Genomic DNA, 144,179 nt, shown 5'->3' with positions numbered 1-144,179 from the left:
TCGAAAAGGAGGATGTCTGGTAACCCTATTTGTAATGATTTTTTTACACAGTGCTATTAAACATCCTCTTTTTTTTGTGTTGTTTTAAGCGTCCTCGCACGTGTTTTGAAATTTTCCCTTTCTCTCCACTTTGTCCTCATTTTCAGAGTTCTACAACAAACAAAAACCTGCATTCTTCAGTTTGTGTTTATATTTGTCCCCCCACACATATTTAAACTCTTTGATGAACCACCCCCGCCCAACCCTCTATTAAAAAGTACCCCTTCCGGAAGGAAAAAAATTCTGAACCCAGTGCCGTCTTAATGCATGGGGGCCCACCCGGACACGGCCCGGACGTCCTCAAGCGAAGAGAGGCCTCACAAAAATGAGATCTGGTGGATATTTTTTAGAATTTGTTTGGTAGGGCCTCAAAAAACCAATTGGCCCGGGCCCCCCCCCCCCCCATGACACTCTTAAGACGGCCCTGTGTAAACCGTCATCGTGGTAGACGAGCATCTTACCTCTGAACCACTCAGAGAATGGGACCCCCAGGCTGAAGGGCCGGCGTCAGGTATGAGGTGACGAGACGGCCGCTTTTCACTCTCGCAAATTTTTACAAATCGAAGTAATTTTGAAGAAGCGCAGGTAAATACAATACTTTTCAGAATTGAAATGCTATTCTGCATTGAATTGAATGCTTTGCTATTCAATGCTTAATTCATCTTCCCACACTAGTACCACCTTAACGCATGCGCCCATCCGGCCACTGCCCGGGGCCTCACAAAAATGAGATCTGGTAAAAATTTTCTATAATTTACCAGGTAGGGCCTCAGAAAAACCACTTGGGTCCTGGGGCCCGTCACGCTTTTAAGACAGCCATGCACCACACTTCCTTTCTCGCATTTCCAAAAAGTGCCACCTATCATTACAGAGGCATGTTTCTGAAAAAAATTAGGTTCTTCCACTTTTTTGTTGAGAATCTTTTCACTATTTTATCACCATATTCCCAAATTGACTTTCTTTGCATCAATCGAACCCCCAGCACAAGTTGGGATTCCTGGTTCATCTTCCGACAAATGCCTCTTTTAGCCAATACCAATACCAGAAAAATCTCTAGTTTTTGTTGTGCTGTTTGGCTCCAGAATGTTCTGACTACTCATTGCTGTATATCTATACCTGTATTCTATATCAAGAGTTTCCAACGTAAAGTTTCTCGCGGAACTCTTGATGATAATGAGGCTGTTCTACAGAACCAAAAAAATTTTTGAATATTTATCCAAAAAAAATCCGTCCCTACTAAAAATCGTCCCAACACTCATATAGCCTCAGGGGAAAACGAAAAAGGGCCTAGGCTACACCTCTTAATTTACATATTTAATGGCATAAATAATTGTGCCAGATCTTATCGTGGAAGCTCTTATTCAACTTAGGTCTCTACGTGCCTGCCCCACGTACGGGGTGGATCTAGCAGGGCTCCTGCATTGAGGCCCGAGAGGATTGTCATATCACATGTTATTCTATCTTTGTTTTTCACACTACAAATTCATATTAGAGGCTTGTGAAGAGTCTGACCAGAGAGCCCGTCAAAGATCTCAGCATAGGTGTACTACTGCGGGATGTGGAGCCATGGGTCTATGTACCATGCCCGGTTGAACTCATGGGGTTGAAGCCCTGTCAGACTATTAAGAGATATATTCACAAATCAAAAGGTTTGATTATAACCATCACCAACAGTGCCATCTTAATGCATGGGCTCACCTGGGCACGGCCCGAGGGCCTCAAGGGAAGAGGGGGCCTTACAGAAATTAGAACCGGTTGAAATTTTCGAAAATTTGTCAGGTAGTGCCTCAGAAAAATCACTTTACCCGTTGGGGGGGGGGGGGGGGACATGGTGCGCTTAAGACGGCCCTGGTCACCAGACGAAAAGCACCAGTAAAAGATCTCTGGCTTTAACTGAAATAATCATGATGTTAATCACTGAATCATAGGCTGTTCATCTGAATTGTCGCTGAATATCTCTTGAGTATGAAATTAAGCATCTATCCTCAATTGTTTAAGTTAACAATATGACTCCCTACAAATGTAGGACTGGCAGGGCTCTAGCATGGGAGCCCAGGACAAATATAATTGTTTTTTTCACTATAAATTTACTATAGAGAAGGCTCCCCACCAAAGATTTCAGTCTTGAGGGGCCTAGCTCCAGGATGGGGGGGGGGGCATGATAAGCACCGAGATGTTCGCGGTAAAAAGAAAAAATTTTATTCTTAATGAAATGTGCCCTTTAGCTTTTTTTTCTCATATTGCCTTTTATTTCACCTACACAGACCTGTTACTCTGCTCACAGAATTTCGTTATCTGTGCGGAATGGCAAAATAACATTCTGTCTTATACAGTATAGGGAATTTTTCTGCGAAGCAAAAAAAAAAAAAATACTCTGTGTACATGGAAGAATTCTCAGACTCCTCAGACTCCAAATGTCCCTATTTTAACTTATTCACAACGAAAAAATTATGTCTTTCTTAGGCACTTTTGTTCATAACCAATAAACGGGTAAAAATAACATTCCATCATCAAAAATATGCCTTCCAGAAAATATTGAAAACAATTATACAGTACATATTATAATACATGTGAGGAAAAGAACTATAACCCCTTCCTCCATCTATCTATTTCGAGGCAAACTTGATCATTTACTTAATATTTATTGTTTGTAAAACATTAACTAATACCAGCTCATATTGTTTTTTTCCATGGAGCACATTATTCAAAATCAGGTTGTTAATTTTAGCCGAAGAATCGTAACAGTTTTATTTGATAGGTGGCGGAAGGAGTTCTAGTTCATTGATTTCTTTCTCACATGTAAATGCAAGAAGATTCTAAATTTATGGGACAAACTTTAAGAAGTGATATAAGACACTTTAACTACCATTTTTAATCGTAGAATGTGCAGTCGAATCGCAATAGCAAAATCCGTAAACGGTGTTTTTAAGGGGGCCGTTCAAGTATTACGTCATCATCGATGGGGGGGGGGGATTGGATAATGCTTACGTCATCAACCAGCCTTTATGAAAATATGAGTTAGGATTCAGAGGGGCAGAGCTGATGACGAAATTTTGCTGACAAGGGGGCGGGGGGGGGAGGTCAAAAATGGCTAAAAATTTGCTTACGTAATACTTGAACGGTCCCTAGAGAGTGCACAACAGCACTTCACCAAAAACCAAATATCATGTTTTCCTACGGAATCGCTGCGATGTGTGCTATCAACCATTGGAGGGTGCCCATGCACCTTCGGATTGGCGTTTGTTTTTTGTTGGTGTTAAGACCATCAAAATTATTCTGCGCCAATGATCAAGCGGTGCAATGAATTGTGGTAGAATTTTCGTTACCCAAGTTGCACCATGAGAAGATTTACCACATTACAATACCCTGCCCCCCTGGTCACGAGCATTTTCGTACGCAAGATCGACCTTTAGAGGGGCACGTTTGGTTTGGGGGAGCGCAAAGAATCTCTCCCAGATAAATTTTAAACTACTAACCTTCAAAAAGCATTTTAAATTAATTGAAACGGATAAAGATAACATAAAGTATGAAATTATTTTCTTTCAATATTTTGATTTTTTACTAAAATACAGCAGAACCTCTCGATAACGGACACTCATGAGACCAAAAATTTTGTCCGCTGACAGGGAATGTCTACTAACCTTTCTTTTCTTCATTAAAGTCTTTTTAAGAGATTCAGCACGACCCACCCCTCTAAGCCATATATTGTGAACCCTTGGCCCGCGGACCAAATATGGTCCTGGGAGTTACGATGTGACCTGAACCCCTCAAACCTAATTTTGTAAAAATGAACTAAGTGGCACATTTACAGATAGCTTAAGTCACCCGTGGCACAATTCCAGACCATTTAAGCGGCCCGTTGCACATTTTCAGATCACTCAAGTAGGCCCGTGGCACATTCACAGATCACTTAAGTGACCCGCGACACAGTTCCAGAACACTCAAGAGATCTGTGGCTAATTTGGGTCTGTAGGGGACTTATCAATAGGGAAAATGTGAGTTCAGGTGACCACAAACTAGCGAAAAGTGTTACTTGTTTTTGGCGCACTCAGTCAAGATGCCATTGAGAATATTTCATATTTTTACAAAGGATGGTTGATGACGTAAGCATCATCCAAACACCCCCCTTGTCATCAAAAGTCAGGAAATCGGACTTCTCCCCACACCATTGATGCTGACGCAATACCTGAATAAACCCCAATGAGAAAGTACTGGGAATTTAAAATTTCCAAGGGTGTCGTGAACGGTAAATATTTGGGAATCGGCCTAAGAGTTAGATACACTTTGAATGCCTTCTTTTTTTTTCAAAGAAGCCTATCCGAATGAATTTATTATAAAATGGCCTGAGACAACTGTTATTTTATGGACTAAAAAGTAAATAATTTTTTAATCTTGGTTTAATCTATCGAACGTCAATCCAGAGAACCCACTTCAAGTCTTGGTTTGGGGTCCCACAAAAACCCTATTCCGGCAAGGGGTTCCTGTATGCAGACGCATCTTAATTCATGGACCTACCTGGTAGGGATCATCATACTGTAACTTGACCAAAATGCGGGGGGGGGGGAACCGTCTAATAAATTACAGAATATTCTAGATTGGGATAGCAAGCGCCATGGGCGTAAACTTATATCCGGCCCATGGGGCCCGAGTCCCCCGACCCCAATATTTGCCACCATGGTATATGTTGGCAAATGTTGGGGGGGGGGGCAACTCAAAGCAAACTCAAAGTGTCAGCTATATGCGTGAAGTTATTGGAAATATTGGGAGGGAATCAGAATTATGGGGGCTGTACTGGTGACCCGTAAAATAAGATTCATATGGTCACGATATTTTCTAGATCCCAAATTGTGACAGAAAATGGCAGATGACAATTTTTGTTCTGGTGGTTTTTTTTTTTGGTTTTTTTTTGCATTACATACCTATTTTTCTCTTGTTGTTTTGGCAACACATTAATTCCCCAACTCTTTCCCCAACCTCTCGCTCATCACCTTCATTATTCAAGTGTATAAAAATTTGTCATCGTTAATGAAAAGAAAAAGCTTCATGAAACTAAATAGTTTAATCAGTTGAGAAGCAAAGTTTTCACAAACCCCCCGCAGCAATCCGTGTTTAATAGCGAGACCAAGCGGACAGCAGGAATGTGGTGATGTAAAGGACGCTGCTGCGAATCCACCATGCTCGTCGTCGTCGTTTCTTCGTAAACCAGGAATCGAAGGGGGGAAAAAACGTTTTCATCATCGTTATTATTATTCGTTAATTGTTTCATCATTTCGATATTGAATATCGATTTACGAGCCCAACAAAAATGCTGATCACCGTAAAGATCCTCAAAGGCGGCGAGTGCACAATAGAAGTTAGTGCATATTGATTACTCTCTTCCTATTTCCACGTTCGTGTAATTTTTTTTCCCCCCGTGTAATTTGGTATTATTGTAATTCACACCCATTTATATAAAAGAAGTACGTATCTTCACGTGTTATGGGCGTTTAGTCAATTTCCATGTGTGCTTGTTTTTCTTTTATTTACATCCATGTTAACCCTTCAGCCCATATATTGGTAACGGTCGCAGCTAAGTTTACACAAATAATAAACCGTCCTGAAATTTATGGCTTTGTTCTAATATGATAATTATATGAGTTATTAAATATTTCTATATTCCTAAATAATAGCCTATGTATAATATTCCACTAATACAGTGGAACCACTTGTGGTTTTACTAACAGTATTTTTTTCTAGCCCTAATTACACAGGCACACAAACCTGGGGAGCTGAGGCCATTTTAGTTCTCCCCCAATGAATTTTGTGACAGGATTCAGCCTTCCTAATAATTAATGAATGCATAATGTGCTGCACTCCTCCCACATACTCCGTCAAACCAGACACGACCCAGGCTCCGTCCCTCCCACGTACTGGCTTGAGTCCCGTATGTAGGCTTCTGGGACAACTGTCAGACCAGACACAACCCAGGCCCTATCCCTTCCGTGATGTAAGCCCTTTACCCATGTGGAAATATTTAGAAAAACGAGGGGGGAAACTCTACGGGCCAACTTCCAGTCCCCTGAATGTCGACCCAACCGTTGCCATAGTGGTAGTCGGCCTAAGTTGGTTTTCTGTGGTGCCCAACTTTAAGGCGCGAATGCAGGCCGATCTCCCCATTAAAAACTCTCGCCACAGAGAGCAACAGGCCGACAATAATACAATTATTCAATCATTACACTTCACTCATAGTTAGAAAAAAAAGTTGATGGCAGAGTACTATACATAAGTGCTCACTTCGGCAGTACATATACTAAAATTGGAACGATATAGAGTACTATGCATAACAAGTATTACACAGAAACAAACTTCATGTCAGTTTCACTTACAGACATTCCAACATGTACCAACTCTTTAGAAGTTCCGCTGAGGAATATAGACAAGGTGCATGTCTGGTTCAGTAGTATCCTCAATGTTTTCTTCATGTCGACACCCGCTGCCTAGTTAGGCAATATACTTAACCAACAACCCAAAACATCCTTGCCATGTAGGGGTCTGGCAAATCCCAGGTCGACATGGCGACTATAAAATTAGTATTGGCGCCTAAAATGTTCTTTGTGTAGTTATTAAATTGCTGGTTGAGATCAGTGCGAAATGTTTGGAATTTATAGCAGCATGTCTGTCAACACGGAAGAGGGTCATTATGCCCAGAAAAAGTCGAAAGGAGTATTTTGGGCCTTTTTCTTGAGGCAAAAAGTTTTTTTATTCTTGAAAATTTTTCTAATGCCTAGATCTTTTGTGATTTGTCCAGCCCTGATTTATATACAGTAAAACCGATGGCAATTTAATGCAGTTTTGTGGGTGAAAGCATAAGCGCTGGAACTTAGGAACGAGGTCATTTGATACCCTCCTAATAAATTTTGTAAGGAGGCTGAGGTCCCCCAAATAATTTCTGAAAAAACAAATGTACCCTCCCTCTTCTGTGTATGCACGCGAGTCCCATGTATAGGCATACAGGACGAACAACCACTTTCACCCCTTCAGTCTCCCGTAATGTTTTCTTCATATCAGCATCTTTGGGTGGAAGCAGTTGGTTGGAAGATGAGATGCAACAAACCCGGGGAAAGAGTATGAGAGGCCCCCTCTGAAAAACAGGTCTGAGGGTTTTCCTGAAAATTATAAAAAATACCTACAAAAACTAAATTTTAAAGCTGTTTTGAGACTTAAAATTAGTACAAAATAAGTGTAGAAATTTATGTATTTTAGGCAAATAATCGCTTTAACACCACCAGAAAGACGAGCAGGGGTCTATGTGCCTTCATTGTCTTTTCTGGTAAGTTTTGAACATTTTAATACTTTAGAGCAGCGGTTCTCAACTGGTGCTTCATGTGAATTCCCCAGGGGATCTGCGGCATCTCAAGAAAAATACATAAAAAACAGTAAATTTGGAAAAAATAATTATAAGCATTTTTGAATAATAATTAATCAGTAACTTTTATAAAAGAATAAAAAATGGCCTACATGGGACTCCTACATAGAAATTATGTACCAGAAAGCACTCTGTGAATCTAAAAAGGTTGAGAACCGCTGCTTTTGAGCATTGTAGAATATTTTTATGACAAGGCAAAACAATGAACGATTACTAGAGATGCCAGACTTTTCGTGTATAAGGAATAGAACACATGGGGAGGAGTAGGGTATGTGCATTGCTTTATATGTTCATGAATTATTGAGAGCATGCTGCACAAAATTTTTTTTTGAGGAATCAAATGACCTGAATCCTTAGGGTTCCGCCCCTATTCCACCTGGATCGATCAGATTTTACTTTTGAAGCTAATACTGGCAGAAAGAACGTGATGTGTTATGGTTGCAATTATTTTGCTTTTGTTTTCAAGTTGTTGCAACAGGTGAACAGTTTTATAATTTGTTATAATTATATAATGATGTTGAAATAGTTGTTATACAGTAAAACCTCAGTAAGTCATCACCCTAATAAGTTATCACTCCATTTAATTCGTCATTTTACTTCGGTCCTGTCCAGCTGCCATTGATAACAATGTTACTATACCAGGGCTCAAGCTATGATAATATTTTTTTGCAAAATGCAAAAGAAAATCTTTGAATGTGAACGAACTAGTAGTCCCATTTTTTGTCTAGTTTAAATCATGTATTGAACACTCATTTACTCATCGTTAATTTCGGTAAACTCTTCATTATGGAAAAGTTTGAGAAGGAGGAGCAGGTGATTTTTATTGCTTCCTTTAAAGAAAGAGATTGATAACAGCAATGACATATGTTCAAAAGCAACCAAAAAGCCCTAAGTGTCAAAATGGAAGTCACTCAAGTGACACTGAGGAAGTTCATTTACATTTTCGACCAAAACACAAAGTTCTTGAAGCGTTAGGGACTGTTCATGCTGGAACTGATTTTGGCATGGGCAAGTATTTGCCAAGAGGCTTCAACTTGGGGTTTCAAATTTATACAAAATATATTTTTTGACACAAATCAGAGATTTTTTTCCTAAACAAGGAGGCGTTATAATCGCAGGTTTTCATTGCTCGTTGCCCCCTTCAAGTCAAAATCAGGCCCTGTATTCAAGATTACCTCTCTCTCTCTCTCTCTTTTATGTTTGCATCAGGAACTACTGCCGAAGAATTTAATGCACTAAAATTAAATGTGTTGTAAAAGTTCATGTGCTGGGAAAAAAATTAATTGTTCAGTAATTCTGACCCATGGGCTATCGTCTCTCTCTCAAATTAAAACAAAATTTGTATAAATCGTGAGTGTATTTCGTATTCAACCATAAGAAGTTAATACTTTTAGAAAACTCAATACAAAGGTAAAATATATATATATATATATATATATATTTTGTAATATTTATTTGTTATTAGTGCAATTCCAACTTGTATGTTAATAAATATTACTTTACATTTATGCGATTTTTACAGTATTGCACTTGAAACTGACAACACTTCGCTTAAGTCGTCACTTTGCTTTATCCGTTACAATTTCCAGTGAACCTGAGTGACTACTTATCAAGGTTTTACTATATACATATAAAGACATTATTTGAATGTATTCTACTGCCTTTTAGAAATTAGCCCATCTTTTTTTTTTAAAACACCCTGTATATTTGGTTACGGCTGAAATATAGCGAAGAGCACGGACTATTCTATATACACTATTTTTAGAAGAGAAAAATAACTAATTTTATTTCCTAAAAAATGCATTCTCTCTCTCCCCCCCATAGTGTATTTAAAATCTGGATGAAGAAATAAAATTTCCAACTGCGGTTAAAATGACCGCTCTGTAGTGTTAAGAATGATTTTTTGTGGTTGAGATATTTTGTGATTGCCAAAACAAAAAGAAATCAAGTTGGATGAAGTATCTTGCCATTGTCTCTGTAAAGATTAAGTAACAGTTGTCAAAATTGTGTGTAGAGAGTAACAACAAGTCTTCGCATTTAAGAAAAAAATGTTGGAGGTTAATTGTTTTCATATTTCTGTGCAAGTTAACCACTTAACAGGTTTTTTGTCCATATTGTGTCCAAAAATGAGCACATTTTTTATCAACAGTTTTGTATCAAATCGATTACATAAATTCAAATCCGCAGTCAAAACTGTTACAAGTATTGTATTTATTGATTTATGCTCATTTTTAATTACAGCAAAAAAATTACATTTTTACTTAAAAGTTGGCTTTTTCCCAAAAACCTGATCTTGAAACCAGTTTACACTAGTTTTGTTATTCAAACTTTACTGGATAACTAGAGCCATCTATTAGATGAGATTAACACTGAAAACTAAAAGACAAAAAGCCAGGCAAATCAGAGAATTGGCATAGAAAAATATGCTGCCTGAGCGGCGCTCCGGGTAAATCAAATAGGCCCTTTTACAGCACCTGAACGGAGTTCGGGCGAAATTGTTAATTGGTTAAAGTCTGCATGATTTATGGAGAATATTTTCAAAACATGTTCAGTAATCAAAATGGGATATTTATTGAAATATTGATGCTTTTCTTTAAATAGTATTATGGGCATTGTTTATTATTCGATTTAATTTCATGGCATGCTTGTTTTCTTCACGTGTAGGTTGGCTCTGCAGCTCCTATTAGCTTTGTGAAGCAGTTGGTTGCCCAGCAGCTACAGATACCAGTAACACAGCAGAGGCTAGTATTCAAAGGAAAAACCTTGCTCGGTAAATCAATATTCTGAAATTACTATTTAAAATATTTATGTAGTGATGTTTCAAATTGTTCATGAAGGTTTTTTTCTTTTCGTACAAAAAAAATATTTGTTTTAAAATTTTTTTTTTCGTCATAAGAAATTATCAGGGTTGTTTTAAATTATCTGGTTTTTTTCAAAAAATCAAATAAAAGTTACATAAATATCGTTTTTTCCCTTGAAAAAAATATCATATTGGTTCATTATCAGCTGAAATGTTTCATTTTTACCACATTTTACATCCTTGGAGTACATTCTGATGGTATATCTTTAAATGACATAAGATTTTATGAGTGGTTTTTTTCAAAAAGTCTCATAAAAGTGGCCAGAAATATATATTTATATATATACATAGCTGCCAAGTCTCCCGAATTTTTCGGGAATCTCCCGAATTTTAGCTTCATCGCTCGACCTCCCGAAAAGTTCTTAAATCTCCCGAATTTTTACGAAAATCACAAAAATCCCTAATTGTCCCTAAAAATTCCCTACTTCGTTAAAAAAAATCCCCGTTCATGAAAACAATCCCTAAGGAATTTCTTGTGGGGCATGAAGCCTCTTTTTTTCCCTTTCGAAATGACGTCACACGTCGTAAATGGGGAAATTCCCTTTTTAAGGAAGTTTTACAAACCCTCTGATGGTAACAAGAAAGTTGTTTGTCTTATCGTGTAGGGAAATGGCTTAGCAGCCAATAGTCCTGGATAATAATTGAAGATTCTAGTGACGCGCATGTGGTCAAAATTTCTTTTGTTGAAGTTACGTACGTGCGATATAACAAAGCATGAATAATGATAAGCAAAAACATATTTAATCAATTTTAAAGATACTTATTCCGATGAATTTCCTTTCATCAAACGTTCCAGAAGAGGGCCGACTTTTCCTTTTTGTACAAGTTGTGTTACGGACATAAACATCGGTCATGGAAAGACTGCCATCATCAGTCGTGAAATGAAAAAAAAAAAACATCAAGCAAATGTCACAAAAAGTCAGTGTTCTTCAAAAATTGACGCTTTTTTCCTTCATCTTCCGATGATTTTAGGGTCATTCACGCAGAATGTTTGTTCACAGCATTTCTGATTGAACACAATATTTATTTTTACATCATTGAAGTTTTGGCCTCCAATTTCACTTCTTTTTTGCGTAGGAATTTTATTCCCAAGGGTTTAACTTCCATGTGTGTAAAATCCCTATTTTAATTTGACTTCAGTAGGGATTTTATTCCCTACGCTTTAACTTTTATGTTTGGAAAATCCCTATTTTATTTGGAAAAATCCCTATTGTATTTATTAGGGAGTGGTTTTAGCATAAAATACGGGTTTGCGCGAAAATCTCCCGAATTTTCATTTTCAAAAGTTGGCAGCTATGTATATATATATTTCATATGAAGTATCTTAGTTATTCAAAGTTATATACAAAAGTCAAAATTTCTCATTCTTACAACATTTTCTAACCTTTGGCTACATTCTGATGCTCTATCGTTAGCAAATTCATGAATAAGGATTGCATCACACATCTAAATTGCTATGGCGTCAATAGCCATCGCTATCAGATGAAGCGGGAGAGGTCCAATTTCCAGCCCAATATAATATAATAATAAGAGAAAAGGGAAAAGGGGACTTGAGCCATTTAAATTGTAAAAAACATGCTCTTTCGCCTCCATCAACACTCCTTAATTTTATGGCCACTTACTTAAAGGGCCCCTTCAAAGTTTGCGTAATAGCCGCTTCGTATTCTTCTTTTCTCTCTCTCACCCCTATATACTGAAGCCTATTGACCATTGTATTGCCACCTGCAGGCAATTGACTTTATTTCTGACTTTCTTGCTTCCTCTCCACTTTTCTTTTCCTTCTTTTTTGTACAACCCCCCCCCCCCACAGAAAACGTCTTCCTCCCATATGCTTCGAAGATCGTAGGGGGTGAACCTTGACCAATGATGTCAATTTTAATACCATTTGCACCTACGTAATCCTCATCACCCAATGGAAGGATCTTTCTTTGAAGCCGGACTACCAATTAGAAATAGGGGGTTGGTACCCCTCAAAACTTTACTTTTTGGAATCTTTGAAAAATTAAAGCAGATTGATTAGTGAAAACTAGAAATCAAGTTGGAAAAAAAATGTAGAAAGAGGAGAATTTTTTTGAAAACACATTTTTCAACTGTAGCATCAGGAGCGGCGATCATCCGTGATGAAAGGGATGGAGGAAAAGGTAGGGAAGGAATTCTTACCACAATTCTAGTAAATTATAGACGTTTAGTTAAAACCTAAATTAGGAGGAATTAACCGGGGGCAGAGATGGTGAAATTAGGTATAAAATGTGATTAAAAGCGAGATATTCCAACATCAAGTTAAAATTATTATAATTGAACATACAGTATTTTGTTTATGTATTATGCAGAATTTGATATCGTGGAAATGGATTTTTCTAATTGACTTTTATTTTGTGTGAATATAACTCGTTCGTTTCATATGATCATTTGATTAAATATTAATGCTAATGAAATTTAACTGATTCTTTCTTTCATGAGTCATCGTTTTATTCTAAATGTATATTGGACCACTAGGAGCCTGGGTTAATCTGATAATTACATATATATATATATATATTCTTCCAGTGGTTCGATATAACAAAATGTAGTGGTGTATTATCTCACAGGGTTTCTTTTTCCCTTCACAAAGAAGCAGCTACAGTAGTGACACCATGATGCTAGGGGCAGGTGGTCCTATAATACAATAAAGACACCAGCTGTCCTTAAAGGACAAAGACTAGTGTACTAGTAGTTACATTACCTCACATACATTTTCATTTTCTTTCCCATAAGAAGTAGCACATCTCCTACTGTATATCTCCCAGTCTTAATATTCCGCCCGAGTGGCGCAGTGGTAAAGATGCTCGTCTTCCACTATGAAGGTTACCATCAAGGTCCATGGGTTCGAATCCGGGCATAGAACATCAGAAGCAAGTTCTTTACCTACCGAACCTAGGGCGACCACCGATGGATGGAGCCTTTATTTCCCACCCAACTCCACTGGTTGGAAATTGCTGTATGGCGATATATGACCAGAGTTGGTGTGCGGTGAAGTAGTAGTCTTAATATTCAATAGTTATTTTTTTTATACTTTCACACACACACTGTTAAGCCGAGTTAATCAAGGTTCTACTGTATAGTAGTAATAGATTTATGAAAAATAATCAGCTATATACAGGGTGATTATAATTAAAGTTTTGATTCCAAAACTATACAATAAGTACTGATCAGAATGACTTGAAAATTTGCATGGGTACTCCTGAAGCAATGGAAGTTTCTTTCGCAAAAGAAAAAAGTGCAAAATGTGCAAGTAGATGATGCTGTACTTGGCCAGCAGTATAATCTATTTTGTGCAACCACATCATTTCGGCACTTCCACGGCATCAGTGTGTGGATAGAACTTCTATCAATATGCACATTGCAATACCAGCAAAGCAGCTGCTGAAGACCCATTTTGATAGTATGCACCTTAACCCTTGCAAATTCTGGCTGTGGGGGGTACCTCAAAATGTTATGAACAGTGGTCGAATTACAAACTTTTGTGAATTGCAAGCTTCAGTGCATCCCCTATATGTTAGAAGTTCCTCAGGAGTATTAACGTGGGGGCACGTTTGGTTTTATAAAGGTGAATTGCAAGCACATCCTCATCATGACCATGGCATACTCTGATCTGTTGTTGAACAAGAATTTTTGTGCTTTCACCTCATAGCCAAAACACGGTAAACAAATTTAACATTTCTTAAGTAAGTTGTAGTTATTTGTTCAATTACTTCGTTTTTTATGATGTTTCCATGAATTATGAAATCGTGAAATCCTATAATTAAGGTATCACCATGACTGTCTATTGTTTCCATTCTGCGGGCAAATTTCCCACATGTTGGATGATGTCATTAATTTTACATTTTTAAGTATTTTTTCCCCTTTATCAAATAAAATTTAATTTTTTCAGGAATATTCATGTCAATTTTCAAGTCATTCTGACAATCGTTCTTTTTTTACAGTGTTTTGAAATCAGAACCTTAGTTATAATCACCCTGTATATCGTAAATCATTGCTAATTAATCTGCATTATTTATGCTTCATTAAATACATTATATTCACCTAATTTTTATTACTTTTTGCAAAATAGCTTCCTAATTAAGTATACTGAAAGTAACTGGAGAAAAACCTTTATATACTATATGATTAATAATAACATTAAAAGAATTTTCAAACACACAGTAATCCATTGAGTTAAGCAAAAAATAATTAAATTGCAAAAGTTTGTTTTTGTTAAAATTTAATAAATATTTGTTGATTAATTAGCATGGGAATAGCATTAATTACATTAATAAACATTTTATTTTAGTTAATTATTAGAAGTTTGAATGATTTTTCAGAAATTTCATTGTTTTTAATGTTAGTACTATATAAAACAAAAAACCGGTTTAAACCAAAAAACCTGGTTCAAACCAAAAAACCTGGTTCAAACCAAAAAAACCCGGTTTTTTGGTTTTTTTTACCAACCCTGGAAATTATATTTCTCCATGTATTTTTTTACAGATAGTGAATCCCTCCGAGACTACAATATCGTTGAAGGAAACAAGTTGTTTCTTTTCATTTGCGATGAAATATCAACGTCGTCAACGAATGTTTTGTGGGAAAATTTGCAGAAGTTTCTGGAAAAGCATTTCTCTCCATCAGACGCAACAAAAGTCCTCGAGGAGTTCAAAAAGGTACATGTAATAAATAATTGAAATTTTACAAAATATACAGTTGAATATTGTGTAGGAATCTAGTGAGCCACTGCTGAAAAGGGAGAGGCATATTGTGACTAAGTGCACGGGTAATGAGGGGCTGTTTGCGAATGTCAATTCGAACAGTAATGGGGGCAGTTTTCTTATAGTGGAAAGCTTTTTAATATATAGTAAAACTTTGATTAACTGTCACCGTCCGGACTAGGGCTGTAACAAATAACTGAATACACTGGTAACAGAAATCTCTTAATACATATGTACAGTAACGTGATTTCATTGCGGACTTGGGATGGAAATGAAAGTAGCGTTCTTTATGTTGTGTCTATTCCAAAATTCTTTGACAGTCGTGGCATCGTCTGATGAAAACAAGCCTTCGATTCTGTAACGTCGCTTCATATTTTCAATTATGCCCTGGTTCATAGGCTGGATAGGCCTAAGGGTAAGTAGGGTTGTATTCGCTGGGAGAAAGAGGAATGTTGTTTTTGCCATTATCACTGTTGGGTTCACAAGAGGGGTGTGTCGGGGCATTGTCAATTGACAGCAGTGCTTCCTGCAGCAACTGCTTTTTGGCCATGTGAGAATGTCAATTCAAACAGTAACGGGGGCAGTTTTCTTATAGTAGAAAGCTTTTTAATATATAGTAAAACTTTGATTAACTGTCACCGTCCAGAGGAACCGTTCCTAACTTGAGGTGCGAAAGCGTTGTTGAATAATTCTGAAAGTTTGGTCCATCCAAGTGATTTTTGGGCGTAATAGTTCACAGACAATGCATTCATACTTATGGTTGAAAGTATTTGGTTTTTTGGATTTACCAATTACAAGCAGGGGTAATCTATGATTGTCGGTGGCATTTGCACAGACCATAGCAGTGATCCGATCTTTTGGAACCTTAAAACCTGGGGCTGTTTTTCCCTTTTTTTAGATGACGGATAACAAACTGATGGTTAATCGAAGTTTTTCTGTGTATATGTATTGGACTTTGTTGAAGATTTTTTTCAATTAAGGTCCGGCTGAAAATGTAATTTCTGTATTCACATAGAACAATTTGCTCTCTTGGAAGTATTTTTTACTCTATCATGTGTGCATTACATATTTATATTGGAAATGGATGAAAAATGATGTTTATCTTGAATTCGAATTTCTAGATTTCTGAAATTAGAGTCAATAAAATAAAATTACAATCCAGCCTGCTCATTACAAAATCAAAGTTAGTGGAAGCACTAGCTATGACAATTTTTATGGAGTTCTCTAACTTGAAATAGTTAAACACCTGAATGCATAACTTTTGGCCCATGTGCCAATCTGAACCAAGGTATAAAAAAAATCGTGATTTTTTTTAAATTTAAATTAACTGACTGCTTATTATTCAAAACAAATCTTGTTAATCATTAAGAATGCATATTTTTTTATCTGGTCTCTCAAATTTAATTCAGCATTAATGAATCAACTAACAAACGAACTACGAGCAAGAAATACGAACACCAAAAGTCTGTGTGTAAGTAACATGAAAAGTAAAGTAACATTACTTGAGCCTGAAGTAACTTCATGGATTAACATAGCTGCCAAGTCTCCCGAATTTTTCGGGAATCTCCCGAATTTTAGCTTCATCGCTCGACCTCCCGAAAAGTTCTTAAATCTCCCGAATTTTTACGAAAATCACAAAAATCCCTAATTGTCCCTAAAAATTCCCTACTTCGTTAAAAAAAATCCCCGTTCATGAAAACAATCCCTAAGGAATTTCTTGTGGGGCATGAAGCCTCTTTTTTTCCCTTTCGAAATGACGTCACACGTCGTAAATGGGGAAATTCCCTTTTTAAGGAAGTTTTACAAACCCTCTGATGGTAACAAGAAAGTTGTTTGTCTTATCGTGTAGGGAAATGGCTTAGCAGCCAATAGTCCTGGATAATAATTGAAGATTCTAGTGACGCGCATGTGGTCAAAATTTCTTTTGTTGAAGTTACGTACGTGCGATATAACAAAGCATGAATAATGATAAGCAAAAACATATTTAATCAATTTTAAAGATACTTATTCCGATGAATTTCCTTTCATCAAACGTTCCAGAAGAGGACCGACTTTTCCTTTTTGTACAAGTTGTGTTACGGACATGAACATCGGTCATGGAAAGACTGCCATCATCAGTCGTGAAATGAAAAAAAAAAAACATCAAGCAAATGTCACAAAAAGTCAGTGTTCTTCAAAAATTGACGGTGTTTTCCTTCATCTTCCGATGATTTTGGGGTCATTCGCGAAGATTCTGATTGTGTTCACAGCGTTTCTGATTGAACACAATATTTATTTTTACATCATTGAAGTTTTGGCCTCCAATTTCACTTGTTTTTTGTGTAGGAATTTCACATTCCCAAGGGTTTTACTTCCATGTGTGTAAAATCCCTATTTTAATTTGACTTCAGTTATTGAGTAGGGATTTTATTCCCTACGCTTTAACTTTTATGTTTTTAAAATCCCTATTTTATTTGGAAAAATCCCTATTGTATTTATTAGGGAGTGGTTTAGCATAAAATACGGGTTTGCGCGAAAATCTCCCGAATTTTCATTTTCAAAAGTTGGCAGCTATGGATTAACATTTTTCTTCTACAGTGCTTTTATTCATGAGCCCTCCTCTCTTAGAGTAAATGCCTGGTTGGGTTTGATGACAACTCAGAGGGTTGGGTTTGTGATATCCCATAACAGGTGTCAAAAACTGGTTTAAACTGTCAAAAACCTAAATGAATATTTTTTTTTATAATGTTTTGAACACAATAAGTATATAACATGATGAAAAACTTACTTTTTTTGCATATTACAATGTTTTATTTTTAAACATTAATTTGTTACAATAATTAAAGCAAAATATTAATTATAATTTGCAATTTTGAATTTTTCAACATAAGTGTCTAGAACATATAAAATATAATTTTATGGTTAATTCTATCTGAACTACTCATTACTTGCATTCAATTTGCAAAGCAGAATAGAGCTGCTTATTCAAAATATGTGTGATAGGGCATCAGGGGTTAGGTCTTTGACCCCAGAAACTAACTTGGTATTAAAACAGTCAAAAACTTATTGTCAATGTTGTCAAATAGTTTTTTTCAACCTGATAGATATGTTAAATAACAAAACACGTATGTAGATTAAAGGGTTTCATATTCAGAATTATAATTACTGAGAAAAGTATCTATTTTGATATTTTAAATTTTCTGATCTGCCCAAAATGTTATTCCATATAAAAATTATCATGCAGAATCTGTTAATACACTAATCCCCAAAGCAGAATGTTTAGCACTGTTCTGCGACTGACCCTCAGCTGACTGGAAATTTTCTGTGGTAAAAATCCCCATACATGTAATAGTGGTTTTTTTTCTGCACTTTTTCTTAAATTTCTTCCAAACTGTTCTGCAGTAGAGCTAATTGTTCTGTGACATACATCACAGATTTTGGCACATTCTGCTTTGGGGACACTAATTAAACTAATTTATTTTCACCTAAAAATTTCTTAGTTCAGGGTGTATAAATTCAGAGTTTTAAAGAGTATTTTCAATCAAAGCAGAGCTGACAGGACTTGTGAAAAACAAATGCTCTGGGTATCGTTTAAATACAGCTTCAATTGGAAAACCATTGCATTATAAATGGTAGTAAATAGAATAGAGTATAAGAATAACTAAGTTCGACTAAGGATAAGTTACAGGAGTTTCTTAAGCATCATATGCAAGCTGGCATTGCCAAATTAAATGACATTTTAGTCTTACAATATAGTATTTTGATCATTAGATATATTTCAATGTTATTCACAATAAGATTATCGTTTTAAGTATCAGTGTTTATCTAGATCATTTAATAATAACAGAAATCAGCATTACATACATGATGTAATAAACTTTTTTAAACATTTATCTGTTGTAAAAAGAGTACAGCAGATGATTTATATCTATAGCCTACACATATATAAGCAGCTGAAAAAATTTTGGAAAGTCAGGAATCATCTTGAATCAGAGAATGTCAAATCATTTCATAATTTCCCTTCAGTGTTTATGCTATGCTTTATTCAAAGTGTATATTTTATATGAAAAAAAAACATTGTCCAAAATAATTCTGTAGAGTAGAAAATTATTTTACAATCATATTAAATATTCTTTGTATAACAATCACTTTAAACATTACATGCAATTAATGTGTGTATTTCCAATGGGAATTTTTATATTGAAAAGCAATATTTGAAGTTTTTGACATGACAGCTTAAACCATCAAAAACTGTTGTGCATCAAAAACCTGCCATCTCCGAGGACTTGGTATCAAATATGGTGCAGGTCTCTTGATTCACTCAATGTACAACCAAAGAGTCGTTCAGATCAACTAAATGAAAATGTATTTTACTGACCAGATTGTTTCTTTCTTTGATGGATGCTTTTATTATGATGTGATTTCTTTGACACTTGCATGATGTTGCTCAATAATTTACATATTTTTATTCTTTCCCAGATTTGTTAAAAAAAACTTGCAAAATCTAGACTTTGACACTTTTTGTTTTAAAATTTCAACTCCAACAGTATTTATGTTGGTACACCACCAATTATTATTTTAAGTCAAAAATTTGGGCATGGGAATTCATGGCTTTGTACAAAAACTAAATGCCTGTTTCTTAATTGGGGAAACCCTTAGTGCACTCCATTGTAATGCATTGCAAATACTTAGTACAGTTATATCTAAGTTTAGCTATATTTTTTTGCAGTTTTTTCTATGTATGAAATCTAGAAACATAGAACTGAAGAAAGCTATCTTTCTACACTATCTAGAGATTAAGTTCAAGTCTATATTGACCAGATCTTCTATATATCTTTTAATAGAAAACTTTATGACATTTCAATAACATTCATATCATATTAGGTTGCATTAACTTCAAGTAAGTAAAAGAAAAATTAAATTAAAATTTTGTGATTTAAATTAATGATTTTTTTAAAAATCATGATCTAAATTGGTGTATCCTGATCTGAAATATTTAGAGCTTTTAATCTGCCAATGCAAACGAATTTATAAAAATGTCATCACTCAAAAATCTGACATAGCACACAATAATTTAAATGTACAAAATTGAATTAAAATTTCTGTAAACATTGGCGTTCATAAAGACGTCTGCACCATTTGAAACAATCGTGTTTGTATTGATTTCATCTGTGTTGGACTCTTAGGTTTGACTCATGCCCCCCAGAATCTCAGATAGAAATTGACAAGATTTTTTGCTGACAATTGTGTTTTAGGTAATAGAACTATGTGTGCATTATTTTTCAAACCACAGAATGGTGACTTTACTGCACATGAGACCTATTGATTTATACCAACTCAAATAATTAAATCCACAACATTCTGTCAATACACCCAAGGTCCTTTGATCAGGCAGAGAACCACAGAACTCCCCATCCCCCAAGCTATATCATAGTGGTTCACTTTAAAATCACCAATTTCTCTTTTGCTCATACAAACATGTTCCAAGATCAGACTCCCACGAATTATAATAAAACCTCTCACGAATTATATTTTGGAAGCTAGTGTTTGAGAACACAAGATGCTGTTTTTTTTTTGTAAAAATATTTTTACATGAAAACAAATATAGCAATTTATTATTTTATATTTTATAACTACATCAATCGTTCATGGCTGTCATTGGTCTATTTCTTATTAATGTTTTCGTTATTTGATTTTCAGAACTTCAAAGAAAAGCTGATCACATTAAGCCTTGATGACATTGAGAGACTGGCTATTGCAAGTTTAGATTCCATAGATTGTGCCAAGAACAGTTGTTCTTCTTCGTCCTAGTTCATAACGAGCAAAAATAGCTTAATAATGATAATATTTTGTATTGTACAAAAATGGTTAAACTTACACACTTGAAATGACGGGAAAAGATAAAGGGACCGCTTGAAAAAAAAAAACTTGTTTAATTGAAAAGTTAATCAGATTTGTTTTTTGGTCCAGTCTCGTTCATCTCTACTCAAAGGGACTAGAGCAAGTTGTTCGTAGCCATGGGTAATTTCAATGCTTCATATTGTCTAGTGAGATTATATGATGAACCTTGTGTTTTCAAAGTTTTAATGTATCAAAAAAAAAAAAAGAATCAGTGTCTACTAGCCTTCTTAATTCTTTTTCTTTTTTTTGCCTTTGCGTATGTACATATTTATCACAGACCTTTGCAATGGGTTCGTTTCCCATTAAATACATCTTCATAATATGTTTTTTCTTTATCGAATTGTGCTGTTGATAAGGGATTTGCAATGTTTGTAGCACAATTTAAAAAAAATGAATAAAACTGTTTCTGTGTTTCTGTGAAAAGTTTTTCTTATTTAAAATCTTCCCTATAATATATGATTGACAATATAGACAGACATGACCGCTGACAGCACAGAGACCATCTGGGGATGGTTTGTGCTCTTCCCCCAAAGGAAATTAAAATACACTTGTGTGTCTTGACTTTTTTAAGGCAGCTGCGATTGTATGGGAGAAGCATCATATTTGATATATAAAGTTTTATTGGCTCTGACATAGAATGTTGTGCAACAAGCCCTCAGTTGACTGAAAATGTTCTGTGGTGAAAATTCTCCATGATATATTGTTTTCTATAAAAAAAGTTCTGTTTTTCTTAACTTTTCAGAGATTGTTCTGTGAAGTACAGTCAAATGCCATTATAGTGAAAATCCCGTTTTAACGAACACCTTTCTGATCCCCTAGATAAGTTTACCTAAAACAATGCAAAAAACCTGGAAATCCTTTATAACGAAATTTTTTTATAGAAGAGGGATTTCTCTGGTCTCGGAGTTTGTTATAACAGGACCCGACTGTACTTCAGTTTTTGATATATTCTGCTTCAGGGTGTGTGGGTATGTTTGTTTATCCAAACTTAATTTGTACTATACTTTAATTGCTAGAGAATCTAATGGAATTTTGAACTAATACAGTAGGATCTTCCAAATCTGGACACTTCGGCCAAAATTATTTTTTCTACTAAGATCTTTTAATGTTTTTCATTACCCAAATTCTGTTTTAGCCCTTTCTAATTCATTGGTTATTTTATTTTTTGCACCACTTGTAACTTGTTTGTTCAATGTGATTTTCGGGCTTCTGGAAAACAATGATGGCAACTGTGTCTCAATAAATGTGATTAGTCAGTCAGCTTTGATCAAAATAACTTCTCTCTTCATTTAATTTCTCCGCGCTATATAGTTAACCTCAGTGGTTTAGAACTTGTCCAGAGCTCTATTTTTTCTGATTATCCAAGTGAATTTCCAAACATGCCCAAAACAGCAAGTGATGTGGCAGGTACACAAGTTCATTTCATTTTATTTCATGCATCGCCCAGGCTCTATAAACCATTGTCAATTTTAGTCATAGCCCCCGGATGAGGGGTGTGTGGAAATTATGCATGCGTAAATTTCATGTGCACTCATAAGAAAAAACAAATTTACATAACAGCTCTCAAATATCTCCGCCATACAGATGCCTCATTTGCCACGTTTATGGCTTTTCAGCCATGTGGTAGGTGCAATCTGCAAATAAAACATGCTTTGTGTAAATGTGCGAAAGTTGAATATAAGAAAGAGCTAGAACGTGCAGAACACTAGTACAAATATTGGGTGGTACCCCCTTAGACAACATAATCATAGCATATATAACAAAAAATTTTATTTCTAAAATTATTTTTTTCATAGCTCTATTTCGGTGCCCTATAAGATAGACTCGAGCTAAAGCAAAATGACGAATTACTTGGTTACAAAAACAATTTTTGGCCAAAACTACTAGCAACCAGACAATTCTTTTGTCTCCTCACAACATGAATTACATTCTTTTTTGGAATCTTCCACAGTCCAGTCTACTCTCTTCCACGATGAACTGAACATTACGAAGGCATGCAAGTTTTTTAAGAACAACAGCTCTTTCAAGATCACTTCACTTCCAAAAGCACGGTGTGAAATATGTAAATTACAAGGTCCAATACAAATAAGTCAAGGTGAGCTCGATGGTTTTACTGCTTTGTTCATCCTTTTTTAAAGGGATTTGTTCACATTTTACTATTCCATGGCTGTCAACTTTGGAGAAAGAGAATTCGGGAGGTTTTCTCGCGGATCCAAATTCTGTATCAAAATGTAAAAGGGATCATTTAAAACATTTTAGGGATTTTTATTAGTAAAAGGGAAATTTTAGGGGATATTTTCCCGTTGCAAAAACCGTACAAGCAATCGCTAATCGTGGCCAACCAGTAGGTTCAAGTCCTTGGGTTTTACCTCAAAAATCAGATCTTGTAGACCAAAAAATCTTCGTAGGGCCCGAAACGGGACATGGATGAAGTAAATACACGCGATCGTGTCAATTTTCGATTTAGAAAGGCCAGATTGACGCTTGCTGATTGGCGAATTTTGTGTTTTCTCCCCAAAAATTAATTTTTTTTTTTTTTGTGATTTGACGAAATGCGACAATTTACACAACGCTTACGAAGCAAGTTTTGTTTTTTTGGTTAAATTCTTGGAAATATTTTTTTTTTCCTAAACGTAGGAATTTTTCACAAAAGCACGGACGAAATTCGAGAGATAAAGGAATTTTTCAGGATTCCGAGAGTATATACATATATATAGAAATCCGGGAGAGACTTGCAGCTTTATATGCTGTTCAATGCCAGTGTAATCGTTTTCGACAAATGAAACACTTATATTTCTAGCTCTTTGCTGAGCATTGTAAATATTGTTTATGCCTCTGGATGTCCTAAAAATACAGACAATTGAATGCTACAAACCTAGAATAGGCTTATGTATCCAGCTGATTTGTAATGCAAGCCGTTTTTTCACCTATACACAAAATGTGCACAATAATTTTGAATGATGAATGTTAGTTACTGTCCAAGACTATTGGCCGTATTCATCGCACAGTTCAAACTGCAATCGCAGGTGAAAGGATTGAAGATCAAAACGGATTGGTTAAATTGCCAACCCGTGCGGAGGCCTATCTCTAGGAGGTAGTGATAAAACCCCAAATAACCTTGAAAACGATACAATTTCTGCTTTAGCAGAATCATTAATTGCAATCTACATTTGTAATGTTTGACAATACATCGACGATTCCCTCAATATTAAAATCAATTACACGAATTTTGTTGATAGGATTTAGTGAAAAAAAGGACAAGTGGGAGCCCTGCGAATATCTCCAAAGCTCAAAAACGGTTCGAGATAGGACAGGTTTGGTAGGGCGTTTCATGTTGTACTTAGACTCGTCTATCATCCCCTTTCGTTTGGCAGAACAGGCCACGATCACCTTGCATAGTTCCTCAATATGGGTAACCTCAATGTTCTACCATATTTTTTTTGTATAATCCGTTGAAGCGGATTATATACTGCGGCGTTTTATCTGTGGAATAATTTTGTGAAGGTTTATTCAGCGTATCTCACAAAGGACTATTCATTAAGCTCTGTACCACAGGCTATTTGTTGTATCTGGCTCACAAGTTGGAAACCCCGTAGCTTCAACAGTGTTGTGACGCACAGCGGTGATCGGCTGAAGTTGGTTTCTCCAACTTTTAGGCGTAAATGTCAACCGGTCTTCCATTTCAAAAAGTCTCTCCGCAGAGAGCAGGCAGACCTACAACATAATGCTGATACATGAAAAAATTCCATCATTTACCTATCTTTACTTCAAGATATGGAAGTCAGATGGCAGCACGATTCTGACAACATAAATACGTTAGGGACACCCATACAATTCATTAGAAATCCCGCAGAGGAATGTATATAAGGTGCATATACGGTTAAATAGTAGTAACCTCAGCCGCTGTGGTGGTCATAGTGACGGACTCGCGTCGCGAGGTGCCGGATTCAAACCCCACCGTCGCCACAGTGGTGGTCGGCTGAAGTTGGTTTTCTGTGGTCCACAACTGCAAGGTGCGAATGTGAGCCGATCTCCCCTTTCAGTAGTCTCGCCACAGAGAGCAACAGACCTACAAACAGTACAAATGTAATTCAATCATAACATACCACTCACTTCACTTCTGAAGTATATATGGCAGCACTGAAAAATCGACGAAAACGAAGTCGCGTCTTTGCCAGTTGCTTAAATGCGGTCACAGAGACTTTTTTTTTTTGTGGCTGCTCGATGGAAATGACTACGGCTGTACTCTATGGGTGTTTCCCTAACGACGACGGTAATCATTGACGCCTCTACAACGTGAAAGCTCGCGTAAAATCTAATTTTTTTTGTCAAAATCCGGAGCGGGAGGAAGGATGAAAAATCCGGAGTTGGCAGGTCTGCATGGCTCATATGTGGCTCCCCTAAATAATTCAGATATTTTTACTTAAAGAACCACTTCAAAGCATAAATAGGCACAGAAATCAATATCTTCAGCTTGATATCTCTAGAGCAACTATGCTTTCAAAGCTTGGGCAAAGTGTGAACCTAGCTCTTAATTATATTATAATTCTGAGGTTGCAATAGCTCAACATAAAATGCCAACATTCTGAAAAAACAGCCCGCTCGTATTCCCTTGACACCGACAAACCAGTCACGGCCCAGGCTCTGTCCCTCCAGGGATATAAGCCTTTTACCCTTGCGGGTTGGGTCGCGCTGGGGAGATTCCCTTGACACCAGAACACTTTCATATCTCTAGAAGCTAATTCTATAATTGAAGAACAAAATTAAACATAGTAAAACGGCCACTAAGTATAGTGAAACAAGACTAGAGTAGTTTTTGAACTTTATTTGGCAGTCGAGAAAAATAAACAAACTTTCACATTAATAAAAAGACCATTCAGGAGCAAAAATATTTCTCAATACACAAGACAGTCAGAAAAACTTTTTGGACACTTTTATCAGAATAGCAATAAGTAAAATGGGTCACCATCACGGAAAAAAAATAAATAAATTTGATGATTTTCAAAATTATCATAAATTTTACACAAATAATAATTTATTGTATTCTCAATTACAAAGCAACGCGACTGCCGCCGCGGAGACGAAGTGAAGGCCTCAGCTCCAACTCAGCCTTCTGCACTGAGGAGCAGCTCCCTTGGCCGTCTGCTAAGGGAGTGTTGGCTCCACTTGGCGGTCTGCCAAGGAGCGCTCCCATCCAACAGCTTGTTGGAGAGCATAGGTGACGGAACCAGCGGGGGGACGGTGCGCGGCGGCAGTTACAAAATAAGCAATAAAAATAATAATATGGCTAGGAATAACACGGTGCAGTGAAATAAATCATAAGCAAAAGGAAAAAAAAAACCTATAGGAGTAAAAGGTTTTCTATGAAAAAAGTTAATGGGACCAAAGAAAAACGACGTAAGGCCGAACACATACTCGGCAGGAGAGCGTCGCCATTGTCATCGTACACTTGTTTACGAGTCGAAAACAAATTTACTGTTTTGTTCTGCGCTTCACATACTCGGGAAGCAATACAGGGAGGAGAAAGGTGCCGCTCAACGAAGTACGCAACTTCCGGTATTGTTTTTACCGCGAGGCAACTAGGAGAGGAGTCTGGTTTCTCGGGCGTAGTATCAGAAGGGGCGCTAATTCCATCCCTTAAATTATACATGAATATTGTCTGAGGCTTTCATGGCCGGCGTTAAATGACTTGCAAACGGTTTCCGGGTTCTTCCTGACGTTTCGCCCACATCTGTGAATACCCGATGAATGCCAGAGAGAAAATGACCTCGACAGCCAATCGGCGCACAACACATCCACACAAGCCAACCAATGCGGTTCTTTTGCGGCCGATCAAGTCTCAGAAATGCATATAGAGAACAAGTCGATGACAAGTAGACGTCCAAATAACCTCAGATGATGCCTGCCGCAGATGTGGGCGAAACGTCAGGAAGAAAATCTCCTAGACCATGGCCTAATAACCCGGAAACCGTTTGCAAGTCATATACATGAATAGCTTCTAATAAGAAACACATTGCCATGGAACATAGGCACCAGAATCTGGAGGGGGGGGGGGCGAGACTATTTCAGATCCTCCAATTCAGAAGATGACCCCCGCGGTCATTTTCGCTCTCCACTGCTTCGTAGATATATTCTATTTTGTAGGCGCTCTCCTCCCGAGTATGTGTGCAGCCTTAAAACTGCACTTTTTTTTTCTTATTTGATAGCCACAAACAACCCAAAAACAAGAATCTGTCAAAACAAAAAAATAACCTAAATCCTTATACGCATACAAATTTTCTATCTCATGCTGCAAGAATATTTTTTCATGGAATATTTGACTCATTATTCTGAATCGAATTGTACCCATGAGCGCAGATAATAGAAGTCGATTCTCATTTCCAATCCATCGCCTCCTTGCTTTCTCTCTGGCATTGATCCTACTCTGTTCTCCTTGGTGAGTTCTGTTTGATTAGAACCAATTTTTTAAAATAAGATATATATTTATACGTATATATTTTATTTAAAAAAAGATTACCTATATATTTATACAATGTGTTTGAATTGGAACCGGGGATTCTCCCGAGGGCTATCTCCGGTGAAAAGAGATATAACTGTCACACATAAGAGATGAAAGCATAAGCGTAAACTTGTATCCGGCCCATGGGCCCGAGCACCCGCCCCCAACATTTCTGAAGACCCGGCTCAGCCCCCCCCCCTCCTAAAAAAACTCAAATGAATATGGTTTCTTCATTTTACAATGACGGAAAAAAAATTTTAACCAAAAGTTGTCCCAATTATGAATTAGTTAATAGAAACAATCTGCTCAAAAAATTTTAGTTTTTTTTGAAAACTCTGAATGGTCTTTGGCTTTCTTGTTCCATGAGCCATGACAATACGTTTATCTCATTTCTTCACTGCCTTTCAATCCCTAATTGCACCCTCCCTCGGTGCCAATCCTTACTGCCAGAAGGCACGAATGACGAAGTTTCTTTCAGTGGGGGAGAAAGGGGTCGATATTTATTCGGTCGTAATACCGACGTTATACCGAGTTCTGACTAATGATGTCAGACTCGGAAAAGCGATTTGTTGCAAGTAGCGGAGCACCAAGCCGCATAACTTCAAATTAGAATAACTGGTTATTAATACATAATCAATTATATATAAATAAACAAACTTACCCTTTGGGATACTGGGTTATCGTGAGTCGTCGGGCTAGAGATAGATGGAGTTCGATCATAGCGCCAGTTCTCCTCAACTCTTTGTCAGTAAACCTCTTCCCGTTGAACGCAGTACTCTTGATGTCTTCACGAATTAGTGAGTGAATCTTGAGTCTTCCCTTGTCGTTGGGATGGAACTTCCTACTCAGAACTTTTTTGAGTATGGCCTTCCTAGTCATCTTAAAGGAAGAAAAAAAATTCAGAAAAGATGTAATATACATCAAAGGCACACTTTTGTGATTGTTTACAAATTTTAAATTGTCATTAATTCTAAATTTTCATTAATTTTTATGCATCCAGAATTTTTATTAATTTTTTAGAGAAAAAATCCTTTCTTTTTTAATAGCCTACGAAATAATTTTCATTTAATTTCTTAATTTGGCTTTAAGGGGGCCAAGTATTACGTCAGCAGATTTTTAGCCATGAACCCCTCTCCCCCCTTGTCAGCAAAATTTCGTCAGCAGCTTAGAATATTTCATATCTTCAAGAAGAAGGTTGATGACGTAAGCAACCTTCAACCTCCCCCCCCCCCGTCATCAAAAGTCAGCAAATCCGAAACCCCCTCGATGCTGACGTAATACTTGAATGACCCTAATTCTGAATATTCATTAATTATATTTCATCGATCGATAGAGAAAAATCTGTAATTTATAACCCAATGAAATTGCCGCTGTGGTGGTCGAGTGGTTATAGTGACGGACTCGCGCTGCGAGGATCCGGGTTCGAACCCCACAGTGGTGGTCGGCTGAAGTTGGTTTTCTGTGGTTCCCAATTTCAAGGCGCAAATGCGAGCCGATCTCCCCGTTAAAAAGTCTCGCCACAGAAAGCAACAGTCCTACAACGATAAATCATTCAATCATAACACTTCACTCATAGTTAGAAAAACTGGTGGCAGATGGCAGCACTACACATAACAAGCATTGCAGAGAAACAAAAACTTCACGTCAGGTTTCACTACACGTACACGCACATTCCCGCATATACCGATTCGTTGGGGGTTCCGCGGGGGGGGGGGGGGTGCATGTGTGGTGTAGCAGTAGTAGGTAGGGGCTCGGGGATCCATGATGTTCTTAAGTCAGCCACCTCGTTGGGCAATTTGCCTGCTGTGGCGTTGTGTTTGTATTATTTGTATTTGTAAATCTGTAATATTATATTCACCGAATAAAACCCAATTGTCAAAACTTCTATGTGCGGATGTGGTGCCCGCACTTAGGTTTTGACACATGCGGACGGCGCACAGTGGTGCGTTTTGCGAAAAACGTGGTCAAAACTCTTTACTCGTCTTGAAATTTGTTGCATATTCTTGAAAACTGTTTGGAACAATGAATATGAAATATTATGTTTTTTTTGACGGCAGGGCGCAGCTTATATGATTAAAGGGATTTTAAGGATATGAAATGAATAAAATATATGTTTGCATTACGGCTATTGATAGAATGGCGATAAAAAACATAGCATGGATTTGTTCATGATATCTCATCATCTTATATATGGCATTTGAATTTCAGTAAAACACGTAAGAATATTGCAGAGATGCATTAAAAACTTATAATAACATGAAAATGCTGCATAAAAAATTGATTAAGAATTCAAAAAGAAGTAAAAACAGGTAGTTAAAATAAGCACAAAACGTAATTTAAACACAGAGATTTATGGTAAAAGCTCGTAATGGATGGAAAAATGTTTCTGGTCGTGGTCTCGGTGTAAAATCTTAATATAGTATATTAATTGTGTTTCATAATAATATTATAATCATAATTATGATTTATTAACAACTAGCTATAATAGCCGGCGTTGCCCGGGTTTTCTCAACATACTGCGAGCATTGAAGAAGTGACAAACCATTGTAAAGGAATAAACATGTCTGAGGCGCATTGTTAGGGAACCACGGTGAATAAAGTAAGGATTCCGAAAGTCATTGTTGAGGCCCAAGAACCATTCTTGCCTTAATTTCGGGCATTTGACCTGTTTTGTCGAACTTTTACAGTGGCCTATCGTTCAAGTCGGGTCCTGTTTCGTTTACGAGTATATCTAAAATTTGTTCACAATCGATGCGGGTCTGGACGTCGCCTAGGTGCGAGAAATTTCGGCTCGTCTGAAAGGCTCAGTATATTCCAATTGTTAAAACTTCTTCCGGACCCGCATCCGCTCCGTGTGAAAGGGGCCTTATATATACGGTGATATTTCTATAACGTCACAGTAGCCTGATTCTGATTGGCTGATAATGTGCGAAGTATAAAGAGCTTAGAATTTCTAAGCGCTAGTAGTTGAGTGTTTTGCCGCAAAGCTGCCACCACACTTTATAAAAGTCATTTTTGACTGCTTCGATCCAATCAGCCTACCATGGGCGGAGATACGTGGGAGCAAGCGTCAAAGGTGGAGTCGACTGATCTAATGTATATGTATGTATATGAATTGACATCATCATCGTGCCCCCCAGCAATAATGACCTTGCCCCCCCCAGACTAAGTCCGCCTATGCAGCCTACTCTGACGATTCAGGTTTTTATCCGCCCACACAAGTTTTCTTAAAAAAAGTGATTGTTTTCAAATGAAAATACCCACATAGAAAATCAAAATATACACGTCAAATCAACTTACGAAATTATAGCAACTGAACTTTGTACCTATGGCTTTCTACGATGCGTAGCTACAGGGGCGTAGCCAGAAATTTCGGACCAAAGTGATAGAACAATAGATTTGGCCATCTTTTTCCCTTTTTTCGCTCATTTTCTCACATTTCGGGGGGGGGGGGGACCAGACCAGAACCGATCCCCCCGCTACGCCCTTGCGTAGTTATGATGTTTCTGGAAACACTAGAAAGAGTTACGATAAGGTCGCAGCAATACGCTTTTCCACGCGGACTTACGAAATCCCCGTTCCACCTTTGCAGTATCTATAGTTTCTTACGATACATTGTGATATTTTACGGATTATCAATATTTACGATATCATTGGAATTTCCCTTTTTTCCCGGAATTTTTTTTATCTTTATCATTGATATTTTTTATCCATCTTTTTTTTCCCGATTAGACGACAATCGTGACGATTTTCAAGGTCATTGTCTGAAAAATTTCCAGGTTTTAAAGTAAAAATGGACCATTTCCCTGACTTTTTTTAGTACAAAATTTTTTCCCCGACTTCTCCAGGTTTTCCCTGGCCCGTACGAACTCTGTTTTAACTCGACCTTTTGAAGAGTGGGGATACTTCATTGATTTCAAAACGCGATGCGGGCCACTTAATTTAAGTGATCTAGAACAGTGCCGCAGGTTATTTGTGTGATCTGTAAATGTGCCGCTAGTCACTCAAGTAATCTGAGAATGTGTCGCGGGCCACTTAAGTGATTGGAGGAAATTGTCCACGCGTCGCTTAATTGAAAAATTCGCCGCGTGCCACTTGAGTGACCTGAAAATATGCCGCGGGTCATTTAAATGAGGTAAGAATGTGCCGCGAGCCACTTAATTATCTGTAAGTGTACCGGGGCCACTTGAGGCAGGCCATATTTAGGCCGTGGGTTGAGCACACGTATGCTTTGAAATAAGGGGCTGTTCAAGTATTATGTCAGCAAATTTTTGTCCATTTTTAACCCCCCCCCCCCCTTGTCAGAAAAAATCAGCAAAACTGACCCTCCCCTGCCAGCAAAATTTCGTCAGTGCTCTGCCCCTCTACCTCCTAACTCACATTGGTGGAATCGGAGACGTACGGGGGTTGGAATCTGGGCTGCGGGCCCCACACGCGATCAAAGATGTATTTTTTTTTTTTTTTTAATGCAAAAAATATTTTTTAAAAGAATTAAAATATCTTGTTATTATAATCAATTTCTGTTAATTTCAAAGCTATTTGAAGGGTAAGAACTCAAAATTTCTTGAGAAATTCATTTCGACCCTACCTCTAAGCCACATAGGTAACCCTTGACCGGCAGTGAGTAAACACTTGGCCTGTACGGACCAAATGCTGCCCTGGGGTTATGATGTGGCCTATCCCTCTCAAACCTAATTGTGTAAAAATGAACCAAGTGGTACATTTACAGATCGCTTAAGTGACCCGTGACACAATTCCAGACCATTTAAGCTATCCGTGGTACATTTATAAAAAAATTATATAATTACATTATAGATATCCCTTGAGTGACACGTGACAGTTTTAGAGCATTGGTCACCACTTGTATGACGCGCGGCACAAGTCCAGAGCACTTAAGCGCCCCGCGACACACATTTTCAGATCACTTGGATCGTAGGTATTTAGAGATCACTAAATTGGCTCTGTAGGGGACTCAATAGGGAGAATGTTAGTTCAGGTACCCACAAGCAGCGAAAAGTTTTACTCGTTTTTTGAGCACCGAGTAAGACGCCATTAAGAATATTTCATATTTTTATGAAGGGGGGTGGTCGATGACGTGAGCATCATCCAACCCCCCCGTCATCAAAAGTCAGCAAATCGGGACTGCCGCTGCGGTGTTCGAGTGGTCATAATGACGGACTCACATCGCGAGGATCCGTGTTCGAACCCCACCGTCATCGCAGTGGTGGTCGGCTGAAGTTGGTTTCCCGTGGTTCCCAACTTCGAGGCGCAAAAAATATGGGCCATCTCCCCATTAAAGTCTCGCCACAGAGAGCAATAGGCCTACAAAACGATAAATCATTCATTACACTTCACTCATAGTTAGAAAAACTGGTGGCAGATGGCAGCACTACACATATAAGGCTACGGGACACAGGGGAAGAGTTTTCCCGCTGGACGCAAAAATTAATGAAAATTTAGAATTTACGAAAATTAAAAATTTGGAATGAATCGCACAATTAATAAAATGAAATAAAGATTATTATACATCATTAATTAACAGAAAATGGAATGAATGAAAATTCCCAAATTAATGGAAAATAATCACATAATGAATGAAAAATTGGAATTTGTGAAAAGTCAAAACAACTGAAAGGATTGATAACAATTAAAAAAATAATAAATTCCAAAACTGAAAACTAATGAAATGATTCCACTAATGAAAAATAACTAGATTAATGAAACACCAGAACTAGTGAAAATTAATAATTAAATTTCATATTTGATGAAAAATAATTGCTGATGAAGTATCGATCGATTGATAAAATTAATTATTAATAGGTAAAATTAATGAATATTCGGAATTAAAGTCAAATTCAGAAATTTAACGGAAATTATTTCATAGGTTAAGCCTGAATAAAAAATAAAAGTGGAATTTTTTCTCCAAAAATTAATGAAAAAAATTCTGAATTTTTAAACAATCACAATTAGTGAAAATTTTGTGTATCAATGCAAATTCGGAAATTAATGAATCCCATAATTCGGAAATTAATGAATCCCATAATTCGTAAATTAATGAATCCCATAATTCGTAAATTAATGAATCCCATAATTACGAAATTAATGAATCCCACAATTCGGAAATTAATGAATCCAAATTTAATGAATTCGGAAATTAGTGAATCCCATAATTACTAAATTAATGAATTCCATAATTTCGAAATTAATGAATCCCATAATTACGAAATTAATGAATCCCATAATGATTTCCGAATTTAAAAATAACTCCTTAATGAATTAAAATTTAGAACTAATGAAAAATCAAAACTATTTAAAGAAAAATAATATTTAATAAAAATTCAGAAAGAAATAAAATGGTTCAGGAATTAATTAAAGAAATATAATTGATAACACAGTGTTTATGTAAATAACATCGATACGTATCAAACAATACAGTCAAATCCCATTATAAGAGACCGGAGAAATCACTTCGTTAGGGGTTGTTAAAAGATATGAAATATTCTAAGCTGCTGACGAAATTTTTCTGACAGTGGGGTGGGGGGGGGGGGGTCAGTGTTTTGCTGACGGGAGGGGGGGGGTCTAAAATGGCTGAAAATCTGCTTACGTAATACTTGAATGGCCCCTTATAACGAAATTTCGTTATAAATTTCAGGTTGTTTGCATTGTTCCTATGTAAACTTATTTGAGGGATTAGAAAAGTGTTCGTTAAAACGAGATTTTTCGCTATATCGGTATTCGTTAAAACGAGATTTTTCGCTATATCGGTATTCGTTAAAACGAGATTTTTCGCTATATCGGTATTCGTTAAAACGAGATTTTTCGCTATATCGGTATTCGTTAAAACGAGATTCGACTGTATTTCATACAGAGAATGCGAACTCCATCATATGATTGTTTAATTTTTAAAAAACCCCTACCGAACACAAAGAATCGTGCGCGTGCGACACGAAATTCTGCGGAGCACGAGCGTTTTAGAAAGGAAACAATTTCGGAGGACTGGAACCTTGTACTTTGGGAGGCTCCCGGAGCCTGGATTATTGGTAATTAAAGTTGACATTAATGAAGACAACATTAATTAAAAAGAAAATACTGGAATGCACTGAAAAATATACATTAAAATACCGTATATAAAAACGTGAACACAAAGAAATAATAAAAAATTAGGATTGATGACAATTCAAAATTAGAGAATGATTAAAAAAAACTATTCAAAATTCAGATGTTTTTGATGAATTTTTCCTTAAAAAAACTAAAGTACATAAATTAATGAAAACCTTACATTAATTAATCGAAATTGAAAATGGATAAAAATTAAGGTAAATTTAGGAGGGATAAAAATTTTAATGAAAATTGAAGGTTTATGAAAATTAATGAAAATATATAAAATTCAAAATTTAGAATGAATCATACAATAAACTTAAAGATTATTGTATGATTATTAACAGAAATTGGATTAATGAATATTCCGAAATTAATGGAATTTTTCCGAAATTAATCCCATAAAGAATGAAAATTTGGAACTTCTGAAAAGTTAAAACAAATGAAACGATTGATCACAATTTAAAATTAATAAATAATTCCAAAACTGCTGGGAATTCATATTTAATGGACAAATAGATGAGTGAAACACCAGAATTAGTGAAATTAATAATTAAATTTCAAATTTAATGAAAAATTATTCCTCTATCGATCGATAAAATATAATTAATGAATATTCGGAATTAAAGCCGAATTCAGAAATTTAATGGAAAATATTTCGTAGGCTATTAAAAAAACAAGAGTAGTTTTTTTTCCCTAAAAATCAATAAAAATTCAGAATTAATGACAATTTTCTAAATTTGGAATAAAAAAATTAATGAATCCCATAATGAATTCTGAAATTAATGAATCCCATAATGAATTCTGAAATTAATGAATCCTATAATGAATTCTGAAATTAATGAATCCCATAATGAATTTTGAAATTAATGAATCCCATAATGAATTCTGAAATTGAATCCCAAAATAAATTCCGAAAAATAACTCCATAATGAATTAAAATTTAGAGCTAATGAAAAGTCAAAACCTTGGAAAGAACAATAATATTTATTAAAAACTCAGAAAGAAAGAAAATAATTCAGGAATTATTTCTTTAATTAATTGATTAATTCTTAATTAATTAAAGAAATAATCAATTATACATGTAAATAACGTTGATATTAAACAACATTTTTCATAAGAGAATACGAACTCTATCAAAATGACCGTTTAATTTTTAAAAAACCCCTACCGAATACGAAGAATCGTGCGCGCGGGGCACGAAGATCTGCGGCTCAACAGCAGCGCCAACGAGTGCGCGCGTACACGCGCTTAGCGTAGTGTCACCTCGTGTCTCAATTTGCGCTGTCTTTCTGATTTCCGTTGGCCACAAAACAGAGTGCTGCCCTGCTTCGTGTCGCGAACGCTGCACGCGGCTCAATTTGTGCTTTGCCTAATAAGCAGCAGCGCCAACGAGACGCGCGTAAGCGTAGATTAGCGTAGTGTCGCCTCTCGTGTCTCAATTTGCGCTGTCCTTTTGATTTCCGTTGGCCGCAAAACAGAGTGCTGCTCTGCGTCGTGTCGCGAACGCTGCTCAATTTGCGCTTTAACCACGCGTTCCCAGGGCAGGAGCGTGTTTTGAAGGAAACGTTCCAAAAGGAAACCACGTTCCGAAAGGAAACCGTTTCCTTTTGGTAGGTTCTCGGCCCCTCCGAAATTGTTAACTTTCGCACTTCCGAGGCTCAAGATCGCCCTATCTATACCAGGGGTTCTCAAACTGCGCGCCTCAACGGCTTCGCCGGGATGTTTTTGCCGAGGCGGAGATCTGGTGGTGCAATGCTAGCGGGCGATCCAGCTGTGCTCCTTCTTGGCCCGGGGGGTTCCAGGAGCTTCAGGGAGTTTAGCTGCTGCTGCTTGGGATGGAGTGAGGTTTCGGCGGGGGAGACCAGGCGGCTTGCGAGTCTGGGGGGTGGTAGGAGAGTTCTTTCCAGCATGGCCCATCCGTAAAGTAATCCACTTACATCCCGCAAGTGACGGGGGGGGGGGGGGAAGTTTGATATACGGTGTTTACCAAAATGGGCAATATCGCTCCCTCTTAGGCGATGGAATAGTCCTGTGGGGCGATAAAGGTGGGGAGTTTCTCTTCCACGTTCCATTTCGTCCGCACGATCGTAATCGGCCTGCATTTTTAAATTTTTTTTAATTACCGGCAAAACTTCCTGTAATGAACATAATATAAAACACTTTGCGTCAACATTTATTAAATAATATCAGTTTTATACCTTTCAAAGAGCGAGGACTGTTTTCGAAAGACTTCTGACTTGGCCAAATGGAACGAGGTCTAACGGAACGTCTACCCGAACTCTCTATCCATTGGACTTACAGACTAGACCTTGATCGTACGAAATTATCCGCGTAGTCGTCCAATCAGAGGAGCTCTCATCTCTATGTTTTGTGGTAACCTTGTTGACAATCAACAATCGCGCCAAAGACTATTTCGTGTGCTTATCGGTGATTGGTCACCTACCTTCGCAGCATCGAGGGACCAAGGGCTAGTGGACTTACAGCCCTACAGACGAACAGAGGTGTTGCCAAATACTAAAAAAACTTTCAACTAAATTCTTTTTGAAAAATAACTAGAAACCTAGCATAATAAGCTGACCATATTTATTCGAGAGAAATACGGGACATTGGGATTCCAAATACGGGACATCGCCAATTATTGCCAAAAATGACGCCAAAACCGAAAAAAGTCGCCAAATATTGTTGAAATAACGGAGAAATCACAATGGCGGGAAATGCAGCATTACTGCTAATTGCAGTGGATTAAAATGAATTCCACGAAAAAAATTTTTCACTAAGACAAATGTGGGAGATTCATATACTCATTTATAGTTGCAGTTATCGTAATATAATTTATAAGTTGAAAATAATTTCAATCTTTGACTTCAATAAAGAATAAAAATTCAAGTAGGCTTCGTGCAAAATACGGGAAAAACCGGGACACTTTTGCTAAAAAGTCGGGACAGCCAAAAAAACAGAAAATACCGGGACTGTCCCGGGAAATACGGGACGTATGGTCACCCTAAGCATAAGTAGTTTCACCAAATTAACTCGAGAAAAATATGGGAAATTCAGTTTCGAAGTATGTGGGACTGCTAATTATTGCCAAAAATGAGCATCATTTTTGAATGAAAAAAATTCATTGATTTGAAGAACAAAACGGAGAATGAAAAGTCGAGTTGGCTTCGTTGGAAATACGCGAAGAACGGGACAATTTTGCAGAAAAGTCGAAAAAAAAAACCAGAAAAAACTGGAACTGTCCCGGGAAATACGGGACGTATGGCCATCTTAGGCATAAACAACCAGAAGGGAAATTTCCGTATTTTCACTCAATTTATTAATAGATTAGCAGTACGGGGAACTTTTTTGAAAAACACTGGGAAAGCAACTAGATGGGATTTTTTTTTCCAACTAAATGACCGAAAAAAAGACCAGATCTAGTTGAAAAGGGGCCATCCAAGTATTACGTCAGCATCGAGGGGGTTTCGGATTTGCTGACTTTTAATGACAAGAGGGGGGGAGGGGATTTGAAGGTTGCTTACGTCATCAACCACCCTTTTTGAAGATATGAAATATTCTAATCTGCTGACACAAAATTTTAATTTTGCTGACATGGGGGGGAAGGGGGTCAATGCTTTTCTGACTTTTGCTGAGGGGGGGGGGGTTCAAAAATGGCTAAAAATCTGCTGACGTAATACTTGAATGGCCCCAAAGTAACTATACAATTTTAAAATCGGGTGATTCTCTCTAACTCACCTTGTAAAAGGCCCTTTTGCCAGCAGTGATGATCGATTTTCCTGATCCTTGATTTTTAATTTTAACACAGCGAGCATGTTCATTTAATCTAGTTTTTATGGGTCTCTTTGTTAGCCAAGTGGCAATCACCACATGGAATATTACAAATGCCCCCCATCATTTTATCTGTGGTATAGCATCTTTAGTAGGCTGACCATATTTCCTCAAGAGAAATACGGGACATTGGGATTCAAAATACGGGTAAATACGGGACATCGCCAATTATTGCCAAAAATGACGCCAAAGCCGAACAAAGTCGCCAAATATTGTTGAAATAATGGAGAAATCAAAATGACGGGAAATGCAGCATTACTGCTAATTGCAGTGGATTAAAATGAATTCCACGAAAAAAAAATTTCACTAAGACAAATGTGGGAGATTCATATACTCATTTATAGTTGTAGTTATCATAATATAATTTATAACTTGTAAAAAGTCGGGACAGCCAAAAAAACAGAAAATACCGGGACTGTCCCGGGAAATACGGGACGTATGGTCACCCTAATCTTTAGGGGGTTTTAAACAAAAGTTTTTAATAGGCACATCTATAGCTGTTAGGTTAAACTTTTGAGAATCTCGGCTTGATCTTAAATGAGACATTTGGATCGCATGGTAAAAATCGCGTGGCCTCTCAGTAATATTTTCCAAAGTGGTTTCTCTTGCTGGTTTCATGAATGTTCTACTCATTCCGTCAACGATCTTGTGTTGAACCCCTTGTCTTTAGCAACTGCTCTGATGGTTTCCAGTTAACGGTCTAATGTGTTTCGATCTGAGCAGATGCTAAATGCTCTCGCTTCATAAGTGCGAAACGCCGAGAGTTTTAGTTGCATGGGATGGCAACATCTAAAGCCGCTGTGGTGGTCGAGTGGTTATAGTGACGGACTCGCGATGCGAGGATCCGGGTTCAAACCCCACAGTGGTGGTCAGTTGAAGTTGGTTTTCTGTGGTTCCCAACTTCAAGGCGCAAATGCGATCTCCCGCCGTTCTGCCCGTTAAAAAGTCTCGCCACAGAGAGCAACAGTCCTACAACGATAAATCATTCAATCATAGCACTTCACTCATAGTTAGAAAACCTGGTGGCAGATGGCAGCACTACACATAGCAAGCATTACAGAGAAACAAAAAAAACTTCACGTCAGGTTTCACTACACGTACACGCACATTCCCGCATGTACCGAGAAATGTGAGAAAATGACTGAGAAAAGGCAGAAAGATCGCCAAATCTATATTGTTCTATCACTTTGATCCGACCCTCCGAAATGAAACTGCCCCCCCTCGCAACGAAATTTCTGGCTACGGGCCTGGTTGAATGATAATGTTTTGTCTATTCTGTTCATTAACTCTGGAATTTCCTTTCACTAATTCTAGAATTTTCTTTCATTAATTCTCTGGAATTATTTCTTCTTTTATTATTGTTATTTCTTTATAATTACTTCTAGAGAATAATTTCTTTCATCAATTCTGGATTTGTTTCATTAATACCGAAATTATTTCTGTATCTCAAATGTATTCCAGCAGGTGCTGCCATCTACCCTTTGATGTTAACAGTCTGCAGAGAAAAATCGCCCTATACTATGGAACTCCGGTTAACGAGGTTAATTCGCTCCTCCATCGTGCTCGTTATCCGAATCAAACTTCCTTATAGGAAATAATGGTAACTCGGATAATTCGTTCTACAGTCATTCATTCACATAAAAATGATTAATAAAAAGGTCATTCAATATCAATAATTTAACACAATAATAATATAAAATACAATAAAATAACCATAATATAAAAATAAATAAACATATAATAGCCATAATTAAACATACACTATGATAATGTTTGCAAATTAACTTGCTCTAAACGACGAAAGAGAAGAGGACTGTCGTTTAGGACGATTTACACTCACTGTTGTTTGCAAACTTATTCTTTTTTGCTAAAATTTCAAAAAGAACCTTATCCAATGACGCTATCGCTTTTGCCTCCCGTTTATGATTTCTGGGAAATAGGAAATTGTAGTTGTTCATTGGACACATTCATTGCTCGCACACTGCTACATATATATTTGGGTGACTCTTTTCTACAAAGTTTTGCACATATTCCCATATCCTACACATCTCTCTAATCTCATTTTATGAGAGAGAGAGGGACTTCTTCTTACTTCTCTCTTCCTCAGACGAGATACCATCCATGAACTCTTGCTGGTGCGTGCAAAATAGATCCATCATTTTACCTACCATCAACTTCTAGACATTGCATTCACCACTAGTTCTTGAATGCCTTCCTCATTCACCATGGTTTTCCCCAAGCTCACAATCTCTTCTACAAGTAGTGGTTCCTGTTCATCAGCTATCTAGCCTCTCAAAGTGCCGTTCAGTATTGCAATCAGCCCACAGTTTTCTCCACAATTTAAAAAGGAATGTAATGAAAACTTCAAGCGTACATGCGTATGGTTGCAATGCTGCTACACCTAGTTTCGCGTATCGTAAATACACACACTCGCACGTGTGTTTATTTCGCGAGTGAGGTACGCTTACCGGAGACTGTAGGGGAGAATATTACCGAAATTCCATAACGCGCGCGCGCGTGTGTGTGTGTGGGCGAAAGCAAAAAAAAAAAGTCATCAGTTCTGTTGTGATAACGTCAAAATAAATAAACAAAGGGCAATTTTTTTGCTCGTAATATGAATCATCAATCGTTAACCGAGTCAAACTTTGTTTCAAATTTCTGTTCGTTATGCGAATTGCTGGTTAACTGAAGTTTCGCAGTATTTTTAGGAGTTTGGGAACTTTACATTTATGTTTAATGAACGACAGTTGCATTACTATAAAGTGTTTCGTGTAAATACATTATTGCACAGTCATTGGAGCACGCACAGTATTTTTAGAACAATGCAGAGCATTCCCAGAAACTGATTCAGAAATTGAAATTTCCTATGTAAAGCTCAAGCCGACCACCCATAGATCCACTTCCAGTATTTCTGATATCAACCGGGCACATGTTTTGTAATTATATTAATCCAATCAATATTGAAAACAATCTTGTTATCATTCATCATCAATCGTTGGTGTCTCAAGAGGGAAGAGCTTAGGCAATTTTACCCATTGCTCTGACTAAGGCCGCAACTAGATACTTTGTCATCCGGGGCAAACCGTCATTTTAGTGCCCTTTGCGATGTAAAAGAAGCAGTCAAAGGGTGAATTCGACGCACTTTTTGGTTCAGCGCTCGGGGCACCAGGCCCGCCTGATCCCTCCCAGGGCCGTCTAAAGAGCATCATAGGCCCCCGAGCCAATTGATTTTTCTGGGGCCCCATCCTTCTAGAAAATTTCAACCAGATCTAATTTTTGTGGGGCCCCTCTTCTCTTGAGGCACCAGGGCCGTGCCCGGGTGGACACATGCGTTAACACAGTACTGCCCCCCCCCCCCAGTTTCGGCCCTAGCTCTGACACCAGGCAATATACCACTAACTATAGGTTACGTAGATGTAAGAAAGCATCTTTCTGTAATTAAGTACTCATTTTTCTGAACTCACACAGATTTGAACAATTAGTTTGTAAAAGGGAAAGAAGGAATGGCATACATATATTATGAAATTATTCCTGAAAAAGATTTTTCGAAGAGATTCTTTGTTAAACAGCTCTGGGAAGCTGATGGAGTTCGCAGATACCTGATGTCCGTAATCGTCCTTCCCGATTCATCCTTAGGTCAAAAAATCATTCCGTTTCATCCGATCTCTTCTTTCCTCCCCCCTTCCATGGATTACTGTCAATCAAGATAAAACACCCGTGGTTTCATACCGAAAAGAAAGGTGAGTGATTAAGGACCACTAACCTACAACATGAGTGGCGTGACCATATTACACTGGAATGTCCCGTATTTTTAGTGATATTTCCTGTGTTTTCGGGCGTTTTCACGTTTTTACACTTTCTGGTTTTTTTTTTCATCATATTTTTCAGCATATTTAAAGTGTTAATCTTTACTAAAACTATGAATGAAGATAATTGTAATCACTTGTAAATTATATTATGATGATTGCGAATAAATATGAACACAGGACCTTAATAATGAACAATATGAACAGGGCCCAAAGTTCGACTTTGAAATGGCCATAAAAAGAAAACTACTGGACAAAATGTTATTAAACTTGGTAATAGTTTACAGGGGGTCATGGTATTCAATTTTCCGCAAAAAAGAAAAAAAAAAACCAGTTCAAAAACTCACCACCAGGGGGAATGGCGCTGTATGCAGTATTATTAACGAAATAAGACGAAGACATAGGTTTAAAATTTTTCAATTATTTCTGAAACGTGTAACAAAGTATGTTCAATGTGGCATCCTCCATTTTCTCAAAGCAAGTTAAATCGTGTTACTGCCTTCTCTCAACAGTAGCTCTTAACATATCAGGATTAATGTTACGGACTTGTCGGTGTATCAAATTTTTCAATTCCGCCAAATTGTTTATGTTATCACCATAAACAGTGACTTTGAGGTAACCCCCCATAGCCAGAATTCAGAGGGATTGCGATCTGGTGACTGGGGTGGCCATGAAACGGCGTAATTCCAATTTGCATTCTTTCTGCCGTAAGCCATGTAGCCATTGCAATTTTGCATAACCCCACAAACAGTTTCGTTTTAGAAACAATTAAAAACATTTTAAACCTATGCCTTCATGTCGTTTAATAATATTTCATACAGTGCCAATTCCTTGCTGTTGGTGAGTTTTTGAACTTTTTTTGAGGAAAATTGAATCCCATCCTGTAAACTATTACAAAGTTTGATGATATTTTGTCCAGTAGTTTTCTTTTTATGGACATTTTTCAAAGTGGAACTTTAATTATGAAGACCTTGTATTTATCTGAACACATTTGTTATATTCTGTTTTTCCCCCATGCGTTTTCCAGATTCCAATTCCAGATAAAAGACATTGCTATTTCCAATCAATTCTCCACTACTCTCTAATTAGTAATTTATGAGTAAGAACTGGTCATTTCGTCGTCTTATGGCTTAGTTATTGGTGAAAATTGCCGATATTCCGTATTCTACCATATTTAAGCTCCCAATTTCCCGTATTTTTTTGAATTAATTATGTTGAGCGTGCAATAAAATATACACCCAAGTTTCAATGGAATAAACTTTATTGATATATATTTTTAAAATTTTGATTTTTTTTTTTACTGCGAGCAGATCGTTACTTTTCTGTCCTTCAGGAATTTCAGCAATAATTATCAAATTGTTCGGCCCGCAGGCAAATATGGTTGTTTAACTCTAACGGACCAAAAAATTACTGCATTGTTGTAATTGATATAAGTGCAGTAATAGTTATGATTTAGTGCCTTATGATTTAAAATAGAAAATTAGATCTTTTTAATTCTAAGGGTATAAGTATATGTTTTACATTTCCCGTATTTTCTCGTTGAGAAAAATACGGGAAATTGTGATCCTTAATGCGGGACATAATAGTAGCCAAAACTATAATTTACGATGAATTTGCTAATTATTGCAAAACCATCGTAAATTACAGTTTTGGCTAATTATTGCGGGCGCGGTAGCCCGGTCGATAAGATGCTCGCCTAAAGTACCAAAGAATGTTTAGAGGTGTCGCGAGTTCGATACCCAGTTCGTCCTTGTCAGAAAACTTTCCTGACACAGGGATACAGAAAAAAACGGCTACTTGACCGCAGCAAAAATTGCTACCGCAGGGACTCCCCCATCGAGGGGTTAGCGCACCAACCTCTCGATGAGTATGAAAAACAAGCCTGCCGTTCGGAATCGGCAACAAATTGTAGGTCCCGGTCTAATTAGCCCTCGTGTGCAGAAAATGACCGTGGTGCGACAAAAATGATCAATGAGCTAATTATTGCCAAAATGTCTGAACGACAGAGAAGTAACGATCTACTACAAATCACAGTTTAAAAAAAATAGTAATTTCAATAGAGTTTATTCCATTGCGACTTGGGTGTATATTTTATTGCACACACAACATATTTCATTCAGAAAAATACGGGAAATTGGGAGCTTAAATATCGTAGAATACGGAATATCGGCAATTTTCACCAAAAACGTGGTCATAAGATTGCAAAATCACCAGTTCTTGCTCATAAATGATCAATTAGAGGGTAATGAAGAATTTATTGGAATGTAGTTCATGGGGGGACTTAGAACATAACAAATATGATTCATCGAAAGACTGGTTATTTGTGGCGACGAAGATTACAAGGAAGAAAATTCATCACTGCCCCTACGGAGACTCGAACCCCGGTCTTTCGCTTGCCGGACGAGTGCTCTACCATCTAAGCTATGGAAGCAGATAGAATCTGTCAACCTTGGGGGTTCGAGTCCCCGTGGGGGCAGTGATGAATTTTCTTAATTGTAGTCTTCATCACATAAATGGTTATCACAAATAACCAGTCTTTCGACGAATCTTGTATTGACAAGTGGAGAGGACATTTCTATATGCATAACAAATCTGTTTAGATAAATATTTATATTTATACGTAGTTATCATGATATAATTTACAAGCGATGAAAATTATCTTCGTTAATAATTTCAGTAAAGATTGCCGCTGCAAATATGCTTTGTTGAAAAAAAAACCCTAGTAAAGTGTATAAGAAAAGCAAGAACGACTAAAAACTGAATATCACTAAAAATACGGAACATTCCTGTGTAATATGGTCGCGCCACTCATACTGTAGGTTAGTGGTCCTTAATCACTCACCTTTCTTTTCAGTGTGAAACCACGGGGTGTTTTATCTTGATTGACATGGAAGGGGGGAGAGGAAAGAAGAGATCGAACGAAACGGGACTATTTTGGCCTAAGGATGAATCGGGACATCACCCCGAACACCCGGTATGTATATATTTGAAGGAATGGTATATTGTTTGAGACAGAATTGACCTTGGGGTGTGTGGCAGCTTCATAAATTCAGAAATTTCATAAATTCTGGAATTTTTTTCTTCGTGAACTCTGAAAAAATTACTAATTCCAAATTTTTTCTCCTTCCATTAATTCTAAACTTTCATAAATTCTGGTCATTTTTGTCGTACCACGGTCATTTTCTTCACACGAGGGCTAATTAGACCAGCACCTACAATTTATTGCAGATTCCGAACGGCAGGTTTGTTTTTTATACTCATCGAGAGGTTGGTACGCCAACCCCACGATGGAGACTCCCTGCGGTAGCAATTTTTTCTGCGGTCGTGTCAACATTTTTGTTGTACCCCTGCGTCAGGAAAGTTTCCTGACAAGGATGAACAGAGTATCGAACTCGTGACACCTCTGAACATCCTTTGGTATTTTGAGCGAGTATCTGATCGACTGGGCTACCCCGTCCCATAAAATTCTGGAGTAATATTTACATCGATTATGAATTACCATTGGTGTTGGAATTATTCACCAAGCTTAGAATTTTCATCAGTTTCGGTAATCATTTCTCGTTAGTTTAAAATTGCTTTCAGAGAAGTGTTGAATTTTCATCAATTTTTTGTGCTAATTTAAATTTAATTGAGTGTTCAAAATTGTTTGTATGCTGTAGATATTTTTAAGCGTACCTGTATATTCTGAAATAATGGATGTCAATTCCACACCCCGCAGAATAAATAAAATAAAGACAAAGTGGGTCTTTTTTCATTTCTGGTGCCCCGAAATTTTTAAGACGCACCGGGCCCCACGTCTGATAAGGTAACCCAGGTTTGAGACCAGAGGGCTAAGTCATAAAAATGCTGATAAATTGGAGATTCGTATAATCAAACTGACTGTATTAATGTATTGCATCATCCAAAACAAAAAAAAACGAGACAAAATTTACATACAACATATTTTATTGACAGTACACGAACACATACACACATACTTCAATGTAAAAATACTTGGCTTCAATCAAAAATTACACTTTCTTGGAAGTAACAAGATGTAATATCAGTATATACAATTATTAAGAAATATGTTCAAAGTAAACACATTAATCGAAATTCAAATAAAATGATATCACCGGGAATATATGTATACAACTTCAAAAACATGTCAAAATATATGTACACTCATCGAACAAAATTAAGCAAAGCAAAAGAAAATTAAGAAAGCTATTTAATATGATGCAATTGTATGATTATATGATTATTGGGGTTCTCTCTTTATCGCGAAAAGGAATTGATGCTATTTCTGTAATTATGACCTAAGCCCGGATGTTGATTACATTTGGGATTTTTTCGCATTTTCCAGCACGTTTTCACTACTAAGGTATTACTACGTATTAGTTTTAGGGCATTTTTGGCATTTTAATGATATTTTTTCACTTTTTAAATGTTTTCCCAGAGAATAAAAAAAAATTTAAAAATTATAAATACTAAGTATTTGATAATTATTAAAAAATAGGTTGTAATTTATTTTTTAACAAAAAAAAAGATGCATTGCTTTTATCTCTTCATTCATATCTTTATAGATACTGTAATAAGGAAAGTTCAGTAATAATTCAAAGTTATATAACCCTTAAATGCATAGCTTTGTATATGTTCAAAGGGTCCTTTTGAACGGTAATTACTGCAGCCAGTTTGAAGATAAAAATTCAGAATGACCTTTGCACATATGGTGAGGTCATATTCTTTCCATTTAATATTTTGAATTTTCTGTTAGATGCCTCAATTAACAACAATTCTTTGTTTGTTGCAGAGCATGTGTGGTCATGATTTCGCGAATTTGTTAAAATGCTTTGTTTGCATTTATTAATTTTTTTTTCTTGCTATAGTTTGAATCGCAAAGAAGGTATTCGTATGTGTGTTTGGAAAGTAATATTACCTTAATCCATTTATTTTATATGCAATTTTTGAGGCTCTGTACGTCCTCCTTGAGGCCCTGCATATTAAAATTCAAAATAGATTTTTCCGGCTCTCTATACGTGTCAGTAACTATAGATATAACTATCAGCTCAGAAAAAAAATTATGCCTCTAAGGATTAATTTAGAATTTTGGTAAAAATTCAAAGATTTGGTTAGACACAATTCGCGGAACATTAAATTAAAATAAATTCATGGAATTTTTTCTGATCCTATTGAGCAAGAAAACCCTTCTTTCTTTTTATTTAAAAGGATTTATTGGAAACATGAAAAATTTTTGCATGTACTACAAGGAAAATTTTCAAATTCATGTTTCATGATTTTGATCTGCATGATGCTGCATGCATTAAGATTTTGCGAGGTTTTCTTGGACAGGGCTTGCAGCAGTTTAGTTTCCTCCATTCAGTCTTTACAGGAAAGAAGACATGGACTTTATTGGTGTTATCGATAATCAGTGAAGCTCTTCAGGCGTGATAGGCCAATTTGCTACTATGAAATTTGACAAAATAATTAAGAAAAAAAAAACTGAAATTTTTTTGATGTCTTAACAAGAAAGTCAGGGGAAAAAAGGGGAATTACCTTTAGATCAGATCTTTTCCCCCCTTGAAATATCCCCAATAACATCTCTTGATGTTGAGAAAAACTTAATTTGGTATAAAACTTTTTTACACTTGCAGAAATTTATATATTTTATCTTTCAGGTTTCCTAAATTCATTCATGAATTAGAAATTGTTTATTTTCAAAATTCCATTGGTAGTTTTTAATGGAATAATAATGTTGATGAGAACGAATTTACGTTTGATTTTCAGTGCTATAAAAAATGTTTCCCTTCCACTTTTTAGAACATAATCAGATTTTAAAGAAAATTGTTTTGCTATTTTTTAGCATTTATTTTTTTTTAATTTTCAGGCCATTTTTTTTTGAGTTTTTAGGCCGTTTTTTATAGTAATTTTGGGTGGTTTTGACGTCAACAACATACAGGCAGTGATTATGACCCCCCCCCCTTTTTTTTCAAATTTAATACATGCAAGTTGCATGATTTATTGAGATTTTCTTTCTTGTCGAAATGCGGGAAACTTTCTTTCATCTCTTTAACATTTTCACTAAAGAAATAGAGCAAATTTATCTGCATTTTTTCGGGGACTTTGACATGATAAAAGAGTTAATGAAAGTATTTCAATGCTTAAAATGTTTGATTTATTCGGAATAGTATATACAATGTGGAAAGATATGTCCTTTCTTATCAAAAGACATACTTGAAGAATTACAAAAACTGATATATGTGTGTAAATTAGCAAAGTATGCATAATCATTTTTTCATTTATGAGTTAAAATAAGTGTGTATTATACGAATTCCCTTTCATTCAGCTCTCAAAAATTGTGATTTTTTTTAAGTATTTGCCTGTGTTTAGATGAGAAATTTTGCTGCATCTATGAAAGCATTATAGCTCAGACCCAATGTTATCACAATATCTCCTCATCATGGCGATTCAGACTCGATATTTGAACTTACTAGATGCATTCAATAATCAACACAAAATCCTGAGTTGCAAAAAATAACTATTAATCTCTCACTTAGACATCAATAATGCCTTGATAATACGCTTCGGATGGTCGACTAATATACATTTTTTTTTTTCGTACTCATTTTCTGACGTCGAATTCATTCGTTTTAATACGTGTGGAAGCGTCTTGGAATACTATGCAACAAAGCTGATCGACGTGACTTCTTTCGGCCTCTGTACCCAAGCTGATGTCAATACCATGTTCGCAGAACTCAAAGGTAAACCTTCAATTGGTTGCAGTGATGATGGATTCCGTTCGTAACAAGGTGTGATGCCTGCACGTATTCGCTAAAGAAAATAAAATACGTTAATTATATTTTTGTTACATTAACACATCACATTGCAGGAGATTTTAATTGGCTGATCTTTTTCCTTCCTGTCTGCTGCTCAAAAGATGATTTGAAAAAGTTTCTCTGCAGAAAGCACGCAGACCTTCAATACGATATTTACATGATATGAAAAATTGTCATTTTCACTTTAAAATATGTAAGACAGATGGCAGCACGAGTTTAAATCGAAAAAAAAACACAACTCTGAGAGCATAAAGACGTTAATGTAGTTGCCAATTTGCCAGAAATGATCCCGTGAAATGTTTATGAGGTTCATGTACGGTTAATAGTGTACTAAAGATGACAAAAAAGTGATCGAGGGCCAATAAAGACTAAATCTTAAACTTACCTCTTTGAACGTTCCTTTAGCTGCACACAGATAATAAATAGCATAGATAGGAATCCAGACCATAGATGATAATGCCATTCCCCAGCCCATCATCTCGCCCCACCACGGATACGTGTAAGTTTTTGCATAGACGAGTGGTTTATATCCGATGACCGAAAACAGAAATATTCCCTAAAATTAAAAGGAAAGAAAACGAATAATTTTAAATCCATGAAATTGATTTGAAAGCTTTTAAATCAGTATCCAAAGATAGCTTCAATAACTTACAGCAGTGACCAATGGAATGACTACAGTCCATCCGATTCGGAAATACCAGCCAGGGGTGATTCCAATCATGTCTTGAATGTTTTTGGATAAACGACGCACTCCTAATTTTGAGAGGGGAAAAAAATTTAAGATAAAAATTTAGGAATCATAAATTTATGGTATTAAAAGAACTGACAAAATTATGGTTATCTATGAGGCTTTTCTGCATTGACGTCATATTCAGCATTATATTGAGGGGGAAAGCGCGAGGTAGTTCCCATAAAAATCAATGTTAAATGTTTCGATTTCATTGTATAAATGCAGAAATTTAGTAGTTTGTGCCACGTCTACGTATAACTTTAAAAATTGACTTCTTAATTTTCGAAGTCTTGAGTTTGCTTAGTGATAAATAGCCGAGAAAATATAAAATAATTTCTGGACTTAGATCTGTTTTATCCGAGGAGTAGCCATGTTGGTTACCTTGGATACGGTTTTTTGTCCCTCAAACCAATATTCACCTATGCGCATCAAAATTCAATTTTACTCCTCCAAATTTCATTGAGAAGTGAAAATACTCTTTCAAATTTTAGGTTTTTTAATAGAGGTTATTTCCCCCGATTAAAAAAAAAATTGCTTAAAATTTGAAAGAGGAGTGAAATATTACTCCTCAAAAATATTTTTTCGAATAAAACTGCTTCAAACCCTTATCCGCTGAAGGAGGAAAATATCACGTAATTCGAAGAGCCTCATCATCAGAATAATGAGGAACCTCCCGCTAATTCTTTGAGCGTAAAATTTGGAAAAAAGTTGATAAGTTATACTGTATCTATAATGCTATTTTCTCTCATGTATAAGAAAACCCCCTATTTTTGGGGACCCAATTTTTGGCAAAAGAGGTCCTTATATGTGGAAGTAAATTACCATAAATCCAAGCAAGAGCAGTTCCTTGGAAGAATACGATAAACAAAATCGATATACCACTGGATGCATAGAAATCCATCAGTTGGAAAATGTACATTCCTCCCTAGAAGAAATACATTCAGAAATACTTGAATAAAAATGGTAGGAACCCGTAAAGTATCTATTGTAGCATATCATCATATGTCATCATCATGATGTAAACGAAATGGTGCTTACTTGCGTTACCATCGGGAGGCCGAGCAAAAAGAAGACCGCGCATACACAAAAAGCAAAGAGTTTCCTGCGCTTCTGTAGACTATCTGGCCATTGGTCAACCAGTCCGGTTACAACGGCTTCTACCGTGCAAAACTGAAATCGACATGTAATAGTGAGAATTTTCCTCTGCATCAAATCCATGACAAAAACAAACAAATTAAGAAATTTCAGCGTGTGCAATTGCAATTGTAATATACTGCACATACCTGGCTGTTAATACCGAGAATGAATAGCATCATGAAGAACAAAACAGCCCAAACCGGTGAGAGCGGTAAATGCACGACCACTTCGGGGTACGTAAGGAAAGCTAGTCCTGGTCCTGGAATAGTCAAGCATGGATTTTTAAGGATTAGTTTCACATTCAGTGGCTGAACGTTATTAGCGTTGAGTTGAAAGAAAAAAAGAAATTTACCTGATTTAACTACTTCAGCCACTACAATATTCTGAACGTGAGCCATGTAACCCAGAACGGAAAATATAACAAAACCAGCTAATATGCTTGTGGCTGGATTCACTAAGCACAGTATGACTGAATCCCTGGAATAACAATAACAACAAAAACAAATTTAAGATCGAAGTTCCGAATTTTATTTAAATTTTTTCCGTTTCGTTTCATGAGAACATCCTTCAGTTTAAAATCACTGACCTGTAAAAATTGTGGTGGAATTTGTTATAACTTCCGAGATTCACAATGGATCCGAAACCAATTCCGAACGTAAAAAAGACTTGAGTTCCTGCTGCAACCCATACCTTTGAAAGGAAAATGAGTGGAAATTTTTATTTCTCACATAAAGACATCATTATAATATGCATACAATGTAAAAAAATTAACCGCATGAAATTCATAAATCACTGTTGGCTACTTATACAGACGACCCCATTTCCACGTGGGAAACTAGGAATTGGATGGGTGCCACATAATTTGAATGATTTTACAAAATTATTATATTTAAGAAAAATTAATTCTCGATGATTAAGGGGAGGGTCGAAACATGTAGATAATTAGTGGAAATGTTTATAATATTTGCAACCACAAGAGGAAGAGTCCGCAAATTTTTATTGCCGCTAATCGTGAAGAGCAAAATAATCTGCAAATTTATATCACCACAGAGTGGAATAATCCACAAATATATTCTTTGTTCCTTATCACCAAGAGCGGAATAAGTCGTCCCTTACCGAAAGAGCGGAATAAAACACAAAAAAGTTAGTCGCTCATCACTTAAAGGTGAATAATCCGCTTCATCTAATGGTCACTTTGCGTCAAATGATTTAAAGAAAAATACTTGAAGGTCCCCATTCAACTGGTTCAACTAATTCGAAAAATTTCCAATAACATTATATGTATGGTTCCATTATTAGCTCAAATATGCTATCCATTGGTTTCGTCCGTTTTCTTGGCCAAATGTCACCCAAGTCGGTATATCACCAAAGTACCATTGATAGAGTGTGACCACGGAAAGATGGCCTCTGACCTTGCATGGCCTTCACGAGGGTTCATTCTTCAGGTGGGAGAAATGGGGGGGGGGGAAGGAAATAAACATTCTCCAGGGCTGCTCTGGTGTGTTTTTTTCTTCCACTTCTCCCTACTAAAGAATGGACCCTCTCTTTATGTGATGAAGGCCATGCATGGTCGGAGGCAATCTTTCCCGTGATATAATTTTTATACGTGAAAACCAGTTTTTTTTATCGATGAATGGTGATACAAACCGACTGTGAATGGAGTGCATGGAAGTTTATGAATCAAGTAACGAATTTAAAGCGATGATGCACATAGAAATCTCTGAACAATAGTAAAACCGCAAACAAAAAAATGTAAGCGTTATACTGCTGAATAATTACTTTAGGTTCAGTAAGCTTCACCCAATCCGGTGTGACAAAGAATAATATTCCGTCAAGAGCGCCATCCAGAGTAATCCCACGAATCAGTAGAACCGTCATGATCACGTATGGAAACATGGCCGTGAACCAAATGATCTGAATATGGGGAATAAAAAGTTATGATTTCGTTAATTTTCTGCGTAAATTTCGGTTATTAATGAAAATTCTTGGGAATTCTCATTGCGAACAGCAGTATCATCGGTGAACTCACCTTCCGACTTTGATGAAGACCTCTCCAGATGACGAAATACACCAGAAGCCAAGCAGCCAGGAGGTACAATGCCAATTCCCAGCGGACAATACCGAGATCTTCTATTCCAGGCGTTATATCAAGCACTCTCTTCCTATAATTGCGTCGGATCATTGTAATTAATAATCCGGATATATGTTGTTGTTTTTTTAAATATCCCATACACATTTATAAATTCACGAATGAATCAAAAGTTTCAATATAAATATGGAAATAATGAAATTGGAGTAAAAATTGAATTCGTGAATAAATAATGTATCAATATAAAGTCATATTTTATTGTTCAAGATTTTAATTAAAATATTTAAATATGAAATATTCTGAAATATTATTATTTATTTTGTTTAAATAAATAATGATGGGTCAATCAGAAACTTATTTAAATTGTTGTGAATGTTGATCAGTTGTGAGGGGTTGTCAGTCTTATAAGGTCTAATGACTGATAGTTAAATCATAAATTACTACTGAGCGGGAAAATTTCATTCTGGGGAAAATGAAATGTAAGAGGCTAAAGATCGAGTTACATCCATGAAAATCATGCGCATGAGGCACATTCAATATGCAAAGAAAGGCTGTAGATGAAACTTTAGTCACACGCTAAACTAGCAGATTCTAAAAAAAGCCAGGGTTAGTTTCGGAATTTTGATGAATTGAAGCTACAACTATCACGAGCAGTCTAAAAATTATTGCTAATTTTTATATTCTCATTCAGAACTCATAATGTTAGTCAAGAAAAAGAGTAGTTATATCGTGAAAAGAGAAAAGGGGAGAAAACATTCCAACACATGCAATGTAATTGATAAGCTGTTAGTATAACTAAACGGCAGGGTAGGTTTTAATAACTTTAATGCAGAAAAACATAATTTATTGTGTAATTAAAATTAAATGGAAACAGTTCTTTCTTTTAGTACCACTTATTCCAATTTTTAGTAATTGTCAAATTCTAGGGATATTTGTGCAATTTGTATAAAACTTTGTTTAAGAATTCACTGCCTCATATGTAAAAAAAAAAAAGCACAAAAATTTATATACAGAGTGGTCAAAAGATCTTAGACAAACGTTCAGGCAGGTTAAGAATACAAAAATAAGCCATTTTTACTATAAGGAGAATGTAGATCCAAACGCCACAACAGATGGGGACAAAAACATTAACCCTTTAACGATCAGGGACGATCTATCTCGGCTCAACGCAAATGGAAGAAATGCATTCCAGCTATCCCTTGTTTTCTTTACGTCTTTCCTCATCATCGCATCATTGTAACCCTATGAACGAAAATTATTTCTTTTCTTTTCCGTTCTTTCTGTGTTCCTGTTTAATGTCCCCCCCCCATACAACGCTTCTTTCTTTTACATCATACATAGAGCTACCTAGAGAAAGAAAAAGAACACATAATGGGGGGGGGGGGGGGGTGTGGGAAGGATGTGGATCACGAACGAGAATTCTACTGAAAAATCTTCTTCCCCTACACCCTTCTATTTCTAACATGCGAACGAGGTAAGGAAACCAGTTTTTCAAATTTTATATCTTGAAATACACATCACTTGTTGCCAAAAGCCTGTACATGAAGGAGTAAAAACGAAGTGTGATATTAAACAAGAGAATGCAAATCAGAAGCACAACATGGATATTATTGGACGCAACCACACAGTTCGCAATCATATTTCAGAACATTAATTACAATTGTTTACTCTAGAAAACATTTTTCTAAACAGTAATGTACACGGCTCGTACCGTCGATTATTGGATTGGCAAATGCATCAGAAAATGCTGGGTCATAAAGATGGCTTACTTTTGCGGGCCTGATCTACAATTGAAATTTGTCTAAGAACTTGGGACTACCCTGTATATATACAGTCAAAGTTTATATTCATCCCGTATAATTTTTTTTCATATAAAACTGAATTCAAAGCAGTGAGACACGTGACAAACACTTATATTTATAAATGAAATCAGCATCAAAAGAAAAGTATAGAGCTGATAATATTAGTTAGATCATAGATCAGAGTTTCCCAATTTCTTTTCATAGCCCCCCCCCCCACTTCTACAGAAATTTTCTTCCTATAACCCCCCTTCTCCAAATTTAAGACATCTTATAAGACAACCCTATAAAATATATATAGCTTCTACTGCCACCCCTCGGATCATTCTATCACCCCTTGGGGGCGATATCGCCCAATTTGGGAAACACTGAGTTAGATATTCTTATTTTAAGATGCTATATAAATCTTGTTTTCTAAAATAAATCTTGCCTGATTCATTTTAAGAATTCTTAGTATTTTAGCCGATTCTCTTTGTGTTATTATCACGCCATAAAATACAGTAGTTGGAATTTTCTTTTTCCATAATAACCACATAAAAATTTAATCAATTTTTTTTTTTTTTGTTCTGCATAGGTCGTGTTATTTTGTATATCAATAGCGAAGTCATTACTGCAATGTGACAGCTGCAGTGGCATAATTATGTATATGACTTCCATCCGCGCGAGTGTTTCGTCTTCAGCCTTTATTTACATTCACAGAAAGTTTGATAGAAGAAGGACTTTGGTCATTTTATTAGTAGTAGCAGCACTTGGCTCTGAAAAAATATAAACATTGGCATAACATAAAACCCGGAAAACATATTACGCATACAATAATTTATATAAATATACAGCACACACATAACTCTCTTAATTCTGTATAAACTAATTTATACAGAATTAAGAGAGCTTATTACATTGAAAATTTCAAAAAAAGTGCACGGACAATTGTCATTTGAATGAAAATTCGTGACATATAAATTCACGAAGGTTTTTAACAACTGGCTGTGGTGCAAAGATGAATTTTTTGGAAAGAGAAAAAAAATTCAACTTTCTTTGCGGGGGAATCGAATCCACGTCCCTTCACTTTCCGGGTGAACGACCTGGACCACTTGACTACAAAAGCAACGAATCTCTCAATCTTTCCTTGGAGCTCGTGTACACTGAAAGGGACCGTACATGGACAGCCGGACCTGACTCAGGCCAAGCTCACAACTGCTGACGCCAGATGGTGACTTATATGTACGGTTATATATACGCGGGGTGGGGGCGGACCGTTCGGGGGTGGCAGGGAGGGCGGGAATGGGTGTCGGCGGGTCGGGTGGCTTCGTACGTGGTCGGGGGTGGCGCGTCGGTTGGGGCCGTTGTCGAGAGGCGTTCCGTGTTTTTCTTGATGGGGGTGGTGTCCCCGTCCTGTGGTGGGTTCTCTCTCGTGTCCGCGGTGGTCTCCCTTCGCGGGGCGTGTTGGGGCGCTGTGGACCACCCCGGCGGGGCCTTGTCGCGGGTGTCGGGACTGAGGGGGGGGGGGGGTCACGCCCGCGATGCTGTCCTGGCTTTGTCGAGCGGTAATGTGCCCTGGGATTGGGGGTGGGGGTGTGGTTGTGCTGCTTGGGGGATTGGTGGGATGTTGGTCCGAACCGGGTGTGCTTTCCCGGCCGGTTTGAGTTTTTTCCGGCACTCCCACGATCTCACGATCAATGAGCTTACATCGCAAAAGCGACAGAGCCTGGGCGTGCTCGGTTCTATACTATATGTACGGTCCCTTTCAGTGTACATGAGCTCCAAGGACAGATTCAGAGATTAGTTTCCTTAGTAGTCTAGTACGTTCATCCGGAAAGTGAAAGGACGTGGGTTCGATCAGCACCTCCTAGAGATAGAAGGCCTCCGCAGTCCGCTTGTGACGTCAGTAAGTAGTCGATTTTCCCTCAGAATATTCAGGGGAAAAAAAATTCCCTGCGAAGAAATAATCGGGCTCAGAATTTGCGATTTCTATGCCCCACATCCAATCACTATGCGGTATTTGTGAGCCAATCAGGAAGATCTACGCCAAAACAAGAAGAAACGAAATAGAATGCGGTGTTTAAAAATGTGGCAAACTTTTTTTGCTGGGTAGTCTGAATGACATTTATGGAAAACAGTGCAGAGGCCTTCTATCTGTAGGTGCTGGTTCGATTCCCCGCAAAAAGGCAGTTGAGTTTTCTCTCTTTGCAAAAACTATGAATCTTCGCAACAGCCAGTTGTTAAAAATCTTCGTACGGTAGCGGAGAGTGACGTCATCCTTTCATATAAATTCACAACTTAAATTCAATATTTTACATATCTTTTCTTTCATATTTTTGGATTTAAAAAATAGTATCCAACATTAAACATGCATCCACGCCAATCAAACATTTCAGTCATGTCATGCACCAAAAACTCAAAAAACTTCAGTTATGCCAGAATTTGCATAAGAAATTAGAAGGAAATTGAAAAAAGAAAGGCGAATTTTTTTTTGAATTGAATATAGATTTCGGGGTGGATATATTTTATTCATTTTCATCTCGGTTAAGAGAGAGAGAGAGAGAGAGGATAGTTTTGATTCTGATTAACGTGAATACGTCTTTTTATCTCGGGTGTAAAGTATTGAATGAATGGGAGTTTAATTTTACAGTTGACGCTCGATATAAGGAACCCTTATATCGAAAACATATATAACAGTCGATCTAAGAAAACATTTGAGACTTATCCTACCAGTCGTTGTAATGAAATTGAAGATCCCTGGTGTAGTGATTCCAGCCTATTCAGTGCTTTTGAGTAATTCTTTTCTAGACTATTCTAGGGAGACACGGATATAAGCGATGATATGGCTTGTGGGTGAATATGGGTGTGTTTGAGAATCACTAAGCTAAGCCATCAAATTAAGCACAAAATAGGTGAGAGTAAAAAGAGTAAGTAAGAATACATAAGTCTGCCCCCCCACCCCCATTCCCTTAAAATCCGATTTCTTCTGCATTTTTGGATAACCCCAAGTTTTCAATAATTCGTTGGTTTTCGGTCCCGTTCACGTCTGATTATAGAGGATCTACTGTGTGTCGCTTATGTCATATTAGACATTGTGACACACACGACATTGTGAAACTTTTGTTTCTAATGCCTTTTTTCTTTACTCCTGAAAGTCCAACTCTCTTTGTATCACGTTGAATGTGATCATATGACTAGTATTCTAAGGGACATTATTATATTATTATTTTTTAAATAAAAATGTCCCGTTATCTCCCGTATTTTAAATGAACCTTACTTGAATTTGTAATCTTAACTAACACCAAAAATGAAGATAGTTTTCATTATTTATAAATATCATTAATGGTAATTACGGGGAGTATGAATAAAAATATTCCTCTCACATACTTGTCACGTTAAACTTTTTTTTTTCGTCAAGTATATTTTAATGCACTGCAATTTGCAGACGCCCCATTTCTAACACCCACTGGCTTTTTTTTTTAAATTTTAGCAAAAACTGGCAACTTTTTCTCAACGTTTGGTGAATTTGTAGCAAAAACTGGCAATTTCCTTCGTTTAGGATCTTTATTTCCTGTTTTTTTCTAGATAAGATATGGTCAACCTATGCATTGTTGAATTTATGTCCATAAGTCAATCTTTAAACATCTCAATTTTGTAAGTTTCTGCTTTTACTTATTGACGAAGATTTTTTAGCAAAAATATTGTCTTCAGCAATATTATTTTCTTACTATCGGCACAAAAATGTCATTGTGTGAGCTATTGTTTAACACTTGTTACATGCAGATTGGTCTTGTCATACTTGTCATTTTCTACGATGTCAGACTTGATTTCGTTTAATTGTAGAATTTTCGACTATTACTACTTAACCATACATGCACCTCGTGAACATTCCTCTTGGGAATTTCTAACGAATTGGCACATGCCGGAAAGTGTGTGTGTATGCGTGGCCATAACGTATTTATGTTGTCAGATTTATGTTTGTTCTTGTTCCACATGTCCTCCATACTTGAAGTGGAAATGGCAGATGCCTGAATTTTCGTGCTATTGTAAGTATCGTGTTGAAGGTCTGCCAGCTCTCCGCGGAAGATTTTCCGACTGGTGCTCGAAGAAGTATTCACGTAAGAAATTAGATTTTTTTCCCCAAGTCACATCGATATCAACATGCTAATATTTAAACATAAATTATTGACAAGAGATCCTACCAGTCTAATAAATCAGATTGGCAATTCATGCTTATGGTATATAGTTCAGCATGGATATGAGAAACGGTTATGCATGAACTCATGAATGAAATGTGATGAGTCGAAGGAAAAATCTAAAGATAAAATCGGATTCCTCACAATGAGAACTTGAAATTATTTTCAACTTTTTTGGATTTCAATTAGATTGGTAGTTGAGACCTCAAGGTTTTCCCTTAACCAGTTTCTGAAATAGCATAATGTATCGGAAAATCATAAGACTCGATTTTTTACTTTGATGTTTGTTTCTACAAAAACCACTTAATAGAAACATCTAGATGAAACTGTCATGAAAAGTTTCATTTAGATGTTTCCTTGGACATATTGGGCAGTTATCAGGAATCCGATTCGAAGTCTCGAGATCTTTTCTTTCAAAGGTATGATAACAGAAACCTAATGATCTGAGAACTTCTCAACTTACTCCCAGAACTCCACAACAGACGAAGTGTCTCTGGTATGGCCGACGGTTTGATTTATGTGGACCGAGTTGTTGTCGGCGTTGGTCTGGATACCGCGACACGATTCGCTGTTCCAGAACCCATCGCACCTCTGCCAGGGCAAGTGACCCGTGAAGGACGAAACGAAATAGAAACTGACCCATGAGACGATTATTATGAAGTATATGTTGTACATCGCTACTATTGTCATCGATGCGAATCCGATCCCTGGAGAAAAAAAACAGGAAAACATAAACGCATAATAATTTCAAATGCAAATCTTTTAAAGTAGAGGGTTCACAAAAAAAAGAAGAGGACACACGGAAAGTTCAATCAAATTTTTCTGCAATTATTCCGAACAGCAAAATTACCTTTGAAAATCGGCACTAACTTCCATACCCCGATGCCACCTTGACTCAGATATTGTCCGATGGATACTTCCATCACGAAGGAAGGAGCTGCCAATAGCGCTAGGCATACCAAGTAAGGGAACAGAAAGGCTCCTGTGGAGAAAAATGAAATACAATTTATAATTAATAAACTGGACATCCAGAAATGAAAATTGCTCTAAGAATGATTAGTGAAATTATATTTTCCTCATGAAGTCAGGAGGAAATTTCTAATGCAAATTACATTAACTATTTAGTACAGGGGGTTTCAACCTATCCGGATAATGCACGGCAAAAAAGAAATTTCCATGAAGCCCGAGGGCCAGCAAGTCATACTGCTGTATCTAGATTCACACCGTGACGTCTTAACGTAGAAGTTCTTGACCTTTTTCAGCCATGACCCAAAATCAACAACAAGATCATCTTTGCGACGCATAATATCGTTCATTTCTCGAAATTGGTACAGCCAGTGACGCAATAAGTGCATTTATAAAGCCCCGTTCACATGTGAAAGATTGGGGGGTCGCTTTGGTGATAATTACCGGCATGACAACTTTTTTTCCCCTCGTGGGGAAAAAAAGGTGGAAGAGAAGCTCATCTCAAAAAAAAAAAAAAAAAACCCATCTTTCTTGGGGTGGATTGGTGGTCGACACCGACCTTCTCTCCCATAATCCTTTACGCCGCGAAAACTACTGTAAAGCCAGGTTTTCCTAGGAGCAGGTTTCTACAGTTCACGCAGCGTTAAAACGCTGATTGGTCAAAAAATCTGAATTTCTGGTTTTTAATCAATCAGCGTTTTCACGCTGCACACGGCGCAGAAATTCTACTCCTAGGAAAACCCGGCTTAAGCTCCTTCGTCACAGCCATCTTGAATCAACTACTTCCGTTCAATCCACGTAACCAGTGACGACTTCCGGAAAGAAGAGGGGGGATTACCGGCATAAACTAAACGTCGTGTGAATGGTTTGTAGCAAAAATCCCCGTTACTGGGAACCTCTCGGGATGTTTTATTGCACATATTAACGGGGCTTATGAGGACTGTGAGTGGGTTTGTACGACTCATCTAGGAAGCCCATGCGAATCAAGTTTGAGTCGCGAACCATAGCTCAAGAGTCCCTGGCTGTAAGTGGATTTGAGCGACCCATTTCGGAAGTCCCTGCTACCCAAGTTTAGGTCACGACCCGTAGGTTAAGAATTCCCATCATAACGAGTGGGACCACTGGGGGTCCTAGGCAAAGAGTCAAACCGGGAGGGGGTTCTATATTATTATTACTGGAGAATTTTATTTATTGTGCGATTATATATTTTTTCAATGTGAATTTTTATAAAACTTCTTAAATTATTTTTTCGTCGAACACGAATTATCATTATTTCCAGAAATAATTTTTTAAATAAATATGAATTTTCGTCAACTCTCTGAAATTGTTTTTTGATCAATATGAATTTTCAGTAACCCTGAAATATTTATGTATATATGAATATGAATTTCCATCAATTCGAAAAATATTTTTGGAAATTTTTTTCATTAATTATGAGTTTTTATGAATTGTGAAATACAATTTATTCCACCGATTATAAAATTATTTCTCTCAATAATTATGAAATTATTTCTTTCAATAATTATGAAATTATTTCTCATTAATTATGAAATTATTTCTAGAAATTATGAAATTATTTCTAAAAAATTATGAAATTATTTCTCATTAATTATGAAATTATTTCTTTCAATAATTCAGAAATTATTTCTCATTAATTCAGAAATTATTTCTTTCAATAATTCAGAAATTATTTCTTTCAATAATTCAGAAATTATTTCTCATTAATTATAAAATTATTTCTAAAAAATTATAAAATTATTGCTAAAAAATTATGAAATTATTTCTAAAAAATTCTGAAATTATATCTCATTAATTATGAAATTATTTCTCATTAATTATGAAATTATTTCTCTCATTATTTCTGTGATCGCAATTTTGAAAATTATTCTTTCACTAATTCTAGAATACGCATTTTTTTACTTCGGTTTTTGTTTCAGCATTTCTATAAATTCTGTACCTATGTTTAAGCATCGGCGGAGCCATTGCAAAAAATGATTCGAGGGCCACGCGTGGCCCGCGTGCCATTCGTTGAAAGCTCTTGGCTTAGTGTATTATATGAAATTTAAAAAAATTAAAAATTTAATTAAATGGAAGAAAACATGCGAGACGTGTCTTTTGGAAGCCGCCCTCGAATCAAGAGGCATAGTAACTAACATTCCAGCAGCATGGCCACATTCTCAAGTACAACCTCGCTTGTCACACCGCTTTATTTAATTTGTTCGTGTTGGAACTCGCTGAACCCCCCACGTGTCACGGAGCTGTGTATCTTTGTCCTTCGGGAACAAAACTTGGCAGAGCCCAATAGTCTCTCGCAAAGTAAATCGTATCCACGTGCGCTGCTGATTCCTGAAAACGTTCCAAGTTCGCGTGTGAAACTGCATTTCGTATTCGAAGCCATTCTTTTAGAGAGACGGAATGCATTAGACCCAGGAAGTCACATGTATAGTATTCAAGATCAAACTCCAAGCATTTTCATTCTCGTTCAAAAAAGTTTGAATATTAAGTACAGTCTCTCTAAAGCATACATGCCCAACCCATGACCCGCTGGCCAAATGTGGCCCTCAACCTCAAATTTAGTCTCGTTTGAAAATGCACTAACTGGCGCATTTCCAGGTCATTTAAGTAACCCGCGGTGCGGTTCCACATCATTTGAGTGGCCTAACATAATTCCAGATCACTTAACCCTTTAAGCGGCAATTAGAAATCACTAAACCCCCCTTTCAAAAAATGCCATATCTTTTTTTAGTCAAGTAGGGTTTCTTCCGATTTTCAGCAGGTGCAAACTAAGGGGTATACGGAAACGTTTTCCATTGAGAAATCATTTTTATACAAAATATCTGGGCTTGTCAATGCTAAAATAAGAGGCTTTTATGGAGACGAGATATCTCGTCATTGCCACTTAGAGGGTTAAGTGAGCGCCCGAGTGGCGCTGTGATAAGATGCTCGTCTTCCACTATGAAAGTTACCGTCAAGTCCAGGGGTTCGAATCTGAACAAGAATATCAGAGATAAGTTGTGGGGTGACCACCGATAGATGGCGCCTTCATTTCCCACCCAACTCCACTGGTTGGAAATTGCCGAATGGCGATATATGACCGGAGTTAGTGTGAGGTAAAGTAGAGCACTCTTAAGTGACCCTCCATTCTCACCCAGAGCATACTTACAGATCACCGATGTACATTTACAGAGCACCGGCGCATTCTTTAGTCACCGCCCCCCCCCCGGGTACATTCTTAGATGATTTGTGTGACCCACAATACACATTCGCCACAGAGAGCAACAGACCTACAAACAGTACAAATGTAATTCAATCATAACACATCACTAACTTAACTTCTGAAATATAGATGGCAGCACTGAAAAATCAAACACAGCGCTACATACGCACTCAGACGGTGTTAGGTACACACACAGTTACACTTCCGCCACAATTCACTAGGTAGTAAATCGTCTATAGATGGTGATAGACCTGAGTTGTGCTCGGTTTGAAAGAAAAGTAGATTATTTAAGTTCATGGCAAGATCACTTAAGTGGTCCGCAACGCGTTTCCAAACCACACTAAACTGCTCCCCCCCCCCCCTCGAAAAGTTGACCAACCTTGCTTTACCAGGTGCGATTAACGCAATTAGAACAAAATTACAGTTATTATGAGGAAGAAATAAGATATTGAATCATATACTTTACCTCCGCCATTCTCGTAGCACAAATAAGGGAACCTCCACACATTGCCGAGACCGACAGCGTAATTGATGACACTTATCAAGAAGTCCAATTTCCCTGTCCATTGACCTCTCTCCTGATCAGAAAGGTTCGAATTCGTGGAAACTGAAGACGCTAGGCTGTCTTCAGATTGCACAGCCCTACGAGTCACGACGTGCTGGTGGCCGGTCTTCTCGGGAGAGGTCAGCTGGTGCACCTCGACGACGACGCTCGTCTTTGACGATGAATTCTGACATTTCTTTTTCTCATCCATTTTCTTGTTATGTTTCGTGAGAGTTCTTTTTCAGTGATGTGCAGTGTAACAAATGAAATGTGATCTGAAAAAAAGACGACATAAATATAAATTTACAATTTTTAATTTAATTATTCCCGATGATATCCATTTTAAATGGATTACGTTTGAGGCCACCACTGTATGTGGCCGGTTGCTGCAGTTTCAGCAGCGGAAAAGGAAAGAGCCGATATATCGGAGAGGTATTTATAATTCTCGAAAAAAAAAGAGAAGAAAATACACCAAGGTCACATACCAAGACTTACACAAAAGTCAGTAACGACACGCTATCCAAATATAATGCTTCTCGCTGTACATACAAAGTTAGACACCCCCCCCCCCACTGACTTTTATGCGTTTGCTGATCAAACGTGGGATGGAAATAATTCCAGCTGATCCTAACTCGGATGTAAAATTCGTGATCTGAGAGACGTTACGTAAGTGCCATTTTGATCCATCTTCATACAGGGTGTCTCAGAAAGGATCCCCCCTACCTTTGAAATGCCATAACGTGAAAAAGTTGATAGATAGAATGATGAAACAAGTGGTATGTTTGATGGGCGGGAGCGGAATTTTAAATGCATCGTCTATAAAAATTAATTACAATTTTAACTGATGAATGGTGCCACAATCTTTTTTGTTTCACTACTTCTTTTTGTGGACTACCATTTGAAGGTCATTGTTTTTTACAGGAAGAATCCTCAAACGCTGCATCAGCTTGAACAGCTCATCTGAGGTATATTCATCCGGCACAGTTTCAGTGCACTTAAGTGGCTCGCGATACGTTTTCAACTCAGTGAAGTGGCCCGCACTTTCCTAACGGTTGCACACCCTTAGTTTGATTGCCTTGATTGCCCCTAGACTAAGCATCTATTATCCTAAGTTGTAACTCTAATCTCTCTCTCTCTCTCTCTCTCAATCAAGTGCATTTGTATTTTAAAGTCCAAGCTTGCTCATTGGACGAACTACTTGTTTCGTTTTTCTATTTCCACTGTTTCCATGTTGCTTCACCATTTATAACGTGGAAAGTTAGATGGCAGCACCACTAAAACACCAAACACGCATAACTCTGACATCATAAATACGTTAACATTAGGACTAATGTGTTTGACGAGAAATATATCACCTGCACTCTAACTGAATTCAAGCTTTGTCTAGTTATTAAAAATGAAGAACAACTATAAAGGGGCAAATATCGTTGTTTCCCATTTGAGATTATATCGAGCAAAGGATTATTTACTCTTCCATTGTCTAGTTGTAGTCGAGGCATGGAATCAATTAGTGTCCAAGCCTCGTCCAGTTACAACCTTCATCGAGACTAGAAGTGACTTAATCCTAGGCATACTAATTCAGAGGCGCACGAGTGCATTGTACTTTCCTTGACATTTCCGCAGCAGAGATTCGCTGCTGCGAAATGTCAAGGAAGTCTCTGCCAGAGAATTCGTTTGAGAATTTCTCAACATATCGGAAAGTTTTGAAAAACTAGCATCTACCTTAGAAAATATTTTGATTGAGAGAAATTGGTCTATATAATCTACCATTCCATCATTCTGTATTTATTGCCTTCAAGCAAAATCTCCGCGCTGTAAATCCTTATATTATGGGGAACAAATGATGTTGCGTGAAAATCTTTTCTTATAACAATGTCTGTACACAATCATTACTCAAATATGCATCGCCATTGTTTTTTTTTTTTGTAAGTAGATACAGAAAATGAGATGATTTTCCGATGTGTGACGTAAGATTTCAGTGTGCACACAGTATATTGCTCTTAAGTAACAGCCCATTTCTTATTCTTCTTACTTTTATATATATATATATATATATATATATATATATATATATATATATATATATATATATATACATGTTCGCGTGCGTATGTGTCACGTATATTCGACCTTCAGTGTCTTTACATGTTACAAAAGAGTTACATGAAGAGATCGTAACATTCATGGTCAATGCTTTCGTGCTTGCTCATCATTAGTAAAAGTAATGCTCGTGTGGATACAATGATCGTTTAAACAACAAGACAAAAGCTTTTTGAGTAAACACCTATCAGCCGGATAAATGACTGAAAATTTCCGAGAACCATCGGTAGAAATCTGAGAAAAAATATCGATAAAATCATGTGTTGAATTTTTGAACCTCTCTTCCTATAACGCAGCGTTTCCAAAAGTGTTCGTTACAGCCCACTCGGAGCAGGGGTGCCGTAGCAGGGGCTGGACAAATCTCCAAAAATTTACGTGCCAGACCGGGCATGTAACTTAAAAGAATAGATGCCCGAATCAATATTTTATATGCCAGAAAAATATTGTTTCTGAATTTACTTACTTTAGAAAATTTTTAAAAACCAATTGATTTATTTGCATAAAAAATATCGAAAGTGATAGATGTATAAAAATCGATATTCAGGAAGAAATACAAAAATTCAAATGGAAAAAGGTCACCAGTTACAAAAATCTAATTCTGTGGTTCCCAACTTTGAGCCAATCTCCCCGTTTAAAAGTCTCTCCACAGACAGAAACAGGCCTCTACACAACAGTACAATTATTTAATCATTACACTTCACTCATAGTTAGAAAAATTTATGGCAGATGGCAGCATTACACAAATACAAATACAAAGCCACAACAGGCAAAATGCCCAATAATGTGGCTGAGGAAAAGATGCCCATAACAAATATATATTTTTGCCCATAACAAAGTCATATATTTCAAAAATACAGCAACCCAATTAAAAAGACAATCACAAAAATTATAAACAATATACACACATGATACAATGCCCATAAAGAATATTATGGTCGTCTTAAAGCAAGCATTAAACAGAAACAAACTTCACGTTAGGTTCGCAACATGTACACGCACGTTCCGGCACGTATCAATTCGTTATAAATTCCGCAGAGGAATGTGTACGACGTGCATGTACGGTTAAGTAGTACGGCGGCGTTAAGTAGTACCATTTTTCAACAAAAAGCTTACTCCCCTTGGGATAACCAGCTTATATCCCCCATGGCGGACAGAGCGGATGGGGGGCGTGATGGAATTTTTGATTTGGTTAAGTAGTAGTAGTTAAAAATCTAAAATTAGTCAAACCGCTAATTATAATTTTCCGTGCTGCTGACGTCCGAAAAGAAGTCAACAAGTTGCAATTCATCTCGTAGTAGAATCATAGCTGACTTGCGGTATGGGGGCTGAACTTGGGCAGGCACGGGCCTACTGTAGAGGTAGCTACATCACCAAAAATTCCGGAAGTCACTATAGTGTCGAATCGTAAGGCGATTGATAAAACTACCTGATAGATCTTAAGGCCTGGTCCTTGTGTATGGTTTAGTTCAGTGTTCTTCAACCTTTTTCCTCATTGTAGAGCGCTTAAATTAAGTGGAAATTTTCGCGAACCGTCATAAATGGGAGAAACAATTTTTCAACCGAAAAAAAAAAAAAAAAAAAATTGTAGAAAAATTTCCAAACTTTTTCTGATATATTTCATTTTTTTTCTTCTTAGAAATCATAAATACGAGAGAAATTGCTTTAGACTAGGACCCCTGCTGTCACCTATTGAATAAAATCAAAACTATCGGTTATAATTATCAAAATAAAATGGTTTTTGATTTTACATCAATGTCTAGAATCGGATGTCACAACATCCGGTATGAAGCTATAAATTTTAGTTTCTATTCTGCATACCGGTGTAAATTTTACAAAATACCGGTTATTATGGTTTTTTTTTTTTTTGTTTACATCAAGAAATCTTGCGGCAAACATAGAAACATGTTAACTGGCGCGGGGGATTTATACCGGTATGCAGTATAAAAACAAATGATATATATGTATCACAGCATATTTTGTTCGTATTTATGATGCATACCAGTTTGGAACCAACAACTAACTTTACTTGAAAAATTGTAACAGATAGTTTAGTGTTTACTTGATAGGTGGCAGCAGCACTGCTATAAAGGAAAATTAAGCCATTGAAGGGCTCACCCGGGGTTAGTGTAGTGAGTGTTGTCTAGCACCCCAGAATCAATTAAGAAATCAAAATCTCCTGCACAAAGCTCTAGGCAACCCACAAGTGTAAAACACTTCAATCGTCCCTGCATCAACCACAACAAAATTAAATTTTCCATTGAAGCATATTTGTCCATTTCGATTAGCATGTCATACAAAAAAACGGTTGTAAAAAGTTCCATGTCTTGCAGTTATTCTTTGGGTTTTATATTGCTTGTCTTATTTCTGCAGTAGCCTCATCATAAACGACATTTTCCCCCGTCTTAATGAATCCATTGGTTTCTATAAGACATAGGCTATATGACACGTGTATGCTAAATTACCCACCATTTAAATCAGTACTCAAGAAAAATTGCAAGTTGAGACGTAGGAAAGGGGAAAAACGTATGCAATTGATGCGTATTTCTTCAGTAAGTTATATGTTTGAAAAAAAAATAAATGGGTCGTCCACGATAAGATATATCCTGATATTTTCATATGTGAAAACATGAAGATGGTCTGCTCATTTGTTTCAAACAGCCACTGATGCATCTACAGCTAATTAGCTACTATTTCTCAGCAATTCCTGAATTATTATGGCTTTTTATGCTCACACAGAAGCAAGAAAATGAAGGCAGTTGGCTCATATCTTATGATTATATGATCCGTGAAAGGGAAATAGAATTCATTGCGTTCTCTCATCAAAATCTATTCTCGAATAAAGTGATTTTCCGCTATATCAAAAGTGTTTTCATGTTTGTTTTTTTTTCGTTTTTCGCGTGAGTTGCCATTTTATCATAATCAAGGTTCCGTAAAATAAACTTCATGAGTGAAATTGTACATGAAGCACAATTATTACGTGAGTATTTTTTGATGTATAGATGAACCTTATCAACATATCTTATTCCTGTTTATACCAGTAATGTATACTTAGAGTGACCACGAGGAAGATACGGGACTAAATGCAAATTGTAGCAAAGTTGTTTTTTAAATTTTAAAATAAAAAGTTTAGCAGATCAATCTCTAATTATTCCTAAAACTGCTAACCGTTATCATCAACATGAGCCATCTGATTTTCTCTAACGAAAAAAATTATGTGATTTTTTTGACGATACATTTTTGTTTCCTTGCACGTGGATGCAAAAACACCCATAATAACCAATGTCATAATTACTTTTTTCATTTCAGGATCTTTGAGGGTATCTTCAAAAATATGTATTTATCAACGCACGTACTTTACCTACGCATAATGCATGTATGTTTGTGAATTTCGTCACCGTTTCAACTGAAAAGGTAAATTTATTTTATCCTCACTTTATTGGTTAATCATTCTGATCTACGCTCAGAATTGTCAAAATAGTTTTTCAGCATACGCATATTTGCAACCAAAGAACTTTTCCTGAGGCATCATCAGCATTCATTTTGTGGACTGGTAATGTGATCTAATTGAAATCTTATGCATCGGACTTTCATATTCGCAATTGCTCTTGACGTCTTTGAAAGATGCCTTGAAGCAATTTCAATAACTGGCTCATTTGTGGGGGAAACGATACGCGTTTGAAACTTGATGTGACAATTCTTATGTAACATTTTACTCTTGCAATAAATAAATAAATCAAAGTGTGTGGATCATAAATATGAAATCGAATTTTTTTTTTTTTCATTGAAGTGTTTGGAGTTTGACTAGAGTTGGCGCCCGCGAGGTTTCCTGAAACTTTGCCAATAGAAACAACAAGGTCATATCTCTCTCTCTCTGTCTTTCCCTTCATTCTTGTTCTTCTCTATGACTCTAGCCTACTTTTCTTTTTACGCATTAGCATTCACGACCATATATTCATTTTTAACCCTAACGTTGCATCTATAATATGTAACGATTTCTGAGGAACCGCGAAATAAAAACAAAAGCAACAAAATGAGCTATATTGTAATCAGTTTAAATTGTATGAAATAGAGATGACCTATACGTACATGTACTCTGATATGATTACGGGGCCGGACGTGATAAGTGAATGGACACTTCTCTGAGAAAGAGGGGAACGGGTAATGGATATATGATATTGCAACTAAGGTCATCAATCATCTCCAGGAGTAGTAAGCAGATAATACAAAATGGCGCCAGCAAATAAATAAAATGACGAGATTTAAATGACAATGTAGATAATAAATTGTATGGTAAATTGATGGTAAATCCTGCTGTGATTCTGTTTCCTCGTTTGTGGCATATGCTTCCTTGTTTTTATAACGTTAGTATGCCAAATCGTTTACCCAAAACGAAGTTTCCGGCATGCAATATTAGTGTTTCTTCCTGAAAGTGTTCCCATCATCTACAGATGGTGAGTGTAGTGGCCCGCTCAATCATATTGTGATGATTTGAAAAGTTTTCTGTTTAAGATGAAATACTTAAGATGACGTGTACGCACCATATACACGTCATTAGTCAACACGTCAACTAGAATTATATATATATTATTATATTATATATATATATATATATATATATATATATATAATTCTAGTTTTTTTTATTATTATTTCTCCGACAGGTTGGCTTGCACTCTCTGAGCTGGGTGTATATAAAGGTGTAATAGAAGAGTATCTGCTTCTCCAACCACGGTAAAATCGGTAAAACCACGGTTTATGTCGGTAAAAGGGATTTTTTTTTTTGCTCCCGCTGTGAGCGAAGAATTAATCCGACTATTCTCGCAGCCTAAGAGTTGAGGAGAGAGAGAGGAATGTGTCACTAAATACAGCATATATTGTGAACCCGTGGGTCAAATGTGGCTCTCGGAGTCATCCGATGTAGCCCGTGACTTCAAATCTAATTTTGTAAAAATTGAACTAACCGGCACACATTTACAGATCTCGTAAGTGACCCTCCGAATTTACAAATCATTTAAGTTATCCGTGGTGCAGCTACACTCCAGTCAAGTGGCCTGCGGCACATTCAAAGACCACTTAAGTAGCCCGCGGCACGTTTTCTAAAACCAATGAACCTACACTCTCCTGAAGGTTAAGCACACTTGCTATACAGTGATAACTTGGCACTTCGAGGCATGAATGCGAGTCGATCTCCCCGTTTAAAAGTCTCGCCACAGAGAGCATGACCTACCCAACGGTGCAATTATTAAATAATTACACTTCACTCGTAGCCAGAAGAATGGATGGCAGATGGCGACACTACACATAACAATCATTCCACAGAAACAAACTTCACGTTAGGCTCACAATACGTACATTCCAACATGTACCAATTCGTTAGAAGTTTCGATAAGGAATGTGGACGAGGTGCATGTGGGGTTTAGCAGCAGTAGTTTTTTTGTACTAATAAATATTTATTGGTCCGCGACACATTCCCTGCCCAGAAACATATAAATGGGGGAAAAAACAAACTAGTGTTAAATTTTGCTGTCTTTTCCCTTTTATTTTGAACTACTTTGGCTGAAATGTGCTGGAGTTAACTGTTAATGCGTACACAATGCGTTGGCTGTACAACAGAATTTTGCACTTTGTGGAATGCATGTTTCCGCAACTGAAATATTCGTTCGTTGCACTATAACAATATCACATAACATTTAAATCAGAGAAAATTATTAAGACATATTTATCCTCTGTCCAGTTTTGGAAGATTGCAAGAAAAGACAGGGGGGGTGGGGGAGGAAGGATTTTTCTCAAGGGAAATAACAATGGTGTCAAAACCAGATCTCGTACCCCACCTGCCCAACCGACACACCTGCAGATAAAATTATGTGTTTATCACTTCCTGTACAGATGGCAAGAAGATAAGATACACCACGTGGTCTTATCTATGAGGATTTGCTTACATGACCCGTTTATAAACACCTATGGAAAGGGCGAAGTGATTTTAAAAAAATGTCACTCTTTTCCAGTTTTCATTTCATGTATGACTCTTAACGAAAGGGGGAAGGAAAATGTATGCTTTTTGAGAATTCCCGTCGTCGTTTCAGTGAATGTGTTATGATTTTCAGTCATAAATAACGCGCTATAAGCGGATATATGGGATATTCAACATTAGCTCTTTGACAATCACTTGCGAATCACTCGTAATAGCGAGATTTTCGTTACAAGCCGTTACTCGTTGTAACAGACTTTTGCTGTATATTCAGTTTCTCATCTTCCTGTTTGGGATCCAATTTTGAAAAAAAATGGATTAACTCTCATTTATGAAATTTAAAAAAACTTATCTCAGCTTTTTTGGTCAGTTTTTACTTATTATTTTTAATAGCACTTAATAGTGTATTAAAAACTTATCTTTATTACTTGGAACACGCACGCACAAATTAAACGGTTTTCCACAGAAACTTGGGATAAATCACCTTTCGCCAGAGAACGTGATTCCGGAACGAATCATCTTCGTTTACCGAGGTACCTCTGTATTTAAAAATTATTGTCTATTTTTATAAAAACGAATTTTGATTTGTCTATTTTGACCTTACGCGCATCACGACAATGTCACTGGAAAAATTGCTTAACTTAATGTTCATTCATCACTCTTTAAAAAACAAAGTTCAACCAAGAGGTGATTATTCGCATATTGCACGCGATTTTTCCATGTAAGTCACACGTAAAGATTCGTTCAATCATTGTTCTTCAACCGCATTGCATGTCAGAAACGTAAGAAAGTGAAGAAAATGTCGGTGATTGTATTATATCCAAAATACAATACGTTCGACAATATCCTCAAGTTTTTGATGCCATCTCACGAATTGCGCGTGTAAACCAAGTTTAATTTTTAACTAAATTAGCTGTTATGTTTCCGAAAATGAAAATTTACGTCCAAAACTCACCGAAGCCTCTTCTTTCAGAAAGAAGTGAGGGTGGGGGGGGGGGATGAGTGTATATGTACCAAAATCGAAGAAGGCCCGTTAATACGTATACCTTGTGTACCGTTCGGAAAAATCTTAACACCTCAGACTAGTTCCAAGCGTATATAAAATGCAGTCGTATCATTATTATCGCTCGTAAAACGGATCGTAAATACTTGCAATGAAAGCGTTTCCACCAGAAATCGTCTCCGACTTGACGTTTATTGGTCCTCTTCTCGATGTAAAATGAGCTACATGTTCCTCCTTTGAGAAGACATGTAGCAATACGGATATGAATGTGGAGAAATATAGATGTCACCCCCCACCCCCGAATTTGAATATTTAATGAGATATGAAATTAGAATTTTTTTCTACATGAGAGAAGAACGAGTTTATTCAATATGTAAGTGTTCACCGCGTGTCAGAGTAGATTTTTATGATGTCTATGTGATTAGTGAATAGCGTTATGCGCTTTTTATAGTTTGTCTGGTTGCAACTAATTTATCACTCTTTGATCCCTCAGCCAATCGTTAACTTTTTGAGCGGCACAGCAGAAATCACTAACCCCCCACCCCCCTGAAAATGCCGTCTTTTCTATGGAGTAGGCTTTCCTTCCGATTTTCAGCTTATGCAAACTAAAGGGTATACGGCATATATGGGGGGGAGGGGGGAACCAAGTGTGGCTCTCGGAGTCATCTGATCTGGCCTGCGACCTCAAACCTAATTTTGTAAATTTTAAGGACATGATACATTTACCGATCACTTGAATGACCCACCTCACAGTACCAGAGCATTTAAACGGGCCGTGGCACATTTACGAAGCACTCAAGTGACCCACGACACATTACAGATCACCCACGGCCCAGTTCCAGGGCACTTAAGTGGCCCGCGACATATCTCCACATCACTTACGTGGCCCGCAGCACATCGACAAATCACTCGAATCACCCACGACATATTTAGAGATCATTCAAATGACGTGTGGCACAGTTCCAGAGCACTTGAGCGGCTCACGATACAGTTCCACATCACTCAAGTTATTCATGGCGCAGTTCCAGATCACTCAAGTGGCCCACGGTACATTCCATTATCACTCAAATGGCGACCAACGGCACACATCCACATGACTTGAGTGACTCACGGCACAGCTCATTTATAGATCACATAAGACAGCCGTGACAAGTTTTCAATTCAGTGCAGTGTCCCGCTCTTTCCTAAAAGTTGAGCACCCTTGGTATACGACACGGCATAGGGAAAAGTGCTCCATTGAGAAACCAACTTTACAAAATACCCGGGCTTTTCAATGCTAAAATAAGAGACTTTTAAGGAGGCGAGATACTTCGTTAATATCTCTTAAGGGGCCATTCAAGTATTACGTAAGCAGATTTTCAGCCATTTTGGACCCCCTTCCTTTGTCAGCAAAAGTCAGCAAAGCACTGACCCCCCCCCCTCCCCCATTGTCAGCAAAATTTCGTCAGCAGCTTAGAATATTTCATATCTTCAAAGAGGGGGTGGTTGGTGACGTAAGCAACCTTCAACCCCCCCCCTCCCCCTTGTCATCAAAAGTCGGCAAATCCGAACCCCCCCACCCCCCCAAACTTTATAAACCAAGAATTTGTATCAAAATCAAATACGGGAAAACTCTCTTCTGAAAAGGGGCTACCCGCTTATTTGGCCAATTTTTACTTGTCTAGAACAGTGTTTCTCAACCACTCTTAAACCAGGCCGTCAGTGATGCATCATTTCATATACAACTATATCCCTGTTCGTTTTCCATTAGTCGTGTTTATGACCGGGAAAAAGAAACCTACCGGGATGCGGTCCTTCAAAGGTTGAGAACCACTGGTCTAGAACTTTCCCCCTTGTATTAATTGGCCTCTTTCAGAAGGCTACCTCTCCAGAACGCCATTTTTTAGAGGTATCTCTTAAGCCGGTATTACACTATAAAAGTTTTCTAAAAGTCCTTTTATAAAACTTGAAAAATTCAACCAATAAGATTATCGGTTGCATTTTCTCGAATGTAATCTATGAGCTTCATTGGTTGGATATTTTAAGTTTTATAAAAGGACTTTTAGAAAACTTTCATGGTGTAATACCGGCCTTAGAGTGGTTTTTCACTGAATATTTTACACGCGATAAAATTTTTGAAAGTCATATCTGAACAAAAATGCAATTTCTCTCCGGCTTGGGGGGAAAAGAAGTCTTACACGTACCGTTCTTTAAAGCGAGCTTACTCACAGCGAGCGATTCCTTGAACACACACACATATATATATATATATATATATACTATCCAACCCTGTGCATGTTTCACAGACTCACCCGGCGGAAGTCCTTCTAGAGATCGATCTTCTTTTCTATTTTGCAAAGAACACTGAGAGTAAAAAAGTTAGTACTAACACCACCACCACCACCATCTAGGAAATTCTTTGAGTGACGTCAATGAGGCGTGTTGCCAAACGAAAGCCATGCGAATGAGGTTGTTGCCTCTTTTACAATAAATCTCAATATCTTTTTAGTGGGGGGGGGGGGGGGAAGGTCGCTAACTCTAAAGTCGAAGGAAAAACTTCCTCTTTGAAAGGTTTCAGCAAAAATGTGAAAACAACAAGAATTCACCAGCCTTTTATTTATTTTTGTATGAAACACCGCAGAAATGATGCAATTTTCAGCTTGAAATTATTCCTTCGACATCAGGCAAAAAGCACCACTACTTATAGCCGTATGTGCACCTCGTAAACATCCCTCTGGGGAACTTCTAACGAATTGGCACATGCCGGAACGTTTGTGTGTGTATTTATGTCGTCAGAGTTATGTTTGTTCTCCATGTCCTCCATACTTGAAGTGGAAATGGCATATGCCTGAATTTTCGTGCCATGTAAGTATAGTGTTGAAGGTCTGCCAGCCATGCACGAACGTATTGTGTGTTCATATGCGCGGCCCTAACGGATTTATGCTATATTGTTTGGAACGTACTGGTGCTGCCATCTGTCTTCTATATTTCTGAAGTAAAAATGACAAATCACTGAATTTGCATGTGTTAAGGTCAGATTTTTATATTTCATGTCAAGATAAAGGGTCCGCTATGGATGCGGAGGGAGTGATGGCCTAAGCATGTCACATGGTTGCATACCACGCGTATTTGACAACAACAACAACAAATCGACTATGAACCTCCTCCTCTCCCCCCCCCCCCCCGCGCTCTGTCCCCACGAAAGATATAGGCTGGTTATTCAAAACAATATGGGTCATGGCGGGAAAAATCTGCGGATGTCTACAGGCTCCTGCCTTTCCCTCCGAATGAAGGGTCAGGAAGCATTTGGAGCAGGAACGAATCCAGAGAAAGGAGTGATCAGGGCAATCGCGTTCCCCGTTTCCAAGACTTAGATAAAACGGGAAGAAAAAAAATAGGTCTGTCCAGGGGAAGGGAAGCAGTGATCATCACTGCATACAATGGACACTGCACAGGCTCGTCATTTAGGGGGAGGGGGGCAGGGGGGAGGCCGTTGCCCCGCCCCCGGCTTTTGAAAATCCACTAAAAATGGTATATATATATATATATATATATATACAAATATATATATATACATACATTGAGTACATGTGCTTTGCCCCCCCCCCGGAAAAAGTTGAAATGACGGCCCTGACACTGCACCCTCTCTGACACATTACTGACGTCCCGACTAATTCGAAGGAATTGAAAATCGCGAACTACTTCGGAAAAATATGCAAGAGTTAGTTAAGGGGCACATTAAAAGCTGCGTTAGTGAAACTGTCAACTATGACGACTCGCTGTGTGACCTATATATTTGTCAAGTTCGCCGTAGATAAAGGCCGTGGAGTGCCTCGTAGGGGGCCCCTGGGCATATGTTTTCCTAGGGGTGTTTGTTAGGGGGGGGGAACCTTGAAAATATTATGCTTGATCACCTTGAAAGAAGATTCTGTTGTAATTATGTACTGTATATCCTCTCTCCCTCCCCCCACCACTACTGAAATGTCTCATGTAAGTCATTCAAAATGTGTAAAAAGTTTGCAAGCAGAATTTGCAAGTACATCCCGTCAAATCTTTTTGTTTTTGTTGTCGTGCCATTCTATTCCGGCCATTCAAAAATACCGCGGTCGTTAACATTAGCTGTGTAGACCTTTGATGTAAGGCTGTGAATAGTCTGTTAAGAACATTCGTGAGCGTGCATGTGCCCAGTAGCCTAACTTTAGGTGTCATCGACGTCAGATTCTTGTTCTCATGAGCATTATTCAACACCATGCTGAGAAATTTCACTGTTGTATGATGCAAATCACTGCCTGTCTAATAAATACTCCGTATTTCCTGCCGAATTTCATCAAATTTCTGATATTTTTAAGCACACAAATATGTTTTCTCCGTAATTTTGAACCACAATGCACATAATATCAACCATGAGGAAAGAGATACCGTTTAAAAAACCATATTTATTTCGGAGAAAAAAAAAATTAACCTGATGACACAGTTACAGAAGCAATTATGTACTGATTGCTTGTCCAGCGTCGTTCTTGCTTGTCAATGTCATTGAAGTAATTCGATGCCTGAAGAAACCGCGAGAGAAACGTCTTTCACTGGAAGTTGCAAACAGTTATATCATCTCCCCGCTCATTTTTTTTTTTTTTTTCCAAATTACACTTTTTCTTTTCAATTAAGAGCTGCACATGCTGCATCTCAAATTTTTAAATGTAATTAGCTGCTCAAAGAAACGATACATCGCAGCAAATTACGCTTATCTACGGCCGCAATGGCATATCTTAAACACTTTTGTTATTTTCTCTTATTTTTTTTTATGTGGCAGTGAAGCTATTCGTGGAGTCACTGCCAACACTTCTAAGTGATTAATTACATTTACCATCAGAGAGAGAATAACATGCGTAGAGATATTGCGTCATGTGTATAATTAAAAAAAAATTATTATCCTGCATATTTCATTGAAAATTATGTGTAGAGTGGCCTGAAAAAATTCGTAACTAGTTTAAAAATTGAAAAAATTGGTAATTTGTGAATCCGATTTGCAAAAAATTTATTCTCACGAAACGTGATTTTTTTTGAGCAGATTAAAAATAGTTCATGTCCTTTTCGATAGAGGGCGATACACGAAAGCAAATCACTGCAAACATGCAAATCTGAGCCCTATAAAATGCAAGGCTGCACGATTAGCAGTTCATTTCTGAATTTTTCTGTTACTGGCGCTTACATACGGTTTATGAGGTTTTCGTTTCCATATCGGTTGGATAACGCTCTATTGGCGAAGTTGTTTTCTTCAGCGACGAATCACAGGGTAAAGCTTTACGAATGTTTCAGACACAGAAGTGATTCAAGAAAGGTTTGGGGACAATCACACCTGTCTGTCTGTTGGCCATCATTCCCTTTTTGATCCGATATCACTCCGTTCTTTTTATCTTTCTTTCAGGTCAAAAGAAATAAGAAGATATAAGTGTGTCACTTAAAGAGATGTCGTCATAGGGTCGAGATCATTTTAGTAGCTTTTAGCTACTGCTCTCTTCTTCCCTGTCCAGCTTTCTTCATTACATTAGGGGTCGTTCAAGTATGACGTCGTCATCGATGAGGAGGGGGTTTCCGATTTGCTGACTTTTGATGACAAGGGGGAAGGGGGGGGGGGGGTTTGGATAATGCTTACGTCATCAACCCCTCTTTATGGAAATATGAGTTGGGATTCAGAGGGGAAGAGCGGATGAAATTTTGCTGACAAGGGGGGGGGGTCAATGTTTTGCTGACTTTTGCTGACAGGGGGGGAGTTAAAAATGGCTAAAAGTTTGCTTACGTAATACTTGAACGGCCCCTTATGAATATTAACTGTGTTTTAGACCATGTACACATTCAAATATAATTTTTTCTTTCTCCTTTGTATTTTCTTTCAAATATTGTAAAATATGTAATTTAACTGTAAACTCTAATTTGTATAGTTTTATCGTAATTGACTGAGAACAAATAAATTATGTTATGTTATGGTTTCTAGTGCCCTCAGTCGACTAAAATTTGAACTAATTTTCTTTTCTGAACCAAAAAATATCTCCCTTCGTGAGAACAACTTTTTCGCAAACCGCAGTCAAGTATACCAATTCCTTCAATTTTTTATGAATTTTTAAACTATTTATGAATTTATGGGCCACCCTGTATATATGCAGTCAAACCTCGTTAGTGCGTCACCCGGTTAACACGTCACTCCGCTTACCGGATCACTTTTTGGAAGTCCCTATTATCTTCAGGCAGGAAATGGCACAGCTATGGCTTACTCCGTTTAATGAGTCACTCCGCATATCAAGCCATATTTTTGCTTTCCCAAGAGTGACTCATTAACGAGGTTTGACTGTATATAGCATATTTTTATCTTATTTATATATTATTATTTATTGGTTTTTTTTGAAGTAGCATTTCGTCAATGAATTTCAAAATAATAATTCTAGTTGCCAGTGCTCGAACTTCTCATATTAGTAGCTTTACGAGCTGAAAATTTTGTAACCAACGATGCAGATATATACGGAAATGCCACTTTTTTTCTTTTTTTTTAATCAATAGTTTAAAATGATAATAAAGGGAAAGGGTTTTGAATTTCGAGGAAACAGGAAACTTTCAATCTGAAAAGAGGTCGAGGCCGCAACCCCTTGGAACAGAGGAAACGGAGGAACTACTGTAGTTGAACAGCAAATTGACAATTCTCAAGGCAGCAATTGCATGTTTCTGATAAAAATGATTTTCGAATATGTCTTATCCTATTACGTGCTTTTTTTTTTCCAAAGTCTAGAATTTTCGTCCTTCGAAGAGATCTATGGACGTTTCCGTTCAAATGACGATAATCAGAACCTTCTTATACGTCATTGATGTTCCACAAAAGTTCTTATATCCATCCAACTATTGCGTTATTTCATGCATTGAATGTAAGTATTGAGAAATGCAACCGACGTAATAAATCTATATCACCTTATCTATAGTCCTTAGGGCTTCTATTTATTCCTCAAAATTGTACAAAAAAATTCGAATCACAGATCCTCATTGCAGCGCTTTCAATTCAAAATTGCAATGGAAAACAATAATTTCGGTAATTGCGTGATAAGATTTTCGCTGCCGTTGCAAATTACACAGGCCTACAAAATTTAACTTTTTTTTGTCTGGGATTTACATGAATTTAGGTAATTTAGATGAAATATGATATGCTGAATTCAAATATAATAACAATTTTTCTGTATAACGTAAGGATTTTTTTACCATTTTGTGGAAGTAAAAGATTTGAATTTGAGACATTTTTGTAAATATTTATATATACAATTGCAAAACATGGATTTTTTTTTTAAATTACTTGAAAAAAAAGTAAAGTATATGTATAGAAAAATGTACATTGTGTTGCAAAATTAATTTTTGTTGAAACTCACCAATACCAGCGACATAGGCAGCTGTAATATGCAGTGTAGTGGATAAAAATTGCGAAAAAATTCATTGTTTATAAATGGAAAATTTAAAACAAAATTGATGATGAGGAGAACTGGAATTTGAAAGCATTATATGAAACTTGAAAAATTCAAAAATGAGAAAATCGTAGCCAATGTGTAGGGCTCTTATCGGGGGGGGGGGGGACACACACCCTGACATTGGTTTAAAACAGAACGTTTCTGGGAGACTATCTCATGCTTTTTTCTCGACAGATTTCATTTTTCCCACAAATTTTTGGTCTTCCATTAACTATCCTATATCTGGGCCGACGAACACACCTTCTTTGATTTTGCCCACGATAAATGTGGAAAAACATCAAATAAACAGCGAAAGCTGCCACCATTTTTGTCTAAAGCGCTTTCACGAATTGATTCATAAAACATAATTTTATGTGCAACGGTAGTAAAGCCGGGATTACACTATAAAAGTTTGGTAAAAGTTCTTGTACAAAATTTAAAAAACGCAGACAATAAGAATATCCGTTGCATTTGCAAGAATGCAGCCGGTACGATTATTGGTAGCATTTTTCAAGTTCTATAAAAGAACTTTTATCAAACTTTCATAGTGTAATCCCAGCCTAAGAGGACTGGTTTTGGATCTACTAAGTTCTGCCGAATCACATTCTTTGGTCCTGGATTTGAATTTTCCCTTGGAAGCCATTCTTTCCTTATCCAGTGTTGGATTTTAGCTCTACTTTCCCATTCACATAGGAAACATTGCATTTTTGCATAACACCTCTCTTGCCGGCCTAATAACATTGTCATATAACTTTCGAATCACCACAAATTTGCCATTTAAATTCTTGATATTTTGTTTTAATGAGGAGGAGAGAAATCAAAGTTTTCATATATTATTTTTATTACTGAATGAGCCACAGGAACTGAATCAAGATCGTTGACATTATGCAGTATAAGACATCTTTTGAGCTTCTCTTACTAAAATCAATAAATAGTCTCCACTGAGATGGACCATGATTAGTGATGGAAGGCAAATGAGCTATAAGTGCAGGAATATCAATACAGTATACAAGTGTTTCCGTCTTTTGCACAAAATACCTGGTAAATTCTTTTTCTCGATTTCTGTACCGAGAAAATGTTGTTCCTTTAGCAAGTAAATTTTTAAGTCGCGATCTCAAAATTTGAGCACTTTTAGCACTTTTTTGAAAGATTTATCAATCGCACACACTTTGTGTAAATTATTGTGCTTCCATGTTTGTTTTTTGGCTTGTGTATAAGATTTTGTTTTCATTACTGCTTAATTCTTCAGAATCACATGATAAATGAAAGGACGTAGGAGGTACAGTCACAGGTAAATCAGAACCATGCGGTGCAGGTCTAATAGCTGATTTCTGGGTAGAAGAAATTCTCTCTGTTTTTGCTATTGTAGCCTTTTATATAGGTTGAAAAGAAATAGCAATCATCATGACTTGCTAGCTCTCACCATACCATTGGAATATCAAATGGAAGAGAGTTTATTTTACCTTGAATCCATTTCCATAAATGTTCAGCACATGTGTGACAGACTTTATGCGGGGCCCATTTCTTGTCCTAGTCGCCAAGTTGCAGACATAAGTAAATATGATATGCCTTTTTAACAAAGCCGGTTATGCTACGCTGCCTTTTCTTCACAACGTATTTATCACAAATGTAACAAAAGTAGTCTGGGTTGTAATCACTGTACATGCGCGATGAAAATACACCGCGGTGAAATAGAACATTGAGTGGCGCCACCCATTGGCGTACGCAGAATTTTTGTGATGTGAGGTTAATTTTTTTTTTCTTCTGATTGAAGGGGTTACGTTTTTTCCTGGAAAATAATACTTATAATCCCTGATTGAGGGAAGGTTAGAGCCCCCCCCCCCTAAGTACGCTAATGGCGATATAGCACCTATAGTACTACATTTTATATTATATACAAAATAAATTTTATTATCATCATTTTACTCAGCAATTAATTTTAAATTCTAATTGCTATGTATTTTATTCGATCATATTTCACAATAATGTTATTAAATAGGCTCCTTCTGTTTATTTGATTCGTCAAAAATCTGAGGGGGGGAAAACAAATGTCATTTTTGTGATTAGCATGTCTGCTTTACTAAAAAACATCTGCCATTCCGCAAACCCCAGATTCATGTTGGGTTGTGTTAGACTTTGACATCTAAAACAGGTCATCTTTTTAACCAGACATCTGAAGTACATCAAACCGTTCCGAGGTCATCAACGAAATCAGCGAGACAACCAATCGGATTTCTTACTGCTGCTTCTTGTTCAAGAACATAATGATGCCACTCATGAGACATCAACAGTCTGATTTTCAGTGCAACAAATCACTATATAACAAGCATTAGCGGCGGTCGGTTCAACACTGTCTTCGCGGATCGATGGAAACATATCTATACGTAATGCTTGCAAAGCCCTCAAGGGGGCGTTAACTTCCTTAAAGGGAAGTATTTATATATGAAATAATCTGCACAAAACGCCATGGCTACACGCTTCATTCGCTGCAGCGGGCTACGGGACCCCAAACTAATAGTTACGTCATTGTCAATTAGTAGAGGCAACGCCTGACAGGCTGGGAAGCATGAGCACACGCTGTGATCATTGGTTGGTTAGCTGTTTGTTTAGATCTCCAGCTAACAAGGAAAGAGTCCTAATGTGTAGTCCTCAAAAAATTATGAAAACATTTAAGTGCATTCAGAAACACAAAGGATGACCATATCTGTTCGAGAAAATACGGGACATTGCCAAGTACCACCAAAATGATGCCGAAAGTAAGCAAAGTCGCCAACTGAGAGAAAAGTCGCCAATCACGGGAAAAGAAGCAACACTTCAAATTGCAGTGAATTAAAAAGAACGACAAGTGTCCAAGATGAATATTCTTGTTTGTAGTCGTAATTATATATCGTAGTGTAATTTCTGAGTTGGAAAGATAATTTTAATCGTTGTTTGAAGAATAAAAAGCCAAGTTGGCTTCGCTGAAAACACGTGAAAAACCGGGACAGTTTTGCAAAAAAGTCGGGACAACCGAAAAAACAGGAAAAACCGGGACTGTCTACGGGACGTATGGTTGCCCTAAGAAACACATAAAAACAAAAAATTAGTTGTGGAATGAAATTAATTATTAAAAGCGCGAAAAAATTATTTAAAATGACAACAATTGGCTGTTCATCGCCTCTCGAGCTTCTTGGCGATGTCTATAAAAACTTCTTTTCACACTCTCTCACTCGGTCTAGTTCTTCTTTCTCTTTTCCGGGGGAACTATAACTTATAGTTATTTCTTTTTCTTCCTCTTTCTTTGTCTGTGCTGTGCTTGACCATATGTTGTTTGAATGGCGTCACTCTAGAGTTGCGGGATTTTTAAATTCATTCTTGGTCTCTCTATTAGCGTTCAAAATATTAATGTTTACTTTGTGTATGTGTGTGACCAAAAATAATTCCTCTGGATTTTTTAATATTTTTGTGAACATTTAAATGAATAGAATTATTGACAATTTTTCAATCTTTTTCGAAGATGTCACCTTGGGATCCTTTCCTTGTAAGAAACAAATCTTCGACTTTAGTATCAAGTTATGTCACCTTCTGATGATGCCAAAACTTTATTTTTACCCCCTCCCTCCGGAGTAGTAAAGTTATGTTACCTCATGCAATGTTGGGCGACCGCTGATTAAAATGAACTCATACCGGCAACGGCTTTTTGCTCCGAGAGCTTATCCTCGTGAAAGTAATGTCATAAACAGAAAAATGTGCATAATTTCTTCAATCTTCCGAATACGGCTCTGGAAGTTATGTGGTTTGAATATTGAATACAATCAACCACAGAAGTGACACCTCGAATATAGATTAATCTTTTCCTCTTGCAGGTCGACACCATTTTTTTTTTCAGTGGAAATGTGTGTCACAAATAGAGAGAATGCAAATGATTACATCGTATTGAGAAAGAATTTCAAGAGTTTTTATTACATTCCAAAAAAGAATTTTCATTACTTTCATTCTTCTATACTCAACGCTTTCTCATTCTACTTCATCCATAATGGAGACAAAAAAATTAAATCAAGAAAGGACTTCCTACATGAGAAAAGTATATTTCTACATGCGATTTCGTTTGGCTACTTAACAAAAAACAGTAGCGTATTTATATCCGTGTCTACACGATGATTTCTAATATCCTAAAACACTTTGGAAACGTACCATTCACCTGTTCAGGAAAGGCCATTATATGCCATGTCGTAAATGATGACATTTTCCTCTTGATTATTTGACAAATAGCCAGCAAACACTGCATCTCGAACAAAAGAAGAGCGACAAACTTCAATTTGCAACAGAAAGGAAAGAATTGTACAGAGAACACAATGGCGGGGGGAGCGGATATAAAACGCATTTGTTTCCAATGCATGTCGAATCTGAAGGACATCCAGAATAGAAGAGATCCATAGTTACATCGAGTGTTGCATAGATAAACTTGAATATGTCTGTTATAGAAGACTCTTGAGTGATGGATGTCGCAGACGTCGTGAAACGTCCGTAGTGATAATATTTGATGTGAATACAAGAGTTTCTTTAGATTGAATTCGAAATTGCGAAAGAAGATTCCGTTGTGATTATGTGCTGTATATCCCGCCCACCACTACTACTGAAATGTCTCATACAAGTTTCAATCAAAATGCGTAAAGAGTTTGCAAGCCAGAAATTGCAAGTACATCCCGTCAAATCTTTTTGTTTTTGTTGTGCCATTCTATTCCGACCTTTCAAAAATACTGCGGTCCTTAACTTTAGGTGTGTAGACCTTGATGCAAAGCTGTGAATAGTCTGTTAAGAACATCCGTGAGAGTACATGCCTGGAGGGGCGATTTATGGTTTTGCCGCCTGTGGGACATACAAATTTTGCCGCATTTCTCTCATTGTAGTCTAATTTTCTTGACTCACTAATTTCTGAAATTCACCACCCTCTGCTTATACCCTCTTACCCTCCCCCCACCCTCGTAAATACGCTTGTGTCTCTAAGTCACCGTTTTGGTCACTCCCATGCTTGCTCGCGCACTGGAGCCTATACATTAGCGATCGGATCTTGCAATGAAAGCATTCGCAATTGGTTGTTCAGTAATTTGTACGGTGTTGTGAACAATTCTTGATCAGATTAAAAACTGGACCCACCTGGAATCGGTTTTTCAACGAACACAAAGGAAGTTTGTGTACCTACGAGCGGATTAGAACCGCTGCAGGGGGTCGTACGTTGCAAGATCGGAGCACTAATGTATACGCACCTTTACGGTCGGTCCCATGCTCACCCAACATTTAAGTGATCCAGAAAGTGATCTGAAAATGTGCCGCGGGGTCACTCGAGTGACCTGGAAATGTGTCGCTTAGTTCATCTGTACAAAATTAGGTTTGAGGTCGCGGGCCGCATCAGATGACTTCGAGGATCACATTTGGCCCGCAGGCCAGGAGTTGAGCATGTATGTTGTACCGTAAAATTGGGTAAGATTATGCCACTTGGGATAAGAATGTACCATTCTTGGATTCAGCAAACAAGTGCCCTTTAGTGGCTTGTTTACTAAAGCCATTCGTTTTTCCGATTAGCAGAAGGTAGTAGTAGCATGTTGATATACATAAAACGAATAGCTTTAATAACACGCCACTAGAGGACACTTTTTTTTCCTGAATCCCAGGACAGCACATTCTCACCCCCAATGGCATAATCTTATCCCATTTTTCGTTTCGTTATAGTATATTATGTATGTGGGTTGGGTACGTAAATTGAAAATACTCTCAAAGAATTATTGTATATATTATACTCTCTCTATATTGAATAATGACTCTATAATGTTTATGCAACGCCATTTCACAGATAAGAAAGAAAGAAATTTATTATTTATTTCTCTCTCTAATTATGCTGTTAAGAGTATCACGGTCTAGAGGTCACACGCGATAGAGAACCAAATAATAAACAAATCAATGTAAATTTAAAGCCGGTTCTTATCAATGAATGTTTAATCTGAAATTTAATTGAGAACTCGATCTCTATTTTTGGAACTTCCTGCTTTTTTTTACGGTAACCTCTTTTTTGTTATCGTTGTGATTGATTTGGGAATCATTGTAGAACCAGATCGAGCCGGCTTCGATCTCATAGATTTCCATCATATTTTTTTTGATTAAACGTGGATATTTCTACGTATCTCTGCCATTGAAAGTGTAAAAAAATAATGATAATAAAATAATATACCGATCCAATTGCACCGAATTTTCGTACACTCAAGCATTAGAAATAAACATCACAAATATAAACAGATAACGTGGAAAAATAATCTTATCGACGTAATGCTATAAACGTCTACTGCTGTTGACTGAACATGAAATTCTTGCTCAATAACAAAATAGCACTAATGAAAAACCACGTTTGAACAAAAAAGCCACTGTTTTAGACATGTAGGGATTTATTGTGTAGATTTTCACAGAATGTGCTATCTATTTGTCCATGCTGGATAATAACAAACTCAAAGCAAATATCATGCTCATTTTCGTATCAACGTTTTACCCCCACCCCCCCACTACTAGTGTATAGCATCACAGACACATCAATAAGTGTGGCTTAAGCGAGGGTGCAAGGGTGGTGTGGGGCACCCGAGTGGCAAGTTGTATGGGGAGGGGCAGCTTAGGATTCAATTAGACACCGAAATTTTTAACAACTCCCACGCTTTTGAGCCATACTTTGACGACCAGGGTGTTGAGAAAACTTGAGAGAGAGAACATACCATTTTTGGTTTTTCACGCTATAAATTCACTATAGAGGGACCCGAAAATTTCCCTAGGCAGTCAAGGCCTCTGCTGTAGGTTGTGGGGTATTCACGGTAATGATGGCTCAACAATAAGATCTGTAATGTCGATCAAGTTATATGGCGTAATTAAAAACAGTAAAATTACCTGGGGCCAAAAAATACGGGACAGTTTTTTTGAAATTGTTTCCTTCATTGTTCATTAAACAATCGTGAATAGCTTTGTATTTAAGAAAATTAGGGTTATCCCCCACAGGATCACCTAAGCCAAAGCCCTTGTCAGCCACTAGACAGGGTCGTTTTTGAAGCGGCACACGAGGCTTTGCACCCAGGTAACAGGTAAGCCGCCCCTGCATACCAAGGTTGCCCACACGACCCGTTTTCGGTACCAAATTTTTGAATTTTTAATGGCGTAAAATTACTTTGTTTATAGTAATGACAGGTAATTCAACATTTTGTCATGCGTCAATTGTTGTGGTCGAGATGTGTGTCCCCGTAGTTTACATTACTTTTTAGGACTAACCCCCCCCCCCCCCCCCCCCCCCCCACCGGGAAGCACGTATACACGAGTCTCGGTCGACAAAATATGTTTGGAACTATTATTGTATCAATAGCTGGAATGCATCAAGTTCCCAAATGCTTACAAATTTTGTTGGGCACCAACTGGCGATGGTTGTGGCCGAACCTCCAGATGTAATGTAGTTCCAATGAACACGTAGGAGATAGGTGGCCGCACTTTATAGTAATTTAAAAGATAGCACCCGATAAGCAGCCTCGATGGACAACCGTCTACACGTAAAATTCAAGCATCTGCCGTTTTTACTTCAAAATATGAAAAACAGATTAAAGCACCAGTCCGCCTTTGACCTCTGTGCGGTCACGTGGGCAACGCGTTGGACTCATCGCTAGGATCCAGGTTCGAACTCCGTTGACGGTACAGTTGTTGTGATCTATTTATTTTCTGCGGTCTTCCAACTTCAAGGCGCAACTGCGCGAGCCAGTTTCCCATTCGAAAACGTATCTCTGAAGAGAGCAGGCATGCCTTCAACACCATACTTACGGAACGTGAAAATTCAGGCATCAGATATTTTCACTTCAAAGTATGGGGGGACAGATGGGGGCAGCACCAGAAGGACACGGAACAAGCATAACTCTGACAACATGAATACGTTTGAGCCACGCACACACCCAGGACACACGTTTTGGCATGTAGGCTACCAAGACATTAATGCATCAATTGCACATCCAGTGTTCACAAATTAAGTGCAATGCAGGTGATATCAGGTCACAAAAGACCGATGGCCAAGTAGAAAATTGTTTTTAGAGAACATCATTAATCTCTATAAAAAAAAGTATTAATGATGGAGAGAAATAATTCATAAAAAATTATGATTTGATAAAGTTTTTATTGCCTACTCGATTTTCAGTAGTTTTCTAGCACTTTCTCAACGTGCAACGATTGCTCCTATTGACCGACAGCAATTATTTCAAGATGATCTGTCATCAATTCAGAGATATTAAGTATATCTTCATCAATAAATATTATATTATCGCATCGCCCTTACTCATTCACTTCACTCCTCAACCTGATTATAAATAAACACTTGAAGAAAAAAGAACTAAAAAGCTTATTAAGGGTTGAAATAGAACTTTGCACCCGCGTTAATAAAGTCGTGTTTTTGAGATTTGCGAACGGGTTACGCAAGAGAGACAGGGCATCCTCAAGACAGTTTGCAAACTTTATCGGTGGTAATACAGCGGGGGCAATCCATTATCGTGGCCATTATCATCACGCCTCCGTAGATAATTCGTAACGAAATCCCGTACATGAAGAAAGGTTGGTAAAAATAATAGTAGCAAGAGTTATCGGTTCCGTAGAATATAATGGAAAAATCTATTTTTCATCATATATTTTGCAGTCCAACTTCCATTTATGAGAGGTCATCCCTAGACCAAGTGACCTTCCGAACAGAACCTAACCATTAACGAGAGTTCATCATCTTATTTCTCAACTTTCCGACGAGAAAGGCTTACGGTCGTGTTCTTTTCCCCCAAGATTATACTTCCAGAAATGCATAATTATTTCTTAATCTTGTAAGAAATCATCCTTCTCCTAATGGTGGTCTTCACTTATTCGTTTAAAACACGAAACGTTGTAACCGGTAAACTGATAGAAAGCCGAAGACTATTGCTGGTACCGAATGTATAAAATCTCTCAAGGGGTTGAAAGTTATTTTTGCTATGAAAGCGTTCCGCGAAATAGTCGCGTAAAGTAAGTTGAATTTAACGTGGGAGAGATAGAGATACGGGAATGGTTCCCGTATCAGGAGACATGGTTCCGCTTCAGGAGGATTAAAAAAAATGAACCCAGCATCAAAAGAACTTTCTTTATTCAATTAATTATTCAAACTCATTAATAAATCCCATGAATTTAGGCAATATGAATAAATACTCTCTCTCTCTCTCTCTCTCTCTCTCTCTCTCTCTCTCTCTCTCTCTCTGTGTGTGTGTCTTCACTAATTCTGATTGATTCTAATGAGTGTGGATGTTTTCTTTCCTGTTGAGCCTGGGCATGATAAGCCTATAACTCTTTTTAATGAAACAGTCAAGATTCAGCTGACAAACAGTATTTTCCTCCTCTTTAATGAAACTTTAATAGCACGGAAAGGAAATTCCAACATATTTCTCGCAAACGTGAAAATTCTAATTTCACTGGAATCGGGTTTTTTCGAGTTAATTTTATCATGGCATTGCCAAGTGTAAAATCAGTGAGATTTGGTGAATTGTATCTAAGAATTTCTTTTCCATTATTTGTCTCGGCTACATCACCAAATCCAAAGTATTTCGTCGTCAAAGGATTTGGTTATGTTATATATCTTCAATTTGCAAACCCATTTGTAGGATTGAAACTTTAGCCCAACCGAATTTCGCAGGTTGGAATTCCTTAAATCAAGTTTTAAAAACGCGTTATAGCGAAACCGCGTAAAGCAAGGGATACGGGGTACAGGGTGCATGAATAACAGCACGCACCGCATTTTACTGGCAAACCGTTTATCTCAGTAGTATACTCGCAACAAGAAAAAGTATCCAAATAACGTTTAGAATTCATGTTGCAAGGGGTTGTTTAGTTATTAAAATATAAAAATTTTAATTTAAAAACACCCTGTCCTCAAAAACCCAAAATTGTGGCGTTGTCTCCAATGAGGCCAACAAAAAAATTCAACGGTTATTAGTGTAATACCACTGAGATATTTGAATTCGAAAAAAATGAAAAAAGTTTGGAAAGAACAGCATAAACTCACATACAACGCTTTTTACCCTCATTTATGATGATTTTTTTTTCTGTTTTTCAACTTTGGCCAGGTTTTGAATTCAATATCTCAGGGAAGTTGCACTTAAAAGTATGAATTTAATTTAATTTAATTTATTTTTGGCTTCAGGAGAGACAGGGCAAACTTTCTAATTGGGTTTGTGAGCATAGGGTGCCCGTATATAAAAAGTTAAGTTATATATTTTTTATAACTATACAGCACCCAGCAACATGAATAACGTATCTGAGTTCTACACGTTATTTGAATACTTTTTCTTATTGGAAGTATGTAGGATCAATCGTTCGCGCTTGCATAATGCTGTGCGTGCTGTTAGCTGTGCACCCTGTATGAAATTAGCTTAATATGTTATATATTGTCATTTACAAAGTATTAGCTTTTTAAACGTTAATTTCTAACATAGCTTTAATTTTTTGCACGTTGTAGGACACAATGGGTAGATAAGAAAAGTCTTATATCTTCTAACATAGTCTAAAAAACCCAAAACTATGCTCTAGTAGAAATATAATTAAAATATATTAATCAAGTATTTTGGATTTATTTCAAACCTTTTTAAGTGTATTATAGATTGTATATACTATGTTATACAATATGTTTTACATTTCTCTAATAGCACTTAATTTTTTGCGAATTTTCAAACATTTAGAATAAAAAAAAAGTAACGTTTTGCGTGCATGATAAAATTTGATTGAATAAAAATTGATTCACAAGGAAACTGGGATAAAATATTTGAGATTCATTCACAAAGACTTGATTAAAATATGTTTTTTTCCCAACATTGAAAAATTTGAATTTTAAATATAGCTACGATTGTCAATATGAAATCTCTCTCACTCTCTCTTAATCATGAAAAATCAAATTCATTCTCAAATTATGCATAAGAACATTTGGAAAAAAAATCAATGGTTATGTGATATTTCCAATGATAATAATTTCTACTAGATCATGGTTTTTGAGGCTTTTTGACCATGTTGAGAGAGAGAGAGAGGTATATGAGACTTCACTTGTGATTATTTGGCTTTTAATTAGCTGAATTGATTTCCTCATCGTTTTGTCCCTTTTGAGTTCAGTAGATGTTAATAAAAAAAATTGCTGAACGTGTTTTCTGAACTCATGCCCAGAAGAAATTTAAATAAAACAAAATATGATTCCCCCCCCCCGCGAAAAAAAAAAGCAGCAATAGAATGAATGAATTTTTTTTCTTCAAATTTTGTTCAGAATCTCACATTTTCAGAAAAAAAATATTTTTTTGAATAATTAAAAATAATAATTATTTTAATTCATTTTGTTATTGATTAAATAATAATAATTATTATTTTTGAAGAATTATTTTCAATCATTATTTACAATTATTATTTATTTTCCAATCAGGAAAATTGGCTGTTTAAAAGTTAAATGGTGTTTGCAAATTTCGGAATGAAAATAAGCATTCGGCAAAGCAATTTTATCAACTGAAACGGTATTTACTTATCCGATTTGTCTTATGTCAAACTATAGAAGCGGGTTAGGCCAAGAAAGTAATTCTACTACTAAAAACTAAACCGTTTTATATCATCTTATCCTGTATCCACTTACAGAAATCCGACTGAAGTCCAACTTTTTTCACGTTATGCGGTTTCGCATTAACGAAATTTGACTTAAAAAACGCTCGCGATACTGAATATACAGGGTGCATTGCTAACAACATGCACTGCATTTTACTGACGAACCGTTGATCTTAGAGGCATACTTTCAATGAGGAAAAGTATCCAAATAAAACGTGTATTACTCAGATACGGCATTTATGGTGCAAGGGATTGTTTAGTTGATAAAATATAAAAATTAACTTTTTCATACAGACACACTGTTCTCAAAAAACTCAATTAGGCAGTTGTTACCCTGTCTCTTCTGATGCCAACAAAAAAAATTCCACGTTTCTAAGTGCAATTCAAAGAACGGAGAAAAGTTTGAGAAAAACAACATAAATGAGGGTAAAAAGCGTTTTCTGTTAGTTTTTGTTGTTTTTTCTCAACTGTTCTATCCACACTCACTTTTCGAATTCAAATAATCTCAGGAAATATTGCACTAAGAGACGTGGAATTTTTCTTGTTGGCATCAAGAGTGTCAGATTCAACAGATTTCTAATTGGCTTTTGAGGACAGGGTGTCCATGCAAAAAAAAATAATTTCTGTTATTTTAATAACTGTACAACCCATTGCAACATGAATGACGTATCTGAGTTCTTAACACGCTTTTTGGATATTTTTTTACAATTAGAAATATGTTTCTAGGATCAACGGTTCGCCAGTAAAATGCGGAGTGTGCTGGTAACTAAGCACGCTGTATAATACCTTCTGTTGCATTTATTTAACCAGTTTTTACGAATTCGATATCTACTTCATAAGGTAACAAAACAACGATAAAATCGAGATACACTCACCTGATAACACCGAGATTCAAAGTAACGAAAGACATCAAACAGGTTCTTGACTTCATGTTTTATATTCAGTTTTGAGCCAAGTTTTTTCTATTCCGACATTTCAAAGTAATTAATCTCAATTCGGATATAAAATGCTCCTTCTTTTTCATAAAGAAAATATTTTGACTCTTTTTTTCTGCTTTCATTGCCAAATCCGTATCACTACTCCTAAATAATTTTCCTTACATACCCAAGTGCATGTATACTTTAATTTCATTATTCCAAAATTATCAGGGTTAAGCAAATGATTTATTGCACGTTGTCACTGCAAATAAATCTTGGTAATGTTCCTTTTTTTTATCTCTCGCATGGCAGTTCGTCAGATCATAAACTTGTATAAAGGCTTAATTTATAAGAACTTGTGGTGGACAAACTTCAAATGATATGGGTGTGTGTCGCTTATAATGCATTTCATAAATATATATATATATCTTGGCGTATATTACATGTTATCATTTGAACCTTAGCTCTTGACGCTGGACTAAAGGTGAGAGTTCAATGTCGGAAATGGCTGGTAATAACTGGTAGTGAAAAATCTGGATATCAAAAAAGAAGGAAGGATTTCAATGAGACTAATAGCTATCTCAATTCTGATAATATTTTGTGGACTTGTCTACTCAAAGAATTTAGTTTGTACCCTGCGTATTTTATACAGGGTGTCCTGTAAATCCTAATTCGGCCTTTATCTCATAAACCGTTTGTCGTAGACGGGGTTCTAGTTTAAAAAATGATCAGAATGCTTTCATAAATCACTCTGTTTTAGTTCCAGGAATGAAAACACAATGTGTTATAAAATAGAAAATACAAATTTTTATATGGTTCCCCTCGCCTCTAACTTCCAATTAGAAAGTTGTTGTTCTGTCCCTCCTGAGGCCAACAAAAAAATTCCATGGGTCTAAGTAATTCGCTAAGATATTCGAACTCCAAAATTGAAGAAAAGTTGGAAAATAGCGCGGCATAAAACTAATGCACAACGCTTCTTTCACTCATTTATGATAGGAGAGGGAAAACGGACTGATTCGTAATAGATGAAAACAAACAAAATTTGACGGACAAGCGTTTTTAGGGGGGAAAATTGGAACGACTAATATCCATCTGGAAAATCGGGGCATTTGGCAAACGATGTAAGAAAAAAAAACTTTCGAAAACAAAAAGAAGAAATGTGTGTGTGCTCAAAAAAATGGGGTTTTTTTAGAACAATTTTTTTAACACCGTTATAGCGCCAAAAATTCTCAGTGAACAAATCTTTCATACATAGAGATTGCACGGGTTTCAGTTATGGTTAGATATAACGCCTGTTCTCGCTACAGTGAAATAAATAGTAACGTTAAATCGGGGTTCGACTGTATATATTTTCGGTATCATTTATCGGAAGATACGCGTATTCGCTTCTCATTACAAAACGCTCTATCAGCAAAGTTCTCTCAGCTGTTGTATCTAGTGAGTGAGGATATACAGTAATGCTCAGGCTGAGCAAATATGTATACATACGACAGTTAAATACCTAAGGGATGACCTTGCGACACTTACAAAAAAAAAACCGTGTGTATCGGTCTCTGCAGCACGCAATTCGTGAGTTTCTCTGCCTCTCTGTGGTAAAAATTTCCGCATGCAAACGAAATCGTTTATGTGTATAACATGCACTCCCTAAACAAAAAAAATTGGAATTTTTCGATAACACGAGTGGAGATTTATGAGCAAATCAGGTTCAAAATGAAGACACTGGTGGATCTTATAAACCACCAGGCTTATTATCATGTCTCGAGTTAATTGGTCATCCCGAGTACAGTATCTAAAAAACAGAGAGAAGTTCATGCAAAGGTATGCCAATTGAAAGGGTGCGACGCAAATATAGCCTAATGCAAGAACTTTCGATAGGAATTCGATTGCTGTTTGGCGTTCGAAGAGACGCGGCGGCAATGAAGATAATGACTCCCGTGCTGGTATACCTTACAGCAATGATACACCAGTGGATTTAAGTCGGATTAAGTCGGTCTTGACAGCAGCCTGGCAGTCGAGTGGTTAGGGAACTAGCTTCTCACTGCGCAGGTCTGGGTTCGGGCATGGATGTCTACTAACACTAACAAATTCCCTGGACGGATCATGCTGGTCCCTTGGGAATACGTGAAGATCGCATAATTAATTAATTAAAATCGGTGAAGTGTGTGTTGTTGTTTTGCCAAGCCTTCTAGGTTGGCGTTTTATCTCTCATTTTTCGCGAAGCTGCGAAGTTGTGGCTTTCTCTTTTACGTGCAATATAAAGAAAGGTAGAGCGAGGTATGTCACAAGCACGTTAGCAGTCGAAACCAACGCATTCATCATCGAACAGACGTGAAAATTGTCGTCGAAACAAGACTCTCAAAGATAAAGATCTTCACTCGGTGTATTGCCGTGTAGTGAGTACGAATCACTCTTCAACCCTACAAAAATTGCTACTATAACTACTTAACCGTACATGAGCTTCTTAAACATTCCTTTGGTGGGAGAATTTTTAATAAATTGGCACATGCCGGAACGCGTGATGTATGTGTGCGTGGTCCTAACATATCTATGGTGTTTGAGTTATGCTCTTGTTTAGAATTGTACTTTCTTTCTTTCAAACCGAGCATAACTCCGTCCTGTCACGTGGGTTGTGCCAACACCTTCTAGAGCTTTCCTTCTTCTGCTTTAGAAAGTATTGGTTGTGCTATGTGGTATGTGTAGTTAAAAGTTTGAATGCGTATCTAGTGTTGTGCATGAAGTTTTAGTGCTGCCATATCTATTTTTCAAACTATACGTGAAGGCTAAACCATTGTAGGCCTGCTGCTCTCTGTGGTGAGTTTTTTAACGGGGATATCAGCGCTTTATACAATGGGGTTTCATCTGTCTTCCACAATTTGAAATGAAAAGGACAAATGCCTGAATTTTTTCATCTCATGTATCGTACTAAGTATCGTGTTAAAAAGATCTGCTTGCTCTCCATGGAGAGACTTTTTCAAATGGGAGACCGGTAAGAAATCCTGAAATTCTCTCGGTGAAAGGCCCTATTGATCAATCAAACTGCATTTCGTGAAAAATTCAGAGGACAGAGTGACTGCCCTATCAGGTTTGATTGTGCGTAGGGGGTCCAATTTTTAGTACTGTGAGTGACACACACACAGCATTGTTTATAATTTAACTCTATTTTCTGTTTCAAATAAAGACCTACGAGTGATGAAGTTTACGACTCGAACCGAACTTTTGTTGCACGTGCTGTCGTCCTAGCTCAACGTAATGGAAGGAGATGAAGTAAATATAGAACTCTTAGAACATACGATATTGCATATTTAGAAATTTACCGTAATTTTCCTAATACTTTACTTTAAAAAGGTTATATGTCAGCAATTACGTAATTAATAACAAAAACTTATGTTCTTGAATTTTTTTCCCCCCCCTCTGGCAGAGTTTGGAAAATATCCAAGCTGGGGTTTTATTCACGTATTTTGAATCCGAAGACATTTAATGACATTCATTTCGCTTATCTCTCCTAAAGGGTCTTGCTTTTTTCTTTCCCCCCTGACTTAAACCTTGAGGGGATAGCATTAACAAAAAATAATAATGAAATAAAACTAAAGAAAGTGATATACTTCCTCTTTTCCCACTTTTTTTTCTTTTATATAAGAATAAATTTTCTTCTTTTTACTTTCGAATTACACAGTCAAGGTTAAGATGCAGCGTTACAACAAGTAGACTTTGGCAGCTGAATGCATTTGGCAGCAAAAACTAGACCGAAGCGGTTTTCGAACTGGTAAACAAAGCGTTTATAACTTACGTGGAAAAGCACTTCAGTTCCGTTTTGGAACACCTAAAGGTTTTTAAATCGCTCTCAGACTTTACTGTAGGACCTCCCCGGCAGGAAAGCCCGAATGGCTACTGCTGTGGTTATGTCATTTGAGAACAGTGTTCTTCAACCTTTTCGTACCTGCGGACCGGTGAAGATAGCTGAACAATTTTGCGGACGGGTAGATAGGAGAGAAATAATTTAAGGACCGGCAGAAGACAAATATGTTCAATAATTTGCAGAAGATAGAATAAATAAGAGAGAAAAATAATTAGCGGACCGGAGAAGATAAGTAAATAAGAGAAATAACTTGCGGACCGGCGAACGATAAATAGAAAAGAACAATTTTTAAAACGCGAAAAAAACAAAAAACATGGAAAATGGTTTATTTACGGGGTGGAATAAAATAAATATGGAAAAGAATTTGCGGACCAACAAAGAACAAATATATAGAAAAAAAATAACTTGCGGATGAGCTGCAGATAGATAAATGTGGGAATAATTTGCAGACAGGCTGACGCAGGGCCGCAACTAGGGGGGGGGGAACAAGCGGGTCTGGGGCCCCGAGCGCTTTACCAGAAAGACCGCCGAATTCACTGAATTAACTGTTTCTTCTACAAAACAAAGGACACCAAAATGACTGTTTGCCCCGGGTGACAAAGTATCTACTTGCCGCCCTGGGCAAAAACAGAAATGATAAGTTTTAGAGACATTATTTTATTTTTATGGAATTATGTGGATGCTACATTGAGAAATACGTACATCGAGAAAAACTTTTCCCGCGGACCGGCACGGGGACCAGCGGTTGAACAACACCTATTCAGAAAATGAAATTGACTCTCATGAAGTATATATAAATACAAATACAACGCCACAACAGGCAAAATGCCCAACGAGGTGGCTGAGAAAGCTAAGTATTCGTTATAGGTTTTAGCTATGGTATTCGTCACCCCGAAAATTAACTAAATCTAGCGACAAGTCAAGCTGAGTAGTATTAACAATTGTGCCGATTCATTTATGAATTTTTGAAAAGATTTTCGTATTTACGTGGTTATCAAATCATGTGAAGAAAATTATTCCGGGTAAGATTTGAATACGAATGAGAGAGAGAGATTCAACGATTTCATTATGTCTCTTAAAAACACGTGCGTATAAGACCCTTGCATAGATCTAATTTTGAACAGAATTTTTTAAGAAAAAATCCTCTGAGAGGAGTCATCAAATTCAAAGGAGGAGGGAAAAAATCCCCAGAGATGAGGATTTAAATAATAAATATTTGTAGAAAAGAAAAGAAAAAATCCGTTCCGTTATGTGCACGGTATTACACACATAAACATTCAGATGTTTTTCACAATTTCTATTTTTGAACGAATTCTTTTGAACCTAGTCGAATTTTCGGTGAATCAACCAACACACAGTCTCTGTTGAAACTTTTTAACAACTCCCCTGGGAGTCTAGCTTCGCATTTGGTTCCAGTTTGTTGCAGACATGTTTCATGACCATCTGAAAACCCTGGCAAAACGCCAAAATTATAATCTTTCGGTGATTGGTAGAAAAAAAATCAAATAACTGAGTTGCATAAAAAAAAATTTTTACCAGCAAAATATGAACACGAATAACATTAAAGTAATGGAAAATCGAAAGAACGTGATTGTCTATCGAAGAAAGAAAAGGGAGGGCGATAACCTTAGATACCAGATATCGATGAAGGAATCTCAAAAAAAAAATGACGAATTCTTTTAACCACTATGAATAAAGTGATACCTCGACTTACGAATTTCTTGGCTAACGAAGATTTTTTTTTCGTGATTTTTCTGCCTCAAATAACGAACATTTTCGTTCATGTTGATGCACGCGATAACATAAAAGAGCCGCGTAGTGAACTGAATTTTGGCGACGATCATCATCATAATCACTGAAACTCGCTCAATTAACTCATGTCCATCTCGGAATATTTTTCAGGTTGTTACCGCCACTTTTTTCTTTCTGAATTTTTTTGAACCATTACCGGTAAAATGAAAGATTCAACTAATAGAAAATGCGTTGAAAAAAGAGGAACCAATGTTTTCAGGACATTCATTCTGTCAGTACAAGGCTCTTAGCATCAAACAGAAGTCTGGACATTACAGGAGCTCATCTTTTCCATCTGCATGTATCAGATACAGAAATGAGCTGACAAAATCACAAATAGATGAGGACACCTACAATCTTAACTGGGTTGTGTCAACACCAGCTTCTTTAGCAGATTAAAGCTGATGTTGGGTGTACATACTGGAAAATAAAAACATCTTCAGCATCTCTGTCATCTTCCTGTATATTCTCATTTATAAAATTTTAAAGCTGTTCATTTTAGCCTTAATCAGTTTTTTGTCTTTTTAATAGCATTCCTTGGTGTTTTAAAAAACTTATCTTAGAATTTTTGCAGAACCTTGAACTAATTAAACAATTTTCCATAGAAACCTGTGGGGGAAATCGCGTTTCGTTGAATCTAACGAATGCGATTCCGGAACGAATAATTTTCGTTAGCCGAGATATCACTGTATACAATATGTATAAGGCATTGACGGATAAAAGAGTCGAAATTATAGTGTTTTCCGTTATAAAAAAAACCCCTGGGAAGGAAAAATTATAATGATCTTTCCCTCCCCCTGAGAGAGTTTTGGGTCTATTAATGGTGCATAGTCTCTATGCAGGGTGTTTCGAAAAAAGATGAACCAGATTTTAGAATGTGGTAGAACACGCCAAGACGATTATTATTGTTATTTTATTTATTTATTTTTTTCATATAATATATAGTCGGAAATGATTTTTTTTTTTTTTTTGTATCAGCTAATGACGGTAATGGAAATTAACGCCTAGCACAAGATTATGCCTCTCTTGTAGGCTAACAAAACCTCCTGGCAGGCCAAAATACGATGACGATATCGGTATAAAAATAAGAAGTGATCGACGCTTAGCAAATATGACTGTATCACTCAATTCGCTTGAAGAAAGTCCTGGTAGGTCAACATAAAAATAATACGATATCAAAATCGAAATGAGAAAATTTTCAATGACTATTAATTGCTAAGAAATCCGATCATATAGTCTTATAGAAAATAGCTATAGTCTTTGGGATTGTATTGTTAACTATTCGCTGAAATACTTCGTGTTCATCAGTACAGATCCACGGCAATCACTTGATGAATTTGTTCTTTCCTGCCTCATGTAACATTTCATCGTGGTTAAATAAAGTTTTCCAAAAAAAAAGAGAAAAGAATAACCCTCTAACACGCTAACAGTTATATGTATAGAATGGAACTTTTATGTTAATGAAAACGGATATTTGCTGTGCCCTCTAGTGCCTTTAAGTTATATAATCTCTGACAATAAAGTTCGGTGAATAGTCTTACAACATTAACGTAGATGAAATGTTAACGAAAGTTACCTTACTGTCCTTCGAAATAGTCACCTCCCATTACCGTGCACCGCTGAGATCTCCTATACATGTCCTGGAAACTTTGCAAGAAGTCTTCTTTTGGGATGGAGTTCAAAAGCCTCGTCACGTTTCGTTCGATGTCAGGAATATTGTCAAATCTCTTTCCTTTCAAAGCGAGTTCGAGTCGTGGTAATAGGAAGAAGTCTGGAGGATTGAGATCTGGTGAGTATGGTGAATGTTCAATTTGCACCACCCCCTTTTTTGCCAGGAACTGTTTGACGATATTGGCTGTGTGAGGGCGAGCATTGTCGTGAACAAGAAACCATGAACCTTGTTGTGCGTACTCAGGTCGTACCCTGCGTAGACGTTTCATGAAACGGGTCAAAATTTCAATGTACCTTGCAGCATTCATCGTCGTTCCCTCAGGTACTTTAAATTGATCTTTTGTTCGTTCATTTTCCTGTTCTCAGTTAAGAACCAACGCACTAAACAAGCACTTTGTAAAACAAGTCTTTCACGGAACACAAACGACGCTCAACTGAACAACGGTGGCGGCAGATGGTCAACACCTGCCGCTACGCACGTGCAGCGTTTTGCTTGCGCCAGTGTTGCCAGATCGGCCGTTCTGACTTCATTCACCGAACTTTATTGTCAGAGGTTGTACTTCCGGCCATACATCTCATGGCAAAAAAAAAAAAAATTGTCTCAATTAGTTCTACCATTTCTTGAAATGAAGCTTATCTTTTTTCTTTTTATTTGAAACACCCTGCATTACGAATTTTCATTTAAAGAATTTCTCTAGACAACAAAATTTTACATACATGTTTTCGTTTTGTTAGTTAAGAATGATTGAAAAATATTTATCTTTATTATTATGATTCGTTTGATGGAACAAAGCAAGTGCATAGAGAAAGTACTCTGTATATAGAGGCCCGACTTTTCACATATATTTCTTATAATTCGTTGACAAACATATATTCAAATATACACATGTTACAGCCAAAGCCTGAAATTGGCCAATTTCATTGTAAATGAACTCAGCCAATATCCGAATTTAATGCTTTGGCCAGCCAGTTTGCGAAGGGGCCAAACAAAAGACTTGATTTGGGATCATGGCCGAGTTGGCATTTTGTTCCATGGCAATTATGTCCACATTAACTACAGCAACCCATCATGTCGCAGTCACGATGCAGTAATATCTTTCCCCTTCAAAATTTGACAGGAAAAACTATGTCTATAACTATTACAAGTATAAAAAAAGTTTTTCTCTTTAAATTTCTTTTTTTCCCCTTGTCATATGGAGCTAATCCAATACAATTACTATATATAGCCATGTGTTACACGTTTTGGATGAAAAAAATGAATTTGGAGCCCACCGGACATCAGCACATTGAACTTTGGCCAGGGATCTCCGGCCACTTCGCGAATAGGACGGACTACGCCCGTAGCATTTCTGAAAATCGTACTTTGGCCAAAACTCTCGGCCAGTTTACGAAATGGCCGCACTACGCGCTTTGGGAGTAACACGTCTATGAAAAATAATATAACTAATTAATACACATGGATAATTTGGCATGGAAAATGTCGTATCAGTGAAGGAAGGTCTTAAAGCTTTTGAAATCACGTATTTTCAAAATGAACACTATTGGATTATACATATTTCTGTTAGCATCGTGCAATGTAATTTCGATTAGGTAGCTTCATCCAGGGTCGGTGATGAAATGATTCATAAATATTCGCTAGTTGAAAAAAAAAATTCGAATTCTAAAAAATTTCAATTTCTCTTCATAAGATGCAAAAAATTGAAATTTCTGGCAATATTTTAATATTATTTCCGATTACTCAGACAATTAAAAACGAAGAATAATACTGAGATAATTTTAAACTGGTTCTCTCTTCAAAATCTCTCCTACTTTCAGGTGCATTTGATTTAATTTAAAGATTGATTCATTCATTTTAAAGATATTTACGGATAGATAACACGGAAAATATTAATTGAGTTCAGAATAATGAATAGATGATTGAATAAACGAAATTGTGCAATTACTAATCCTGATACTTACATTTATATCTATGATAACTTAATGTATACGTATAATATATTTTTAATTTACAAATCACAATTCTTCGAAACCACATGATTTTACAATCAGATGATCCAGAAAGCAGAAAAATATTTGACAAAAGAAGAAACGACCGTATTGATTGGCAATCATTACATATTCACATTATATCATACGTATTTCCAATGAGTTTCAACAAAAATTTATTTCTATTTGAATTTATATATATATATATATGAATATTAATTTATATTCCTCGCTTATAAATTTTAGCTTAAACTGTCAAAAAATGATAAAAAAAACTATGCACAAAAATATTTAAAAACGATTGCTTGGATTTACTTCTGAAAGTTTCCCAAATTCACTTTGTATTTAGGACCTCGATCTCTCTCCTGAATTTTTCCCTCGATCAAATATGAACCTATGAATTGAGAGGTCTCATTGTGTTATGTAGGCCTTTATTAATTTTTATAGTCATTGCCATATAAAGTTAGAGAACAGCCACTTTCTTTTATCATTACAAAAAAAGAGAAGCATTTTCATTTCAATTTACTCCTCGTGTGCGAGAACAAACAAAAATCTGCCGATATGGCAAATAAAAATCTGCAATCATTATAAGATTTATTTACATTATTTATTATACACATACAATGCCATAACAGGCAAAATGCCCAACGAGGTGGCTGAGAAAAGGATGCCCATAACAAATATGGATGTCATATACTTCGTGCATACTTAATGCATCGTGAGATTTATTTACATTATTCATTATGATGATTATGACAATTATTTACTTTATGAAGAAATTGTATATCCGTATAGCTGGATAAGTTTCTAATTATTATTATTATCTTTAGCGTCTTGGTTCATCACTCAATTTAAAATTTAAAATAAAGGGACCACTAAAAGTCACTGCCTCTTTAATGCTTTCAACAATGAAACAAAGTTTGTTTTCATTTTGTTGTTTCAGTTTGTTGTCAAAATTTTCTACTTTAATTTCCTTTCCTACTCAATTCAGGATAACGGGACTGAAATGAATATTTTTAAAGTTAAAATCAAAGTTTAGTTTGGAATCATGACTGCTAATATGTGCCAAAATATTTTGAATTAAATGTGATGAAAAATTCTTACCTTCACATGTAAAAGAGAAGAAAAATGCCAGCCAGAGATGAGATGGAGATATATTCCTTCAGAAATATATCTGAAGAATACAAGTTTGAATTCTTCTCTCCCCTATTTGTTGATCATCAAAGGTTTTTCAAAATGATCTCTCTCAAAAAAACAGAAAAGGAATCAGCAACAGTTGGTCACTCGCCGCGAAAGAAAAGAAAGAGGCAGACAGTTTGAAGCGGACAGAGAAAGATAAGGAAGAGCGTTGGTTGCTTCAACTTCAGCAAATAACTGATGAGTGAGCATAACGAAGATCGGGTGAAAAGAATATATCTTCTCTTCTGGGATGCTGCAAAAAACAAAAAAGAAGTAAAAGAAAAAAAAATCATTCGCGTGACGAAGAGGTAAACACGAAAAAAAGAAAGAAAAAACAGAAAAGGGAGGGGAAAAAAAATTATCCGAGCACATCAGCGCCATCACCAAACCCAAGTCTTTCACAAATTTCGTAATATCGCATCTGGCACCGACTGCTTCCACGCATAATTGCAATTATGCACCCAGAGAATAAATCAATCAACTCTATTTTGACATTTCCTTTACATCTTGAAACAAATAATGCTTACCGTCGGAATAAACATAAGCTGAATCATTCGACATGTCGAAATGCTGACTGACCACTAGATTTTTTTCGTTCTTTTATTCAATAAATACAAGGACCGCAACCATACCGCCCCCCTCCCCCACACGTCCTGGAGCAGGGTTCCTAGGCTGGGATTTTTTCGTTGCCCCTAGACTAGACTTTCACGGGCCCTTTTATGATGAGTTTATAGCGTGAAAAAAATAAAAAATGATGAGAATCATCCCGGGCCCCACACTTGTGGGGGCCATGACCGCAGCAGGCTTAGAATAAACTCCAGTGTATAACTTCAAAATAATTAAAATTTGAATAAAACTTTAAAGAAACTATACAGGGTGGGCAAAAAGTCCGTAGAAACTTTAAAAATTCGTAAAAACCGGAAAAATAGCCGAAATAAAAAACGGTTTGCAGGGTTAGCATCCGTAGGTCACCGGAATTTTTTTTAGAGAGGTGAAAAACCTCAAAAAGAGCCGATAGGTGACGCTGACGTACACAAGTCAAACAAAAGATACGCAAATAACGAAGAAGAATACCTCCAAATCGCTTATTACAGCAGTATGCGTTCCACATGACCACCATCACAGGGGATAACACATTGCAGGCGAGTCACAAATCCAGCAAAGGCAGGGTGAGCAGGTACACATACACGGTTTACAACTGTGAACTGATTGTGGATTAGAAGCGCAAGTTCTTATAACCGTACGTCTCATTTGCATATTTCCACAGAATTCACTCGTACCAGCGCCATCTATCGGCTGTTTTTGAAATTTAATATTTTTTTTTCTCCTGTCAAAAAAATTCCCGTGACCTAGCGATGCTAACCCTGCAAACCTTTTTTTATTTCGGTTATTTTTCCAGGTTTTATGAATTTTTAAAGTTTCTACGGACTTTTTGCCCACCCTGTATATTAAATCATTGGAGAATAAGTTGATGATACACGCGATGATATATTTAGACTTCATTCATCTCATTTTATATTCTTGACAAGAGATTTTTTTTTTAATTTTTATTCTCGTTTGTGTTTTAAATATTTTATGAATATCATTTACCACTTTTCTCTTCATTTATACACTGCCTGGGCAAAAGCAATAGCTCGCTCTAACACAGTGTGGATCTTAACCTTTTTCCATCCCGCATCCTTAATGTGGTTCGATTTACTCTTTCCACATTCCCTTGTCTTCCCACAATCTTTGGGAAATTTGGTTTTTTGCAATTAATTACTTTAATATAGTGTCCATTAATTAGATTCTTAAAAACTTCAAAAAAAATTTTTTTGAAGAAAAAAATACACAGGTGTATTAAACCAACATGTCAATTTTTAGTGACTAAATTTACTGTTGCTTTTTGAGTAGTAATAGTATTTTTCTTCAATAAAAATGGAAAAAAAAGTATGATCGCTAAATATTATGCCATGTAAATCCCTTCAAACTGGGAACATTCAAATATCACATGACCCATTTCTGGGAGTGCAAGTTAAAAAATGTATCGAAAATGTCGGACGATTCATGTTTTTTAAATGATTGAAAAATTAACTTTTTCTCATGTAATTTTAATCTTGCCTGAATAATTGTCAACATTTTACAATTTTCTTTTCCCATCTCACTTTTCCAAAAATGCTTTCCAACACCCCCTGGTTAGGAATCAATGCTCTAACACTCTTTTAGAACGTCTTTCGCAAAAATTAAACAAAGCGTTTCGTTCGTGACATTAATTTCATAAAATTACTCAATATCTCATCGCTTATTTTTAGCAAGATTTAAATTAATGTTTTACCATGATTTTTATAGTGAACCCATGAGAAGAGTGGAATGACTCCTCTCTAACAAGTTCCGTAGACTCTCGATTGGGTTTAGGATTACTTAGTGGGCATAGGCGTAAATTTGTTGGAAATTTTGGGATATGTTATTGCGGATAGGGCGGGAGGACTCTCTCTTAAACCCAATATTTCTATAAGGATATAAGTTGAGACTTTGTTGATGGACAACAATTCAAGTGTCTAATGGTAATAGTTCTGCTCTATGCGGCTACCTTATCTAAGAACTAAAAGAACTTAAGGACTTGATTCTATATACTTAAGGATGAAGAAATGGTTAAACCTTTCTTGAGATTATTGTCTCTACTTGCGATAATTCCGCTGCTCCTTGGTTTGAAATTTTAAATGGACAGTGTTTTTTAAATTTTAAATAGACGGAAAAATGCGTGAAATGAGCTTGGAAATTTTCGTTCGGTATTTTAATGCAATGCATCACACTATATGAACTACATAGAATACTCCAATTTATTTCATTAAGGACTTACTAACTCAAAATCACATGAAAAATTATCTTTGACTGAATTCTTGGTTTAAACCAATAGTGATCAACCTTTTCTCAACCAGTGCCAACTTCGAGACCACAAATGTTACTCGCTCCACTCTTCACTATGTAAATTTATCAGACAGCCAACGTCGCTATTTTTAAGCTGTTTACAGTGTTATTAACTCATACCAGCGGACGCGGTAGCCCAGGTCGGTAAAATACTCAGTCGGTAAATAAAATATAAAAAAAAAAGTACCAAAGAATGTTTAGAAGTTTTGCAACTTCGATACCGGGTTCGTCCTTGTCAGAAACTTTCCTGTACAACAGAAACAGCGATCTATGACCACAGAAAAAAAGATTGCTGCCGCAGGGAGTCTCACATCGAGGGGTTATCGCCCCAAGCTCTCGGTGAGTATAAAAAAAAATAGGGCTGGTTCGATTAATCGGGGCGTTTAATCGATCATTTGTTGATTGCAGTTAAAAATTTAAATTGAGTTAATCGACTCGATCAATCCAATCAAAATTCAATTAAAATTTTTATTAACAGTTTATAATTTTATTTTATTTGCTTGACTAAACCGATTGAATGTCTTAAATTATGTTCCTGCACATAACATTGTAGATTAGTGACCGTATACTTAGAAATATTTGAATCAATATTTTGATCAAATTTTTCGACATGAGGAAACACAAGTCGATTCAACGAAAACTGGTGATGGTTTCTAAAATTACTGATTTTAACAAAAAACACAAGATCCAAGTTCAGAAATTCCAGGATATGATACTGTGAAAATATTCACTTTTGGGTTTATCAGCTGGTTGGATCACTAATTCGGCTAAGTTTCGTCAGAAACGCGCAAATGTGTATCCCCTATTGAAACACATTTCACAAAAATTTTAAGAGAACAACTTCCATAGAGTAACGTGGGTAGAGTAAACATTCAAAAGTCGTTCGTTTCCCAAGGTCTAGAAATTTTCACATTCTTGTTTCTGGCAAAGGGGGACGATATTAAACAGCTTTAAGTGCGCGGCATTTATTTGTTAATCTATTTCTATATTTATTTATTTATATCCATTCAGTGGATAGATGCGTGAAATGAGTAGAACATGTTTTTATAGCATCCATTAATATTACATAGTTACCAACATGACGTTTACTACGAATGAGTAGCATTTGAAAATATTCGATTAAAATTGGATTTTTTTAAGCAGTTAAAAATTTTAATCGATTCCCTGCTTTCTAAAAAAAGAGGGCTGCGTTCGGAAACGGCAATAAATTGTAGGTAACGGTCAAATCAGCCCCCGTGTGAGGGACTGTGATGCGACAAAAATGATCAAACAACTTGTACTAGGTTAAATCTCTACATTTGGATTTAGATATGGAAATATATGTGATTTTTTTGTCTCTGCTTTCATTTAGGGTTATTAGGCGTCCCATTTATGCGGAACTGTCACGAATTTGAAAATGTTTTACTTTGAACATTATCTTCATGAACACGTATATTTTGAGACTTTGAAACATCATCCATTTTATCTTTGTACCGGTTTAAAACTTTCTAGTATGGTGTAAGTCGAGTCGAAATCAAAAGAAAATTTTCGGGTAAATGTAGAAGCGCGCAACTCTTTGAACACAACATCTTAAAGCACGTTATCTTGATACGGAAAAAAACGGAATACATAGAGCAAATGAAGGACAAGAGTTAGAAACAAAAAATGGGTTATCAAAAACTGAACCCTGATGGCACCTAAAACGGAAATATCCGAACGGCGAAGGAAAAACATTAAATAAATAAATAATGCACACACACAACTGACCCGTTTAATGGTGTTTCGTATTATCACATATATGGAGAAGGCTGCTCTTCCGTTCTTCCAAAGATCTTGTTTGGAAATAAAAGCAATAAAGTCATGTTTGGAGGATATATTTTATCCTCTTAACCCTCTAGATCTCGTGTATATTTGAGTATACATGGCAAAATACATGGTCAAAAAAAACCACCATACCAATTTCTTTTCTAAATTTTTTGGTATTATAGAAGGTAGCTACAGAGTGACTCATAAATTCGTAACTACAGTATACTCTCGATAATCCGGGCATGTGCTAGTCTTCCAGCGTTTTTTAGGTGGGTTTTCTTCGAGCAGAGAAGAGGAAAACGCGTCACTGCAAGTTTTTGCACACGTTTTATAGTGACATTTAAATGGGCTTTTTCTCAATTGACTTTTAGTAAAAGGCCTTTTGTAAGCCGTTGAAATAGCCCTGAGGGCAGAGCTCAGCAAATTTTCTTGCATTCCGCACTTACAGTAATCCGACGATTTCAATAATCCGGCACACCCTGGTCTGATATGTCTACAGTAATTTAAAAATTCATAAAAAATGAAGGAATTTGAAAATTTTAATTGTGTTTTCGAAAAAAATTATTCTCTCACGAAAGGGGATTTCTTTTTTAATAGAGGAAAAACGTCGACAGAGGACGTTGCACGAAAACAAACTACTAGAAATATGCAAATCAAAGTCCTATAAAATGCAAGGTGTGCGATTAACAGCCCGTTTCTGAATTTTTCTGTTACGGCGCTTACACAAAGTTTTCATCGTGATGTCGACATTGGTGGATAAATCACTAACGGTGAAGTGGTTTTACTGATAGGTGCCAATTTTTATATCCATACTAGCTATAATATACGGCGCTGCCCGGGTTTTCTTTAATGGGGCTTTTTTGGATAACGTGATACGTCCTTCTTTCTTTGAGGGACATAAAAACCGTGTCTAAGTTAACCAACATGGGGGCGACTTCCTGCGCGACTCATGAAATAAACAAATCTAGATTTAATGAAACGTGGAAATGAATATATATATATATATTTTTCTCATTTTTTAAGGGGCGCCAAGTATTTCGATTCCTCCACCCCCCCCCCCCCCCCCCCTCGAACTTCAAGTTATGCATCTGCTTGTTTCTGTTTCAAAAAAATTCTATTAAAAGCTGTGGAAATTTTTCGATGTATTTTCACACACACGGGCCCATAATTAATTTTAAAATATCCTAACCCACATTAATTTATGCAGTTGAATATTAAAAGACAAACGGTGACATTAATTTTCATGCATACATATCTTCTCAGCCACCTCGTTGGGCATTTCGCCTGTTGTGGCGTTGTATTTGTATTTGTATATAAATAAAATGTTGAAATCAATATTATTGCATGGATATCCAACTGAAAAGTAGGTCCGGCTAAATTTTCTGAGCTTCGTATATCTCTAAGCGAACTCAATATTTTAAAAATGCCTTCGAAGATCGTGAATCGGGTATAAAGAATTCCGAATACCGATGTCACCGCGTATCGTTATCTCACTCGCTGCACCTGCCTCTTGTTTTCGCTTCCGGGTAATTTTATTCCTATTTTTAAAGAAAAAAATCGTATCTTTTAACGTGTACAGTATATATACGTAAACAGGGTATTTCGAAAATCACGCAACAATCTTTGAAGGATGGGAATCTCTAAAACAGGCATGATTACCAAATATCGTGTCTATACATGACATTCTTTTCAGCAATTACTTTCGGACTGGTGATACCAAGTGAACAACTTCACGGGCACTGGCATTAATGGGAGGAATAATATGCGAACCAGCAAAAGAAAAAATCGTAACACTATATATAACAGGAGGAAAATTTCCTATTTGATCATTTTTGTTGCAGCCACGGTCATTTTCTGCACACGAGGGCTAATTAGACCGGGACCTACAATTTCTTGCCGATTCCGAACGGCAGGCTTGTTTTTTATACTTACCGAGAGGTCGGTGCGCTAACCCCTCGATGGGGGACTCCCTGCGGTAGCAATTTTTTGTTGCGGTCAGGTCGCCGTTTTTTGTCGTACGCCTGTGTCCGGAAAGTTTTCTGACAAGGACGAACCGGGTATCGAACTCGCGACACCTCTAAACATCCTTTGGTACTTTAGACGAGCATCTTATCGACCGGGCTACCGCGCCCCGAGAATTTCTTAGCCTTCTGACTTGTACGTTCGAGAAACAAGACTTGAGCTGGAAGGACGTGTTGTCACCTATCAAATAAAAACAAAACTATTTGTTATAGTTCTTGAAATGAAATCGATTTTTGGTTTAAAACCGGTATGCATCACGAAATTAACAATATTCGGTAATGACGCCATATATATATATATATATTGCTCATTTTTATGCTGCATACCAGCATAACTTTATATAAAAACAAATGTCATACTTGAAAGCAGTTTCGTTTTTCAATTTTTTTTTTACTGGGGGGGGGGGGCAGTTTTTGAAATGCAAGTAATGCGTCTTCTAACACAGTGTTCTTTAACCATTGGTCTGGTACCGGACCGAGAGAAATATTTTCCAAATTCCTAAAGCCACTACATGACTGGGAGTACATTATTACTGGGTAAGGTCAGGGCCGTCTCTATTCTACCGACGTAGAATAGAGACGGCCCTGGTAAGGTACGCTTTTGAAAATTCTATTCATGGGAAAAAAATTGTTCAGCCGTGTCAATAATAAAAACAAAACAGAAGAATCGAACGGAGGTTGTTGCAGCGCTTCATATGACAGAAACAACACTGAAGCCTCGAATATAGAATTTTTTAACAAAGCAGCGAATGTCCAACTGCTAAAAAATTGTAATTCGGCCCAACAAAAAGTAATTGGTGAAATTCTGCGGCAACATGAAAATATATTAATTGCTATTATATGACGAATGAAATTTACATTTGTGTGTTGTATAAAAATAAACAATATATTGTTCCGGATAATTTCCACAAGACTTCGAGATTGCAAAACAAGAAGCGATTCGACGGACAAACACAGATTTATTTACAGAACACAGCAATTTAAACGTATTTACAAGCTAATCAGAGAGCGAACAAATTTCTCGCAAAGTTCAATCACTACTGACCTTTCAGAGTCTCTCTAAGTCGCCCTAATACGCTTTTCATAGGCTCAGAGAAATTTCTAATGAGTTTTACGTGGTTCCTAGAACATGGCGCCACTGTCTGGACGCGGGGAGGGGGGGGGGAATCTTCTGGAATGTTCTCCGCCAATCGCACTTTCCGATTAACAGAAATTGGTATCAACTGTCGTTGCCAACAGATTGCGACATTTATTTTGAGAGGCTCTTTAAAAAAAATCATGCCATCTATCATCTGTAGGTCGTAACAATATGGTATCACATCAATATTGCTCATTTTCATATTGCACACCGGTTTAAATTCACAACCAATTTCACTTAAAAATTATAGCAGATGGTTTTCTTTTTATCTGATGGATATAACAGCAGGAATTCCAACTTAACGCTGTTTCTTGCATGTAAAATCGCAGAATATAAACATGAAATAAGTATTCGTATTCGGTACGCAAAAAATAAAAGCCAAATTTTACTGCACACTTAAAAACACAGTAACCGATTTAAAAAAAAGGTACGTAGTATGCGGCATCGAATTAAAAGATACATGGTGTCATACCACATATGTTGTTCATTTTTATGTTGCACACTAGTTTTGAACAACCTAGTTTAATTCCAGAATTGTAAGATGTCATTTTGTTTTTATTTGATAGGTGGCAGTAGAGGAGCACAACGTGTGTTTCTGTTTTTGTCTGTAGTGTATATATAATAATAGACCATAAAATGCTCAGCATGTTATTGGTACACTGGAACCACTGCCGCCCTCTCTAAGGTGGAACGGAATAAAAAAAAATATACATACACCAAAAAGTACAAAATATTTTTTATAACGCAAACGCTATAACAATAAAATAATAGTTATAGTTCTACGGCAAACATAAAAACATATCAACCGGTATTACGGTGTGTAAAAGTTACAACGGTGAGCAGCATAAAAATGAACTATATATATATATATGTCGTCATACCCCAAATATTGTTCATTTTGTGATTCATACCGGTTTTATTTCAAGAACTATAACGAATAATTTTGTTTTTATTTGATAGGTGACAGCACATGTCCTTCCAGCTCAACTCTTATTTCTCGAACGTATAGCAAGTCAGATGGTTAGGAAATTTTCCTTCTGTTATAGTATTATGGTATTACAATTTTTTTCTCTTGTTTGCTGGTTGCAAATTATTTCTCCCATTAATGCTAATTAATGTCCGCGAAATTGCTCACTTCATTTCACTAGGCAGCAAGTATTAAAAGGTTAAAAAGCACTGCTGCTATAACACCTTCGTGCTTTTTTGGCCATACATTTGACAAAAAGTGCTTGTTTTTGTAAGCTTTGCTATTCCTCGAAGTTTGTATTATGAGTTTAAGGAATCACACCTTTTAAAAATATATAAGTGGATTTTATTTTTATTTCATTTTTTCATGCTAATTTTCTGCAAACGTAGAGTCAGATATAATTTTTTACACGAAGTTTTCCAAAACATGCAGTAACTGACTGAAGAGCTCAGAAATGCAACTAATTTGATTATTTTGTAATCAGAAATAATAATTAATTCTCTTTAATTAAATCTCTGAGGTTATTTTCCAATTAGGAAGTGATTCGTGAAGCGATTATCATGATGTGTCGTCAGTAGACTATACAAATTTACCCTTTTCACCGTCATGCGTAAGTGCCATTGCGTTGTAAAATTGAAAGCATGAGGGGAATTGCTGATTTCCCCTCCCCCTAAATAAGGGGTTCTTTACGTTTTGTGTTCCCTAGAGCATTTTGTACCTAAGAGATGAAGGCCAGGAATCCCTTTGCAGAGTAATATGAAGTATGAAATAACGTTGAAACAAAAATTCTCCTGATGATGCCAACCACTAGTGTTGGGGAAACGTTGAGAACTAACGTTGGGACGACGGTCTTCGAACCCGAAAAAACAATTTTTTATCAAATGATGGCCGCGGAAACCTTATCAACTATTTAATGTTAAAACAAGTTAATTGTTTGTTCAAATAAACCAGTGATTCCCAACATGGGTGTTAACGCCCCTTGGGGGGCGATAGAATGTTCCAGGAGGGCGGTAGAAGCTACGGGTATAGCATAGGAATCTGTGGGTTGGATTGCGTTGGGGAGCGATGGGAGAAAAAAATTTCTGAAGAAGGAGGCTATGGAACAAAAAAGGTTGGGAAACTATGATATAAACTAATGGACTCCCTGAAACCTCTACAAGAATCCCTGCCCTAAACAGGGGTGCGTTTATGGTTTTGCCGTTTGGGCTACACGAATTTTGCTGCTTTTACCCTATTCTAGTCTAATTTTCTTGACTATACTCTTTCCTCGAATTCGCCACTCTGTGCTATAACCCGCTTGGCCTCCCCCTCCTCTCGCAAGTGCAACTGTGCGTCTAAGTCACTCTTTTGGTCACTGCCATGCTCACACGCTTTCGAAGTCAGGGGTATGCAACGTAAAACTTTTCGCGAAACCCTTGATCGCTTTATGGCTGTTTCGTATAACCCCTGATGAAAGTTAGAGTCACCGTCTAACTTTGTTTTCTTTCAGATGAGGGCATATTGTCTTTCATTTCACTTGCACTGACCCGAGCACAGCGAATTTCGATATCTCTTTTGGTCATTCACATGCTTGCACAGGTGTGCACTGCCCTTGCACTTACTCTGTAGGTCATATGCTTGCTCAAGCCACTCTTTTGATCACTCACGTGCTTGCAAACTTTCTAGGTCACTCTTTTGGTCACTCCCTATTGTAAGAAGATGCGGATTTATTGAGGGTTGTGCAAACTTCGCCGTGCTTCCCTTCTTGACCACTCACTCCTCGAATTTGCCGCCCCACTGAACTTGTCGCCCTGGATTTATAGCCTCGCTAAGTCCCCTCCACCCTCCCCAAATACGCCACTGGCTCTAAATCGTTGTGAGGAAAATATTTTCTATAAAAACGTAAAGCACTATTTAATTACAGCATTATATAAGCGGTAGCTCAAAATTCCATACGAAGAGTTTGAGAAATGACAGAGTACATCCAAATGAAACATATTAGCGTGGAAATTGTGACCGCGAATGTCATTAAAACGTGGCAGCGTTTCGTGGCGATCCGGCATCTGAAATGGATCTCCCGGTAAGAATTGTAATCACAAGTATTAGTAGCGATGCATGCGTAACACGAATCGATTGTGATTCATTATTGTCGAAAATACCTATTGTTTTGTGAATATCAACAACGGTAATGATGATTCCTGCCTATCGAGATCTATTCCAGAGCCTTAGAAAATCATTTATAGGGAGATCCCAAATGCTCATTTCAATCCCTAGCATAAAATGCCTCCTATTATTTTCGGGTTTCGTCCTGGTTCACAATTTGGTGTTATTTGCTCTCTACCGATCTTCAAAGTTTTTATATGGAGTTTTGAATCGCCCTGTCTGTGTGATTTCTACAATTGATAGCGTATAGAACTGAATGTAGTTGCAAGTATTGAACCGTTCTTTTTTGTGTAGCGAGGTCTAGAAATTTACTCCATATAATGAGATTGGGAAATATGCACGTATGTGAGTGCCGGATTTCCCTATAGACTTGACAGGCTGCAACCTAAGGCCCAAGGTCTGCAACAGGCCTCAAAAATCTCAAACTATTACTTTATGGAGAAATTTCTCAACCTGATATTACAAACATTTAAAATGCTTTAAACGCATTCGGTTCACAAATTACCAATGTATATTCAACACAAAAAACAGTGACAATTTTTTGTTGACAAAGGACACCTGGAGTCGGACATATAACCGGCCTCATTATCTTCAATAGCCAGGGGACCCATTAGCTTCAATATAGCCTAGGGCCCCATCAAACCTAAATCCGGCCCTGACGTATGTACACGCGATTTCTTTGCTTATTGCCTTGACAAGGAAAATGTCATTTACATCCTGTAGCCAATGATTAGATCTAGATACAATGGCTTTCGTTATTCGCAGAAATTTCACCCCGGAACAAATAATTGCTAAGATAAAACGCCACTCGTTGATGGATTTCTTTTCAACGTTTGGTAACATGTACGTATAAGATCGAGTCATTGATTCCTTAGAAATCGTTTGTTTATTTACTGACTCGGAATAAATACGCAATTAAACCTGTCGATAAGGCATTGATCAAATCATTTCATATCCTAATAACTGATTGGCCCTTAACCTCTTATTGACTTCCACGGTATGCCCATTCTTTCTTTTCTGCGATACCGTAGATATTTGGTATAAATTAGCTCCGATATGGGGTCCACTAAACAATCTGAAGAGACCGTATACACCTACATCATTTCAATGATTAGTTAGTTGGTTGGGAAATTGAGTCGCTCAAAATTCGATCCGTTCGGTCATCGTTTACAGAAACTGGAACGTATACAGCAGTTTCTATCCGATTATAGAATGTGATTGCTGTTGCTAACGGAATTATCAAGTTTGAAAAAGTAAATAAACAAAAATTGGCCAAGGGATAAGAACCAAAATAGCGGATATACACGTACTATGGCGCCAGTGAGAGACCGAAATGGAGGATGTCAGAAATGCCTCCTCTCGCACAGGCGTTGGCTCTAGAGAGACAAACACATTCTGAATTTTTGCAATTATTTGATGGTTTTTTTTATCACGTGATCAGATAACGAAACTCATCAATATAAGGTTCCAATACCAATTTATTCAGCTGCACTTGGAAAAATGACGCATGAACGTTTTCGTAGAAACGCCCGCGGCTTTTTACATGTCACTTCTTCGTCTAAAAAGCCTCACGTAATTTACATTTCAAGACCTAAAGAAAAACACTAAGATCGAAATAAATTTGAATGTGGCGCGTTTTAAATAACCGCTCAAGTTTTCTTTGAGAGATAAAATGCATCAAACATGAAAAAATTTGATTTTTCAACTGGATTTAAACACTCTCATTAGAATAACTAATTAATGAAGTCAGAAAGTAATTATTGAATGGTCTTCGGCTTTGAATTAACCACAACAACTGAAAAATAGATTTTTAACCTTCTGTCCGACATTTACGAATTAATTCACTTTACTTGATGCTATGTACGGTAGCACTAAAAAGTCTTTTGACAAATGCAATTGTGGCACCAGCTCATTTGCATGTATTGCCCTGACTTTGACATACGTAAAGCATTAAGAAGATATCGTCACCTGTAACTGAAATTTGTATGTTTGGGGTTTGTGAGCTTTCATTGTCTAATTTTTGTTTTTGGACGGATCGGAAATATTTTGACAAATATAGTTTAATCAAATATAGAAGCAATTAATTCTTATTTAATATGAATCTATGGTAAGATTATGCAGAATACATAATGAACACTCTAAAACGTCAAAAATATTCAATGGATTTTTTTTCGTTAAAATGTAATTAATTCTTTAAGTATGGAGTGAAGTCCAGCTCAAGTGGCAAGTTATTTTGGTATTTTAAGACAGTTCTTTATCTCGGGAACTTCTTTGTAAAAAGTAATTTTCTTTCAATATGATCAAAGACGACAGGATAGATAAAGCAATCAAAATGCAAGCAAAGAGGGATCCTCGAAATGTCCACTAGGTGGAAAACCTGATGAATTTAATTCAAAACACATGGACTGAATGTGAGTGTATCACTGGTAAAACGTTGGATGAACATTACGAGCTTGTTTGATTGTCTTTTTCAAGTGGAAAAGACAAATAAATAAAACATTATTTGATTATAGAAGGGTGAGGGAGAATCAAGCCATTCTCGAATCTGCCGCCCCACTGAACTTGTCGCCCTGGATTTATAGCCTCGCTAAGTCCCCTCCCCCCTCAAATACACCACTGGCTATAAATCGCCACTGACAAGAGAAACAATTCAAGGTACAAATAGGTAATATGTAATACACATATGAGGTATTAGAGGTTATTATAGGTAATTATATTATTCAGGGCCGTGAGGTATTAGAGGTTATTATAGGTAATTATATTATTCAGGGCCGTAATTAGAGAGGGGCAACTATCCCGGGTGGCAGTTTTAGGTGGGAACAAAGAACACCATCACAAAATTATCGAATTTTAAAGTTGGTGGGGGGGGGCAGCAAAATAATGATTGCCCCGGGCGACAAAACGCCTAGTTACGGCCCTGAGTAATTATGAAGATATATTATTAGAGTTCTTACTTTCAAACGCGAAGGTGGAGGTGTAAATGCTTCTCTGCTAATGATATCGATCCTTTTTACCTTCTGAAAAAAATCACAAAGGACAGATTTCGTTATAAAAATTAATTTCATAATCACAATGCCGTCTTTAACGACAACTCATGCCACTATTACCGATATTCCAGAAAGAAAATGACCGTAAATATAGCTCAAATGTTTTTAGTCATTATCTGTAAGGCAACAAAATTAGAGTTTTATGGGTGGTCAAGTCAGAGCTGTAACTTGAATATCATCAAGTATTTATATATTGAGTTCAGTGGACGAGTCAGAACCAGAAATTATGTAAATTCGATGGTTTTTACAATTGTGTGAAGAAAGAATGGAAAAAAACACCCACTGACCATGGGACAAACATATTGGGTCCGTGCCAAAACATGCCAAGTAGTTTTACAATCCAAAAATTTTCAAATGAAGAGTTGACTCGTTCTATTTTATTGTAATGCTCATGACATGACGGATTTGACTATTTAATAGTTGATTGTATTCCTGTTTGTTCAGAGTCTTTTTTTTTTTTTTCAAACCGAGCACAACTCAGGTATATCGCCATGTAGGGGCAATTTACTACCTAGCGAGTTGTGCCGGAAGTGTAAGTGTACCAAACAGTCTGAGTGCGTATCTAATGTTGTGTATGATTTTTCAGTGCTGTCATCTATGTTTCAGAAGTAAAGGGAGTGAAGTGTAGTGACTGAATATTTGTACTGCTTGTGGGCAGGCCTGTTGCTCTCTGTGGCGAGACTTTTTAACGGGGAGATCGGCTCGAATTTGCGCCTCGAAGTTGGGAACCACAGAAAACCAACTTCAGCCGACCACCACTGTGGTGACGGTGGGGTTCGAACCCGGATCGCTGCCATGCGAGTCCAACACTATGACCACTCGACCACCACAGCGGCTGTTCAGAGTCAAAAGACTTTTGATTTTGACCCACCATAAAAAAGAATATTATTTTTTTCCTTATTTTACAAAGTGTAGATAAACATTTTGTTTTTGGCCATAATAGTTTGTAATGAGATTCAGTGTCTGTGTTTCATAAGATAGATTCCATTAAAAAATTCAAATACGAAATTCGTAGACAAATTTCTTGCTGTCAAAAGGTTTTTGAGCGCTACTGTATATAAGCTGCGACTTCATGAGTCAGGCGCGTCGGAAGTGTTTTGGACCTATAGGTGCCCGACCTGTGCTTTATGTAGGATATTTTGATATCTGATTTATTTTTAGTGCTTGGTTCCCCTCCCCACCAAAAAATACTGCATGTGCTTGAGCAATGGTTCTCAAACTCTGGAAGAAAACAGCCCGGTGTTTAATTATTATTTTTTGAGTGGAAAGCCCGGTCATGAAGACGGCTAATCGGAAATAAATGGGGAAAAATGAAACGATGAATCAAGATCTGGACACATAGCCGCGCCGTGCCCGACATGTGTATCTGTCGAGAGTAGGTCATCACTCAGTAAATGAATTTGCATAATACTAAGCAATGCAGACGTTAACACGTCTACGCATCGTGGCCGAGCACCGTCACCGCAACGAGTCCGAGCCGTCGGGGATTAGTATCGACTGGTTTGACTTATGCCAGGGCGCAGAGGTTGAGGAAACTGTGCTAGAGCATCCATAATCCCAACGTCACTGACTTTGAGTACATGAATTTGACTCAGCATCACGAGATTTTTGATGACCATTCATCGCGTTCGAAGGCAGCGAGCAGTTCGACATTGACGCAACATAAATTCCTAATGATAAAACGTAAAAAAATATAACGTTATTAAGTAAATAGCGAGTGGAATAATAGTGTCCTATAATAAATAAGTCTTATTATATCCGACAGACATCGTCATCATATAAATGGACAAAAATATTGCTGCTACCGGATGACTGACGTCTTGATATCGCATACGATTCGTTTTCATAAGTTGTCGTCGAAATATTGCTCGTAGTTTCATCAAGTTCAAAACCACTTACGTATTTGTAAATACTGGAAATAAGTTCATAATTTCTTGTTTACACTGAAGATATGGTCAAATCAAGTGTTCTCTACGATGCGGTAATATTTGAAAGACATCAAGGTCATTCGTGTTCATGAACTATATTAGATCATTACGTTCATTTCTTATTTAATACCATGAGAATATTTCACGCTTGGCTCTAGACTATAAACTATTTTCTCAAATTAAAGGATATGTGTGGATTTTTTTTGATTGATGCGTAGCCTACGTAAGAGTAATAAGTAACGGAAAAATCGTACGATCCAAGTACGTAATATTTTGAGTAAAGAATGTTCTATGTATACGGGGTCTAGATATTATCTTATCTTTATCCAAAAAATAACACAGGAAAAAAAAAAACTAGATAACTCAGATAATAATAAAAAATTATGCCCAGAACGTATAGTTTATATTTTTCCAGAAAACCAGATATAATAATGATCCACTTTTGTACCATGAATGGCGAGACTTGAAGAGCAATGTCTAGAGCAGCGACTCTCAACCTTTTTTGACCCACGGAGCCCTTTCTGGTATATAATTTCTATGGCGGAGAGCCCCCATAGGCCTATTTTTTATTTATTCATCGAATTTACTTATTTTTATTATTCATAAATAATCTAATTTTTTTCAAATTTGCTGGTTTTTTTTAAATTTTCCTCGAGCGGCCGCGGAGCACCGGTTGAGAACCGCTGGTCTAGAGTTCTGTATATGATAATAATTTATTTTCCAACATAGATAAAAGTTTAGCGTACAGCGTAGTAGCAAAAACTTGTTAATGGCTAGCATTTGCATTGAATTTGTCACGTGATTTGTAGATGCCCATAAACAGTTTTAAACAAATACAAATACAAATACAACGCCACAACAGGCAAATTGCCCAACGAGGTGGCTGACTTAAGAACATCATGGATCACCGAGCCATTTTTTGGAGGCCCTACCTACTAGTACTACTACACCCCCCCCCCCGCGGAACCCCCCAACGAATCGGTACATGCGGGAACGTGCGTGTACGGGCAGTGAAACCTGACGTGAAGTTTTTGTTATTTCTCTGTAATGCTTGTTATGTGTAGTGCTGCCATCTGCCACTAGTTTTTCTAACTATGAGTGAAGTGTTATGATTGAATGATTTATCGTTGTAGGACTGTTGCTCTCTGTGGCGAGACTTGTTAACGGGGAGATCGGCTCGCATTTGCGCCTTGAAGTTGGGAACCACAGAAAACCAACTTCAGCCGACTACCACAGTGGGGTTCGAACCCGGATCCTCGCATCGCGAGTCCGTCACTATAACGGCGGCGTAACATAAATAAAATCACAAAACAAAGTCCCCCCCCCCACACTTTCATACGTACATGTTTTCCAGTATATTCGAATAACCTAATAATTCTATATAACCTATACGTGTGATTTACGAGCTACCTCGCCTGACTTGATTTGTATTTCGGCAATTACAAGGTATCTCGTCTCTTTGAAACCCTCTTACTTCGGCAATGACGAGCCCAATACTCAACCGCACATGCTCCTCGTCCACATTCCTCTTCGGAACCTTTAACGAATGGGCACATATCGGAATGTGCGTATATGTATTGCGAACCTAACGTGAAGTTTGTTTCTGTGGAATGCTTATGTGTTGCAAGTCAAGTTCTGCCACCTGACTTCCGAATTCGGCAGACAAATTGGCCAATTATTTTTGTAGCTCGTCATGCGAAATGACGAGAGCAATCATGCCTGCCCTTTTTTCCATAGGCCTAATTGCTCTCCGTGGAAATTTCTAAAATGGGATTTTAATCGACTCGCGAAGTTGGAAAATTACAAAAATACATTGCCCCCTCCCCGCAAACCTGTTGGACCAACTGCCCAACAGCGGAGTCTACTGTTTACATTCTGATAAAAAGGGAGAGACGGTGTGATATTTTTCTTTCCCCTCTGGGGATGTTGGAATATGTGTACAATATGAATAAAAGAAAGATATAGCGTGATATTTATCTCTGAATTGGAAAGGGGGAAAGCACACACGCACTATCGCTTGCACAAAATCGGAAGTCATGATCTCGCAAAAAAAAAAGCGGCATTCTACAGAGGGTTTGAAGATTTCCACTGCGCCTTATGTGGATCAGCGAAATTTATAAAGCCACGGGCAGGGTTTCAGTCAAAGGCAAAGCCGCTTGAAAGTTAACTCTTAATGCAACTTTGGTAAAAGGTTTTAGCGTGGTCTAAAACATGTTTTGTAAGGAAGCTCGATGAAGCAAACGGATTTGAAATTTTTCGTTGCTGATGTGATTAGGTCTTTTCTTTAATCGGTGTTTTTAATAAATTGCTTTTCCTTAACCAAGTAAAGTTGGGGGAATAGATATACAGTGAAACCGGTGCAAAAGCAGATCAAAAGACAAATAATATTCAGTTTTTGATATATTTTGATTTCATATAAAAGTGTACAACAAATCACTCTAATCATTGAACAGACTACCTTTGATTTTGTTCAAGACAGGTTTTTGTCTTGTACATCAGTGGTTGTCAACCTTTGGAAGCCCGCGACCCGATAAAAAAAATCTTTATGTAGGTGAAAGGCCCGGACATACACAACGAAAAATTAATGGGAAAAATAAAACTAAGAATCACTCACAGCCCGGTGTGACTACTGTTACGAGCCCAGCAGTTGAGAAACTGCTGCTGGCTGGTACTGGGCTGCAGCCCAGCGGTTGAGAAACACTCAGTGTGTCTGTCTTAGACAGGGTTCACTGTTCAACTTCTTTAATCAACAGTATGCTTAGAATTGAAAAAATTAACAGAAAATTACCTGTAGGTGATGCACTTCATATAAGAAAAATATATACACAACAATAAATAATCTTTATTTGGCCACTCAAAGAATTGGGATAGCAACTCCAAAATATATATAACATTTTTTTTAATAACGCTTTTTTCAATTCAGTTGTCTTTATATATTTTCATTTGAACTCTCAAAAAAATTACACTGAGCAAATGCCACAAAAATTGAAGATACATGATTCTGACAACAAAAATAAAATATTTGGCCAAGAAGACTTTGGCCATGACAGACTTGAAAAACACGCAAATATATCCAGCATAGATATCAAATAGATGCTATAGAGAAGATTATTTTGTTTACAATTCAGAAACCTGATAATGGAAAATAACTTGTTAAACTGAAATCTCAACTTTTGTAATTTCTGGGGAAATTACGATGGCCAAATCCTTTTTTAAAGATTTTTTCCCTGAATATAACAAATTAATTCTTTTGTACTGAAAAAAAAGAGGATTATTTTCATTTTGAAACAAAAATTAGGGCCAAGTATGCACCAAGGTGAGATAACGGTGATTCCATAATGGAGGAGACATAAGTGTGATTCCGTAATGCTGAAGAGATAACGGTGACACATAAATCTGAATTTTCTGTATTAAAAAATCAAAACAATTCAAGTAGGAGACATCAAGATATTACTCGACACGTGTTTAAGGAAACAAAAATATTATGCAGTCTCTACAACCGGCAGTTGCTGCATACAACATTTTGAACATGGAAGAAAAAATATATTTCATAGATTAAAGTTTCCATAAAGTGTTCTGAATGAGAAAACTTACAATTTTTGTTATCAGTCACACATATCAAAATGAATACCCAATTTTATATCAACCTAGGTTACATGGTATGTGCACAAAAAGGGGGAAAATATATTGTCTATTTCAATAACAAATTAATATTAAATGGAGGGAACATTCCTTTTTTTCAATGGGCAAAAGTGTACATGTGCATAGATATATATGATAACTGTATGCTATTCGATCGTCATAAGTTTACAGGCACTCTGAATAACTATATTGAACATTTTCACGATATGAATCAATATTTTTCTATTCCTGATTAATGAGGATGACACAAAGTTTTTTTTTTTTTCCAAATTATAAATCTTTTCATCTTTAGAAACTACGAGTGGATAAAAAGTCATCACCTAATCAACAAGCTGTGATGAATGCAATTTAAGTGAACACAAGTTTTATCAGAATCTTTAACGTGTGAAATAACAAAAATATTTAAAGTTGGAAAAAAAATTCTATTATCAAAAACATAGTTTACAAGAGCTTCTCTATTTGAGCACCATGTTCATTTCATACAATAAAAAAAAAAAAAAAAAAAAAAACTAAAATTCATTAAAAAAACAAAGACTTCAAAAATTCACCCCAATATCTTCAGCTCGAGTATGTCACAAAAAGAAATCACAGTTTGTACAAATTAATAAAGCAAATTTTCAACATACTACAGAGCACCGACATGCATAATGGGGGTGAGAGCATGAAATAAAGAGAAGGAAAAAAAAATTAATAGTCTTCGCCTCTGCTAATGATTTCTTTGCAAGTAGGACGAAGTAGTATGGTATGTTCAAACTGTGCTGTATAGGATCCCTTGATATCACTCAGTGGCGGATAAGGATCAATTATACCTTTGTCACACAGGTCCTTTAGAGCCATTAGATATTTGCTCTGTCCCAAACGATCCAGCCATCTTCTACAAAATGCCAAAGTCCCAAAATTCTGATTTATGACATTGAGCAATTGCTTGGATCTGGCGAGTCTGAAAATAATATATAGCATAAATGAGAACATTAGAAGGTGACAATATACTTGAATAAAGACCACACAGGATACTTTTCTCACCAATAGAACACTACTAATACAGGAATGTTTTGAAACTCACCTCAGAGGGATATGACCAGCATCATAATTTTTCATATAGTGGGATACTTCCATATCATCATGAACATATCCTTTCCCCGTACTTCCGAAAGTTTCAATGGCATAAAATTCTCCTTCCTAAATTCATTAAAGGGATAATTTAAAAAAACTTCATAAGTTTAAGCAAATTTTTAAGCATATACAAAAAAATTATAAAAATACATGAGAAATCTGATGTAACAAATGTTATTGATCAAAAACCTTTTTAAATTTAACAACTTCATATAGCAGATGAAATTTCAAACTTTTTTTTATGGACATGATTTATTTCTAGAAGAAATTATAGATGTTGCTTCAAAAGGAATTGCTCACCAATGTTAATGTTCTATACCTAATTTACAATGCAGGTTTGATAACTGATAACATTTTTCAATTTGTTCTGCTGGAATACACTGGATTTAAGTTTTTGCAATTAAATTAAAAAAAAAAAAAAAAAAAACATCCAACAAATACTCGCACCCCAAGAAAAATATAAAAAAAAATTACTTACTGAAATAAGTACCTTCATAATAAAAATAAAACTAGAGAAAGCTGATTTTACTGCATTAAGGTGGGTGTAATGTAACTGCAAGCTCATAAGCATGCATGTTCAATCTTTTTGTTTAAGCAAGCACATGCTTAAGTACCTGGAGGAGAATTTCGCATGAATAAAGTTTTAGTGAGTTCTGCCTGCTGTTGGAGTTTTTCCAATAAAGGCAATACTAAGTGAGCACATTGTCACCCGAGCTCGACATATTCCAAGGTTCTTGTGCAAGCACACTTGTATTGTGTGGTGGCAGAAGAGAAATTGTGAATACTGGTAAAAAAAGATTAAACATGCATGCTTGTCACGTTTGCAGTTGTGTGTGTAGCCACCATTACAAAAAAACAGGATGCTTAATTTCTTTTAACTAAAACCAAAAAATAACATTGAACAAGCTCTCATAAAAATATTGACCTGTAAAAAAATGTATAATGCTTTTAATTTATATTACAGCTACATGATGTTACATACCTCCATCTTTGTGCCATCACCACCCTTAACAATTGGTACAGTTTTTCCTGCATGTATGCGATACTGTCCAATGAGATGGCCATTTAGATTTCTGATAGATTTCACTGCAAACAATATACAACAAAACTTATTTACGAAATCACCTTCATATATCATGTTTATAACTCAAAGTAATGAAATTAACCCCCCATCAAGAAACAAATTTAAATATAAAAAATCCTCCTACTAAGGCTGTATGATAAAAACGGATATTGAAACAGTTACAGTCAAACCTCGTTAGTGTGTCACCCGGTTAACACGTCACTCCGCTTACCGGGTCACTTTTTGGAAGTCCCAATTGTCCTCGGGTAGGAATTGGCACAGCTATTGTCACAGTTATCCGCTTAACGAGTCACTCCGCTTACTAAGTCATATTTTTGCTCTCCCAAGAGTGGCTCATTAACGAGGTTTGACTGTATATGCTACTTTGTGGTTAAAATAATGTTTGCAGATCATGTAAAATTATATTTTTATATGACTGACAAGGCGATGTAAAAAACGTAAAAAATGGGTCATCTTAGCTAATTGTGGAGTGGGATACTTGTTTTCATCACTGGTACACATGGTAGCATACCTTCAAACATTAATAACATTTGTCAGTTTAAAGATTCTCTAACCAGTTTTCAATTTTTTCCCCATTTTGATAAATTTGAATATATATATAAAGGTAAATGTGATAAATCCAGTTATTATGCATAATCAAACATTTTTGTCAAGTTTTACCTACAATTATGCCTAGCATCCAAGCGTCATTGGTAAATTTAAGTAAAAAAAAAAAATTATAATTTTTACCAGTGATTATATGCATGCCCAATTGTTTAAACGATATACTATACCTAATTCATACATCACTATCATTATATCAGAATACTATCAGAGAATTTGTTATTACATCAGGGTTTAACTATATTCATCAGACATACTAGGCTCTTTTGGAATTTTTTTTTTATATTTATCAAATTTACTAATTACACTAGGGTAATATGCATAATCACAGATATGGTTATAAATTTCAAGAATTAATCAAATTTCCCAACAACACTTGGCTATGCATAATCCCCAGTAAAAAAGTAATAATTTTTTAGTATTTATCACATCTACCAATGACACTTGGGCATTATGCATCTTCACAGGTAGAAGTACAATAAATTTATCAAACTTTTTACCAAGGTGATTCGTAAATATGCATAATATATAAATAATTTATCACATTTACTATAACAAAGTGGATAAGTTTCTTAAACAATAAAAGATTATAATCAGCATTCCGAGGTAAGATGAAATTCAGTTGCAAAAAAAAAAAAAAAGACTAGAAAGAACTTTCAAGTTAAAGCAATTCAACTTTTTTTTTTGAAAAATCACCAGCCCCCATATACGTGCAACATGACACCCATTTGCAATATACGCAAGGGCAACTAGCTGCTATAACTCCACCACTGAAGCAATTAAATTCTGTAGTTAAAATAGTTTAAATCATTTGTTGTTTTCCCTTTCTTATAGCATACCTGGGTAAGTCTTGCCATTTAACTCAACTTCATAGGATTCCATGACCTCTTGTATGGCTATGCCAATATCACAAAGCCTAACATCAATACCAGCTTCCTGTTATAATAAAATATTTTTAAGTACTAGCACGTTCATAAAAATTATTTTTGTACATTTCACAAACTGATAAAGTTTCAAACACTTTTGATAAAATCACATTACATACCAAAACAGCATAGTACTTGTTCATCACTTACTCTCCCCGCAGTAAGGGAAAATTTATTATCATCAAACATAATGACTTCTCCCCAAGACTTATTTTATCAGTTAATAAAAAAAGTTAAAAAATTGTTGTAAACGCCTCCTTAAAACCCCCCTATTTCAGCAATGACTAGCCTAGCTACAGAGCTGTAGTTGTTTTTTCGGTCGAACATGTTTTCAAACTCCGAATCAACTGTCAGTGTGCAGAATCAGCCTTGGCTTGAAGTTTCATAACAGGAAGAAAGACCCAGTGTTTTGCACCCACCCCCCCCCCCCAAGGTAATATAGGAATATACGAAAAGTATAAACAGAAAAAATATAGGGTACTTCTTCCTTCCCTTTTTTTGTACGAGTGTTGGGGTGGGGGAAAACACTTAGCTGTGCAAGACCCAGAAAAAATATTCTTGAAAACAGGTAGCATTTAACACTTGCAGAGCATTTAAGTGATTTCAATGTTGCAGTTTTTTTCTGCAGATCAGGAAAATTTTAAAAACTGCTTGAAGGGTTAGTCAATTGATGAACTATTACAAATGTTACTGACAAAAACTGAGTTAATGACTTTCTGTAAAACTAAGAAGCTACTGTGACAAGATCAGAAAATCATCAATGAGGAACTTATTTTCAAAAAGGGGACATTTCTTTTGCTACATATAAAGTAGAAGCTTAGAAGGTACTCATAAGAAACGATCATTCTACACTGGAACCTCCCATAATAACGAACAGTCTTGTTAGTGGAGGCGTCTGCTACTTTTTGGAATTAGGTTGACAAGACTCAATGTATTTTACTATCCATTAACGGAGACTCCTCGTACAAACTTTTAGGTCCCACAAAGAGGTTATCAAGAGGTTATACCAAAAAAAAAATACAGAGAAGTGAATGAACAAATTAAATATGTTCCCTTTAACGACTAACTTTACATCATAATTTTTGCCAAAAGTATTTTTTTTTTGGAATAAACCCTATTGCATAATCTAATAGAGCTTATTCCAAAGATTCAGAAGCCAATGAAAACGAATTTTGAAAAAAAATAGAAATGTTCCCTTTTGAAAAGAAGCTTATCAAATAGAATTTTTTGCATAGTTCAAAGGTTAATTAGAATTCAACACATACCTGAAATAAGAAGTTATCTTTTTAGATGCAAGTAACTTGTGTTAAACTTATATTATACTGGCTCATAACCAACAAGTTTTTGTTCCTGTCTCACAAAATGTTCGTCAAACAGGATGTAGCGAACCAAATATTTTGGTTTAAATGTATATGAATGAACTTTCCAATCAAATATAAGGAACAAATATGCTTCCTCAGAAAATTAATGGTGGTTTAAATTGTCATCAGATCAGACAAGCATCCGATAGCAAATACATCATCATAGGAAGCATTTTATTGAATTGATATTTTCACTGTCATTTTACGAGATAACCATAGAATGTTAGCGAGAATTCAAAACTTTTTCAGACTTTCATGACAACATATTTGCATCTACAGTTAAAAGGCTACATAATGATATTCAAAGGGACAGGAGAAACATACATAGTTTTTGTTTCACTGAGCTTCATCCATCTCATGTTGCTGAAAGAGAAATACCTGGCTTTGTCGCCCCCCCCCCATCTTCGGAATATGAACTGGGTTGCCGTTTTGGTTAGTAAGTAAGCCTTAAAATATGTGTGTCAACAAGTTCTAATATGACAACTTTCAAATCAAACTCGTGGTGAAGTGTTATGCTTCCTCAGTGAATTTATGGTGGTTGAAATTGTCATCAAATAAACATCAGATAGCAAATACATCATCATAGGAAGCATTTCATTAGATGGTCCATAAATATATGTAGTTTGGCATTCAAAAATGTTACATTCAAGATGCATTTGATAAACAAGTGTATGACAATAATTAATTATTCATAAAAAGATTTAATAATTTACAAAAAAAGAAAAGGATCAATTCTTATGTTTACCAGAAAAAAACATTAACTGAGATACATTTTTTGAGCCTTTGTCAATTTATTGTTGTAAAATTGTTCTTATACCAAGATTTCAAATATTTTTCAATAAAAATCAGCAGCGTTTGTTGTATCAAGCTGTACTGCCTTCATGGCATTGAATGACTAATACGTAGTAAGTTTTGCGCCCTCATCACCCAAGTACAATCATTGTCACGGTTAATGCACTGGAACCTCATTCTAACATGTTACGATCAAAAGCAAAAATGTTAATTCAAGATTGACTCAGAAGTCAATTGCCTAAGTCATCTAGAGTATTAACATACCAACTAACAAACTGAATATGTGAAATATGCTCCCTCAGTAAATTCATGGTGGTTTACTTTGTCATCAAATACATATCTGATAGCAAATACATCATCATAGGAAGCATTTTATTTACTTCAGCTTCAAATTTAAGCCAGGATTACACTATAAATGTTCAATAAAAGATCTTTTACAAAACTTGAGAAAAACAACCAATAAGTCAAGCTTATCAGATACATTTTGTTTTCTCAAATGTAACCAATACGCTTATTGGTTGCATTTCCAAGTTTTATACAAGAACTTTTATAAAACTTTTATAGTGTAATCTTAGCCTTATAAGTCACTGAACAAACAGATCGGATACAAAGTGGAAACTAATTATAAAAAAAAATAAGGTAGGAAACACACATCTCAGAACAATAAACAAAATCTTCTCCAAAGGTGTCAGTAACAGAACAAAAGAAAAGCTCACCTTGGGCGAATTGATCTATTACTATTTGTATGTAATATTATCATTATAAAACTAACATGAGTAAATTCTAAATATTCAAAATCACTTGAAACAAAATAATCTGATCGAAATCAAGATTTAAACTGAGATATCCAGAAAACAAGTACACATTAAATGATAAAAAGCATTCATTAACCGTAACAGTATGAGGAATTAGATGTATAAGACTTTTAAAAATTTCTGCTATACCTTAATTCCAGTGTTTGTGGCTTCTCTGACAGCTTCCAAGAGTTTGTCATATTTTGGATTATATGTCAAGGTAAAGGCACAGTCTATTATCCTTCCTGAAAGAAATAAAACTTAACTATTTAGAAAAAAATGAGAAATTGTATCTCAATCCAGTAAAATAAAGAAAATTTTAAATTAAGTACATATTAATTTGGGGGGAGGGGGCAGACAATTGACTCAAACCATGTTTGGTAATTTTAATTTGAAATATATTAATACCCTGACTTGCTTTCCCTCGACTAACATCAAACCACATTTACGTCACCTCATCCTAAAAACGAGTTTTTCCTCAATTACACACATTTTCAACAAATTTTTAAAGTGTTTCATGTAACATTCTTAGGAGAAATAAATCAGCAAATTTACCTCCTTTCTCCTCCTAGGAAAGGTGGACCATTACATCAACTAACGTCAGTTTTGAAACAAATTACTGACATGTCGTCAAGGTACACCAATTGATTTAAGTGAGCCGATTCAACTTGATTTAAATCATGATTAAAATGACATTCTTTCTTTATTCAACTACAATGATATTGAAAAGTAAACATAACCTAGTATGGTATGCATGTTACTGAAATGTGGCAAAATCCTTGATTAAAAAAATATAGAGGACCAGGTAAATATAGACTTGAAGATAATCCCTAGATACAGTGCAGAAAGGTTTACTTTTCTATCATGGTTCATACTCTCTCAAGTTAAAAAAATTCAAGGACTTTTCAAGCACTTTTCCAGGCAAAATTCTAAAATTCAAGGACATTTATATTACACTCGATAAAAATTAATTTTTTTCAAAAAAGTTAAATATATTCTAAATCTAAATTAAAAACTTAGCATTCTTAATTGATAATTAAAAATTAAGTTTTTAAGATATATAACTTCCATATAACAGTTATTTTTCTTGTTTTTATTCATAGACAATAGGCCTACCAAATTCTGAAAGGACTTGCTTTTAAAATAACAATTGAAGTTTAGCATACAAAATGACATTTTATTTTTGAAACGATACTAAACTTTATAAGCAAAAAAAAAAAATTAGAAAGCACATAGATACATTCATTAATTTAATATTTCGACATAAGGACACATACAGTTGAATTCCATTATAACAAACTGCAAGAGACCGAAGAAATAACTTTGTTATAATGAAATTTCATTAAAAAGGAATTCCAGGTCTTTTTGCATTGTTCCTACGTAAACTTATCTGCGGGATTAGAAAAGTGTTCATTAAAATGAGATTTTTGCTATAATGGTGTTCGTTAAAACAGGATTTGATTATCTGAAAAAAATATTGGAGAGATATTAAACTTTTCCACCAAAAAGGAAAACCTTGAATGAAAAGCATTATTACCATTCACACTTCAAGCTATGAAAAACTATGTAACAGCTTAATCAAAACCTCAGGATGGTAGAATTCAGTTTCTCCAGAACATTAGAAGATTGTAGAAAGGTCTAAGAATAATTAAGTTAAATAATTAAATGTTTTTGCATTGTAAACTTTATTTTGCTGGGGGGTGTCAGTTTTGCTGACGTAATACTTTAACGGCCCCTTACCGAAAAAGTTAGTGCAAAAATGCAGGATTTTTGTCCCGTACTTACTGAATATATGTCCCGCATTTCTATCGAGAAAATATGGTCAGATTGTTTATTACTGAACCATGGTTGAAGAACCCTTTGGCCGCATGTGTCTAATGAAGTCAATCCGCCGCATTTGACAATAAATGAAGGGGGACCGGACCCCCGCTATATATTCTAGAAACCTTGCTTTTCCAACTGCATTTCCCGCGGCAGTATCGTGTTTTGCTGCCAGATTTTAGGTAACAAGCACTAAGGAAAAATACCTCCGGTTTACGTGACCATACGTCCCGCAACTCATTGCTATTGCTTCGCGCTTTTATGTATGGGTTGAACGTTTGAGAGGAACGGGGAATCGGAAAAAAGAAATTTAAGGCAGAAAAATCTTTTCAAGCACTTCAAAATGATTTTATTTTTTTTTCAAGGACTGCTATGATTTTTCAAGCACTTTTAAAGACTTGAAAATGAACTTTTTTTTTCAAGGATTTTCAAGGACTGTACGAACCCTGTCTATCTATAGATTTTGTGCATCGAAAAAATTTTAGAAAAATATCGGGAGCTAAACTTTGTGCAGTTAATATCTAAGTTTAGCTCCCGATACTTTTCTAAAAAATTTTTGATGCACGAAAAAATTCCAATGCATTACAATAGGGTTAACCTGAAAGAAACACGTACACAACCAGAAATTACTTTTTGTATAAAGCCTTGAATTCTATGCCTAAATTGTCAATTTAAAATAATAGATGTAACATAAAATGGACTTGAAATTTTAATATGAAAAGTGAAAAAGTCTAGAGTTTGTTAGTTTTTGTTACAAAACTCATTAAACCTGTGAAAGAATAGAAATGTTTAAATTACTAAGCAGCAAATCATGCAAGTCTGTAATACATCACAATAAACTCATCCATCAATTGGGCAAGACACAATCTCGTCAATAGTAGTTATTTTTGTTCAGTTCATGCTGAATGCAGTTTGCTTGCTTATTGTTTGTTAGTGCGATTAATGCTGAATTAAATTTGAGAGATTAAATGAAAAAATATACATTCTCAGACGTGCCAACTTTTGAAATCCAGAAATTCTACCGAGGGGGGGGGGGCACTCACAGACTCGATCAAAAAAAAATTCACAAAAAAAAGAATTTCGAATTTTTTTTTCCCTTAATCAATTAAGAGTTACATTTCTCTCCCCCCCCCCAAGGCAGGTTCTGCATTGCCCCTGAGCAGAATATAATTCCATGTCAGTCCTTCAGTGCAAAATAGAGAAATCACATCTACATACTGTTCATAAAATATGTTTTTCCTTTCATGGATGCTATCAGTGATTCTATCTTGGGTATATGAACTCTTAAAAGCTTTATATTTTAGCTTTATTATAGCTAAAAGTTTTATATTTTTTTTCTGAACACATTTAATCGCAAGAAACAATTTAAAAAAAACTCAAATTACAAAGCAGCCGACGAAAAAACGTGTTTACCGCACGGCTGTTAATGGAATACAATAACGATTACACAGAAATTTCGGCAACCAAGGTCATGCCCCTGATAAATGATTGCAGATAAACGCTACGAAAACGAAGTCGCGTCTTTGCCAGTTGCTTAAATGCGGTCACAGACTTTTTTTAAGGCTGCTCGATGGAAATGACCACGGCTGTCCTCTATGGGTGTTTTCCCTAACGACGACAGTAACCATTGACACCAATGATAAAGCTGGCATAAAATCTGATTTTCTGCCAAAATCCGGAGAAATTTCAACAAATTCGGAGAGCGGGAGGAAGGATGAAAAATCCGGAGTCTCCCGCCTAAATCGGGAGAGTTGGCAGGTCTGCATTCTTAATGATTGTTTTAATTAATACGTAGCCAATTTGAATAAAAAATATTTAATTCAAAAACAATGATTTTTTCATGCCCTTTTGTCAGGGTATTATTATACAACTTTGAATGATAATTTCAAAAGACTGACTGCAAAGAAAAAAAACTTAAAAAGTATATATATTTTTTAAAACAAACAAAAAATTTTAAAACACTTGCACTTACCATTTACATGAGTACCGAAGTCAATTTTACACACATCATCATATTGCAAAACTGTTGTATCACCAGCATTTGGAGTATAATGGGCAGCGCAATGGTTTAAAGAGCAACCAGTAGGAAACGCCAATCCCGCTTGCAGACCATTCTCATTGATTAAAGCTCTGGCAGTCTTTTCAAGTTCTTCACTAGGGAAATGAGAAACACGTACAATAAACCTCAGAAGCTGTCACTCAAATTTATATTTAAAAAATATCACAAAAAATAAAAATAAAATAAATAAATGAAAAGAGTTTTAATATTCAACCCCTTCAGTGGTAAGTTTTGTACAATTCTGCCCCAGATGATTTCCAGAAATACCACTTAAAGAGTCAAACAAGATCTGTACAGTAAAAGTGTGATTAACCAGTAATGGTGAGGAAAAAAAAAACCAGTGATATTGCCAAGAACAAATAAAAAGTTGTAAAAGTAGTACAGCAACCACAAAATAATTTAGTAAAATATACAGTAGAACTTCTCGATAACAGACACAATGGGAAGTGTTCAATACATAGAAGCCCATTCCACTGACTTTAAAACTGTCCTTGAATGACAGTTTGTCCGCTTATTAGGAAATGTTCATCGTGGATGTTTTCTTGTATTATTTTACATTACCGTAACTTCCCCTTTCCTACATTTCATCTTATAAAAAATTGTGTTGCACATTCACATTAAACAATCACAATTTTAATTAAACAGCAAAAATGTACAAGCAAAACATATTCACAGAAGTAAACAGCTGACAGGGCATGCATGGAAAACAAATTCACAATTTTTTTTTTTAAATCAATTAAGAAAAAACTCCATTCCTCCCAAGCAGAATATAATTCCATGTCCGTCTTTACATGCAGAATAGAGAAATTACATCTACATATACTGTTTATAAAACATAAGTTTCCTTTCATGGATGCTATCAGTGATTGATAATCTTGGGTATATCAACTCTTAAGAGTTTTATAATTAGCTTTATAAGCAAGCTTAAAGTTTTATATTTTCTTTCTGAAGACATATTTAATCGGAGGAAACAATTAAAAACTTCAAAATACAAAGCTGCTGACAAAAAAACTTAAGTTTACTGCACGGCTGTTAATGAAATACAATAATGATTATACAGAAATTTCGGCAACGAAGGTCATGCCCCTGATAAATGATTGCCGATAAACGCTACGTAAAGTCACATCTTTGCCAAGGGCATAAATGCGGTTACCAAGACTTTTTTTATGGCTACTCAATGGGAATGACCACGGCTGTCATCTATGGGTGTTTTCTTTAACAACGATGGCAGTCACTGACGTCACGACTACGTGAAAGCTTGCATAAAATCTAATTTTCTGTGAAAGTCCTGAGACATTTTAATAAACCCGGAGAGCAGGAGGAAGTATGAAAAATCTGAAGTCTCCCGCCTAAATCTGGAGAGTTGGTAGGTCTGATCTAGTCGCAGAACAATCATGAGAATTTTGAAATAACTCTTCTGTGTAAAAAAACACCATTAGGTAAATTTTTTATCGCAGTGCATTTTCAGTCAGCTAAGGGACCATTGCAGAACACTGCTTTGAAGATAAAAATCACATCTTTTACTATAATTTTTGAAAGTATATATGGACAGTGTATACAGGGTGCACAGGTGACTGGGCGTATGCCATTTTATTGGTGAACTGTTGATCCTAGAGACCCATATTTTCAATTAGAAAAATATCCAAATAACGTGTAGTACTCAGATATGTCATTAATGTCGCAAGGGGTTGTATGGTTGATGAAATAAAAAATAATTAACTTTTTATACCATTGTCGTTTACCTAAAAACCCAATAAGAAAGTGGTTGCCATCTCTCCTGGTGCCAACTAAAACAATTCCATGTTTTTAAGTGCAATATTCATTCATTGAGGTATTTAAATTTAAATTCGCTGAAAATGATCATATTTTCAATGATTTTCAAATATGTAATGATCATTGCACATTTAAAAACGCAGAATTTTTTTGTTGGGCTCAGAAGAGACCGGGCAACAACTTCCTAATTATTTCTTTTTAGAACACAATGGCCAAATAAATAGTAAATTTTTTATTTTAATAACTACACAATCCCTAGCAACATGAATGATATCAGTATTTGGATACTTTTTCTAATTGCAAGTATGCCTTTAGGGAACAGCTTTGGTATAAGGGACACGGCAAATTGGCGACTTCTTTTCCGGCGATAAGTTGCCATCGTTGGCGCGCTCTGGTTTGTTGTTGTTCTGCTGGGTTGTCGTTGTTCCAGAATGTTCGTAGAATTCTGCCAGTCGGTGGCGCTGACTGTTGTTTTTCCGTGTTCTTAGCGTCCTAGCGCGTCTTTCAAACGGGTTTTACTGCCATTTTCAAACTGGTTTTCTCTTTTTCTCATTCTATCCTCTCTTTTTTTCTTCCAAATGACGTCACTTAATAGCCGCGGCGTTTTGAAAAACCGTTGGGATAGTTCTTCATATTTTCTCTTCCTTCCGTATATATGATGTAGTGTTTGTGTCGGATTAATTGGAATTATTTTGGACATCTTTTCCCTCAGGTTGTACCTTTAATATTTATTCTTTTCTACATGCAGGATGCCCCTGCATCCTTTTTATTTTATTTATTTATTTATTTTATACCGTTGATTATTTATAAGAACCCGGATTCTCGGAAAGAGAGTCCGGGTTTTAATTTATAATAAATAGAATATTTTAATTTATACAACATGCAGGACCGTTGATTATTTATAAGAACCCGGATTCTCGGAAAGAGAGTCCGGGTTTTAATTTATAATACATAGAATATTTTTATTTATACAGCAGGACCGTTATTTATTCACAACGGTCCGGGTTTTATTTAAACCCTGATTTCATTTTTTTTTATCCAGTTTTATTTTTTAAATACTCCACAGCTTATTTTTGTTTATGCCATTTGTTTTTACTGTTTTCTATGCTGGCGACTTTTTTTTTCTGGCGCACGTAGTGTCTGGCGGCTTTTTCTCGAGCCGTCTGACATATTTGGCGCCGGGAAAAAAAAGTCGCCGAAAATCGCCAACCTGTCCCTTATACCAAAGCTGTTCCGCCTTTAGAACCATCAGTTTACAAATAAAATGCCATACACCCTGTTACCTATGCAACCTGTATGTTATTCTTCGGTGATATATGCTTCCATATTCTGAATATGGAGTTGCTGTATTTTGGTAATATTTGACATCCGTATTTTATATGAGCATAATTCCTTCAGCCACCTTGTTGGGCAATTTGCCTGTTGCAGCTTTTGTATTTAATAGGAAGGTTGGATATTCCAACAAGGAGAGCTGTAATGCACTCTGTCCCTGGATATGAAAGGTTCTGTATTTAAATTGATTATTTTTTCAACTTTTGAACAAAAAACCTCTTTTTATAACAAGGCTCGATAAATCAAAGGCACCAGGTAGCCACAGTCATCTAAAAAAATTTGCATTAGCCTCCTAAGTTTATATACATATATTATACATGATTATAGTTATTTTTTTATTAAAATTTTTATCAAGTTTATGTATGTGCGAGTCTGAGGAGTATAATTTTTCTTGGAAATTATGTCAGTGTGCCTGCCCATGGTAGAGTGCCAATAAGTACAAGAAAAGGGGTAAAAAGAATTATATTAGAATTTTTTCCCCTTGAAAAAAACCCCCAAAAACTTTGGACGGTACCTAAATTATACTTTGATTTGGCAAGTCCAGGTTTTAATCATTTATCAAGACTCAAATGATTATCAATCATGTCCAGAATTTTTACAACTAGAACTTCACAAAAAAGCATACTTGGGAAGAGGATGTAAAAAAGAAATTTATAAGCTGCTTACCAAATTGCAATCATTGTCATGCCTGGTTTGATAAATTTTCTGATGTACTGACGTGTCTGAAAAGAAATATATTTGTATGTGCATGGTTGTTTCTCAAAAACTCAGATTCATTATTTCATTCTCATAAAAAAAACACATACAGAATTGCCATTTAAATACCTGTCTGTGTGCCTCAGCAGCCTGCCTTATGTCTTTATAAGTGTCCTCTTCCAACTGCTCGATGGCTTTTTTCTCCTCCAGTGTAAAGCGATTAACTGCAGTACGACTAAAATAACACCATAAGATTACCTCCCAAGCAACAATTGGTAAAAACACAGATATAAAACAAGGCAAATTTACATGAAACAATTCTTGTCAAGAGTTTTGTTTTTCTTAAGAAAATACCATTCACCTATCATTCAAAGCAGGGTACTCAACTTCTTCACCCAATGGAAAACTGCCATCTGGGAAGAGCGCACTTATAGGAACGGACGGAGGATCAGTCTGCTGCTTTATAGAGGCTGCACCTAATAATTATTATACAATTTACTAAATAATACATACAGCGAACAGTCTGAGAGGAAACACTAACAGAATAATCATGAATTGATAGTTATGTGAAAGGGACAGTTATTAATATGCGGTAAAATCTGATTTAATGCTGCCACCTATTGAAAAGAATTTTGTCATGATTGAACCTGTTGTGATCCCTATATGGAAGATTTCTTTGAAAATTTTTGGACACTGAGCACAGTTGGCATAAAATCAGGGTCTAAATGTACAAAACTCAAGTTTCTTGTTTGGTAACTTTTATTATACACCAATCATTTTGTACACATCAGCCCTTATTGCATCAGGTCCTACGGTAGTGGACCTAATGAATTGCACAGTAGTGATTTCAGACACACTATAGCACATCAAATACCTGACATTTTGGAAAAGACCACTGATTTTTTAATGCACGAAATCCTCAGGATATACTTTTACCTGTTACCCCAGTAAAGACCCAGGTTCAGCAACAACCTTCGTTCCAGAGACAGGCAACATCATTTATATCATTAGTATGATTTACAGATTTCAAAAGCCAGGTTGTCGCTAAGAGGCCGATTTGCAACCTACTCAGTGTGGGCAGGCTTGTAATAAAGTATGGGCCTGGTGTTGATGGCTAATTAGATCTTGTACTATGATTTTCCAGCACATGTATGTTTACTGTAGGTGAACCTGTGGTAGAATCATTAAAGAGATTTGTCGAGTTCTTCGCAAGTCATCTTATGGTCAATAACTCCGCGCTGAGCCAAGACAGCCGGAGAAAGCACATGTATGTAAACTGGCAGACAGTTTCAATCAGGTAACACCCGTTAAACATTTTCCCAGAGAACTTATAATTCTATTGAAATGGCCCTTTACATAATATACCTATGAGCTTTTGTGATCATTTTGGCCCGGTTTAGGGGATATTGAATTGGTGGCATGTCTAAACATGTTTAATGCCACAGAAAATTGTTTTACGGATCATTATTAACTTGCTCCAGTGCCTCTGAATAAATGAACACCAGAACTCTGCCACAGAACTTATCCGACTGTCAAGATCTTTTCCAGCCCAATTTCACAGCAGAGTCTGGAACAAAGTCTGTACCTAACAGTTTTGAGTGTACCCAATGTTGTGTCTGACTTTTCAGTACTGTCATCCATAATTTATTCCATATTTCAGAGGTGAAATAAGTGAAGTATAATGATAGAAATATTTGGGTCGTTGTAGGCCTGTTCTGGCTTTTTGAGGGGAGCCTTTTTAACATAGATATTGGCTTGCAGTCGCATCTCAGAATTGAAAGAAAGCCTCTTCCAACAACTGGAGGCTATAGTGCCTCTGTATCTTTTATCACAAACACAGTCGACCCTCAAATCCAAACACTCAAGAGATTAGCTTGTAAAATTGAAAGTTTGTAAATAAGAAATGGCATACTGGTAGGAATCACAGGACTAGTTTGTAAAAATGTATCAATTCGTAAATTGAAGATTCATAAAATCAAGCACTGATTGTAACTGTTGTTGGTCAAGTATTTAGAGACAGTTATTCTGTGAATGTTCCCTGGCTAATATCGTTTCAGAACAGTCGAGTGGTTAGGGAACTGGCTTCTCACTGTGCAGGTCTGGGTTCGAATCCTGGTTCGGGCATGGATGTTTACTAACACTAATAAATTCCCTGGACGGATCATACTGGTCCCTTGGGAATACGTGTGGATCACGTTATTAAAAAAAATAAATAAATAAAAAATAAAAGTGTATGGGACAGAGCTGAACAAGTGCCAGATCGCTATAATGACTAAAAAATTAGTATTGCAAACCTGCCAACTTTCAAAAGGTTTAAAAAAAAATCCTGCAATTTTCTCCCAAAAATCTGGTAATTTACTTGAAAATCTGGCAAGTGCACTTTTGCATGTCCTATACCTATTTGTCATTCTATTGCCATGACAAGAACCTACACACAGACATGCCAACTTTTGGAATCCCGAAATCCAGATTCTCCTGAGGATTCTCCATGCAGACTTGATCGAAAACATTGATGGTATTTTTTTAATTTTTTGAAAATTTTTTTTAATCAACTGAGAAAAAGTTATTTCCCTCTTCCTCAGCAGGTTCTGGGTAATCCCTGAGCAGAACAATCATCATGGATGCTATGAGTGATAATCTTGGGTACACAAACTCTCAAAAGCAGTTGTATATTTTCTTTTTAAAGACATTTGATCAGAAAAAAAAACTTCAAAATATAAGGGTGCTGACGAAGAAAGCTGTGATGGTATCACATATCATGTGGTGTACAATCAATTTATAGTAGCATATCTGCCAACATAAAAGAGGGTCACCATGCCCTGAAAAAAAATCAAAAGTATTATTTTGGAACTTTTCTCTGGGAAATAATTTTTTGGAGCCTAAAAATTCTTTTCCTGGAGCCTTTCTGTGATTTGTTCAGTCCTGGTATAAGATAATCATATTACGAGCAAAAAAAAAAAAAAAAACATCTTACTTTTACTTTTCTTTTTCTTCTTTTTCTTTGAAGCTTCATTTGCTTCAGATCTTCCATCTCCTTCATCTGAAAAATATGCACTAACATAAAAATCTATCACATTATATCAACATACACTGGTGTAATTTAAACAGTCCAACAAGATTAAAAAAAAGAACAATTATCCACAACAAACCATTTGCTTCTTTATCACTTTTAGGCTCGTCAAGTACGAGGTGTTGTGTTTTATCCACAATCTGATCAACTACTTCTTCTGAATTTTCTGATGTTGCATCTTGTGGAGCTGTTTGTGGAAGAAAAAAAAAATTGATTTAGCTACAAAAAATCTGAGCAATATTGAATTAATCCCTATCAACATCTATTGTAATTTGATTGAAAATTTGAACCGCAGAGGAATGTTTAAATATTTTTAAGAAAATGTTGAAGCATTCAGGTGACGCTTAGGATGTATACATGTATACATGACACCGTATTTCTGCTCAGTGTAAGGCAGAAGACTAAAAATGGAAGTGATGTGCATGCGTGCTACTGCCAAGTTAATATACAATGGTCTATCAGATCTCATCTGCACATAGCAACCGAAATTAGCTTAGATCAGGGCATCTTCAACTCTGTGCTCTCTAAAGTACCGAGAGTGCTTGATGCTTGTGTGCAATTTCATACTAGCAAGCACTTGATCAATGTTCTAATTAAAGACCTAGTACAAATTGTATTCAAGAATTGAAATAGTGATTTCACGCATTCGTCAATTGACATTTCATTTTGTATGCTAAACTTGTCATAAAGGTGCTTTTATTTTGATGGGTACAGGCAGTGCTCAGGACTGGAAAAAGGTTAAAGACCTCTGGCTTAAATGATAGAATAACGGATCAATATTGCAGACCACTCATTAAAATCCAACTAGTGAACTTTGATTTTTTTTTTTCTTTTTTAGACTTTAATTTATTTTCCTTCATAATGGCTTTCTTTGATACTTATGTATTATATCAAAGACAATTTTCGAGTTGGCACTGATCATAAACCTGCAGAAATGCAGTTGTGAATATATGCAGTACTCTTAAAATGCTGGCAGGCACACATATAGCTATGTTTAAATGTACGCTGCACAACAAATAAACACTCAAAAGATACAAGCCACAACATGCGGCAATGAATGCATGATCCCAGCTTTCTGGGACCCAAGTTCTGGGGCCATGGCACAAGCCATCACTGCAATTGATTTATTTTTAATGACTTGTATTCAGTGATGAAGGATCATGAGGCACTTGTTGCGTAGGGTGGCAAATCTGTGAGTGAAACCCTTACTGCCCCACCTGAGCGGTCATGACAAAATGAAAGCAAAATTGCATCACTCTAATTTCATATAAATGCGATAATTATTTGTTTCATTTATCTTCAAAAAGTATGGCGAGCCCTTCTGCATAGACTAAACAAGGGACTTATGAAATCTACTGTGCATCGTACAAATGTCCTGTGTTACCTGACTTCCAGTAATCCAGCAAGAAGCGTGGCTTCACTGTAACGCTTCTGCAATACAGCAAATAAGCATCTGGCTCTGTATCCTCTGCCTTCTAAAAATTAGAGGTTTCTATTTTTTTTTTGTTGTCAATACATTTTTTTACATAGAAGAATAGGACACCAACAATCTTTGGACAGACACAATGTTTTTTTCCCAGCCCACAATTTATTAAAGAACGAGACATTAGTGGATATCCTCGGTCCTCTTGCAATCAGCAAGTGCACTAGCCAGGGTCAAAAGACTGAGACATGCTGCATAGACAACAAATTTTATCTTTCCCAAGTTCACACCTAGGTATAATACCAAGAAAGTATCTTTCCTTGAAATCTTTAGACTGGGAATGAATGGTTAAACAAGACAGCTTCACAAATTTGTCGCTGTTGTTCAAGTTGATTCGTACACCACAACCTTGCAATCTGTATGACTGACCAGTGTGCATAGATTTAAATATGTGACTTAGTATTACGTTTTTGTGCTCATATGTGTAGATTGTGATCTTGCAACTGATTTTATACTTAGATTATGATTTGATAGTTGTATCTAGTCCGTGAGGACGAGCTGATATTGCCATATAGCCCGGGAATCTTTCGGTTTGACGGCGTGCATTGCGCCATAGTAATCAATGTGAACAATGATTATAGCTTATATTGCCTAACCAGTGTGCACCCAGCCCACATTTATTTCTCATTATTTCAGCACATAAAAATTAGTTATTTACATTAACTTAATATTTCTCTTTCAATGTACGGATTTATCAAAGCAATACAAATTCAACCAAAGAAAAGTATCGTGAGTAAATATTTTTCATCCAGTGATAATATCAAGTGGTTTCCCAGCGCATGCATAGGCTTAACCATTGTTATGAAAAGAAATGTTTGTGACCGACTATAGGGATACCTTTCTTCTTCTTCCTACGTTTCCTTTTCTTCTTAGCCGGATCTTTGATGCTTAGCTCGTCTTCAGCATCTTCCACATCATTCAAATTTTCATGGTTATCTTCATTTTCTTCTTCCACTTTGTTTTCGTGATCTTGAACTACGGCGGCCATGCTTTTCACATCCACATTTTCCTGTATCGCCTGATGCGATTTCCGAGTATCACCGAATCACTCGGATGAGGAAAGACAATTCTCTTGCGCCTTCGTTCCCTTCGAGATCGATGAGGAACAAAATAATGATAATTTCCAACTCTATTATTATTTTTCGCTAATATATTAAAAAATGATTTATTTGCGATATTTCATTTCAGAAGTTTTTATTTATTTATTTGATTTTATTCTCTTGTCGTTAAAATGAAATGTTATTTTAGAAATTTAGTATATAATATTTTTCGTGTGGTTCGGGCCGTCTCGTTTATTTCAAAGTGCTCTCACCTGTAACAGCGCGGTACTGCTAGTAGTTCCTTAGTGTTAATTCGCGTTTTTCGGAAAAAAAAACTTGTTTTTTTCTCGTTTTTTCCTTTCAACGTGTTTGAATTATTCTATACTTTTCTAGTGGTTCGGTGATTATTTATTTTGATATTTCGTAAATTATTTTTTCGATTTAAAGTGAAATCTTATAAAGTTCGGACTCAAGGTAAGGGCTCTGTTCCCCCACGTGGTTACAATGCCCTTCGCAAGAACAAGGATAATTTCATAGATTTTCTGGATAATAGTATTAAAGTGTTCCAAACAACCATGAATTCTGCCAAGTCAGAGACCTTCGCTTCGTCTAGCACAGGTAAGGTGCCTAACCCTTTTAATGTTTGGTCGTCCTCGATTTGCGACATGGATATCATCGATCATTCCGATCTAGCGTGTCTTTTTACTCTCAAACTTTCCGGTCCGCAAGCTATTCCGAAAACAAGACCCATTGATTTGAAGAAATACATTTGTGGCCAAATTTCAAACCCCAAAAATATTCATGAAATTCGCTTCACCCGTGCCGGTGAGCTTCTGATTACCACAGGTGATCCACAAATAGCTAAGGAGATCTTGAAGATAGTCAATATATTTGATATTCCTGTCAAACCTTTCCTTCTTACAGAATCCATCTCATCTAGATTTGTTCTCAATAATGTCCCTACTGATATTCCTGTTTGCGAAATCGCAGATGAGCTCCAAAGTGAAAACCTCCAGGTTATCAGTGTCCGTCGTTTCATCAAAGACAATAATCCCTTGCAGACGGTATTAGTCACGATTCTTGGTAAAAATATACCAAGTGAGGTTAAATTGTGGTTCCTAATTTTCCATCCACGCCGTTTCATAGATCAACCAAAACAATGCCAAAAGTGTTTTAACTATTCGCACAGAAAAAAGTTTTGCAGAGCTACTAATCAAATTTGCAAAAAGTGTGGTGGCGATAACCATGACTATGACCAATGTCAAAACTCTGTTTCTTGTATAAACTGCAAAGCTTCTCACTTTGCCACTGACCGTAATTGCCCGACATTTGTTTTTGAAGCGAAAGTCCTCAAATACAAAGCTGAAAATTATGTCCCCATAAACATTGCGCGAGCCAGGTGCAAATCCAATGATACGTCGTATGCTGGTCGAGCCAATATTTCAACTTCGTCGGACATTAACTCTTTGAAACAGGAGATCAGATCCCTTG

General features: G+C 36.5%; 3 protein-coding genes and 3 non-coding genes across 6 annotated transcripts; 1 reads left to right on the top strand and 5 right to left on the bottom strand.

Moving 5' to 3' along the window:
- Positions 1-4,968: 4,968 nt before the first annotated feature.
- Positions 4,969-21,328, top strand: LOC149078932 (ubiquitin-like protein 4A). The gene is made up of 4 exons (XM_089241152.1): positions 4,969-5,392; positions 10,109-10,214; positions 14,808-14,980; positions 20,705-21,328. Exons 1-4 carry the CDS (start codon positions 5,345-5,347, stop codon positions 20,813-20,815), a joined length of 438 nt encoding a protein of 145 aa, XP_089097278.1. The 5' UTR covers positions 4,969-5,344; the 3' UTR covers positions 20,816-21,328.
- A 27,163-nt stretch (positions 21,329-48,491) lies between these two features.
- Positions 48,492-103,374, bottom strand: LOC149078931 (sodium- and chloride-dependent GABA transporter 1-like). The gene is made up of 14 exons (XM_089241151.1): positions 103,090-103,374; positions 63,534-63,886; positions 59,735-59,866; positions 59,348-59,591; positions 52,851-52,983; positions 52,601-52,735; positions 51,408-51,511; positions 51,174-51,298; positions 50,968-51,080; positions 50,723-50,854; positions 50,507-50,609; positions 49,607-49,707; positions 49,340-49,510; positions 48,492-48,949 (listed from the first exon to the last, which is right to left on the bottom strand). Exons 2-14 carry the CDS (start codon positions 63,820-63,822, stop codon positions 48,797-48,799), a joined length of 1,935 nt encoding a protein of 644 aa, XP_089097277.1. The 5' UTR covers positions 63,823-63,886; positions 103,090-103,374; the 3' UTR covers positions 48,492-48,796.
- Positions 103,375-121,921: 18,547 nt separating this feature from the next.
- und (methionyl aminopeptidase und) lies at positions 121,922-142,679 on the bottom strand. Its single transcript, XM_089241150.1, has 12 exons — positions 142,486-142,679; positions 140,245-140,352; positions 140,070-140,135; positions 137,457-137,571; positions 137,225-137,330; positions 137,066-137,121; positions 133,208-133,389; positions 129,565-129,659; positions 126,381-126,477; positions 124,837-124,940; positions 123,805-123,920; positions 121,922-123,681 (listed from the first exon to the last, which is right to left on the bottom strand). Exons 1-12 carry the CDS (start codon positions 142,634-142,636, stop codon positions 123,429-123,431), a joined length of 1,449 nt encoding a protein of 482 aa, XP_089097276.1. The 5' UTR covers positions 142,637-142,679; the 3' UTR covers positions 121,922-123,428.
- LOC149078930 (small nucleolar RNA SNORD24) lies at positions 127,920-127,997 on the bottom strand. Its single transcript, XR_016193882.1, has one exon. It is a non-coding gene; the product is annotated as a small nucleolar RNA SNORD24 (small nucleolar RNA).
- LOC149078929 (small nucleolar RNA SNORD24) lies at positions 128,345-128,417 on the bottom strand. The gene has a single exon (XR_016193880.1). It is a non-coding gene; the product is annotated as a small nucleolar RNA SNORD24 (small nucleolar RNA).
- LOC149078928 (small nucleolar RNA SNORD24) lies at positions 128,915-128,987 on the bottom strand. The gene has a single exon (XR_016193881.1). It is a non-coding gene; the product is annotated as a small nucleolar RNA SNORD24 (small nucleolar RNA).
- Positions 142,680-144,179: the final 1,500 nt, after the last annotated feature.

Source organism: Pholcus phalangioides, unplaced genomic scaffold (genome assembly GCF_987345545.1).
Source record: "Pholcus phalangioides strain wild (caught in Gottingen) unplaced genomic scaffold, Ppha-v1.0 ptg000013l_1, whole genome shotgun sequence".
Classification (NCBI taxonomy): domain Eukaryota; kingdom Metazoa; phylum Arthropoda; class Arachnida; order Araneae; family Pholcidae; genus Pholcus; species Pholcus phalangioides.
This window is presented reverse-complemented; position numbering and strand designations above follow the sequence as displayed.

Coding starts and splice junctions, on each gene's coding strand:
- LOC149078932 (XM_089241152.1), top strand. CDS start 5,345: ATGCTGATCACCGTAAAGATCCTCAAAGGCGGCGAGTGCACAATAGAA. Junction 10,215..14,807: donor CAAAGGAAAAACCTTGCTCG/GTAAATCAATAT, acceptor ATTTTTTTACAG/ATAGTGAATCCCTCCGAGAC. Junction 14,981..20,704: donor TCCTCGAGGAGTTCAAAAAG/GTACATGTAATA, acceptor TTTGATTTTCAG/AACTTCAAAGAAAAGCTGAT.
- LOC149078931 (XM_089241151.1), bottom strand. CDS start 63,822: ATGGATGAGAAAAAGAAATGTCAGAATTCATCGTCAAAGACGAGCGTC. Junction 51,512..52,600: donor TGAAGCTTACTGAACCTAAA/GTAATTATTCAG, acceptor TTCCTTTCAAAG/GTATGGGTTGCAGCAGGAAC. Junction 49,511..49,606: donor TCATTCCATTGGTCACTGCT/GTAAGTTATTGA, acceptor TTTTAATTTTAG/GGAATATTTCTGTTTTCGGT.
- und (XM_089241150.1), bottom strand. CDS start 142,636: ATGGCCGCCGTAGTTCAAGATCACGAAAACAAAGTGGAAGAAGAAAAT. Junction 140,136..140,244: donor AAGTGATAAAGAAGCAAATG/GTTTGTTGTGGA, acceptor CATATTTTTCAG/ATGAAGGAGATGGAAGATCT. Junction 137,122..137,224: donor CTGCTGAGGCACACAGACAG/GTATTTAAATGG, acceptor ATTTCTTTTCAG/ACACGTCAGTACATCAGAAA.